Source organism: Rattus norvegicus, chromosome 11 (genome assembly GCF_036323735.1).
Source record: "Rattus norvegicus strain BN/NHsdMcwi chromosome 11, GRCr8, whole genome shotgun sequence".
NCBI classification, from domain to species: Eukaryota; Metazoa; Chordata; class Mammalia; order Rodentia; family Muridae; genus Rattus; species Rattus norvegicus.
The window spans coordinates 94,643,251-94,760,426 of record NC_086029.1 but is presented as its reverse complement, the minus strand read 5'-3'; the positions used below and the strand labels follow the sequence as shown (position 1 = coordinate 94,760,426).

At 39.8% G+C, this 117,176-nt stretch overlaps 3 protein-coding genes across 13 annotated transcripts; 1 reads left to right on the top strand and 2 right to left on the bottom strand.

Moving 5' to 3' along the window:
• Positions 1-9,061: 9,061 nt before the first annotated feature.
• On the bottom strand, positions 9,062-10,006 carry Or2aj4b (olfactory receptor family 2 subfamily AJ member 4B). Its single transcript, NM_001000908.1, has one exon. The coding sequence runs from the start codon at positions 10,004-10,006 to the stop codon at positions 9,062-9,064; it is 945 nt and encodes a 314-aa protein (NP_001000908.1).
• Positions 10,007-33,975: 23,969 nt separating this feature from the next.
• On the bottom strand, positions 33,976-102,610 carry Lamp3 (lysosomal-associated membrane protein 3). Of its 11 annotated transcripts, none has more exons than XM_063270465.1 (12): positions 102,505-102,610; positions 100,403-100,529; positions 99,727-99,800; positions 98,683-99,028; positions 94,683-94,805; positions 93,096-93,150; positions 62,264-62,355; positions 56,709-57,400; positions 55,761-55,889; positions 41,253-41,310; positions 37,978-38,145; positions 33,976-34,972 (listed from the first exon to the last, which is right to left on the bottom strand). In XM_063270465.1, the coding sequence occupies exons 7-12, from the start codon at positions 62,307-62,309 to the stop codon at positions 34,839-34,841; spliced, it is 1,227 nt and encodes a 408-aa protein (XP_063126535.1). In that variant the 5' UTR covers positions 62,310-62,355; positions 93,096-93,150; positions 94,683-94,805; positions 98,683-99,028; positions 99,727-99,800; positions 100,403-100,529; positions 102,505-102,610; the 3' UTR covers positions 33,976-34,838. The 11 variants fall into 11 exon arrangements, with proteins under 11 accessions (XP_063126535.1, XP_063126537.1, XP_063126532.1 ...); XM_063270467.1 differs by lacking the exon at positions 93,096-93,150 and adding an exon at positions 78,083-78,195; XM_063270462.1 differs by lacking the exon at positions 93,096-93,150 and adding an exon at positions 98,520-98,640 and having other exon boundaries at positions 98,972-99,028.
• Positions 102,611-102,842: 232 nt separating this feature from the next.
• B3gnt5 (UDP-GlcNAc:betaGal beta-1,3-N-acetylglucosaminyltransferase 5) lies at positions 102,843-114,947 on the top strand. The gene is made up of 4 exons (NM_053932.1): positions 102,843-102,922; positions 103,061-103,250; positions 107,461-107,567; positions 111,116-114,947. The coding sequence occupies exon 4, from the start codon at positions 111,407-111,409 to the stop codon at positions 112,538-112,540; it is 1,134 nt and encodes a 377-aa protein (NP_446384.1). The 5' UTR covers positions 102,843-102,922; positions 103,061-103,250; positions 107,461-107,567; positions 111,116-111,406; the 3' UTR covers positions 112,541-114,947.
• The last annotated feature ends 2,229 nt before the right edge of the window (positions 114,948-117,176 follow it).

The window sequence follows — 117,176 nt, the reverse complement described above, 5'->3', positions numbered from 1 at the left end:
TTGCTTATGTTCTTGCACTTGCCTTTCACCATTAGAATATCTCCGGCATTAAGTGTTCTGGGTGTCTTGGATTGGAGTGGGCCTCTCAGAGGCAGGTAGAACTATGTGACAAGGCCTCCTGAGAGGCAGGCATTGCTATCTCTGGTTAGGGAAGGTCTCCTGTGTCCCTGGTTAGAGAAAGCCTCATGTGTCCCTGGTTATGGCAAACCTCCTGGAATACAGGCAGGCTGTGAGGAAGTGGGGACAGGCCCATGGATTTACCATGGGTACAGTTGTAGGTGCAGACTGGAAGGGCCTAAAATATTCTTAAAATGAAACTGTTAGTGCTAAAATAAATATCTCTATACAGAAACAAGTAGGACTAATTAAAATGAATTATTTGGGTTTATAATTTTTAAATTATAAACTTTTGAACATTATATTAAGTCTATGTATCTCAAATGTTCATTTGAATAATTAAATGTGTCCAACAAAAGCTAGAAAATATTTTACAATATATTTCTTAGTCTTTCATGAAATAAACAAAAATATTCAGAATTGATAAGCTGCTACAATTTGAATCACTCATTGGTCTTAGTAGAATGCAGTGATGAAAAGAAGCCTCCAACATTCTGGAAATAATGAGATTTTTTTTCTAAACACTGTTATTGCCATTTCATGTAGTTACAAATTAGATTCTCTTTTATTCAGGAATGATGCCTTAGGCAAATTTTGTAGATGTCAAAACCCACAATACAGAAGACAACCACAATGACCCCAACCACAGGAAGCACAACTGTGTAGTCAGACAAACACTATGTCCACTAGTCATCCACTCTGAAATAAAACAAATACAATATAGCAGGTAAGATTGGGTGATGACGGACCAGAGTGGAAAGGACATGAACATATTTGATCATGACTTTTTCTTTGTTGATTGCCTGACAAATTGATTAACTGGTTGATTGTACTGCTGGGCATCTAACCAAAACTTTATGCCTTCTAGGCAAGCATTCTACAACTGAGTTACACCTACAGAGATGGGGGTAGATTATTCACCTTTGAAATTCTCTTGTTCATAAAATAAGCATATAGTATATATGATTCTTAAGTAATTATATAAGTCAGTCCTATTTGAGCCATTAATATCAAATTCTTGTAATACACACTTTCTGAATTGAGAAAAGATATTTCCAAGAGTGCTCCCTGAGAAGTGAGATGTTCCTATTTAAAAGAAATCAGTTATATCAGTAGATTATAAAACATTGTCTCATAATCTGTACTTTGTCTTTACTTTATAAACATCTTTGTCACTCTTAAGCTTTGATTGTATAATTCTTAACTCATATTTAAGAATATGTATAATTATCAGAGCTTAAAAGTGAGACATTATATACTTGACACAACTGTTTTTCTTCAGTCCTAGAGAACACCTTATTCAATTGATTAAATTTATTAACTAGGTCAGAGACTAACCTATCTCAACTGGAAAATAATGAAGTGGACTAAAAATAAATAGAAAAAATAATAGAATTCCCAGTGGAATATGGAATTTGAAAGAGAAGAGAATAAACAAAGAATTAGATCTATATCTCAGTCAAAGAGATAAGATGCTTGTGTGAAATCTTGGAATGAATCAATCCTGTACATCTAGAGTTTGGGAAAGAGATGAAAATGACAGAGTTTCCCCCCTCCCCAAAATATGTTTTTATATCAAACAAAAAATATTTGCAATAAAGTAATTTGATTTGGCACTGAACAATACTTAGAAGGAGACATATTTAGGGATTCTTTTGCTGTGAAGAGAAACCATGACTATAGTAACCCATAAAGGAAGCATTTAATAGAAATTGGCTTACATGTCAAAAGTTTCTTCCCTTATCGTCATGATGGGAATGCAGACAAACAGAGTGGTGGAATGGTAGTTCAGAGTTCTATATCTGGATCAGCAGGCACCAGGAAGAGAGTCCTGGCTTAAGGATTTGAAACTTCAACCATCACTTTCTCCATCAAGCCTATCTCTGCTTCAATGAGGTTAAACCTCCTTATAGTACCTCCTCTTATAGTACCAGGTTATGAGAGCTATTTTCATTCAAACTGTCACACAGGATTACAATATCATATGCCTTATTAATTTAACAAAAATACTGATATTGCTATATATGCTTATCTGCTACAGCAGACGGTATACAACTGACAATTTAAGAAATTCAATAAATAACTGTTTTGCATTCCGAATCAGGACAATAGAAACTAAAGGGAATTTTTTAATTAGTTAAAAGTACTTTGGTTCTCAGGAATGACATAGGCACATATAACCTTTCAAGGTTAATCTATTCAGAATATAGACATGTTTAGTTACTTATCAATATTTGAGAAAAATTATTACTACAGACCTCAGGGTATTCTCAAACTTGAGACATCCAAAACTTAGCTTCCTATAAGCAGAGATCAAAACTGAGCAGCACCATACGTGGCCTATTATTAGGTATTTCCTATATGAAAAAGTAGCCTTCTTCTACTCAGAACAAGAAAAGCCAAGGATCAGATGGGTTTAATGGAGAATTCTATCAGACCTTCATAAAAGACCTAATACCAATACTGTCCAAACTATTCTACAAAATAGAAACAGAAGGAACACTACCCAATTTCTTCTATGAAGCCAGAATTACACTTATACCTAAACCACACAAAAACCCAACAAAGAGAACATCAGATAAGTTTCTCTTACAAATATTAATGCAAAATATTCAATTAAAATTCTTGAAAAATGAATCAAAGAATACACCAAAGCAATCAGCCATCATGAGCAAGAAGGCTTCATCACAATAATCAAACTTGGGGCTGAAATCAACCAAGTAGAAAGAAAAAGAACTACACAAAGAGTCAAAAAATAGGAGCTGCTTCTTGGAGAAAATCAACAAGACAGTTAAACCCTTGGCCAGACTAACCAGAGGACACAGAGAGTATATCCAAATTAACAAAATTAGAAATGAAAAGGGAGACATATTAACAAAATCTGAGGAAATCCAAAAAAAATCAATAGATCCTTCTACAAAAGCCTATATTCAAAAAATAGAAAATCTGGATAAAATAGACAAATTTCTAGACATACATGAGGTACCAAATCAGGATCAGAAAACCATCTCAACAGTCAAACAACTGCTAAAGAACTAGAAGTAGTTTTTAAAAGTCTCCCAAACAATAAAAGGCCAGGACCAGATAGGTTTAGTGCAGAATTCTTCATAGAGGACCTAATACCAATAATCTCCAAACTATTCCACAAAATAGAAACAGAAGGAAGATGACCAAATCCTTTCTATGAAGCCACAATTACACTTATACCTAAACCACTCAGAGACCCAACAAAGAAAGAAAACTTCAGACATTACAGACCACTTTTCCTTATGAATGTTAATGCAAAAATACTCAATAAAATTCTCACGAACTGAATCTAAGAACACATCAAAACAGTCATCCATCATGATCAAGTAGGCTTTATCCCAGAGATGCAGGGATGGTTCAATATAAGGAAATTCATCAATGTAACTCACTACATAAACAAACTCAAAAAAAAAAAAAAACACATGATCATCTCATTAGATGCTGAGAAAGCATTTGATAAAATTCAACCTCCCTTCACATTAAAATTCTTGGAAAGATCAGGAATTCAAAGTGCATACCTAAACATAGTAAAAACAATATAGAAAAAGTGGTAGTCAGCATCATAAAAAAATTGAGAGAAAATTGAAACAAACCCACTAAAATCAGGGACTAGACAAGGCTACCCACTGTCTCCCTACTTATTTAATATAGTACTCAAAGTCATAGACAGAGCAATCATACAACAAAAGGAGGTCAAAGAATACAAATTGAAAAGGAAGAAGTCAAAATATCACTATTTGAAGATAATACGATAGTATACTTAAGTGACACCAAAAGTTCCACCAGAAAACTATTAAGCCTGATAAACAATTTAAGCAAAGTGGCTGGAAATAAAATTAACTCAAGCAAATCAGTAGCCTTCCCCAACACAAATGATAAACAAGCTGAGAAATTAGGGAAACAACACCCTTCATAACAGCCCCAAATAATATAAAATGCCTTGGTGTGACTTTAAGCAAGTGAAAGATCTGTATGATAGGAAATTCAAGTCTCTGAAGAAAGAAATTGAAGAAGATCTCAGAAGATGGAAAGGTCACCCATGTTCATGGATTGGCAGGATTAATATAGTAAAAATGGCCATTTTACCAAAAGCAATCTACAGATTCAGTGCAATCCCCATCAAAATTTCAATCCAATTCTTCATAGGGTTAGAAAGAACAATTTGCAAATTCATCTGGAATAACAAAAAACCCAGGATAGCTAAAACTATCCTCAACAATAAAAGGACTTCTGGGGGAATCACCAACCCTGACCTCAAACAGTATTGCAGAGCAATAGTGATTAAAAAAAATGCATGGTATTGGTATAGAGACTGGCTGACAGACCAGTGGAATAGAATTGAAGACCCAGAAATGAACCCATGCACATATGGTCACTTGATTTAGGACAAAGTAACCAAAACCATCAAATGGAAAAAAGATAGCATTTTCAACAAATGGTGCTAGTTCAACTGGAGATCAACATGTAGAAAAATGCAAATCGATCCATTCCTATTGCCCTGTACAAAGTTTAATTCCAAGTAAATCAAGGACTTCCACATCAAACCAGATACACTCAAACTAATAGAAGAAAAAGTGGGGAAGAGTCTCAAACACATGGGCACTGGGGAAAATTTTCTAAACAGAACACCAATGGCTTATGCTCTAAGATCAAGAATCGACAAATGGGATCTCATAAAGCTGCAAAGCTTCTGTAAGGCAAAGGACACTGTCATTAGGACAAAACGGCAACCAACAGATTGGGAAAAGATCTTTACCAATCCTATAACTGATAGAGGGCTAATATCCAAAATATACAAAGAACTCACAAAATTAGACTCCAGAGAACCAAATGACCCAATTAAAAAATGGGGTACAGAGCTAAATAATAATTCACAGATGAGGAATATCGAATGACTGAGAAGCACCTAAAGAAATGTTCGACATTCTTAGTCATCAGGGAAATGAAAATCAAAACAACCCTGAGATTCCACCTCATACCAATTAGAATGACTAAGATCAAAAACTCAGGGTACAGCAGATGCTGGCAAGGATGTGGAGAAAGAAGAACACTCCTCCACTGTTGATGGGATTGCAAACTGGTACAACCACTCTGGAAATCAGTTTGGAGGTTCCTCAGAAAATTGGACATTGCACTACCTGAGGACCCAGCTATACCACTCCTAGGCATATACTCAAAAGATGGTACAACATACAACAAAGACACATGCTCCACTGTGTTCATAGAAGCCTAATTATAATAGCCAGAAGCTGGAAAGATCCCAGATGCCCTTCAACAGAGAAATGGATTCAAAAAATGTGGTACATCTACACAATGGAGTACTACTCATCTATCAAAAACAATGGCTTCATGAAATTCATAGGCAAATGGATGGAACTAGAAAATATCGTCCTGAGTGAGATAACCCAATCACAGAAAAACACACATGGTATGCACTCATTGATAAGTGGCTATTAGCCCAAATGCTCAAATTACCCAAGATGCACAGACCACATGAAACTCAAGAAGCATGACCAAAAGGTGAATGCTTCACTCTTTCTTTAAAAGGGGAACAAAAATATCCATATAAGAGAATAGGGAGACAAAGTTTAGAGCAGAGACTGAAGGAAGGGCCATTCAGAGCCTGCCCCACATGTGGCCCATATATATACAGCCACCCAAACTAAATAAGATGGATGAAGCTAAGAAGTGCATGCTGACGGTAACCGAATATAGATCTCTCCTGAGAGACACAGCCAGAACATGTCAAATAAAGAGACGAATGCCAGCAGCAAACCAGTGTACTTAAAACGGGACCCCCTTTGGAGGAATTAGAGAAAGGACTGAAAGAGCTGAAGGGGCTTTTGATCTCATAAGAACAATAATGCCAACCAACCAGAGCTCCCAGGGACTAAACCACTACCCAAAGACTATACATGGACTGATCCTGGGCTCCAACTGCATAGATAATGGTGAATATCTTTTGGGGGCACCAATGGAAGGAGCAGCCCTTGGTCCTGCCAAGGTTGGACCTCCAGTGTAGAGGATTGTTCAGGAGGTGGTAATGAGGAGTAATGGGGAGAGGAATATCCATATAGAAGCGGAGGGGAAGAGGCTAGAGTGCTGAAGGACAAGAAACCAGGAAAGGGAATAACATTGGAAATGTAAGAATTGCCCAATTTAATAAAAATGGAAAAAATTAACATAAACAAATAAGTAGCATTCCTGTACTCAAAGGATAAACAGGCTGAGAAAGAAATTAGGGAAACTACACTTTTCACAATAATCACAAATAATGTAAAATACTTCAGTATGACGCTAATTAAGCAAGTGAAAAATCTATGTAACAAGAAATTCAAGTCTCGAAGAAAGAAATTGAAGAAGATCTCAGAAGGTGGAAAGACCTCCCATGATCATGGATTGGCAAGATTATTATAGTAAAAATGACCATCTTGCCAAAAGCAATCTAAGATTCAATGTAATCACAATCAAAATTCAAACTCAGTTCTTCATAGAGTTAGAAAGAGCAATCTGCAAATTCATTGGGAATAAAAAGAAACCCAAGATAGCTAAAACTATTCTCAACAATAAAAGAACTTCTGTGGAAATCACCATCCCTGACCTCAAGCAGTATTATAGAGCAATAGTGATAAAAATTGTATGGCATTGGTACAGAGAGAAGCATGTAGATCAATAGGATAGAATTAAAGACCCAGAAATGAACCCACACACCTGTGGTCACTTAATCTTTGACAAGGAGCTAAAACCATCCAGTGGAAAAATTAGAGCATTTTCAATAAATGGTGCTGGTTCAACTGGAGGTCAGCATGTAGAAGAATGCAAATTGATCCATTATTATCACCCTGTACAAAGCTTAAGTCCAAGCGGATCAAGGACCTCCACATCAAACCAGATACACTCAAACTAATAGAAGAAAAAGTGGGGAAGAACCTTGAACACATAGGCACTGGGAAAAATTTCCTAAACAGAACACCAACGGCTTATGCTCTAGGATCAGCAATCGACAAATGGGACTTCATAAAATTGCAAAGATTCTGTAAGGCAAATAACACTTTCACGAGTACAAGATGGCAACCAACAGATTGGGAAAAAAATCTTTACTAATCCTACATCTGATAGAGGCCTAATATCCAATATATACAAAGAACTCTAGAAGTTAGGCTTCAGAGAATCAAATAACCCTATTTAAAAAATAGGGAACAGAGCTAAAGTAAGAATTCTCAGCTGAGGAATATTGAATGGCTGAGAAGCACCTATAGAAATGTTGAACATCCTTAGTCATCAGGGAAACACAAATCAAAATAACCCTGAGATTCAAACTCACACCTGTCAGAATGGCTAAGATAAAAACTCAAGTAACAACAGATGCTTAAGAGGGTGTGCAGAAAGAGGAACACTCCTCCATTTTTGGTAGGATTGCAAGCTGGTATAACCACTCTGTAAATCAGTCTGGAGATTCCTCAGAAAATTTGACGTAGTACCCAGCTTTACCACTCCTGGGCATATACCCAAAATATAACAACATATAACATGCTCCAACATATAACAAGGACACATGTTTATATCACCCTTATTTATAATAGCCAGAAGCTGAAAATAACCCAGATATCCCTCAAAAGAGGAATGGATACGGAAAATGTGGTACATCTACACAATGGAGTACAACTCAGCTATTAAAAACAATGACTTGATAAAATTCATAGGCAAATGGATTGAACTAGAAAATATCATCCTGAATGAGGTAACCCAATCACAAAACACACACACACACACACACACACACACACACACACACACACACACACACACGGTATGCAATCACTGATAAGTAGATAAGTAGATATTAACTCAAAAGCTCAGATTATCCAAGATACAATGCACAGACCACATGAAGCTCAAGAAGAAGGACAACCAAAGGGCAGATGCTTCAATACTTCTTAGAAGGGCGAACAAAAATATTCATGAGAGAAAATACAGAGACAAAGTTTGGAGCAGAGACCGAAGGAAAGGTGATCCAGAGACTGCCCCACATGGGGATCCGCCAATGCACATACAGCCACCAAACCCAGACAATATTGCTTATGCCAAGAAATGCATGCTGACAGAAATCTGTTAGCTCTTGTCTCCCTCTGCCAGAGCATGACAAATACACAGGCAGATGCCCACAGCCAACCACTGAACTGAGAATGGGGTCCCCATTGGAAGAGTTAGAGAAAGGAATGAAGGACCTAAAGGGTCTTACAACCCCATAAGAACAACAATACCTACCAACCAGAGTTCCCAAAAACACCTCCATAGATTACACATGAACAGACCCATGGCTCCACCTGCATATGTAGCAGAGGATGGCCTTGTTGGGCACCAATGGGAGGAGAAGCCCTTGGTTCTGACAAGGTTCGACCTCCCCAGTGTAAGGAAATGTCAGGGTGGGGAGGCAGGAAGGGTTGGATGGATGGGTGAGGGGACACCCTCATAGAAGAAGGGGAAAGGGAAATAGTCTAGGAGGGTTATGGACAGGAAACTGGGAAAGGGGATAACATTTGATGTGTAAATAAAAATATCCAATAAAAATGGGAAAAATAAAATATAGCTTTCTTTTTGTTGCTATTAGCTATTACTAAAATGAATTAATAAATTTTAATAAAAAAGTTTTTCATTTGCATTAGTTTGGAAAATTTCTACAACAGTTGACACACATAGTTCTACTATATGTTCTATAAATACATTAACAAATATTTCTTCTTTTTAGATAACATGTTATGGTTGCCTTACTGCAGCTTAGCAAGACTTTACTATATGCATCTATATACAGATATAAATATAGACTTGATTAGAATGATGCATTACTCTGAAATAGATGTGTGAAACAAGCTAAGCAAGTGAGTTTACAAAACACAAAAATGAGACATTTTTCCATTCAATTTTTATTCAGGAAATTGCTTTGGATTATGTTTTTCACAGCCATGAGGACATCCTTATTCCGAAAGCTATAGATTATGGGGTTGAGTGTAGGTGTCAGGATGGTATAGAATATCGCCAGAAACTTATCCTGCCCTGGAGTGTGGTATGAGCGAGGTCTCATATATGTGAAGATGAATGGCCCATAGTACATTATGACAACAACCATGTGGAATAAACAGGTGGATAAGGACTTTTGCCGAGCCCCCGATGACTGCATTTGGAAGACAGTGAGGAGAATTTGCACATAAGTTATAGAGATCATGGAAAATGGGATTAGCAGAAAAACAATGCCACTCACATAAACTCCTCTCTCATAGTGTGTTGTGTCTATGCATGACAACTTCAACATGGCAGGGATTTCACAGAAAAAGTGATCAATGGCCCTTGAGTTACAAAAGGGTAAGTGTAGTACAAGAGCTGTGTGCACTATGGAGTTGAGGATCCCCACTAGCCAGGAGCCTGCAGCCAGGAGCCCACTGGAGTTATCTCTCATCAGCACAGGATAGCGAAGTGGGTGACAGATGGCCACATATCGATCATAGGACATGGCTGCCAGGAGAAGGCACTCACCACCTAGCAAGGTGAGGGACAGGAATATCTGGAAGCCACAGCCCGCAAAGGAAATGGTTCTGCTGCCTGAGAGGAAGTCAGCGATCATTTTAGGAACAATGTTGGAAATGTGCAAGATGTCCATGAAAGAGAGGTGACTGAGCAGGAAATACATTGGGGTATGGAGTCGAGAATCCCTGTGGATTAGGAGGATCATGAGGGTGTTTTCTGTTATTGTCATAATAAAAATGAAAAATGTAAATGAGAAAAAAACTAAGCTTGTCTTGGAAGAAGAGAACAGTCCCAAGAGGATAAAGTCGCTGCTGAAAGTGTAGTTCCCAGCTCCCGTCATATCTCCTCCTATGTTACCTACAAAGAGATGGTTATTTAACTATGAGAAAGTTGCTAAATCTTGGAGGCACTTACAAGTTCACACAATGAAATGAGTTGATATGCAATTTCTATTCACCGTCAAGTACCTCACAGAGGGCTTCAGAGTGGATGTGTTATACAAGTACACTTTTTGTTGTGGTGGTTCTAACAAATTTTAGTATCTAGTGCAGAATGTACCTTTTTATATTTTAGATGTGAAACTTCACTTACTTGCGTATGCTTTACTTCTGTCCAGCCATTTCTTGAGTTAAGCTTTCACAATTGCATACCCTGTGTAAGTCCCTTTGGATGGGACTCTCCCTAGAACCTAGCTAGGCACTGTAAATTCTTTCAATGTATTAATGATTAACTGTATTTTCCAATTGAAACCCAGACTTTCCTGCTCTTTTTCACTCATGTCCTCCTTGAAATCTTGAATAAAGAGAAATGATATCTGGCTATGAAAGGAAGTAATAAAGAATAATGACAGCATGAATTGTGTGGGTGATTTCGTGCTGAGCTTAACACAGTGAAGGAGACTGCCTGAGATTAGTTTTAGAAACATTCAATACTTCTTTTGAATGACTTTATGACACGTGTGTGTGTGTGTGTGTGTGTGTTTGTGTTTGACAGACAGACAGACAGACAGACAGACAGACAGACAGACAGACAGACAGATGAAGACACAGAGATAAAACAGAGATGGAGGCCGAGATTCTCTATATAACTAAAATGTTCCTTTTCATGAAAAGTTTGTTGACATTCTTAACTTACATAGTTCATTATTAACACAGCTAGTCTGCACAAAGGGCTTCACTGATTTTTACCTGGAAATCCACATATAGGGCTCACTTTATGAGTCAGGCTGTGCATAGCTCATTACTGAGCAATGTTCAATATTTTAAGTTCCTTTCTAGTTTTATGCCCAGCTATATATCAACCTCTTATAAACTATATAAACTTTACTGCTTTCTGTCATTTGGCTTTATTTTGTTTACTTACTAACATGTATGTGCATGCTTGCATATGTCCCCATGATGTGGAGATACAGAAGGGGGTCCAAAGACCACATAAGTCAATTATCTCTTTCATGTCTTAAAAAATATTTTGGCATTATAATATAATTACATAATTTCCCTCTTCCTTTCCCTATGTCCAAACCCTCCTTGATCTTTCTCAAATCCTACCCATGACCTTTTTTTTAATAATTATAGTTTTTGTGGAGGTGAGGGTCTGGTTAATAAACACAATGTGCTAGGTCTGCATGATACTTGTATGTTTGACTTCAGAGCTGATCATTTGGTATTGAATAAACAAGTGAGTTCTTCCCTGGAGAAGACTATTCTCCAGCTCTCAGTATTCTCTATTTGCCTATAGCCATTTATGTAGGGCTGAGCATTCCTGGACTTTGCCCTGTACACAGTAGCATGCTTGTTGGTATTGTCACTCCCTGCATAGTTAAACAGGTTTGGGGTTCCTCAGAGGAGAAAGAATTCAACATATTGTGTGAAAATTTCTGGGTTGGTTTCTCACTAAGGCATACACACATGAACATATATATGCTCAGAGAAACAAGATGGCATTCATGAGCCAGGAAGTAAGCTGATCACAAATTTACTGTCCAAAAACTGATTGTTTTTGTTTGTGTTGTGTTTGTGTGGTGTATGTGTCTGTGTGTGTGTCTGTGTGTGTGTCCTTTTAACACTGTAGTCACATTCAATCATTGCAGAGTGACCTACACTTTTTACTGACAACCAGATTTAATAAAACCATACATCTCACAGCGTCATCGAATTTATAATGCCAGATGCTGAGCTGTTACAATAAATTCCATCTAATAGCCTTCCCCCCAAAAAAACGCTATAGATGGGCATTTGTAGCTCTAGAACTCATAGATTCAGAGCATTGCCATTCTGTGCAACTGGCAAACCTCCGAATCTCCTTACCTCTCTCCTATACATAAACCAGACGTATATACCAATCACACTTCTACTAGCTCTACCTCTGTAAACAGTGTTCGTGTAGAATGTCCTTGAAGATCTTACGAACCATGTGTGAACATGGTGGTTCTCAGTGTGTATTCCTCACCCACTTCCTTCAGTTGAACAATTAGTTCAGCACTGTGTGTGCTCTCCTGAGCTTCTCATTCTCCCTGAAGCTGGGACTGCTCTCCAGTTACAGTCATGAGGGTGAAAACTAAGGCAGCATACCTTATCACTTCCTTCACGGAGATTTGAGCTTATCCCTATGAACAGTTCCAAACGGGAAGATTGCAGGACCAGAAAGCTGGCACTCTACTCCCGCTTCAGATGAGTACATTTTTGATCACAAGACTTTCTCCAAGTTGCTAATATTAGCAACTACTTCATTCGAAAAACTTATTTAAAAAATAACTTGTTTAATACTCATTACTTGCCTGTCTCAGCAAAGACAGAACTTATGTCTGCTATGTTATATACCTAGTACTGCCAAGTTACAGTGTCTGTAAAATATTTCTCCCTACAGTAAGGTTGGCTGATAGAAAAGACAGTGATTCTGAGAAACTAGAAAATGGTTTTGCAGTTTGTCTGGTTCCTTTTATCTACTCTACCACCAAAAAAAAAAAAAAAAGATTGCAGAAAGTAAAGGTATTTTACTATTTTCAAGACCGGAGAGGTACAAACTATAGATTAAATACTTGTCATCATTAACAAATTCCAAAAATTGTGATATAAAGTCACGCTAGAGTTAGCAGAGGTAAAAAATAGGTTTTGCTGATAAACATGCATATTGTCACACAGGGTTATACATTACATTCCTTGTGACTGAGAGACTGTTAAGAATGAACATCTTAATGAGATCTGCTCTTACATAATAGAACATGTGAGTATCAGATATGGAGTGTCTGCATTATGAGAAAAGGCCCAGGTCATACCTTCTCTTCGAGGCACTGTGCCTCGAGCATTTTCTTGCAAAGACAACTTTGCTGAAAGGTATTGAGCTAAGTGTCTTACTCCTCAAACTATTATTGTAATACACCTTCAATGCAACCCATAGTTGGCTAATTATTTTAGCAATCAAGAGATTAAAATCTCCCTTTTGACATCACATTAGACTGATGTCGCCTTAAGATGGAATGCCCATTGGTTTTGAGGCACAAGGACATAGGTCTGACTGCTGCTGCCATATTAAAGTTAAAATCGTAAACCTTCTCCTAAAGTAACATTAGTAAATGTGGCCATAGAGATTTCGAACAATCTCGTGTCTTCTATAGGTCAGATAGGAAGTAAGGAGTGTGGACAAAGAAAGGGAGCTCACAATAAAGGGCAACACCAATGATGCATCATTACCATTGGGCATTAAAGTATCTTCAAAGGACCAGATGAGCCACACAGCTTCACCATGGCAACCAAGGTCTTCACTGTGGCTGCCTATCAAGAATGTATAAATTACCTCTTTGGAGTTGAGCAGTTTTGATTGGAGGAAAAATAGTGGCAATAGCCATGACCTTTCTAGTTCTGTTTACTTTAACTCTCAGTTCTTGTTAGCAAATTAACATAGTGAGTAACACTGTCTCTTGCCTTCCTAGAGCTAAAACAAAGCAAAATTTTTAAACTTCACATGTTCATATTTTTCTAAGTTATTTCAAATAATTTTATTGGGTGCTAAATTTATCTAAGTGAGAATTTTCATTTAATCAATTTTAGAATGTCCAATTTTAAATTAGATGATAGTATATTACTTATATAATTATTATACAATGATATATATTTGTGAACAGAATTAATGTAATAAAATACTAATAAGAAAAAGTTCACCAAATTGAGTTAAAATATCTAATAATAAAACAATAGCTATCAGCATCCATTCACAACTTACTCCCATAAACACTTCCATTAGTGTCTGTAATACAGTTTTGAATATGCAAATATTTTTCTCACATTTCCATAATTTCTTTTAAAAAATTCATGAAATTGTCTATCTGTATTTAGCATTTCCAGTGACTGTTTTGTGTTTACAAAATTTAACCTATGTCCTCTTTCCCATATTTTGGTTTCTTCTACAGAGACCGTCTGTCCTAATAATTCCAAAGGTCTCCAGGCTTTCCATTCACCAAATAAACATTTGAAATCTCTCTTACAGTGTAGTCTCATGCTTTCTGCAGAGAAAATGAGTCTGTGCTGTTCAGAACCAGCCAACTGCATCAGGGAATCACACTAAGTTCATTAAGTGAAGGGTTTACATTTGTTCACTTACTACTGCAGTCCAAGACTGGGGATTACCACAATGTATCCAGGGACATGGTGAGACAATTCATGCATCTCAGCAGGACCAGTCTTCCCTCCTGCCCCTTACTCACCACATCAGACCATACCTGATTTGCCATACAGCACACTTTATCCTCTGGTTCAGGAGTATAAGGGGCATCTTCACTCAGGATGCTGCTTACTTGCTTATGCTATTAATAATACCTTATATGTTTGATGGAAGTCACCTAGCTAGCATCTACTTCAGATCAGCTCAAACTGGGCAGTGGATCATTAGGTTGTAACATGGAAAAAAATGGAAGACATCTAGTCTTGGAGTTCCTAATGTGTGGTTTCCAGGAGAGAAATCAGCCTTCTTATAATAGAAAAGCATTGGGAATTTGATCCCCTGAGAATCAGCAGGGCATGCAGAAGTGGTTTTTAAGGACAAAAGTTGGTGCACTGTAGCATTCTCTGTGGTAAAACAGAGTGGTCTGAGCATCACATCATCACAAAACAATCTAAATTATATCAATGCATGCAAAATGCTGGTAATTAATTTTTCAATTGACAACAATAATGACTAAGCTTTTCTTTACATTTCAGAATTTCAAGCAAGACTTCAAACATACTTTGTTTATTAATGCCTTACAGGATTTGTTCTTGTTTTGAGACAGGTAGCTCAAGATGAGCTAAAACTCACTATGTAACCCAGGCCAGACTCAATTTATGACAATCCCTGCCTCAGCATTGCAAGGATTAGAATTCTGGCCACATGTTGGTCATGAGGCCAACAATGATTGAACATCATTCATTTCCAGGGCTGTTTTGATTAGCTCCAGTTTAAGCTGGCCCTCCTGTCAGAACTCATAGACTAAATGCAACATCATGTCCCCATAAACTTCACTTTTTCATTGAACAAAGTAATCCATTTTAAAAGACCTTCTTCTTCAGGGCAGAAGAGTATATCTGTTCTACTCAGGTATATGTTGCTTGGCTGCTAATGTATGCTGAATAGATGTGCAGATTAGAGGTTATTACAATTAACCCTTTCTAAAGGAAAGTCTTTTCATTTCAGAAAACTGGCTCATTGCAGTATGAAAAAATTCTATCAAGAAGCTACTCTCCATTTTTTCAATGATGACATTTGTTAGCCTGTGTGCCAGAGCATTCTTCTAGGTCTCCAGGTCTGGAACATGCCTGTGCCATGCTCAGACTTTAGGCTTTTCCAAGGTTACACATGCTGTGATCTGGACAAGTATGGTGAGTCCACAGGACTTTAGATAGGCTGTTGCACATTCAAACTCAAAGATTTGTCTGGGATATATATTTGTGTGTTGGCCCAGCCTGGCAAGTCCATGGAACCTTATTTGCTTTTATCCCTATCTTTCAGATATAGCAAAATCACAATCTACATTCTGGGCTGGTGATGCAAATCCCCAATGCCCAACCACAATCCAGTCATGCCATCCTTGTACTACCAGGCAAGGCTCAGATAGCACAGCTTGCAAAGCAGCCATAGCAGATCCTGCTATTTGTCCAATAACTCCAATCCAAACTCAATGGAAAGCACCTAGACAATGGACCAACCAACCCACATACATAGTCTGAAATTAACCTTGGACAATAATAACAATAAGCAAACTGGCACTCAACAGAATCAGCCTATAGTTTCACATCAGGCATACAAAGTGAAACAAATCTATATGATCAGGTCCCATCACAGTAACGAGAATTATAAAAAGCCAAGAGTATGTCTCCAACAAAAACCACAAGTTCAATAGAAGTGTTCTACTATGAGAATTTCAGAGCTGAACCACAAACACAGAATGTGGAACAGCCATAACGTTTATTAAAGAATTCAAGTGGTTTAAAGAAAACACAAACAGCTAAATTAATTTAAATATAATAGAAATAAATGTCTAAGGACTCCCCCCAAAAATTACTAGCATAAGGCTTAATTAAATGATAAAAATAATCCAGTATTTGAGAGCTAAATTTAATAAGAAAATAGAAATATTGAAAATAGACTCACAGCAGACCAGCATCTCACTCCTACTGCCACCCCATAGGCCTGCCTGTTTCCAAGTAGGACTGCTCTAAACAGGGACACAGGTGAGACATACTACCTAGGATCTCGGAGAGCCTAGCAGGTGTGGTGTCAGTCCCGCCCTATCATAGTCCCATCTCCCTCCTGGTCAGCACCTCCACTTACACTCATGATGAATAAGTATGCCTACCATCTCCCTTCCCACACATCCCACCCCCACTGAAAGACCCCACCCACCCTGCCCACCCAGACTACAGCTCTGCCTGCCTCCCAGGACGCTTGCTCTACACAGCTCCATGTGACTCCTGAGAAGCCTACTCCAACCGAGGATACCAAGACCAGCCAGATAGTGAAGACATGTGCAATAAAAGAACCAACAGAAGACAATACAATAATGCACCATCAGAATCCAGCTCTCCTACTACAGCAAGTCCTGAATACCCTAACACACTCAAAGATCAAGATTCTGACCTTAAGTCTCATCACATGAAGATAATAGAGGACATTAAAGATGATACAAATAAGTTCTTTAAATAAATAAAGGAAAACACAGTCAAACAGGTAGAAGTCCTTAAAGAAAAAAAACAAATATATACCTTAAAGAAATACAGGAAAATACAATCAAACAAGTAAAGGAAATAAACAAATTGGCCCAAGACCTGAAAATGAAAACAGAAGCAATAAAGAAAACACAAATGGAGGTAACCATGGAGATGGCAACCTTAGGAAACAGAACAGGTGTTTTCAAAACAGAATTTTGCCAAACTTTGAAAGATCTACTACAAATACTTCTTAAATTATTACAGAATACATAGGAGAACACAGAAATTTTTTTAAAAAATGGGAACTTATACTCATTTATAATACACTCATTTAAAATAGGCTATAGATTTAAATAGAGTTCATTTGAAAAAAGAAATTAAAATGGCTGAGATCATCATCCTTAACAATTAGGGAAATGCAAATTAAACTACTGTGATGTTTCTTCTCACTGTTGTCAGAGGGAATAAAAAATTTTTTTTAAAATAAATTAAGCCCAGGAGCAGCAGCCCCCCGGCCTGAGACACCGCAGGAACCTGAAGGAAACAGACCGGATAAACAGTTCTCTGCACCCAAATCCCGTGGGAGGGAGAGCTAAACCTTCAGAGAGGCAGACAAGCCTGGGAAACCAGAAGAGACTGCTCTCTGTACATACATCTCGGACGCCAGAGGAAAACACCAAAGGCCATCTGGAGCCCTGGTGCACTGAAGCTCCCAAAAGGGGCGGCACAGGTCTTCCTGGTTCCTGCCGCTGCAAAGAGCCCGTGGGCAGCACCCCGCGAGCGAACTTGAGCCTCGGGACCACAGGTAAGACCAACTTGTATGCTGCAAGTGACCTGCCTGGTGAACTCAAGACACAGGCCCACAGGAACAGCTGAAGACCTGTACAGAGGAAAAACTACACGCACGAAAGCAGAACACTCTGTCCCCATAACTGGCTGAAAGAAAACAGTAAAACAGGTCTACAGCACTCCTGACACACAGGCTTATAGGGACAGTCTAGCCACTGTCAGAAATAGCAGAACAAAGTAACACTAGAGATAATCTGATGGCGAGAGGCAAGCGCAGGAACCCAAGCAACAGAAACCAAGACTACATGGCACCATCGGAGCCCAATTATCCCATCAAAACAAACATGGAATATCCAAACACACCAGAAACGCAAGATCTAGTTTCAAAATCATATTTGATCATGATGCTGGAGGACTTCAAGAAAGACGTGAAGAACTCCCTTAGAGAACAAGTAGAAGCCTACAGAGAGGAATCGCAAAAATGCCTGAAAGAATTCCAGGAAAACATAAATAAACAAGTAGAAGCCCATAGAGAGGAGACACAAAAATCCCTGAAAGAATTCCAGGAAAATGCAATCAAACAGTTGAAGGAATTAAAAATGGAAATAGAAGCAATCAAGAAAGAACACATGGAAACAACCCTGGATACAGAAAACCAAAAGAAGAGACAAGGAGCTGTAGATACAAGCTTCACCAACAGAATACAAGAGATGGAAGAGAGAATCTCAGGAGCAGAAGATTCCATAGAAATCATCGACTCAACTGTCAAAGATAATGTAAAGCGGAAAAAGCTACTGGTCCAAAACATACAGGAAATCCAGGACTCAATGAGAAGATCAAACCTAAGGATAATTGGTATAGAAGAGAGTGAAGACTCCCAGCTCAAAGGACCAGTAAATATCTTCAACAAAATCATAGAAGAAAACTTCCCTAACCTAAAAAAAGAGATACCCATAGGCATACAAGAAGCCTACAGAACTCCAAATAGATTGGACCAGAAAAGAAACACCTCCCGTCACATAATAGTCAAAACACCAAACGCACAAAATAAAGAAAGAATATTAAAAGAAGTAAGGGGAAAAGGTCAAGTAACATATAAAGGCAGACCTATCAGAATCACACCAGACTTCTCGCCAGAAACTATGAAGGCCAGAAGATCCTGGACTGATGTCATACAGACCCTAAGAGAACACAAATGCCAGCCCAGATTACTGTATCCTGCAAAACTCTCAATTAACATAGATGGAGAAACCAAGATATTCCATGACAAAACCAAATTTACACAATATCTTTCTACAAATCCAGCACTACAAAGGATAATAAATGGTAAAGCCCAACATAAGGAGGCAAGCTATACCCTAGAAGAAGCAAGAAACTAATCGTCTTGGCAACAAAACAAAGAGAATGAAAGCACATAAACATAACCTCACATCCAAATATGAATATAACGGGAAGCAATAATCACTATTCCTTAATATCTCTCAACATCAATGGTCTCAACTCCCCAATAAAAAGACATAGATTAACAAACTGGATATGCAACGAGGACCCTGCATTCTGCTGCCTACAGGAAACACACCTCAGAGACAAAGACAGACATTACCTCAGAGTGAAAGGCTGGAAAACAATTTTCCAAGCAAATGGTCAGAAGAAGCAAGCTGGAGTAGCCATTCTAATATCAAATAAAATCAATTTTCAACTAAAAGTCATCAAAAACGATAAGGAAGGACACTTCATATTCATCAAAGGAAAAATCCACCAAGATGAACTTTCAATCTTAAATATCTATGCCCCAAATACAAGGGCACCTACATATGTAAAAGAAACCTTACTAAAGCTCAAAATACACATTGCACCTCACACAATAATAGTGGGAGATTTCAACACCCCACGCTCATCAATGGACAGATCATGGAAACAGAAATTAAACAGAGATGTAGACAGACGAAGAGAAGTCATGAGCCAAATGGACTTAATGGATATTTATAGAACATTCTATCCTAACGCAAAAGGAGATACCTTCTTCTCAGCTCCTCATGGTACTTTCTCCAAAATTGACCATATAATTGGTCAAAAAACGGGCCTCAACAGGTACAGAAAGATAGAAATAATCCCATGCATGCTATCGGACCACCACGGCCTAAAACTGGTCTTCAATAACAATCAAGGAAGAATGCCCACGTATACTTGGAAATTGAACAATGCTCTACTCAATGATAACCTGGTCAAGGAAGAAATAAAGAAAGAAATTAAAAACTTTTTAGAATTTAATGAAAACGAAGGTTCAACATACCCAAACTTATGGGACACAATGAAAGCTGTGCTAAGAGGAAAACTCATAGCGCTGAGTGCCTGCAGAAAGAAACAGGAAAGAGCATATGTCAGCAGCTTGACAGCACACCTAAAAGCTCTAGAACAAAAAGAAGCAAATACACCCAGGAGGAGTAGAAGGCAGGAAATAATCAAACTCAGAGCTGAAATCAACCAAGTAGAAACAAAAAGGACCATAGAAAGAATCAACAGAACCAAAAGTTGGTTCTTTGAGAAAATCAACAAGATAGATAAACCCTTAGCCAGACTAACGAGAGGACACAGAGAGTGCGTCCAAATTAACAAAATCAGAAATGAAAAGGGAGACATAACAACAGATTCAGAGGAAATTCAAAAAATCATCAGATCTTACTATAAAAACCTATATTCAACAAAACTTGAAAATCTTCAGGAAATGGACAATTTCCTAGACAGATACCAGGTACCGAAGTTAAATCAGGAACAGATAAACCAGTTAAACAACCCCATAACTCCTAAGGAAATAGAAGCAGTCATTAAAGGTCTCCCAACCAAAAAGAGCCCAGGTCCAGACGGGTTTAGTGCAGAATTCTATCAAACCTTCATAGAAGACCTCATACCAATATTATTCAAACTATTCCACAAAATTGAAACAGATGGATCACTACCGAATACCTTCTACGAAGCCACAATTACTCTTATACCTAAACCACACAAAGACACAACAAAGAAAGAGAACTTCAGACCAACTTCCCTTATGAATAGCGACGCAAAAATACTCAACAAAATTCTGGCAAACCGAATCCAAGAGCACATCAGAACAATCATCCACCATGACCAAGTAGGCTTCATCCCAGGCATGCAGGGATGGTTTAATATATGGAAAACCATCAACGTGATCCATTATATAAACAAACTGAAAGAACAAAACCACATGATCATTTCATTAGACGCTGAGAAAGCATTTGACAAAATTCAACACCCCTTCATGATAAAAGTCCTGGAAAGAATAGGAATTCAAGGCCCATACCTGAACATAGTAAAAGCCATATACAGCAAACCAGTTGCTAACATTAAACTAAATGGAGAGAAACTTGAAGCAATCCCACTAAAATCAGGGACTAGACAAGGCTGCCCACTCTCTCCCTACTTATTCAATATAGTTCTTGAAGTTCTAGCCAGAGCAATCAGACAATAAAAGGAGGTCAAGGGGATACAGATCGGAAAAGAAGAAGTCAAAATATCACTATTTGCAGATGATATGATAGTATATTTAAGTGATCCCAAAAGTTCCACCAGAACTACTAAAGCTGATGAACAACTTCAGCAAAGTGGCTGGGTACAAAATTAACTCAAATAAATCAGTTGCCTTCCTCTATACAAGGGAGAAACAAGCCGAGAAAGAAATTAGGGAAACGACACCCTTCATAATAGACCCAAATAATATAAAGTACCTCGGTGTGACTTTAACAAAGCAAGTAAAATATCTGTACAATAAGAACTTCAAGACACTGAAGAAGGAAATTGAAGAAGACCTCAGAAGATGGAAAGATCTCCAATGCTCATGGATTGGCAGGATTAATATAGTAAAAATGGCCATTTTACCAAAAGCAATCTACAGATTCAATGCAATCCCCATCAAAATACCAATCCAATTCTTCAAAGAGTTAGACAGAACAATTTGCAAATTCATCTGGAATAACAAAAAACCCAGGATAGCTAAAGCTATCCTCAACAATAAAAGGACTTCTGGGGGAATCACTATCCCTGAACTCAAGCAGTATCACAGAGCAATAGTGATAAAAACTGCATGGTATTGGTACAGAGACAGGCAGATAGACCAATGGAATACAATTGAAGACCCAGAAATGAACCCACACACCTATGGTCACTTGATTTTTGACAAAGGAGCCAAAACCATCCAATGGAAAAAAGATAGCATTTTCAGCAAATGGTGCTGGTTCAACTGGAGGTCAACATGTAGAAGAATGCAGATCGATCCATGCTTATCACCCTGTACAAAGCTTAAGTCCAAGTGGATCAAGGACTGTACAAAGCTTAAGTCCAAGTGGATCAAGGACCTCCACATCAAACCAGACACACTCAAACTAATAGAAGAAAAACTAGGGAAGCATCTGGAACACATGGGCACTGGAAAAAATTTCCTAAACAAAACACCAATGGCTTACGCACTAAGATCAAGAATCGACAAATGGGATCTCATAAAACTGCAAAGCTTCTGTAAGGCAAAGGACACTGTGGTTAGGACAAAACGGCAACCAACAGATTGGGAAAAGATCTTTACCAATCCTACAACAGATAGAGGCCTTATATCCAAAATATACAAAGAACTCAAGAAGTTAGACCGCAGGGAAACAAATAACCCTATTAAAAAATGGGGTTCAGAGCTAAACAAAGAATTCACAGCTGAGGAATGCCGAATGGCGGAGAAACACCTAAAGAAATGTTCAACATCTTTAGTCATAAGGGAAATGCAAATCAAAACAACCCTGAGATTTGACCTCATACCAGTGAGAATGGCTAAGATCAAAAACTCAGGGGACAACAGATGCTGGCGAGGATTCGGAGAAAGAGGAACACTCCTCCATTGTTGGTGGGATTGCAGACTGGTACAACCATTCTGGAAATCAGTCTGGAGGTTCCTCAGAAAATTGGACATTGAACTGCCTGAGGATCCAGCTATACCTCTCTTGGGCATATACCCAAAAGATGCCCCAACATATAAAAAAGACACGTGCTCCACTATGTTCATTGCAGCCTTATTTATAATAGCCAGAAGCTGGAAAGAACCCAGATGCCCTTCAACAGAGGAATGGATACAGAAAATGTGGTACATCTACACAATGGAATATTACTCAGCTATCAAAAACAACGAGTTTATGAAATTCGTAGGCAAATGGTTGGAACTGGAAAATATCATCCTGAGTGAGCTAACCCAATCACAGAAAGACATACATGGTATGCACGCATTGATAAGTGGCTATTAGCCCAAATGCTTGAATTACCCTAGATGCCTAGAACAAATGAAACTCAAGACGGATGAGCAAAATGTGAATGCTTCACTCCTTCTTTAAAAGGGGAACAAGAATACCCTTGGCAGGGAAGAGAGAGGCAAAGATTAAAACAGAGACTGAAGGAACACCCATTCAGAGCCTGCCCCACATGTGGCCCATACATATACAGCCACCCAATTAGACAAGATGGATGAAGCAAAGAAGTGCAGACCGACAGGAGCCGGATGTAGATCGCTCCTGAGAGACACAGCCAGAATACAGCAAATACAGAGGCGAATGCCAGCAGCAAACCACTGAACTGAGAATAGGACCCCTGTTGAAGGAATCAGAGAAAGAACTGGAAGAGCTTGAAGGGGCTCGAGACCCCAAAAGTACAACAATGTCAAGCAACCAGAGCTTCCAGGGACTAAGCCACTACCTAAAGACTATACATGGACTGACCCTGGACTCTGACCTCATAGGTAGCAATGAATATCCTAGTAAGAGCACCAGTGGAAGGGGAAGCCCTGGGTCCTGCTAAGACTGAACCCCCAGTGAACTAGACTGTTGGGGGGAGGGCGGCAATGGGGGGAGGGTTGGGAGGGGAACACCCATAAGGAAGGGGAGGGGGGAGGGGGATGTTTGCCTGGATACCGGGAAAGGGAATAACACTCGAAATGTATATAAGAAATACTCAAGTTAAAAAAAAATAAAATGTAAAAAAAAAAAGTTAAAAATAAATTAAAAACTTAGACCAAATGCTGATGAGGATTGCACACTGGTTTATCCACTCTGGAATTCTTACATCTGTTAATGCAGAGAAGCCTCAAGAAGCTAAAAATAACTCTACCATATAACCCAGTTATACCACTCCTGTAGGGCATGTGGACCATGCTATCAGACCTGCATAAGAACTGGTGGGTTGTGCTCAAACTCCAGGACTCTCAGAGGTCTGACCCTGCAGAAGCAAGTGGAGCTGCCCACTCCCTGTCCTCTGTGCCTGCTCTGGAACATATAAACATGAGCCTTAACTGAGGGCAGTCAGTCACATAATGCAGGACCTAGAATGCTTCTCCATGCTAATGAAGGACTTCAGTAGCCTTAGCTTTCAGCCAATCACCTTCTTCCTGGATATTCTCTTGCCCTTCTAGGAAATTACATAATGGCTGATTCATTCAGAATAAAGCATATGCATTCATGTCCTCCTTCAATTAAGAAATATAAACAAGCTAAGAATGCCTCAAGACTTGCATCATTATAGATCACCAAGGGGAAGACCTTTACCTAAAAGGGCCAGGACACTAAACTCTTGAAGAAGACCTTCTCTCTCTCCTGCCCCTCTGCACTTGGCACCCGCTCGTAATTGGGCCAGATCCTGAAAATTTGGACCCGATTCTCTCCTTCAAGTATGGCATATAGACAGTGTTCCTATGCTTGAGAGGGAGACACTGTGGACCAGGTACACAATTCCTGACTTCCTCTCTGGGCGGACACAGACATGTTGTAGCACTCTCCTGCCTGAAAGGAAACACAGGCTGCAGACTCTCCCTCATGGACTTTGCCCTGGTGGTGTTTTGGTTCCATCCAGACATCTACAGTGAAGAAAGGCAGAACCCAGAACCAACAACAAGTCTGGGTCCCACACACTCTTTGGCACATTCTAAAAGGACTCAATTATTTTAGTCTACAAATACATCTTCGGGCCTGTTCATTGCTGCTTTAGTCACAGTGGCTTAGAAAAAGAACTTAAATGGTCATCAACAGAGGAATGAATAATAAAAATATAGAACATAGGCCCAAGAAGAAACTGTATAGTGCCTCTGGACATGGGAAATTAGGAGCAGTCAAGCTGCAGGAGCCCTGTGGTCCAGATTGTGCCTGGATCTGAACAGACCTGGTCAAACAGCTCCCTATACCCAAATCCTGTTGGAGGGAGAGCTAGACCTTTAGAGGGGCAGACAGGCCTGGGAAACCAGTGGAGACTACTCTCTGCCCACATTTCTGACTCTGGAGGAAAACACCTAGTGCCATCTGGGCCACCTGTGCACAGGGACCCAGGAGCAGTAGGGGCAGGCCCTTCTAGTTGCTGCCCTCATGAAAAGCTGAAAGCTAGCCCCAAGGAGCAACTTCAGGCCTGAGACCAGAGGTAAGACCAACTTTTCTGCTCCAAGTGACCTGCCTGGTGGATTCAGGACACACAAAGGCAAAATTCCTCTGGGACCAGACACTTCTGGTTTCTAGCTGGCGACTGAACCTCTCTGATTCTGGCACACAGATCCCTGCTCCCAAACCCGGTGGGAGAGAGAGCTGATTGCCCAGAAGTGTGGGCAATCCTGAGACTAGAGGGCAGGAGAGACCGCCACATCTGCCCACTTTTGCCCACATCCTTGGCACAAGAGGAAACTGTATAGTGCCTATGGGCACGGGAAGATTGGAGCAGTCAAGCTGCAGGAGCCCTGTGGTCCAGACTGTGCCAGGATCTGAAAGGACACGGTCAAACAGCTCCCTGCACCCAAATCCTGTTGGAGGGAGTGCTAGACCTTCAGAGGGGCAGATGCGCCTGGGAAACCAGAAGAGACTAATCTCTACCCACATTTCTGACTCTAGAAGAAAACACCTAGTGCCATCTGGGCCACCTGCGCACAGAGACCTAGGAGAAGTAGGAGCAGGCCCTTCTGGTTCCTGCCCACAGGGACAGCTGAAAGCCAGTGGACAGGAATGACTACATGCCTGAGAGCAGAACACTCTGTTCCCATAACTGACTGAAAGAAAACAGGAAAACGGGTCTACAGCACTCATGACACAGAGACCTATAGGAAGGTCAAGCCACTGTCAGAAATAGCAAAAGAAGGTAACACCAGAGACAACCTGATGGCAAGAGGCAAGCGCAGGAACCAAAGCAAGAGAAACCAAGACTACATGGCATCCTCAGAGCCCAATTCTCCCACCAAAGCAAACACTGAATATCCAAACACACCAGAAAAGCAAGATCTAGATTTTAAATCACATTTGATCATGATGATGGAGGACTTTAAGAAAGACATAAAGAACTCCCTTAGAGAAATGCAGGAAAAGACAAGTAAACAAGTAGAAGCCCTTAGAGAGGAAAAACAAAAATCCCTGAAAGAATTATAGGAAAACACAATCAAACAGGTGAAGGAATTGAAAATGGACATAGAAACAATAAAGAAAGCACAAAGGGAGACAACCCTGGATATAGAAAACCAATGAAAGAGACAAGGAGCAATAAATACAAGCATCACTAACAGAATACAAGACATAGAAGAGAGAATCTCAAGAGCAGAAGATTCCATATAAATCATCGACACAACTGTCAAAGATAATGGAAAATGGAAAAAGCTACTGGCCCAAAACATACAGGAAATCCAGGACACAATGACAAGATCAAACCTAAGGAAGATAAGTATAGAAGAGAGTGAAGAATCCCAATTCAAAGGACCAGTAAATATCTTCAACAAAATCATAGAAGAAAACTTCCCTAACTTAAAGAAAGAGATGCCCATAAATATACAAGAAGTCAACAGAACTCCAAATAGATTGGAAGAGAAAAGAAAGTCCTCCCACAACATAATAGTCAAAACACCAAATGCACAAAACAAAGAAAGAATATTCAAAGCAGGAAGGGAAAAAGGTCAAGTAACATATAAAGGCAGACCTATCAGAATTACACCAGGCTTCTCACCAGAGACTATGAAAGCCAGAAGATCATGGACAGATGTCATACAGACCCTAAGAGAACACAAATGCCAGCCCCCTAGAAAAAGCAAGAATCTAATCATTTTGCAACAAAAGAAAGAGAAGAAAAGCACACAAGCATAAACTCACCTCCAAATACAAATATAACAGGAAGCAACAATCACTATTGCCTAATAACTATCAACATCAATGGACTCAATTCTCCAATAAAAAGACACAGATTAACAAACTGGATAATATGTAATGAACATCCAGCATTTTGCTGCCTACAGGAAACACACCTCAGAGACAAAGACAGATACTACCTCAGAGTAAAAGGCTGGAAAACAACTTTGCAAGCAAATGGTCTGAAGAAGCAAGCTGGAGTAGCAATTCTAATATTGAATAAAATCAATTTTCAACTAAAAGTCATCAAAAAAGATAAGGAAGGACATTTCATATTCATCAAAGGAAAAATCCACCAAGATGAACTCTCAATCCTAAATATCAATGCTCCAAATACAAGGGCACCTACATACATAAAAGAAACCTTACTAAAGCTCAAAGCACACATTGCACCTCTCACAATAATAGTAGGAGATTTGAACACCCCACTCTCATCAATGGACAGATCATAGAAACAGAAATGAAACAGAGACATAGACAAACTAACAGAAGTTATGAACCAAATGGACTTTACAGATATTTATCGAACATTTTATCCTAAAACAAAAGGATATACACTCTTCTCACTACCTCATGGTACTTTCTCCAAAATTGACCATATAATCAGTCAAAACAGGCCCCAAGAGATACAGAAAGAGAGAAATAATCCCATGCTTCCAATCAGACCACCACAGGCTAAAGTTGGTCTTCAATAACAATAAGGGAAGAACCCCCACATATACATGGAAGTTGAACAATGCTCTACTCAATGATAACCTGGCCAAGGAAGAAATAAAGAAAGAAATTAAAGACTTCTTAGAATTTAATGAAAATGAAGGTACAATGTACCCAAACTTATGGGACACAATGAAAGCTGTGCTAAGAGGAAAACTCATAGCTGAGTGTCTGCAGAAAGAAACAGGAGACAGCATATATCAGCAGCTTGACAGCACACCTAAAATTTCTAAAACAAGAAGAAGCAAATACACCCAGGAAGAGTAGAAGGCAGGAAATAATCAAACTCAGAACTGAAATCAACCAAGTAGAAACAAAAAGGACCATAGAAAGAATCAACAGAACCAAAAGCTGGTACTTGAGAAAATCAACAAGATAGATAAACACTTAGACAGACTAACCAGTGGACACAGAGAGTGTATCCAAATTAACAAAATCAGAAATGAAATGGGAGACATAACAACAGACTCAGAGAAAATACAAAAAAAAAAAAAATCATCCGATCCTACTACAAAAGCCTATATTCAACAAAACTTGAAAATCTCGAGGAAATGGACAATTTCCTAGACAAGTACCAGGTACCGAAGTTAAATTAGGAACAGATAAACCATTTAATAACTCCTAAAGAAATAGAAGCAGTCATTAAAAGTCTCCCAACCAAAAAGAACCAAGGTCCAGACAGGTTCAATGCAGATTCCATCAGACCTTCATAAAAGACTTCATACCAATACTATCCAAACTATTCCACAAAATTGAAACAGACAGAGCATTACCAAATTCCTTCTATGAAGTCACAATTACTCTTATACCTAAACCACACAAAGATCCAACAAAGAAAGAGAACTTCAGACCAATTTCCCTTATGAATATTGACGCAAAAATAGTAAATAAAATTCTTGCAATCAGAATCCAAGAACACATCAAAACAATCATCCATGATGATCAAGTAGGCTTCATTCCAGGTATGCAGGGATGGTTTAATATACGGAAAACCATCAACATAATCCAACAAACTGAAAGATAAAAACCACATGATCATTTCATTAGATGCTGAGAAAGCATTTGACAAAATTCAACACCCCTTCATGATAAAAGTCCTGGAAATAACAGGAATTCAAGGCCCATAACTAAACATAGCAAAAGACACATACAGCAAACCAGTTGCTAACATTAAACTAAATGGAGAGAAACTTGAAACAATCCCACTAAAACCAGGGACTAGACAAGGCTTCCCACTCTCTCCCTACTTATTCAATATAGTTCTCAAAGTCCTAGACACAGCAATCAGATTACAAGAGATCAAAGGGATACAGATTGGAAAGGAAGAAGTCAAAATATCACTATTTGCAGACAATATGATTGTATACTTAAGTAATCCCAAAAGTTCCACCAGAGAACAACTAAACCTGATAAACACCTTCAAGCAAATTGGCTGTGTATAAAATTAACTCAAATAAATCAGTAGCCTTCCTCTACACAAAAGAGAAAAAGTCGAGAAAGAAATTAGGGAAACGACACCCTTCATAATAGTCCCAAATAATATAAAATACCTCGGTGTCACTTTAACCAAGCAAGTGTACAATAAGAACTTCAAGCCTCTGAAGGAAGAAATTGAAGAAGATCTCAGAAGATGGAAAGATCTCCCATGCTCATGGATTGGCAGGAACAATATAGTAAGAATGGCCACTTTACAAAAAGCGATCTACAAATTCAATGCAATCCCCATCAAAATTCCAACCCAATTCTTCATAGAGTTAGACAGAACAATTTGCAAATTCATCTGGAATAACAAAAAAACCCAGGATAGCTAAAACTATCCTCAACAATAAAAGGGCTTCCAGGGGAATCACTATCCCTGAACTCAAGCAGTATTACAGAGCAATAGTGATAAAAACTGAATGGTATTGGTACAGAGACAGACAGATAGACCAGTGGGATAGAATTGAAGACCCAGAGATGAGCCCACACACTGCATGTAGAAGAATGCAGATCGATCCATTCTTATCACCCTGTACAAAGCTTAAGTCCAAGTGGATCAAGGACCTCCACATCAAACCAGATACACTCAAACTAATAGAAGAAAAAGTGGGGAAGAATCTCGAACACATGGGCACTGGAGAAAATTTCCTGAACAAAACACCAATGGCTTATGCTCTAAGATCAAGAATCTACAAATGGGATCTCATAAAACTGCAAAGTTTCTGTAAGGCAAAGGACACTGTTGTTAGGACAAAATGGCAACCAACAGATTGGGAAAAGATCTTTACCAATCCTACAACTGATAGAGGGCTTATATCCAAAATATACAAAGAACTCACGAAGTTGGACTGCAGGGAGACAAATAACCCTATTAAAAATGGGGTTCAGGGGCTGGGGATTTAGCTCAGTGGTAGAGCGCTTACCTAGGAAGCGCAAGGCCCTGGGTTCGGTCCCCAGCTCCGAAAAAAAGAACCAAAAAAAAAAAAATGGGGTTCAGAACTAAACAAAGAATCCACAGCTGAGGAATGCCGAATGGCTGAGAAACACCTAAAGAAATGTTCAACATCGTTAGTCATAAGGGAAATGCAAGTCAAAACAACCCTGAGATTCCACCAGTGAGAATGGTTAAGATCAAAAATTCTGGTGACAGCAGATGCTGGCAAGGATGTGGAGAAAGAGGAACACTCCTCCATTGTTGGTGGGATTGCAGACTGGTACAACCACTCTGGAAATCAGTCTGGAGGTTCCTCATAAAATTGGACATTGCACTACCTGAGGACCCAGCTATACCTCTCCTGGGCACATACCCAAAACATGCCCCAACATATAACAAAGACACATACTCCACTATGTTCATAGCAGCCTTATTTATAATAGCCAGAAGCTGGAAAGAACCCAGATGCCCTTCAACAGAGGAATGGATACAGAAAATGTGGTACATCTACACAATGGAATATTACTCAGCTATCAAAAACAACGAGTTTATGAAATTCGTAGGCAAATGGTTGGAACTGGAAAATATCATCCTGAGTGAGCTAACCCAATCACAGAAAGACATACATGGTATGCACTCACTGATATGTAGATATTAGCCCAAATGCTTGAATTACCCTAGATGCACAGAACACATGAAACTCAAAAAGTATGACCAAAATGTGAATGCTTCACTCCTTCTTTAAAAGGGGAGCAAGAATACCCTTGGCAGGGAATAGGGTATTCTTTAGAATAGAGCCTGAAGGAACACCCATTCAGAGCCTGCCCCACATGTGGCCCATACATATACAGCCACCAAACTAGATGAGATGGATGAAGCAAAGAAGTGCAGGCTGACAGGAACCGGATGTAGACCTCTCCTGAAAGACACAGCCAGAATACAGCAAATACATAGGCGAATGTCAGCAGCAAACCACGGAACTGAGAATGGGACCTGGAATCAGAGGAAGGACTGAAAGAGCTTCCAGGGCTTGAGACCCCATATGAACAACAATGCCAACCAACCAGAGCTTCCAGGTACTAAGCCACTACCTAAAGACTATACATGGACTGACCCTGGGCTCCAACTGCATAGGTAGCAATGAATAGCCTAGTAAGAGCACCAGTGGACAGGAAGCCCTTGGTCCTGTCAAGACTGAACCCCCAGTGAACGTGATTGTTAGGGGGAGGGTGGTAATCGGGAGAGGGTGTTAATGGAGGGAGGATGGGGAGGGGAACACCCATAGAGAATGGGAGTAGGAGGGGTTAGGGGGATATTGGCCTGGAAACCGGGAAAGGGAATAACAATTGAAATGTAAATAAAAATACCCAAGTTAATAAATATGGAGGAAAAATATATACATGAATAAATAAATAAATAAATAAATAAATAAATAAATAAATAAATAACAATGGACTCTGGGGCGGATATGGGGAAAAAACAAATACTATTTATTGTTAGTGGGAGTGAAAGCTGGTGCAGCCACTATGGAAATCAGTGTAGAGGTTTCCAAATAGATTTACCATGTGTTCCAACTTTACCATTCCTGGGAATATCCCCAGTGGACTCTGTATCTTACTAGAAGGACACCTGCTCACTTATGTTCATTGCTGCTCTATCTATGATAACAAGGATATAGAAACAGCCTACATGTCTATCGACTGAGGAATCAATATATCAGTACAATACATTTATGCAATGAATATATTCAACTATTAAGAAAAATTATGAAACACACAGGTAAATAGATTGAGCTTGAAATAATCATCTGAGTGATGTAATCCAGGTCCAGAAAGATAAATGCCATATGCTTTTGCTCATCTATTCATGTCAGTTTTGAAGTTTCAGATATGTGTGTTACATTTGGAATACATTTAGAGGTCAGAAAATCACTAAGAAGCTATGAAGAAAACGAGATTGAACACAGTACTTTGGGTTTAAGGGGAAAACCAGAACAAGAATGGTTAAATGAAGGTGCAGAGGGGAAGGATAGGATAACAAGAGAAGTGTGAGAAAAGACAAATGATTCTAAATTCTTTCAAAAAAAAAAAAACAAGTCATATGGAACAGGCAGGCAGAAGACACCCAGGCTAGCCTACTGCATGGCCTGCCTGAAGCAGGAGCCATTACAATGTGCAAACGTGGGGTAGAGAGATGGGAAAGAAAGAGAAACCGAATGGTTTGAGCATTGTGAAGAGAGGAGGAACTGGAGATAAAAGAGTGGAGAGTAATATTCTGATATGAGTAGCCTGTACCGTCACCTGGGGCCATGGTGAAGTCCCAACCCAGGTTGCTGGTAAGGGTCATGAAGCAGCAAATGTCTGTGCCATTGTTCGTGGCTTTTATTCCACCAAAGGCATGTAGACATACCTGGTCTGGGCTGCCACCTGGGAACATGAAAATGTCAAAGGGATGTGCAGAGCCAGCCCCACCCTTCAATGGCTACAGCACTCAGGAGAGCTGGCCTTGTACCATGCTCGGTGCCAAACTTTGTGAGCTAACCAGAGCAGTATAGGAGAGTTCAACATGTAGATGTGATACAGTAGAGCTGGTGGACTGACCAACTCAGCCACTACCCAGATCCAGGGCTTTAAGGTGTCCCACCCCAACATCTACCTCATCAATAAACTACCAGAGCACTTGGAAAGGAGCTTGTCCTGCAGATCCAAAACTGCAGAATCTCTATGACACAGGGCATCAAGAGGATATCTGAGAGGAGTCCCAGTGAGGAGATAGTATTGATGGTGGTGCAAAAGCCAGAGGCCTTGTCCCAGACCAACAAGTCATTGCAATGAACATTTATAAGTAACGATATATGGACAAGAACACATAGTGTGGAACACTGTACATACTATAGTTCCCATGACAAAATGGAGGGTTTTTCTTAATTCTACTTTACTTTATTTGGGGCAAGGGATGTGTAAGGCTAGAGGGTGGATATGAAGGAACAGGAAGACAGATGGCTCAACGATCGCTATTAAAGAGGGAGTGGTAAGAGACACAGGCAGTACAATATTATAATGAAAGAGTGGGCTTATATGGGGTCTTTGTTTCTATCCTATTGATCAATGTGCCTATTTTATTGGTAAAATCATACCTTTTTTTCACTAAATCTGTAAGATACAAAGTGTTAAGAGCAGCATAAAAACATTTGAAGAGCTTTGTTGTTGCTCTTCCCCTTGTGCCAGGCCTTGGGGATGAAGATGCTGCTGCTCAACTGGATGAATTACATGTCCTTGATTTCACCGAACCTTAAAATACCACAGGCCAAGTGGCAGCACTCATTTGCCAAAGGCAAGGTGAGTATAGTTATTATAGTGGCCAGTTCGGGCAAATTCATGTCTATGACGGCACAACTCATAATAGACAGCACACTGAAAATAGTCTCTATAACGACCCAACATGAACTTATGATACTGGCTATTCAGTCATAGCGTTTTCAGGAATGAAAGAGATAAGAAGTCTACTAAGCTTATGATCTTTCAGAAAACTCTGACTAAAACAATGTGGTAAAAAAATAATACTTTAACAAGCATATTTCTCTGGGCAGTGGTGGCGTACACCTTTAATCCCAGCACTTGGGAGGTAGTGGCAGGCAAATATCCATGAGTTTGAGGCTACCCTGGACTACATAGTGAGTTCCAGGTTGGCCAGGGCTACACAGAGAAACCCTGTCTTGAAAAGCAAATACAAACAAGCAAAAATGTGTATTTACTTCTCTCATCTTTACAGCTACAGGTAAGCACATTCATACAAGTGAGAAACTAACTCATGTCTTATAGGGACCCACAGCCTTGTAGAGAGACAGAGGCTTCCCAAAGGCAGACTGTTTCTTTATCTGCAGCCTTCTTTTATCCACTAATGATTATTTTACATAGATCCATTCTCCTGTAGAAATGAAGCCAACATGGATACAAAGCTTTTAGGCAGAACTTGTGCCCTTGTTCTTGTTGGTAACCAGATGTACAGAAAAGATCACAGCAGACCTACATGAATTCCAGTTCTGGTTTTACTCTCTGTTGAATTGATAAGGGCGAGAGAGAGAGAGAGAGAGAGAGAGAGAGAGAGAGAGAGAGAGAGAGAGAGAGAGAGAGAGAAACAGAATGAGAGGGAAAATAGAATTTAGTGTAGGTGATGAATAGATTTTATTTTCTTAACACAGAGTCATCTGTAAATAAGGAAGATTAAAGAAAATCAAAATAAATTTCTCAGGCTAACATGCATAGCATATAAATATGGCCATGGTTACATGATTTTTGATGATGTTTTATTACTTAGTTTTGTTGTCTGTAGGAAGCGATTTCTTAGTCTTTATTAGTTCTGAAATGTGTCATGAGTAAAGAGTATCTTATTTTCATGTAAAGTCTAAACAATACGAGTTATGTTATTTTGATAACTAGAAATATTTAAATAGAAGGTGAGTACCATGTCAAATATTCATACCTCAATAAGCACAAATGGTAAGAAAATCCAGCAAAATATCTTAAAATAAAAATGTTGATGTTAAAATAAATTTCTCTAGGCAAATAAAGGTAGGACTAATTAAAATCAATTATTTTGGTTTATAATTTGTAAATATCTATGACCTTTGAACATTATATTAATTCTGTGTATCTCAAATATTCATTTGAATAGTTAAATTTTTCCAACAAAAGCTAGAAAATACTGCTCAGTATCTTCCTTAGTCTTTCATGAAATGAGCAAAAATATTCAGAACCGATATGCTGCTTCAATTTAAATCACTAATCACTCATTGGTTTTGGAAGAAGGTAGTGAGGAAGAGATTCCTCCAACGTTCTGGAAATGATGAAATTCTTTTTAAACTCCTTTATTGCCATTTCCTTTGGTTTCAAATTAGATTCTCTGGTATGCAGATGACTGACGCCTTTGGCGGATTTTGTAGATGCCCAGACCCACAACACAGAGGACAACCACGATGATCCCAACCACAGGAAGCACAACTGTGTAGTCTGACAAACACTCGTCCACTACGAGAGAAAACAAATACAATATAGCAAGTAAGTATGTGTGATGACAGACCAGAAAATAGACCAGAGTCAAAAGGACATGAGCTTTGGGGTCAAACATATCTGCTCTTAACTTTTACTTTGTTGATTGATTGATTGGTTGGTTGGTTGATTGATTGATTGATTGATTGATTGATTGATTGTACTGATGGGCATCTAGCCAAGACTTTATGCCTATTAGACAAGCACTCTACTACTGAGCTATATCCACAGCACTAGTTATATAACTTTGGGAAGATTAATTTACCTTTGAAATTCTCTCATTCATAAAATAAACATATAGTACATATAATTCTTAAGTAATTACATAAATAACTGCTATTTGTTTACCCATTAATACCAAATCATTGTTATCTGCATTTCTGAAATAGATAAAAGAGATTTCTAAGAGTGCTGCCTGAGAAGTGGGATATTCTTATCTTAAAAAAAAAAGAACTTAATCACTAGATGTCCCCAAACATTCTTAGACCATTGCATTTACTTTATAAAGTATCATAAAGATATGAATCTTTTATTGTATAACTCTTAACGGATATTTAAGAATATCTATCATTATCAGGGTTTACATGTGAGATTTTGTAAACTTGACACAATTGTGTGTCTTTTTTATCAGATTTTCTTTTTTGTTGAATATTTTCTTTATTTATATTTCAAGTGGTATCCCATTTCCCCTCTGAAATCCCTATCCCATCTCCCCTCTCTGTGCTTCTATTCACCCACCCACACACTCCCTACTACCTCTCCACCCTGACATTCCCCTACACTAGGGCATTGAGCCTTCACAGAACCAAGGACCTCTCTTCCCATTGATGCCAGACAAGGCCATCCTCTGCTACATATGCAGCTGGAGGCATGAGACACTCCATGTGTACTCTTTGATTGGTAGTTTAATCCCTGGGAGCTCTGGGGCAGGGGGGTCTGGTTGGTTAATATTGTTGTTCTTCCCATGGGGTTGCAAACCCCTTCAGCTACTTCAGTCCATTCTCTAACTCCTCCATTGGGGGCCCTATTCTCAGTTCAATGGTTGGCTGTGAGCATCTGCCTCTGTATTTGTCAGGCTCTGGCAGAGCCTCTCAGGAGACAGCTATATCAGGCTCCTGTCAGCCTGCACTTCTTGGCATGAGCAATATTGTCTGGGTTTTGTAACTGTATGTGGGATGAATCCCCGGGTGGGGCCATCTCTGGATGACCTTTCCCTCATTCTCTGCTCCACACTTTGTCTCTGTATTTCCTCCTGTGAATATTTTTGTTCCCCTTCCTAAAAAGGGCTGAAGCATCCACACTTTGGTCTTCTTTCTTTCTGAGCTTCATGTGGTCTGTAAATTGTATCTTGGGTATTCTGAGCTTTTGGGCTAATATCTACTTATCAGTGAGTACATACCATGTGAGGGTTACCTCACTCAGGATGATATCTCCTAATTCCATCCATTTGCCTAAGAATTTCATGAAGTCATTTTTTTCTTTTCTTTTTTTTTTTTTCGGAGCTGGGGACTGAACCCAGGGCCTTGCTCTTGCTAGGCAAGTGCTCTACCACTGAGCTAAATCCCCAACCCCGAAGTCATTGTTTTTAATAGCTGAGTTACCATTCCATTGTGTAAAATGTACCATATGTACTGTATCCATTCCTCTATTGAGGAACATCTGGGTTCTTTCTTCCGGCTATTGTAAATAAGGCTGCTATGAATATAGTGGAGCACGTGTCTTTGTTATATGTTGGAGCATCTTTTGGGTATGTGCCCAAGAGAGGAATAGCTGGGTCTTCAGGTAGTGCACTGTCCAATTTTCTGAGGAACCACCAGACTGATTTCCACACTGGTTATACCATTTTGATATTTGGGGTTTTGTTTGTTTTTCCTTTACCTTACAGGCCTTTGCTATATATATTATATCTCACATGGGCTCATATATTTTAATGCTTACACATCAGGGAGTGGCAATATTTGAGAAGGATTAAAAGGATGAGGAGGTATGGCCTTGTTGTAGTACACGTGGTTTTGTTTTACAAAGTATGTCACTAGGGGAAGGCTTTGGGTTTCAAAAGTCTGTGCTAGACCAGGTTCTCTCTCTTTTCTCTCTGATATCAATGGGTCTGAATGTAAAGCTCTCAGCCCTAGAGCCACTACTCCCTATGTGCCACATGTTCCTTACTACAGTGATAATAAACAAACCTCTGAAACTGTTGAATGCCCCTTTTCTGAGTTGCTATGGTTTTGGTGTTTCTTCATAGCAAAAGGACAGTGACTAAGACAAGGGCTTTTCTAAAAAGTGACCTACCTAGCCCTGGCCTTCATCCAAGGGATAGTTTCTACCTTGGGAAATTCCAGATGAGCTCTGTGTGGTGGTTCAAAGGCAAAGAAAGTCAGGTGTATATAAACTAAACTGGCTGGGAGGAAATGCCCAATGATGCCTTATATTCGAGAAAAGTGACTCTGACAGAACTTAACTTTGGTCTTGAATATGGACAAAGCACATCTTGCTTTTCCATCTCTAAAAATGGAAAGACTCTGTTACAAAATGTTTTTAAAATCTCTTACTGAAGATGTTTAAAATGTCCTCTGAACATGCTAGAATTGTTTTAGCATTTAGGAGAGGTGTCAACAATGTTTCCTCTCTTTTTTTGGTATGTGTGTATGTGAGTGTGCATGTGTACATGTGCGGGTGCATGTGTGTGTGTGTGAGTGTGTGTGTGTGTGTGTGTGTGTGTGTGTGTGTGTGTGTGTGTGTTTAAATGAGTGAGTCAGACAAAGAGTCATCCTACTGGGGTAAATTGGTAGACACAGATGTAATTATACATAGGCTTTTCACATGTAAGTATAGGGTGAGTATAACCCTTAAAGCTTCGCAGAGTTATACTATTATAGTTAAACCATGTGCTCTAGCCCCTTGACAGGTTCAGAATAAAGACACCTTGTAACTGACCCCTAGGTTTTTGAAGGCCGCTTGTGACTTGAGGACACTTAACTTACCAATTCCAAAGGAGTCTCCTTCAAAATCAAAGGCCTGAAGATGGATATTCATTGTTTTCATTTGAAGCTGAGCTGATAGCTGGATGCTCTGCTCACTGACACACTTGAAAGAATGCCCAACTACTGTCTCAAACATCATCATAGTACTCTTTCCTTGGTAGGTCTTCTCTGAAGACAAAGTAAAATGCGATGTGTGAGAATCTTGACAATATCAATTGAGTTCCAGGTGCCACTACCCTGCTCATGTATAGCCAATTGCCTTCCTTCAGATGGGGTAACCTTGGAGTCCTGCTGTATTTTATTCATGAAAAAATACTCTGTGCGCAGACTGTTTTTGTGGCTCTATTAGAAATATATGTGAGATATCCCACATAAATTTCCATGTGATAACAGTGAACTAGTTTTGTTTCACAGGATTGGAGATAGAATTGTCAATTCTGGGAGCTATAAAGAGTTTCCTAAAGATGTTAGAAAGAGGTGAGATTGTTCTGACACTTAGAGTGCATGATAATGAATGAGAACAAAGATAGAAAAGTCCATAAATAATGCATCTGCGTGCCCTAAGACTGGGTTGGTAGAGAAGGAGGAAGAACTCATCAGGAAGGAGGTTGTATCCATTCTTGGAAATGTATTCCATCCCTCCTGTTTGCTGTCCAGAAAAGGTGTCTACTCATTATGTCAGGTATACATTTTTCAAGACAGTGATCGTTAAGGCAGGTGAGGCTAAATATATGATAAACTTCATTTACTCTAACTTGACCCTCACAGACCACTCTTCTAATAATACTTTGGCTTCATAAATGACCAAAAAATATCTAATGAGTGAGAAGGCCAAAGTGTCCTGTCCCATTTTCAGTTACAGTAGGAAAGAGTCTTATGAAAATTAAAATGTTGACCTGAGATGATAAACTAAATTGTCTATTTATACTACTGTGCTGCGTGATATATATCTATAGTTTTATTTATCTATTATCTCCCTACCCACATTCCATTGGTCTACCCACATATATATTGCTACCATCCCCATTAACAGTAAGTCTGATATCAGTATTGTAATGATAATGAATTACTGTTACTAATGCTAGCACCAGTACCACAACGACATGAAAACCACCATCACTGTGTCTACTATTCTTCCTGTTAATACTACTGAGCCCTTAATCATATGAACCTAGACCTGGTTTCCCTATTAGCCTCTAATTTAATCTCTGATATTCCTTTCCCAGCTTTCTTTAGAGTTGACTACCCTACACCCAGCTAAAATTTTCTCTGTCCCTTGAGATAATATTAAAAAATTTCTATTAGCACAAAATTCTTATTCTCTAGTATACATGAAGCAAGTGTAAGTTAACATATGAAAATTAGTTTTTAGTTATTTTCTTTTATTTACATTTAATGACCATCACTAACAAAATCCCCTTGAATAATATCAGTAAAATATAGCATACACATACACACACACGTACACACATATATATATAATTAAATATATAATTGGTCGTTTTACATTTCAAATGCTATCCCCTTTCCTGGGGTTTCCCCTCCACAAACCCCCTATTCCATCCCCTCCCCTACTTCTATGAGGGAGCTCTCCTACCCACCAACCCACTCCCATCTCACCACCCTAGCATTTCCCTGTGCGGGGGCATTGGTGATATAGCACACATTTTAAACAGACTTTGTCCCCACAGCTGTATTTTGTAGCAAATTATCATTACTGGGAAATCATTAATAAATAATGTTTAAACCAATTAAATAATAATACTTTATAAAGAAAACAGAGCATTACAAAGGTAGTAACTGACATAGTGCATGAGCTCAATACAAATGTGATATCTAAATCTAGATTTTCTAGGGCAATATCTGAGGGCTTCCATGAGCTCATTAGATTTTGTTGGGAACATTATCTTTCTAAACATGAACATTAATAAGTTTTTTTAAATGTCTTTCTATAGGTAACCTTCCACAAGATAAACAAAGTGAATGCTCATAAATGTAAATCTAATAATGGTAATTCTCTTAACCCAAATCTTCCCATGGTATACATACACGCTTTAGAATAAAATCTCAACTCTTTAGCTGACCTGCCCATAGGTTTTAAATGCTCTAGAAGGGTCATCACTGGGACCACATAGACTGTATGTTCACTTTCTAGGGCACTAGAAACAGCACTAATGTTCCCTAGCTGCTATGGTAGCTTAAATGAGAATGTCTCTCATAGACTCTGACATTTTAATATTGGTCTTCAGATGATGGCACTGCTCGGGGATTTACATCGGTCTGGTCAGGCTTTGACGTTTTGAAGTTTCATGCCCTTCCCAATTCTCTCTCTGTCTCTCTGTCTCTCTCTGTCTCTGTCTCTGTCTCTGTCTCTGTTTCTGTCTCTGCCTCTCTCTCTCTCTCTCTCTCTCTCTCTCTCTCTCTCTCTCTCTCTCTCTCTCTCTCTCTCCTTCAGCTTACAGATCAAGATGTAACTCCTCTGTTTCCCGCCCCATGCCCCAGTCACTATGCCTTCCTGTAGCCACACTTCTCTGCCATGATGCTGATGAACTCTTATGCCTTTGGAACCATAAACCAAATATGCCCTTCCTTCTATAAGTTACCTTAGCCATAAAGCTTTACTGCACCAATATAAAGGTAGTAAATACAGCTACTTTAACAACCTCACTCATTAAAACCCATGCATCTTTTATTACTGCCATCTGGGAAAGTTGCCTCAAATCAGATGTCCCTGAATAGAGATTCTGTGCTCAACCATCTGCAAAATGGTCTTTCTCCTCTGGAGACTTCCCAAAGAACACACTAAATAGCTCTCCATTCTTTGACATTCTGATTTGTGCTTACTTGTAGAACTGATTATCACTTAAGAATATACTTTAATGTGGCTATATATGGTGCCCTTTCCTTCAGGAATGAATGCAAGCCCTACTATACAGAATCTTACCAGCTTGGATAATTATAGCTAACACACACAGAGCTTGGTACCTAGCTATGTCACAACTGTGTAGAATAATATGCAATTAAGAGTATTGAATAAGTTTTACTCCAATAACGAATTAGTTAAAAAGAAACTGAACTTACAATTTGATATTGTTAACATAATCTAAATCATTAGCATCCATGATCAGATAAACTGAAGTACACACAGGTTTTGAATTTCCCCCAAAGTTTTAGTTCCATGTTGTTTTTTTTAAAAAAAAAGCATAAAAAAGTATCAGAGTCAATGATAATAACCTAACTAGACAACAGTGATAGAGAGCTGTTCTCTTACTAACCTGTATTTGAGATGGTCAAATAAGCTCCAACTTCACTAACGTAATATAAGTTTTCTTCCTGTAAAACAGCAATGTGTTAACTTTTGTGTAATCTCAAGGTTTATGCTTATAAATCTTGGTTTATGGCACTAAATACTTGATATGAGGGCTAGGATACGTTTGTGCTACTCATAATTATACTTGAAAAATTCAATAAAAGTAAATATATGACACAATAAATAAAAATAAGTAACAAATGACTCCTAGACCCAGATTTCTCTAGTTCTTACTTGTTGCTAGAGTCTGAAACTAAAACTCCCCCAGGAGAATTTCAGTTCTACCAAGTTTCCGAAAATGCAATTACATCTAGAAGATGGGGCAGTATGATAAGTAAGAGTGAATGGTATTAACTTAAAGTACCCATTCTCGTGAATGTTTTGGGTGGAGAATGAGGGTTCATCTACCCTCAGATAAAAATAACATTGCAAAATTGTACATGCCCTTTTCTGGGTAGAAGGTCAATTGGTAGAGAGATGAATACATCTGTGTTTTCAGATTGGTTATGTGGGTCACATGGAGGGATTCTAGGAATTCAACATTCTTCCTAGAGTCCACATTTTATCCCCACTTTTTACCTATGAGTTTTCATTTGGAAATCAAAATAATCTACACAATAGCACCTAAGGGAATTTAAGTTGTGTGGGAAGGGGTCGATTTAAAAGGGCATTTATGTATTTTCTTGGTGATAAAAGTTGGATCCAGGGTCTCATGTGTAAAAAGCATATACTCCACCACTGAGCTACATCTTTGGCTCCATTCTATTTTTCAGTTAGTGGTTACATTATTATCATCATGATAATTATTCCCTGGCTTACCCTCAAAAACTTCACAGTAAGACTCTCCCTATTTCCAAAGATACCACACACTTAACTCATAGAACATGGAAAAATCAAGCTGATACTCACCTGTAAGTTTCATCCCTGTTAACTATCTTTCACAGTACTGGAAGTTTTGTACATGCAACCGAAGGAGAAAATTAATCATCAACCTCACACAACTTTGAACCCAGGGAACTAAAATTGCAGCCAGCCTGGCAAGATAAACCACTGATGTATTAGTGGCAGAAAAGTTGCAGAAGTGACCAACCACTTCCAACTTCTGGTTGGATTCAAGGCCCCGTCCACAAGATAAAACCTGTACCCAGCATGGTTATCATGGGTAAGATATATCATGTGGCTAGATATATCATAGACCAGAGTAGATAACCCACTCCTATCATTCCTCTAAATAGACATTAAACTGACCTCTAATAACTTATTGTAGACCTATAGTTTAATGCATTTTCTCATCAGAGAAGATTCTCTTACAGTAGAATGTTATTACCACAGAGGCCCACAAATGGTCAATATGCAGAGAATAAGACACTACATAAGACATCTGTGTCTCATTCTTCCTCACGAAGCCCATAGATCATTGTGGAAGAGGGAGCAGAAAGACTGTAAGTGCAGAGTTAGTGAATGTCTACAAATGAAACAAGTGGTTTTTGAACACATATCATATACAGAGGAGGCAGGCATAAGGTACTACCTCTGGGACAGGAACTGTTGACAATAATTAGCTGCTAAGAGAGGACAAGTCAGTTTTCCTTAATAATTGACCAGACTATAAGTACTGTCTCTGCACCCAAAGGCATTTGAGAAATACAAATTGGACTTTATGTGTTTATAATAACAGAAAATAAAACACAAGTTTGGGTCAGTAGGGAGGTAGGGGATCTTGGGAGGGTTGGTTATAGAAAGGGAATGATTATAGAGAACACACATTGTATGACATTCTCGAGAAATCAGTTAAGATATTTTTAATTATGTATAAAAGATTATGTATAGAAAAGATGTTCACACATTTTAACTTCTATTTAACAGAATGAGAATACTGAAAAACTTGTCAAATGATTGCTATGACGAAACACCATGACCACAAAAACTCTTATAAGATAAACCACTTTACATGAGGCTGGCTTATTGTTTTAAAGGTTTAGTCGATTATCATCATGGGAAGGAGAATAGTGGCACACAAGTGAGCATGGTGCTGGAAAAGTAACTGAAAGTTCTACATCCTGATAACAGGCAGCAAAGAGAGAGTATGTGGCATGGGCTTTTAAAATGTCAAAGCCCCTCCCCCAGTGACTGACTTCCTCCAACATGGCCATACCTACTTTAACAAAGCTGCACCTACTCCAACAAGGCTACACCAACTCCAATAAGGCCACACCTATGTGAGCTTATTGAGGCCATTCTTATTCAAACCACCACAGAAAAGGACAGAATTTATAAGAATTAAAAATGTGGCCATGATTGTACTTCTGCCATTCTGTGTTGTATACCATATAAAGTAGCATTCTTGGCACTGATGATTTTTAAATCAAAGTATTGACCAACTAAAAAACATTGAAAATGATCTGTTTCCATCAGTATCTTATATTAAAACAAATGTTTGGTTCTTTATACAAATGTTAAACAGAATATGTATCTCATGAGTGTGAAAATTTGTTTCCATCTTGAATAGCAGTAAAATTCCATAACTCCTGGCTCAAGTTTGGAGTCCCAAGACCTCAGAACAAGTCCCACACATGCTGAGAGTTTTATATCTCACTGCAGAAAAACCTGTGGACCTAGGAAGAGACTTCAATCTGACTCAGAAGAAAGCCACAAGGGGAGTTTCACAACATGATGTTCTGGAAACTGTAGACCTAAGAAGCAACCCCAGGATATGCTTGAATGAGACATGGAGAGTCTCCCGATTCCCAGCACAAGTTGCAGACATGACCAAGGACAATACCTGATTCTCAAAAGACTACAGATAAAGCCTTTGGCTGTAAATACCAATTCAACAGAGGATAACTCAACCTTATGACTTCATCCTCTCCTGAAGATTGTAAACATCTACACTGAAAGAAGAAAAGCGATTTTTTGTAAGTTAAATGAAAAATAAAAGAAAAACTCAACTAACAAACTACTTCCAGATGTGCAAGCCTCAACACAGAAACAAAATGCTAACATAGCATGTCTTCCTCCATAAGTAATCTCATAATGATGGCTCCTGATGAGAATAACTTATAAAGCCATCTAGAAAAGAACAATTATAACTATATTCAAACAACTCAAAGAAGACACAAATGAACAAGAGACAAAAATAGAGTTGTGAGGGTGGAATACCTAGGCCTGGTGGGAAACATGGGTGCTTATTCTGAAGACGTGAAAACTCTCCTTAGTCACAGGTGCCACCTGAAAACTTCACTAAGTTGCAGGTACCACAAAAGGCACCCAGGGAGAGTCACAGCAGCAGGAACCACAGCCCTGGAACCGCCCAGGTCAGAGTAGATGCAGGACAGGGAAACCTACTGCAGTGGACCAGAGATGTGTTCTCTGAGGCTGCTCAGAAGGACACAGTTTTCAATTTTCCAGTGTTGATTGCTTTCCATTGTAGAATTGCCTGCACCTACTCCTGCACCCATGGCAGGTTGGTATACCTGTTCCCTCACCCCACTGCCCTGCCCGTCTCTCAGGAGGTCTGCTCTAAAACGGGTATGAGTGAAACACCCACCACAATACCCACATCAGCTGGGATATCCCCAGGGACCTGCAAAAATAGCATCTCCCCAACCCAGCCGGACTCCCACCACCCTCCAGGTCTATACCTACACCTGCACTCCTGGTAGATTGGCCCACCTACCACTACCAACTCCAAAGTTTTACCTGTCTCCCAGGAGGCCTGCTCTAACCAGAGACACAGCACTGCAGGCCTCCCAGAAGGCCAGCTCCGCCTTAAGGGAAGCCTGCTCCAATCCGGGAGACTAAGGCTAGTTAACACTAGGAGCAACCAGATGGTTAAAGGCAAGCACAAGAACATAATGAAGGAAGGCCAGTGCAATTTGGCTCCCTCAGAACCAAGCTCTCCTACTACAGCATGTCCTGGATATCCTAACACAACCTGAAAAGCAATTTTCTGACCATGAATCCCATTTCATTAAGATGATTGAGGCTCTTAAAGAGGATAAAAATAATGTACAGGAAAACACAGGCAAACAGGTAGAAGCCATGAAAAAAAGGAAACAAATAAAACCCTTAAATAACTACAGGAAAATACAATCAAACGGGTGAAGGAATTGAACAAAATGGTTCAAAACCTAAAAATGGAAATAGAAACAATAAAGAAATCACAAATGGAGCCATCTCTGAAAATGGGAAACATAGGAAACAGAACAGAAACCACAGATGCAAGAATCATCAACAGAATACAAGAGATGGAAGAGAAAAAATTTCAGGTGTAGAAAATGATGATACATCATCAGTCAAAGAAAATGCAAAGTGTAAAAGATTCCTAATCCAAAACATCCAGGAAATTTGGGACACAATGAAAAGACCAAACCTAAAAATAGCAGGAAAGAAAGAGAAGGAAAATTACCAGTTCAAATGATCAGAAAACATATTCAACAAAATCATAGAAGAAAATTCCCCTAACCTAAAGAAAGAGATGGCCATTAATGTACAAGAACCCTACAAAACACCAATAGATTGGACCAAAAGAAAAAGTCCTTCCAATACATAATAATCAAAACTACAGAACAAAGAAAGAGTATTAAAAGCTGCAAGGGGGAAAGACCATGGACCATATAAAGGTAGACCTATCAGAATTACACCTGACTTCTCAACAGAGACTCTAAAAGCCAGAAAATCCTGGACAGGTGTTTGTGGGTTGCACTGGTGCTGTTTGTATTCTGATGCTAATACTTCTTCCTCAAGAGCGGCTGCCCCACCAGGAGTGGATCATGTACTCAGGTGATTTCATGTGAACCTTCTCCCCATATTAACTAGTCAAATAAAGGCTAGAACCTGTGATTGGGAAATGGAAGGGAAAGGTAGAACTGAAGGTTTTGAAGAGTGGAGGAAGAAGAATGGAGGAAGAAAAGGTGGAAGGAAGATGGAGCAGAACCACATGGCCTGGAGAAGTCACAAGTAACAACTGTAGCGTAGTAGTATATCTGCCCAATGTAGGTATATTGCTTATAAATATTGTAACTGAGTTGTGTGATTTTTGCAAAGGCTTATTGGGGTTGGAGATTTACTGCAACAGACAGGAGTCTTGCATACCCTAAGAGACAACAGATGCCAGCCAAGACTAATATGCCCAGCAAAACTCACACCATAGATGGAGAATGGAGGGTATTCCATGAAAAAAACCAATTTAAACAATAGTTTTTACTAATCCAGCTCTTAATAAGATACTAGAAGGAAAATTCCAACACAAGGAAGTAACTACACACAAGAAAACACAAGAAATTAATCATGTCACAGCAAACCCAGAAGAAGAAATCATACCCCATAGGACCACCTCCAACAACAACAACAAAAGTAAAACAGAAGCTAAAAAATCATAGGTCATTAGTATTTATCAACATCAATAAACTCAATTTCCAATAAAAACACACAGGCTAACAGACAAGATACGTCAACAGGATCCATCATCCTGCTGCATATAATAAGTACATCTCAGTAACAAAGATAGATACAAACTCAGAGTTAAGAGCTAGGAAAAAAGTTTTGCAAGCAAATGGTCTCTCGCATTCTCTAAGATCATCAGGAACTAAAGCTGAACTTCAACAAAAACAACAGAAAGCCCACATTCTCATGGAAACTGAACAACTCTCTGCTGAAGGATAATTTGGTCAGGGAAGAAATACAGAAAGAAGTTAAAGTCTTTCCAGGAGGCACAGCATGCCATAACTTGCACAACACAATGAAAGCAGTGCTAAGAAGAAAATTCATAGCACTAAGTACTTTCATAAAGAAATTGGAGAGATCCTACACTAACAACTTAACAGTACACCTGAAAGCTCTAGAACAAAAGAAGCAAACACACCAAGGAGGTGACAAACAGTAAAACCCTGGGCTGAAATCAACCAATTAGAAACAAAGAAAACAATACAAAGAATCAACAAAACCAGGAGATGGTTTAGAGAGTGTCAACAAGGTAAAATACCCTTAGCCAAACTAACTAAAAGGCTCAGATACAGTATCCAAATTAACAAATAAGAAATGAAAAGGGAGACAGACATAACAACAAAAACTCAGGAAATCCAAAAAATCATCAATTCATACTACAAAAGCCTATACTTGACAAAACTAGAAAATCTAGATGAACTGGATAATTTTCTATACAGATACCATATACCAAAGTCAAATCGAGATGAAACAAATTATCTAAAGAGTCCCATAAACCCTAAGGAGATAGAAGCAGTCATTAAAAACCTCCTAACCACTCTGCTGCTGCTAGCGCCTGCCTGGAGCCCTCAGGACACACAAAACCAAGAGCAGTTTGGGACAGGACCCTTCCAGTTTTCGCCTGTGACCAGAGCTGATCCAGTCCCACACATCTCTGTACCCGAATCCCAAGGGGGAGAGAGCTGGACTCTCAAAAGTGTGGACAATCCTTAGAGCTCAGGGGAGACCACTACTTCTGCTCACATTCCTGGCCCAAGAGGAACGCACCTACTCCCCTCTGGGCACAGGAACCTAGGAGCAGTCAGGAGCAGGACACTTCTGTTTTTTACCAGTGCCCAGAGGTGAAAGCCAGTTGCCAGGAGCACTGACACACCACAGACAGAGAAGAAGTTAAGACCAACTCTTCTGCTCCAAGCGACCTGCCTGGAGCCCTCAGGACACACAAACCCAGGAGCACTCTGAGACAAGAACCTTCTGTTTTCTGCCTGCGCCCAGAATTGACCAGGGCCCTCGGCAATTTGTATTCAGGTCTGGCTGAAAGAAAACAGGTCTACAGGAGTGCTGACACACGGTAGCGTATAGGGGTATCAAGTCACTGTCAGAGACAGCAAGACAAGCTAACAGCAGAGACAACCTGATGGCAAGAGACAAGAACAGGAATCTAGCAACAGAAACCAAGAGTACTTGGCATCATCAGAGACCAGTTCTCTCACCAAAGCTAATACTGGATATGCAAACACACCAAAAAGCATGATTTGGATTTAAAATCATATCTCATGATGATGATAGAGGACTTTGAGAAGGACATAAATAATTCCTTTAAAGAAAACACAGGTAAGCAAGTAGAAGCCCTTAAAGAGGAAACACAAAAAAATCCCTTTAAGAGTTACAATAAAACACAAATAAAAAGGTGAAGGAATTAAACAAAACTATGCAGGATTTAAAAATGGAAATAGAAACAATAAAGAAATTACAAAGGGGGATAGAAAACCTAGGAAAGCTATGAGGAGTTATAGACACAAGCATCACCAACAGAATACAAAAAATGGAAGAGAGAATCTCAGGGGCAGAAGATACCATAGAAAATATTGATACAACTGTCAAAGATAATGTACAACGCAAGAAGTTCCTAACCCAAAACATCCAGGAAATACAGGACACAATGAGAAGAGCAAACCTAAGGACACAAAGATAGTGAAGACTCCCAACTTAAAGGGCCAGTAAATATCTTCAACAAAATTATAGAAGAAAACTTCTCTAACCTAAAGAAACAGATACCCATGAACATAGAAGAAGCCTACAGAACTCCAAATAGATTGGACCAGAAAAGAAATTCCTCCCGTAACATGATAGTCAAAACACCAAACACACACATATAAAAAAAAGGATATAAAAAGCAGTAAGGGGAAACATATAAAGGCAGACCTATCAGAATTCTTCTCACCAGAGACTATAAAAGCCAGAAGATGCTGGGCAGATGTCATACAGACCCTAAGAGAACACAAATGTCAGCCCACGTTACTGTATACAGCAAAACTCTCATTTAACATAGATGGAGAAACCAAGATATTCCATGTCAAAACCAAATTTATACAATATCTTTCCACAAATCCATCCCTACAAAGGATAATAGATGGAAAACTCCAACAAAAGGGGAAAAACTACACCCTAGAAAAAGCAAGAAACTAATCTTCTTGCAATAAATCCAAAAGAAGAGAGCCACATAAACATAATTCCACCTCTAACAACAAAAATAACAGGAAACAAGAATCACTATTCCTTGATATCTCTTAACATCAAGGACTCAATTACCTAATAAAAAGACATAAACCAACAGACTGAAAATCTAAAGAGGACCTCGCATTCTGCTGCATTCAAAAAGCACACCTCAGAGACAAAGACAGACACTACCTCAAAATAAAGGGCTGGAAAACAATTTTCAAAGCAAATGGTCCTGAGAAACAAGCTGGAGTAGACATTCTAATGTGGAATAAAATTGACTTTCAACCAAAAGTCATTAAAAAAGATAAGGAAGGACACTTCATATTCATCAAAGGAAAAATCCACCAAGATGAACTTTCAATCCTAAATATCAATGCTCCAAATGCAAAGGCACCTCCATTCATAAAAGAAACCTTATTAAAACATTGCCCCTCACACAATAATAGTGGGAGATTTCAACACCCCACTCTTATCAATGGACAGATCATAGAAACCGAAAAAGAAATACACAGCAAACCAGTAGCCAACATCAAACTAAATGTCAAGAAATTTAAAGTAATCCCACTAAAATCAGGGACTAGACAAAGCTGCCCACTCTCTCCCTACTTATTCAATATAGTAATCAAAGTCCTAGCCCAAGCAATCAGACAGCAAAAGGAGGTCAAAGAAATACAAATTGGAAAGAAAGAAGTCAAAATATCACTATTTGCAGATGATATGATAGCATATTTAAGTGACCCCAAAACTTCCACAAGAGAGCTATTAAGCCAGATAAACAATTTCAGCAAAGTGGCTGGGTATAAAATGAACACAAACAAACCAATAGCCTTCCTCTACTCAAAAGATAAACAGGCTGAGAAAGAAATTAGGGAAATGACACCCTTCACAATAGTCCCAAATAATATAAAATACCTGAGTGTGACTCCAACCAAGCAAGTGAAATATCTGTATGACGAGAACTTCAAGTCTCTGAAGAAAGAAATTGAAGATCTCAGAAGATGGAAAGATTTCCCATGCTCATGGATTGGCAGGATTAATATAGTAAAAATGGCCATTTTTCCAAAAAGCAATCTACAGATTCAATACAATCCCCATCAAAATTCCAACCCAATTCTTCATAGAGTTAGAACGAGCAATTTACAAATTCATCTGGAATAACAAGAAACTCAGGATAGCTAAAACTATCCTCAACAATAAAAGAACTTCTGGGGAAATCACCATCCCTGACCTCAAGCTGTATTATAGAGAAATGGTGATTTTAAAAAACTTTACAGTCTTGATACAGAAACAGACAGGAAGATCAATGGAATAGAATTGAAGACCCAGAAATGAACCCACACAGCTATGGTCACTTGCTCTTTGACAAAGGACCTAAAAACCATCCAGTAGAAAAACATAGCATTTCAATAAATGGTACTGGTTCACCTGGAAATCAACATGTAGAAGAATACAAATTGATTCATTATTATCGCCCTGTACAAAGTTCAAGTCCAAGTGGATTGAGGACTTCCATATCAAACCAGATACACTGAAACCAATATACGAGAAAGTGGGGAAGAGCCTCAATCACATGGACACAGGGGAAATTTTCCTGAACAAAATACCAATGGCTTATGCTCTAAGATCAAGAATGGACCAATAGGACCTCTTAAAATTGCAAAGCTTTTATTAGGCAAAGGACACTGTCATTAGTACAAAATGGCAACCAAAAAGATTGGTAAGAGATCTTTACCAGTCCTACACCAATAGAGGGCTAATATCCAATATATACAAAGAACTCAAGAAGTTAGACTCCAGAGAATCAAATAACCCTATTTTAAAAAGTAACAAACAAAGAACACTCAACTAAGGAATATCGAATGGCTGATAAGTACCTAAAGAAATGCTCAACATTCTTAGTCATCAGGGAAATGTATATCAAAACAACCCTGGGATTCCACTTCACACCAGTCAGAATGGCTAAGATCAAAAACTCAGGTGACAGCAGATGCTGGTGAGGATGTGGGGGAAAGGGAAACACTCCTCCATTTCTGGTAGAATTTCATGCTGGAACAACCATTCTGGAAATCAGTCTGAAGTTTCCTCAGAAAATTGGATATAGTAATACCTGAGGACCCAGCCATACCACTCTTGGGCATATACCCAAAAGATGCCCCAACATATAACAAAGACACATGTTCTACTATGTTCATAGCAGCCTTATTTATAATAGCCAGAAACTGGAAAGAATTCAGATGCCCTTCTACAGAGGAATGGATACAGAAAATGTGGTACATCTACACAATGGAGTACTACACAGCTATAAAAAAACAATGACTTCATGAAATTCATAGGCAAATAGATTGAACTAGAAAATATCCTGAGTGAGGTAACTCAATCACAGTAAAACACACATGGTATGCACTCACTAAGTGAATATTAGCCCAAAAGCTTGAATTACCCAAGATACAATCCACAGACCACATGAAGCTCAAGAAGGACGACCAAAGTACAGATGCTTCACTCCATAAAAGGGTAAACAAAAATATTCATAGGAGGAGATATGGAGACAAAGTTTGGAGCAGAGATTCAAGGAATGGCCATTCAGAGCCTGCACCACCTGGGGATCCAGCCCATATATATACAGCCACCAAACCTAGACAGTATTGATGAATCCAAGAAGTGCATGCTGACAGGAGCCTGATACAGCTGTCTCCTGAGAGACTCAACCAGAGCATGACAAATACAGAGGCGGATGCTAGCAGCAAACAATTGAACTGAGAATGGGATTCCCATTGGAGGAGTTAGAGAAAGAATTGAAGGAGCTGAAAGGACTTGCAACCCCATAAGAATAACAGTAACAACCTATCAGAGCTCCCAGGGACTAAACCACTACCCAAAGAGTACATATGGACAGACCCATGGCTCCAACTGCATATGTAGCAGAGGATGACCTTGTTGGGCACCAATGGAAAGAGAAGCCCTTGGTCCTGCCAAGGCTGGGCCCCCCCAGTGTAGGAGAATGTCAGGATGGAGAGGTGAGAAGGGATGGGTGGTTGGGGATGGGGAACACCCTCATAGAGAAAGGGGGAGGGGGGTGGGATAGGAGGCTTATGGACAGGAAACAGGGAAAGGGAATAACATTTGAAGTGTAAATGAAAAAATATCCAATTAAAAAAAAAAAAGAAAAACCTCCTAATGAAAAAAATCTCAGGTCCAGATAGTTTTCATGCAGAATTCCAACAGGCATTCAAAGAAGAGCTACTAGCAATATTCCTCAAACTATCCCACAAAATAGAAACAGAAGGAACCATAACTAATTTGTTCTATGAAGCCACAGTTACCCTGATACCTAAACCACCAAAAAATAAAACAAAATAAAAAACCAACAATAAAAGAGAATTTCAAAGCAATTTCACTTGTGAACATTGATGCAAAAATACTCAATAAAACTCTCGCAAACAGAATCTAAGAACACATCGGAAACAACATTCTCCATGATCAAGTAGCGTTCATCCCAGGAATGCAGGTATGGTGCAATAGATGAAAATCCAACATATTAAAGAAAAACTCAAAGAAAAAAAACAGAATTGTTCCATTAGATATTGAAAAAGCCTTCAATAAAATCTAACACCCTTTCATATTATTGGTTTTAGAGAGATCAGGAATTCAAGGCACATTCCTAAACATAATTAAAGCAATATACGGTAAACTGGAGAGAAACTTGAAACAGTCCTACCAAAACCAGGGATAAGACTGCCTACTTTCTCCCTAATCTATTCAATATAGTATTTGAAGTTCTAGCTAGAGCAATACAAATTGGAAAGGAAGATGTCAAGGTATCACTATTTGCAGATGATATGATAATATACAAAAGAGACCCAAAAAATTCTACAAGAGAACTCACAGCCGACAACTTCAGCAGAGTGACTGGATATAAAATTTACTCAAATAAATCAGTAGTCTTCCTTTACACAAATGATAAACTGGCAGACAAGAAATTAGGGAAACAACACCCTTCACAGTAGCAACAAATAATATAAACTATCTTGGTGTAACTGTAACCAAGCAAGAGAAAAAGTGCATACACTTCAAGTGTTTGAAGAAGGAAAGTGAAGAAGACCTCAGAATATGGAAAGACATATCATGCTCTTGGATTCATGTGATTAGTTTAGTGAAAATCGCCATCTTACCAAAAGCAATCTACAGATTCAATGCAAACCCCATCAAAATTCTAACATTATTTTTTGCAGTCATTGAAAGAGCAATTCTCACTTCATATGGAGAAAAAAACAAGGATAGTCAACAATTCTGAACAATAAAAAAATTTCTGGAGGAATAACCATCCCTGACCTCAAGCTGTACTACAGAGCAATAGTGATAAAAACTGCACGATATTGATACAGAAACAGACAGTTTGATCAATGGAATAGAGTCAAAGACCCAGAAATAAACCCACACACTTTTGGACTTTTTATTTTTGACAAAGAAGCCATAAAAAGACCAGTGGAAAAAAGAAAGCATCTTTAACAAATGGTGCAGGTATAACTGGCAATCTGCATGTAGAAGAATCCAAATTGATCCATATTTATCATCCTGCACAAAGCTCAAGTCCATGTGGATCAAGGGCCGTAACATAAAACCAGATACACTGAACTTACTAGAAGAGCAAGCGAGAAACAGCCTTGACTGCACTGGCACACCAGACAATTTCCACAACAGAATACAAATGGCTCAGGCTCTAAGACCAAAACTTGATAAATGGACCTTGTAAAACTGAAAGGCTTCTGTAAGGCTAAAGACACTGTCAATGGGACAAAACAGCAGCCTACAGATTGGGAAAAGATCTTCACTAACCCTACAGCCGATAGAAGGCTAATATCCAAAATATATAAAGAACTCAAAACATTAGATTCCATAAAACCGAATGTCCCAATTAAAAATGGGGTACAGTGAGAAACATAGAATTCTCATCAGAGAAATATCAAGTGGGTGAGAAGCATTTAAGGAAATATTCAACATCCTTAGACAGCAGGAAAATGCAAATCAAAACCACTCAGATTTTACCTCACACCAATCAGAATGGCTAAGATCAAAAACTTAAGTGACAGCAGATGCTGGCAACGATGTGGAGAAAGAGGAACACTCCTCCATTGCTAGTGGGGTTGCAAACTGGTACAACCACTCTGGAAAGCACTCTGGCAGTTCCTCAGAGAATTGGAAATAGTTCTACCCAAAGGTCCAGTTAGTTATATTGCTTCTAGGCAAAAATCCTCCACCATATCACAGTAATACATGCTCCACTGTGCTTATAGCAGACTTATTCATAATAGACAGAAACTGGAAGCTACCCAGATGTCCCTCAATCAAAGAATGGATACAGAAAATGTGGTTCATTCACGCTATGGAATAGCATTCAGCTATTAAAAACAAGGACATCATGAATTTTGCAGGCAAAAAGATGAAATTAGAAAATATTCTGAGGGAGGTAACTCGGACCCTAAAGGGCATGCATCAGTACATACTCACTGATATGTAGATATTAGCCAAAAAGTACAGAATACCCATGATATACCCCACACACCATAAGAAGTTAAATAAGAAGGAGGGTCCAAGTGACGATGTTTAAATCTCACTTAGACAAAATAATCATGGGAAGCAGAATGAGGGAGGATCTGGGTAGGAGAGGGGAGGGCAAATGGATAAGCAGGCAGGATCTGATGTGGGAGAGAGAGGAAAGAGACCCAGAGGGCCAGGAAAATAAAATAAAATATTCAGTTTCTGGGGTGGAGGTTGGGGAAATTCTAGACAGTGGGATAACTGGATTCATCTGTTTCCCGTGCCCCGAGTTATCTGTCCACTGTAGTCACTTCGATTATAGTAGGTAGCTATTGGATACTCACCATTTCCTCTGTAATAGGTATGCTTGTATAGAAATGATCCTGTTTCTCATTTTTAAGTAATAAAATAGAATTTACAGGTATTAATGAGCATTGCCTGCTTACCACCACAAAACAAGTTAGTGATAGAATCTAATTTATATCTGACTCAGACCCTAACATCCAAGCCTTTCGACTGTACTTTGCTGTCTCTGTCTCCTGTCAGAAAAACTTCCAAGTCCATGACTTTTGCCTTCAGAGATTGGAAAGAATCCATTCTGTTATTTTAGGTTGGTTTTAGAATAACCCCACTTATCTGATGCCCACTGGGAGTTTCCATAAGTCTTTTCGTCTATGCCACTTCCTCCTTGTGTAATCTGCAAAGAACGCTGGTGAGTAAACCTCCCTTGCAAAGCTAACGTTCTCCTAAGAGGCACTGAAGCCCTTCTTGGACTGATCAGAGCAGACTGAAGGAGAAGGCAAACATGATGTCAACACTTCCTTTCGTTCCTCCCAAGCTCCTTATTCTTATCTAAAAAGATCCCAAGAGGCTCTTGGCTACTCCTGCCAGGATCTAGATTGAAATTTAATGCTGAAGTGCTGGCACTAGATTGAGGAGAGTCCAAGCCTTGCTACAGGTAACCACTGTGAAGAAATCCATGCCTCACCTTGGTAAATGTGACATTCACGGATCCACCCTGGAAATTCAAGAAGAGGTTGGAGTTTTGGGAGCCACATTTCCCAGATGCATGGGTTAGACTGGGGTCAATGTTGAAGTGCCTCTGGGTTGCAGAATCCTAAACCAAATAAGATAGATCCAATCAGTAAGAGACGGGGGGGAAAAATCAAGACAGAAATATAGGCTATTAAATGAGTAAATGGATGTTCATTTAAAAAAATACGTGCACACACACACACACACACACACACACACACACACACACTCTAGTTATATGGCATCATCTTACTTCCAAGCATGTGCTTAAAGGCTTTCTTAAAATAAATTCCCCCAAAATACGTAGTTTTAATGGGTAACTAATAGGAAGCAAACTTCATGAAATTTAAATTCTGTTCAGTTCAATGTACTGAAAGGTAATTGAGAGAGGAGTTTGTACTCTAATGTACTTCTGTACCAAATATGGATATCAGTTTTGTTTGGTTGAAAACTATGTAAAAATAATAGTTTATTATGACTTCTTTATAAATACAGTACTTTAGATAACCCTTTTCTGCAATCTTGTTAGTTTGGATTTTGTATTAATATTACAATACGCTAGAACTATGGAGAATGTCAGATTCCAATGTATCATGTCAGAAAGGAACTGAGGTAAAGAGATCACTACACAGGAACAAGGGCAGGTTTTGACTGTCATTCAGCACTGCTAATATTGTCAATGCTGGCTCCAAGTGAGAAGTATACATGTTGAAGTTCTCCTTGCTTTCTCTATTTCAACTTGTCTTCTGGAACACATTCCTTATGATAGAGAACCCTAGAAAGATGAACCCACAGCTACCTGTCTTACCTAAGGACACAGTGTAGAGAACTACTCATTCTTAGCCATACAACTTCAGTCAGACTTTGAAGACAGCATTGTTGACATACCACCCCAACTTACCAAACCCTTTTCTTGAACAATCAGCGCTATTCCCATCTCTGCTTTTATACAGAGCCTGCTTCCATTTAGTACTTCATAAGTTCCAATCTTGGCAGGTGATGACCAAGTTACAAAAGTAGGCCTGGGAACTAAGGGAACAGATGAAGTTGTTGATCTGTCCTTGCCTGTAGGTGTTAGTTCTGAGACAATAGTGGATAGAGTTGGCCTCTGAGTGGTTGTGCTTTCGTGTGATGGTGTGAAAAGTGCTTTGGGAAGGGTAGTCTGACCACCAAGTTGGGTACTTCTCCCAGTTATATGATTGACAGCAGCTAGACTAGCTCTGGTTGTAGGAAATGGTAAATGTGTAATTGAGCCAGAGCCAATAGTATCTTCAGTAGATGAAGCAGTCATGTGTGAGTTATTAGTTCTAACAAAGGTATAGCTAGTTGAGCTGATGGGTAGAAGGCTCTTCGTAGTTACTGGGATTGCTGTTTTCATTGTTATGTGGGCTGTGTCTTCAAAAGTGGAAGTTTCGGCAGCCGTTTGAATGTAATCATCCTTGGACCTTGATGCTAAAGTTGCATGAGATGTTTGGTTAGTCAGTGGTAGTGGAGGTTTTGCTGTGATCTGTTCTGTTGTTGTTGCAGTATATTGAAGATAGCCTCTGGCTTCTGGAAATTCTTTTTCTCTTATTTGATAGCCATGTAAAATTACTGCAAATTAAGAAAACAGAAGTGTTACAAGCAGTGACCAAAGGCTTAAAATATCCCACCATCATCCCCACTTTAAAGTGCTCAGTAGTAAACTGACATACAGCTTCATGTCTAGGGCAAACTTTCAAGAGTTTCAACAATAAAGTGAAGATCACCAAAGACTGTAGTACCAAGCCATCACTGTGATGTTTTGGGTTATACCTGTGTTCTTTATATGTTTATGACCATATAGCAAATATTTGCATATAAACTTTCATCTTCATAGGTTATGGTACCAATGCACACCAAAGCACTCATATTCAACTGTGAACCAAAAAGAAGTCATGAAGTGTTCCAGGGTGAACAGCAGCTATGACAACTTGATAGACTGAGGCAGCATTAGAGTTACAAAGTTTCGTATTTTTCATGGAATCATGTAATTCTAAATTTGGATTAAGTTTCACACACCATTCAGTTTAAACCATAATCTGATGGATAAATTGTGGTTAATTGATATGTATTCATTCCATCTATACTTAACTACTCCCAATGATAAGAGACTATTTTCTTGCAAGATATTCCCTTCCACATTCTTTTTCTAAATATAAATCAGCTTTTATTATTTTCTTAATCTTTTGAGCTATCTAGTCTTTATTAACTAAGAAAACTCAAGGTATAATTGCTCTAATCCTTCATGATTTGGTTTAAATGCCAGCTCTTCGGAGTATCTTCCCTTGTCTTCCTTATAGTCATAGCCTTTACCTCCTTGGTTCTCCATCTCAGTGATAAATTCATTGTTTGGCTTCACCTATCACATTTTGTATTTGCATATAGAGATAGTATCAGAACATTTTATGATTACATTGCCAGTAGGAATGAGTAGAATTTTATTCTTAAAAAAAACTTTACTCACTGGTTTATTTCTTGGTTATAGAACTCATTCACTAGATTAAAAGCCTAAAATTAAAAATCATGTGTATAGTTTTCACCACATGTGCCTGTGCATAGAAAGTGAGTTGGGTATGTGAACAAAAAAGAACAACACCCTTAAAGATATTCTAGAATTATTATAAAGTTTTATAAGTTGGTTTCAGTGAAAACCTTCAGGACCATTGACTATATAATGTCCACTGTTGTAAAAAATTGTCTCCAGGGCGACCCTTTAAGGAGTTAAAGACCTCTGGCTCTATTTTTTCCAGATTCTGTCCTTGCCTCATTTTAGGTAGATGTAAATCCAGAAAAGTAGACAAAATTCTTAAATTGGCCCTTGGAAACTCTTTGATGAGGTGTATTAGAAATCAGCTCTGTACATTCAAACTGCATTTGTTACACTGTATTTATTCAGACAGCGATAGGAACTGTAGATGCTAGGTTCGGGGATGAAACTTGAGAAAAGAGGACAGGGTTCTACTGGTATTTATGAAATCCTCAGGTTCATAACTGTCAGTATAGTCTATAAGTACTTTTAGGTCTCCTTCTTCCATTCAATACATTTTAAGTGGCTAGTTATTTTCTATTAATAGGTATCAGCAAGGCTTTTTGGCACTTTTGTTACTGAGGATCAAACTCAAGACTTTGCATATGTTGGCCAAGCACTATACTACTGAGTTACATTTCTTACCCTTAAAACTTCTCAGTTAGTGGAAATTTATTACATGGAGGCTTTAAGCCAAAGGTACTTTTTCTTCATCCCACCACAGAGATACTTGCAAAACAATGTTTATTGCTGCTCTATTCATAATAGCTAGAAATTGGAAACAACCTAGATGTTTCCCAACCAAAAAAAAATGGATAAGGAAAATATGGTACATTTACCAAAAAAAAGAGTATTATCCTGCCATTTTTTAAAACATGAAGTCATGAAATTCACAGGTAAATGGGTAGAACTTGAAAAATATTATCCTGGGGGAGGTATCCCATGCCCAGAAAGAAAAATGTGGTATTATTTGCTTATATGTAGATATTAGTTGTTAAGTCAGGGATAACCAAGCTACAAACCACAGAACCATAAAGGATAGGTACAGAGCAAGGAGCAAGGAACTAGATATAACAGATAAATCTTATTTGGGAAGAAAAGTAGAATAGATAGTTGGATGGGTGAGATGGATGGGTTTGAGAGAGGGCTGGAAGAGGAAGATCATGTGAGGAGAGGGAATTTGGGGAGAGACAGTTAAAATTCCCAAGGGGTAAGATGAAAATAAAAACTTCCAAAATCAAACACATATATGAAGGCAAATGGGAAATTCCAAACAATCCCCATTCCTGGAGATAAAATCAACATAACATACTGAACACACAGAAGTCCAACTAGTGCATACGTAGATCTTTCACCCCTATGGACCAGCATCATTTGTATATCACACTACTCTGCACAGTAAACTAAAATAGAAACATAACCACCAACCCAGTCACAATCCTTAGATCAACAATGCTGTCCTCCCACGCTATAATACATGCTAGGAAAATGGTGGCCCAAAACTTGAATATGGAATAAATAAACCAACATCTTATTTGACTTACCGCTCACTCCATGAGATGGAACATTGCTTGAGTGACCAAGAACAAAGTATTAGTCAGCACAAAAACCTAGTAGAAGCAATTACTATTGTTCTAAAATAGAAAATGTAGTAATAAAATGATTCCGGTGACACTGTGATATACTCATAGATCATTGGCCTGCTCAGTCATCATCAGAAAAACTTCCAGAAGCAGATGAAAACAAATGCAGAAACCCACATCCATATGATGTGCAAAGGGTGAGGAAGCTTGGAAGATTCAGTCCTAAATTGGATGTCTCTATCGAATCCCTCCCCTCAGGGCTCAAGGAACCCTGTGGAAGAGGAAGTGAAAAGAGTTTAAGTCAGAGAGAATGGAGGACACCAAGCAAACAAGGCCCTCTAAATCAGCATGAGCAAAGCTCATGTGAACTCACAGACCGAAGCAGGATACATAGGACCTGCGTGAGTCTGTATCATGTCCTTTGCATGTACATCGTGGATCCAGTTTAGTGATCTTATTAAATTTCTGAGTATGAGAACAAGTGGGTCTTTAATTCTTGTGCCTTCTCTTGCTCTTTTTCTTCATTGATTAGTCTTGTCCAACTTCACTGTGACAGTTTTTACTTTAATTATATTTTGTTTTTATTTGTTTGTTTGTTTGTTTGTTTGTTTGTGAAAAGCTAGCCTCTATGGTAAAGGTTAACAACTGTATTGTTACTTATACCTTCTGAAAAAGGGAAAGTCAGTTTTCTCCAAATGAGTGACACTGAGTATTTCAACCATGTTAGGACAGTCCTCATGTTCAGCAGTAATTGACCAACATATGCATTCCACAGTTTTTTAGTGTATTTATACTTGGCTACAGTTTGGTGGGGGTTTTGTTGTTGGTTCTTTATTGTTTAGGGGCTTTGGGTGAGGTTTTACTTTGTTTCCTTAATTGGAGGTTGTTGTATTGGGTTTTTGTTAGATTTATTTTTAAGGACTTAAAATTGTGTGGATAGGGAGAGGGAAAGGATCTGGAATGTCTTGAAAGACAGAAGGAATATAATCAAAACATGTTTAAGTTTAAAATTGTTTTAAATAATGAAAATATAATAAAAAATGAAAAAGTGATGTCACCTAATCTCAGAAGAAAATTTTCATCCCTCATGTGTAAGTACTAGCCAATACGCATAAATAAACAAATGTGTGTGTTTAGTGCAACACTTAGAAAAGAACATGAAATTGTAATACCAGAGACAAAATACTTACTAATGTATTAAACACACATAAATATTCAAAGTGATGCCTCATCTTCCTTAGCAATGAAAGTTTGATTATAAGCTAAACCTGTGTTTACTGTAGTAAAGAACCTTCGCTCCTACTTTTGCTTCTAGAGGCACGAGAGTATGCATAGGCAGCAATTTTTACTTTCTCTTATAGCTTAAAACATTAAGTTGTGGGAAGATCTTCCCATAGTGCTACTGAGTGGATCCAATGCTAAGCTAACACTACCATTGTACTACACTTCCAAATTAAGTCATTTCTTTTCTGTACTTCTGAGAGCATGAAATTATGATTCTGAAAGCATGGCACAAACAAAAACTACTTGGATTAAGGCAGCTGTCATGACCACACAGCTTCCACAGCATTCATGCAGCAACCGAGGCCACCATGTCCTCCACTTTATGTAAGCAGTGCAGTGTAGAGCCCAGCGTCTCACAAGCTCAATTCAGTAGTTCTAGAAGGAACTGGAAATTTGCTGGTGTACTTGCTAGCAGAATAGAACAAGAACCCGGTAGAACTCATTATCTTATGTATAGAATACTCTAGTGAGAGTAGGTACTTACACAGTCATTTTAAGCTTGGCTTCCCAGGCTATCTCTCTGAGTTGATGTTCAACAGCACTATTTTAATAGCATTTTTGATGCTTCACTTTACATCTTTGTGAAATGGTGTAACTGGTCAGATGACTTTTGATATATCTTTACGTGTCACTCTTTATACAAAATAAACAACATTTTAGAAAAACAGAGAATGAAGTATGCAACCAGCGATAGCTCCAATTCCTAAGCCCTGGCCTAGTTCTATTAAACCAAAGGAATTTTTATAAACTCAAAATGATACGGCATCCCCACTTATATGGGTGCCATAGGCAATGTCTTCTGGGATTGATACTTACTCTAACTCACAGAAATCCTACTCAAACCATAAAGGCCTTGGAAACAGTAGAAGATGTGCTCTACCTACATAAGATAACACAGTTTAAATGTTCTCACACTACATACCTGTAGTAGAAGAAACCACATTGACAGCCCTATACCCAGCCCTGCCTCACCTTTGGTCCAGGACACACGCGTGCATTTAGATTTAAGAGAACTAGATAAAGAATGGCCACCTCACTTACCAGCCAGACACAGGAGTACAGCTACTGCAGAGGTCTGCCCAGGCATGACAGGTGAGGTTAGTTACTGCTGTTGTGTGCTTGGGTCTTCTGAACTGTAAGAATGGAATCAATTTCAGAGCAGATCCACAGAACACCAAGGAACATCAAGCTCATCCACTTGTGTCAGAGAAACTGACCTCATATCGTGGGAGGTAGCTAATAAAGCTAAGCATTGCGCTGCACCATGAGGAAACCACAGACATTCATAGTGGGAAAGGAAACACTTACCTCTTCCTGGAGTGTTTGGAAGAGGTAAAGGTGTGGGCGGGGCTGTTTAAGGTGAAGAGCAACAGAAATTATTTGATCTGGGGGAGCTCCTTCTCTTATGAGATGGATCCCCTCTTTGTGTAATAGCTTTAGGCCATTTCTGTAAACTCTTGCCAGCCAGTTTCTCATGCACAAAGTTGTGAAGTAGTTCTAGAACACTCTCTGTGCAAGGCTTGCCAGTGTGATGTTCATAGTTTCCTCACTTTGGAGTGTGTGTGTGTGTGTGTGTGTGTGTGTGTGTGTGTGTGTGTGTGCATACTACAGAATATTTATGAAAAACCAAGAGGCTACAGCAGAGTTAAAGAAGTTTTGGGAGTAAATGTATTTTTCTATTTTAATCAGTCCTATATATGTATTATTTAATTTGTATATATATATAGAGAGAGAGAAATTTTGCTGATATCTTAAATTGACTTCTAATTTAGCTTTATGATTAAAAACAATTCTAGAACTTAAATCTTACAATTTTTGAGACTTCTTTTCTGACCAAGACTGTGACTGTATTAGTTTTCTAGATTTTACAATGAAGTACCATGGATGAGACAACTTACTTTCCTAAAATTCAGATAGTCTAAAGTCTGAGATCAGTCTCACTAGGCTTATTTCTTCTAAGTCTAGTAGACTGGAGTCTATGGTCATCCACTGTGCATGCCTGTGTCCTGCTCTTGACTTCTTATGCCTATGCTTACAGACTCATTTTACTTTTCAAAGACTCTGTCTCCAAATACAGTCACATTTCAAGGCAAGGGAGTCTTTTGCTTGTTAATCTGTTAGTGGAGAGGAATGACCCACACATAACACAATGGGTCAACTTACTAAAGATTAGCTATGCATTTGAGAAGAATACACATTCTGGTGTGTCTGAAGACAGCTACAGTGTACACAGTATATATAAATATAAGAAATAAATCTTTTAAAAAAGGGGGGGGGGGGGTTGGGGATTTAGCTCAGTGGTAGAGTGCTTGCCTAGGAAGCGCAAGGCCCTAGGTTCGGTCCCCAGCTCCGAAAAAAAAAAAAGAGAGAAGAATACATTATCATAGTTTGGTTCAATTCCTGTAATAAACACCGTGGTCAAAGCAACTAGAAGAGGAAAGGATTAATTTCAGCTGGTAGCTCCCAGGTCACAATTCAACCCTGATGGAAACTGGCACAAACTCAAGGCAGGAACATGAAAGCAGAAACATGGGAGAATGCTACTTACTGGCTTGTTCCCATGGCTTTCTCAGCTTCCTCTTTCATATAACCTGACCAGAGGTGTCATTGATTTAGTATCCCCACCTCAATGATTAACCACAAAAATGCTCTACAAATCTGTTCTCAGGCTAATTTCATGAAGGCTGAAGACAGGCAGTTATCTAGTTCTCCCGAACTCTAGTACTCTAGTCTAGGACTGTGAAGTCCTCCAGACTCATGATCTGAGCAACTATTGGAACTGAACAACTATTGGATTATTGATCTTTCTGTCTATAGACAGCCATTGTTGGGCTACAAAGCCTGAAAGCTACTTTAAAATTCTGTATTTTTTCACTCTCTCATTTCTGTCCCTTTCATGAACCCTAGCTGATATAGTTTGTATTAAGATGAGTGGTTTTATGGAAACAAAATTCTGAGGAAGAAAAGTATCTAAGTATCTGAAAGTCTGCAATTTGGCAATGCCTATAGATTGAAGAGTGCCATAGTAGCATGGATAGCACTGGAAGCCTATGGTTAACAATGTTTAAAGGGATAACTCTGAGGGACAAGAAATTCAGTGACTTTAGACAATTTGTTGTAAAATAAGGGAAATAGTGACTGTTGTTTCTATAAGCTCTGGATAAACTATGCAACAAAGAAACAGAAGCTCACAGAGAACCATCAACTGGCTCTGGATTAGCATAAAAGTGTAAAGGTTTCTAAGTATGCCATGAAAGAACATCTTCTCTCCAGAGGCCATAGAATTCAAGTTGCAGAAAATGAAACCCAAACTCCCATCATGAGGTTGGCTGTGAAAATTCCACTCCCAGCTTCAAAGAGTGGAATAAGAGTAGAATAAGAACACTTATTGGTAATGACTGGGATCCTGCAAGTGTGGGTGGAAATGTGTGGGAGAGGAGCCTAATGAAGCTGAGGACTTTGAACCCTCAGATTCTTAAGAGTTTTTCTTCATCTGAGGAAGAAGTCTTTCTACCCTTAACAGTTCGTGCGTCCTCATTGCCACTTCCCCTAACATGTAATATTGCCTATCCCACCATTGACCCAGGGACTTATTCCTTCATTTCTTCTAATCTAGGAGAGACATTTTCTGAAGGAGGCGCCATGTGTAGCAATACTGATGTCCCTCAATGCCCACCAACAGTTACTTCTAGACCAATAAGGCTAAGCAAGTTCCTCTTACTAAATAAGACAGAAACTGTAGTCCATGATGAAGTTTGTTGCTATACCACTAAAGAGCTTAGTAAATTTACTAATTCTTTTAAGCAGAAGTCTGAGGAATATGTGTGAGATAATGGAAGGAACATAAAACTGGATCAAGCCTACTGAATGAATATCTAAAAAAATAAGGGTATCAAAAGTTTGATTGGCTTGTTCAAGCATTTCTCATAAGATGGATGAACGGTAGAAGCTAGAGATTTTATGGATCAGGAAAATTACAATGCTAGGGAGAATATTCTATGTAGAACTTAATCCTCTTGTGCTGTTTTAAATAATAATGGCCCCCATACATTGATATGTAGTCACTAGAGAGTAGCACTACTTGAGAATACTTAGAAGGTATGGCTTTTTGGAATAGATGTGGCTTTGTTGGAGGAAGTAGTTCTCTGTATCTATGCTTTGAGATTTCAAAAGTCTATGCCAGACCCAGTCTCTCACTCTCTAAGATAGCACAGAATATCAAATAAAAACCCCAGCACCAGGTACAGATTACCTCTTTTCAAACTGTTGGTCAGTGAGGTTCCATATACAGCCCCCACCAAAATTATAAGCTATTGCCTAGAACTTGATATAATCATCGCTAAAGGCACCACATCATCAAATGCAGAAATCAAGGACATGGAGAAATTAGGCTGGTAGCCAAAATCTAGAATCTTTATTCCTAACAGCTAGATTTCCGTGTTGGAAGGTGCACACTACTTGGGAAGAAAAGTTACCAAAACCCTGTGAACTGTGAACTGCCAGCAACAATAACAAGTTATGTACTCTGGTGCAATAGCGAGATAGATGTTATACAAGTAACCAAATACTTTTTGGTTGTAGTTCAAGCCATGCCTGTTATGGCTAAAAAATCTATGGCCAAGTAAGTTGTAGGCCCTCGCGAATAGCCTGGTATTATCATTCTGCCACATAGACACAGTAATAAACAGCCTCTGAGCTTTTATCTTTATACTGAAAGACTAGTTCTTCACTCAATCATCATAAGAGAAACTTCTTTTTGTGGTAGATGGTAATTACTACATAGACTAGTCAAACTACAGAAAATGAAAGCCCACAGAGTGCTCAGCTCTTAATGGGACATCTATGTCAGACATGCACACATACTTAAGGCTCAGGGATCATCGCGGAAGAGGGGAAAGAGGTTGGAAGAATCCAAGAGAGCACCATCTGCAGAGAATCAGTATTTGCCAGACTTGGCAGCACCGTTGTACACATGTACTCACAGCAGCTATAATTGAGTGTACATGACCTGCATAAGGTCAACCCGGGCAAGTTCTCGGCATAAACAGGAGAGTTAACTGATTTTCATTCCATCCCAGAGAAATCTGGCAATGTACATAGGCAATTTGATTGTCGTACTTTATAAGCAGGTGGAAGATGGGGAGACATGTTATGGAGCATTAGTGGAGAGGCTAAAAGTTCTACTAAACACCCTTCACTGCACAGTCCAGATACAGCAACGATTTATCTGGCCCCACATGACAAAACTCACAGCCAAGAGGCCCCTGCCTGAGCTTCTCAGAATGTACAACCTCGGCTGCTCTTCCCAGAGCAGAATGGAGAATCTATTCTCCACCTTAACTGCCTGTAGCCAAGACCACACTGCTGCCTCCCTCTCCTAAGAACAACCTACACCCAGACAGGGATGGTGGCCATCTGCCATCAGAGTCAAGGGCAGGGTTTCTTATGTCCTGCCCTCACTGACACCACCTACACCAGGACGCCAGTCTTTACCTCTGCCACACACAGGAGTGGGAGAGCCAGACACCGTGAAGCACTCCTCTGTGATGCAGGTGGCCCTGAAACATCAAGAAGAAAGTCAGAGATCCACTAACCTGACTATCCAGCATCTAGGTTTTCTCTCTTCTACACTCATTTTTCCTATATCCTTTCCTTCATCACCTTTGGTACTTTGTCTCCTCTCCAGGGGAACAGATTTGAAGCTGTTGGTTTCTCACCTATTATTCAAAAGATCCACTAAATGAGATATGCAGAGAAGAGTGAACTCTGATAGTAGCAATGGAGGAATGCCTTGTCCCAGACAAGGCCTACTGGGTCCCATGTTTGTCACTGGAGTTTCTTCCCATCAGGATTCCTTATTCTGACCAGAACCCAACACTGTCAACAAGGTGGAGCTAGGCTACACGTAAAAGTCAGCCTCCTAATTGGGCCAGGTGTTAATGGGGGGAGAATCCTGAAAAGAGAAGAACAGATTCTGAGGAGAGAGAGGCCTGTGATGAATGTGGGGAAACAAGAAAGGACATGAGAAAGGCAAGAAGAAAGTGTCATTCAGAGTATTCTCCTTTTCCATAGTTTCTGCTTCTTCACCAACTCTCCAGGCTTTCATGGTGAGAAGATACCTGCATAAGCAGCTTCCTTGGGGAGCCAAGTAAGGAATTGGGCCCGTGGGAGGAGGTTGGTTGGTCCCTCTTCCAACAGCAGAGTGTAGCAAGCAATGTTGTCTCAGGTAAACAGCCCCACTACCTCTAACTTCCACACAACCTTTCAGTGTGATGGCATTTCTCTCTGTTTGATCTGGGACAAGAAGGGCTCCCAGGACGGTTGACTGTCCTAAAGAAGACTCTATAGTGTTCAGACACAAGGCCCAGAGATCCCTGAACTGGAACTAACTAGAAAACCTCCTCCCTGAGAACTAATGTTACCAAAAGTAACCAATAGTCCTCTGATGCCTATGAACCACACCAACCAGCATGACATAATACCTTAAGGGTGCAATAGTGGTACACAGTCCTTGGCAATAACCAACACCTTTCTAACTGGACATAAGACCCACTCATCAAGAGGGAAATTGTGTCTGGTGTCAGAAAGCTAGGCAACTACTCAGAGTTATTAAAATCACAGATCTTAGGGGGAAAACTACCACTGCTGCTTTATTAAAGCAACATACTACTTAAGTATATTCTAAATATTTGTCCTTATACCCACAGTTGAATATAGTTTTCATCCTCTTCTCTTTGCAATAGATGGAGACATAGAGAAAACCAGAATGTAGAGTTGTGGAGCCCAGCCCCAACTGATACATCTAAAAAACTGCACCTAAAGCTCAAGGAACTTTGTAGAAGACAACAGAAAGATTGATCAGAGAATGTGCTGTGAGACTGTCTCCTGGTAATGTCAGAAGCTACACCCATAACGTCTCACCAACATGACTGCTAAGACAAGTTGAACACAGATTGTAACAATACACGTGTTGAGGTGGATAGAGGAAAACTGAGGAGGTGCCAACCCTACATAAAGAGCTACAGACAACAAAGAAATGCGGTGAGTCCAGGCAGGCCTCAAACACGGCTCCAGCCACATATGTAGCAGAGGATGGCATTGTCTAGCATCAATAGGAGAAGAAGCCCTTGGTCCTGGGAAGGCTGCTTTCCCCAGTGTAGGGAATATCATGGTATTGAAGTGGGAGTAGGTGGGTGGGAGTGGGTTAGTAGGAGCAGGAACATCTTCATAGAAGCAGGGGGAGGGGGGTGGGAGAGGAAGACACTGGATAACATTAGAAATGTAAATACATAGAATATCCAATAAAACAAAATTTTAGAGTCAGCAGCAAGAACCTGCTGGTTTCTGCCTGCAGCCAGAACTGAACTGAATTGGTCCCACAGTTCCCTACACCTAAATCCCAGAGGGAGAGAGCTGGACTCTCAGAAGTGCAGACAATTCTTAGAGCTCAGAAAGACAACTACTAACTGCCCAGATCCCTGACCCAAGAGGAAACCACCTAGTGCCATCTGAGCCCTCTGGGCACAGGGACTTAGGAGCAGTCAGGGGCAGGACCCTTCAGGTTTCTGCCCGCACCGAGAAGTGCATGCTGACAGGAGCCGGATATAGCTGTCTCCTGAGCATGTCAAATACAGAGGCGAATGCTAGCAGCCAACCATTGAACTGAGAATGGAATCCCCATTGGAGGAATTAGAGAAAGGATTGAAAGAGCTGAAGAGGCTTGCAGCCCCATAAGAACAACAATGCCAACCAACCAGAGCTCCCAGGGACTAAACTACCATCCAAAGACTATACATGGTCTGACCCATGGCTCCAGCTGCATATGTGGCAGAGGATGGCCTCCTTGGATACCAACGGAAGGAGAAGCCCTTGGTCCTGCCACAGCTGGACCCCCAGTGTAGGAGAACGTGGGGGGGGAGATGGATGGGGAGGGGAACACCCTTATAGAAGAAGGGGAAGGGGATTAGATAGGGGGCTTATCTCTTGGAAACCAGGAAAGGGAATAACATTTGAAATGTAAATAAAAATATCCAATAAAAGGGGGGAAAAGCAAATTATATTAAAAACAACAACAAAAATTTTTAAAAAGAAATGCTGGGAGCAGGAGAAAACAGTCTTTTCCAGGGAAGAACAAACCAGTTGGTTATCTAATACCAAATGGTCAGCTCTGGAATGTTTATATACAAGTATACAGACAGACTGCGTTTTTTATATATATATATATGTATGTATGTATGTATGTATATATGTATGTATGTATGTATGTATGTATATGTATATATATAATGCAATAGCAGTTAATTAAAAACAGGGTCAAGAATTTGAAACAGAGTATGGAACGTTATATGGGAGGATTTAGGATTTAGAAGGGGGAACAAGAAGAAGGAATGATGCAATTAAATTATAATCTCAAAAATGAAAGAAATAATCTTAAAAGAAAATCTAAAGTGCTTTCTGCACTCTGGGTTAGGTGGGAGCTGAGGTAACCCAGGAACCGAAAGACAAATCCCAGCCACTCTGCAGGATGTGACGAAGTGGAGCTCCAGAGATCTGCAATGCTTGCCTGCAGCCTTCCTGGACCCTAGTAAGACACCCAGAACTACCTAGCTGTCCACAGAAAACTGTGATCATCTGTTGTAGCTTTAAGTTACTTGGGTTTTGGGATCTTGTTATAGCTATAAATAGCCAATCTATACTTGGGAAATTGGTGAGGGATGATAGCAGAGGAACCTAGATCAGGGTGCTTGCCTTTGTAGGAAATGCCACATGAATGAAGTGATTGTCCTACACTGGTATCTACTGGTGCCAGGAACATCAGTGAAGATGGAGGAAAACAGTCTTCCTGAAAAGTCTTCAGGTGTCCATACCATCCAGAAAGGTTCACAATGTTGAGCTGCCAGGAACCAGAGTCACCTGCTGACAGAGTGCAAGTCCACCTTGGTGACTCTCATCCCAAGGAAGGAAGAGTTGGCAGGCAATTATAGGAATGCTAAGGAATTCCAACTGTTTAGAAGACAGAGCCCTGGGGGCAGGGATGCCCAAACTGGAGGCCTGGTTCTCTGTTACTGACTCCCTTCTGTAGAGACATCAGAGGGAAGCCTGGGGCAAAGAACAGAGAGGCTGTCAGACACTTAGCTCAACTATTCCAAGGCTTACCTTGTCCATGTCCACTCTAAAAAATAAAATATGTTGAACCTATAAAGAAGACAGATCCAAGCTCTGCTGAGGCTCAGGGTCCACTTCCCTCTGCCTACAGCACTTGTGACAGAGACAGTAAAAGGAACTGACTGGTTCAGTAAGGAAGGCCAGGGGCCTCCACTGCTCTTCCAGCTCCTCTGTGAGTGTGAGGAGAAATGGGACATCTGTAGGACCCCAAGCTGATCTAGAACTAGGTTTCCACTGAGAAGTGCACATTTTCTATCCCAACTTAGTGCATAGACATAAAAAAGGTCAACAAAATTAAAGTGAAAACATATGGGGCAGGATTTCCTCTATCTTATTCTGTTCTTTCCCATCGCAGTGTCTGTTCTACTCTATAGAATAGAGCTGAAAACATGATGCAGGGGGTGGGGCTAGGGAGGTCACGACATGTCAACATCCAAATGTTCTGGACCTCAATCTCCCCAGTGATTTTGGTACAGAGTCAGTACTCTAGTTACCTGGTCTCACCATGGCTCCTGGAAAACACAGAATTCTCAGAGCCTGTGAATCTTGGAGAGCACCCTGCAGTTCAAGTAGGGAGAAAGGTGTAGCACATAGACATCTAGCCCATAACAGTTATTGATCATCAGGTTAAAGATCCTAAGTGGGTCCTGGCCCCTGCACAGCGGTCCCTCCCTTGTCCTGCCCCTACTCCTTCCTACTCTGCCTTTGCTGTATCTTAAGTCACCTGCATGTTTAGTCCTCTCCTGGCTTCACTGACACAGGTTCTACTGCCCTCTCTTGGATATGAAAGCTTTAGCAACACCGAAGGCACAGTCTCAGACGGATTCTTCCCAGTCACCAGGATACATGACCGTGAGCAGAGGGGAGGCCACTATTCAGTGCTAGAAGTCAGCAGACCTGGGTTTGAGTCTCACTGCCACTCACTCTCTGTGTGATCATAGAGACGTCATTTACTCTCTTTGAGTATGCATTTTCTTTGTAAAAAAAAAAGACTCTAAAATCAGGATAATTCCTACTTTACAATGCTGGTAAGATTAGCTGTAATTCAGAAAAATGAGATCCCTGTTCATTATAGAAATTCAATAAATAAGACTTGTGACAATTGTGGCTAGTAATCACCACAAGAAAACTGAAGCAAGGCTCTTTGGGGGCAGCTCTGGTCCTTCCAGTGTGTCAGCATATTATTTTGGGGTAAGATTTATTTGCCATGCTTCATCCTCATATGTACTCAGGATAAGAAATCAGTTATAAAAGTAGCAAATGGTTTTAAACTAAAACATACACACACACACACACACACACACACACACACACACACCACATGTGGCAGAGGAGAGGCTTGACAGGTTGTTGTTGATGGTTGGTGGTTTATGGGGGTTTTTGTTTTGTTTTATTTTGTTTGTTTGTGTTAGTAACACAAACTTTTAAAGGACAGGGACATTCTCACGATGATATGTGGAGAATGACCGTCCTGAAGCCAGCAGCTGGCGAAAACAATAATGTCTGAGTCTTGAAAGCAATTCCACGCTCTGTGGCTGACCAAGTAGACTGTTAATTGGGGTTGAGTGAGAGGATGAGAAAAGTGAACCACAGACCTTTACACACAAATACTATTGCTCACACCACATAAACCCGGCATGGTTTAGGGAAGGTAGTTTTAACAATCATATAATTCTAACGTGTAATTCTGACTAAACATGTCGAGTAAAATTTACCAAAAAAATCTGTCGGTGAATTTAAAGTAGCCTTAACAAAATAAATGTTTTTGGTTAAAATTTGAAGACAAAACTGTGCCTTTTCTCTCACTGACCACTAGGTGGCAGAATATCACCACGGTAGATTGTGCTGATTCCAGGACCGCTCTTCCTAGTGACAGAGACGTTAAATGAGTGAACTATTTTCTTTTTTAAAACCAGGAATTTTTTTCCCTATCCCTTAAACTCAGCACAGTCCTAACGTTCAACTCCAGGATGTCAACTAAAGTTCACCATTTCAATTGGTGGCAGAGGAGCTTCTCTAAAGTCACGCTTAAGGCCTGGGCTCATCTTGACTTCCGGTGGATAACTATGGCTAAGGATCAGATGCTAACAGAGAGTTTGGCACCAGCCTAAGAGCATCTCCATGTTTAACCTTACAAGGCTACACACTATTCACTCCATCCTGTAAAATAAGTGATAAAAGAATTTAAGCATAAAGAGGTGAACCTGCTTGTCCAAATGGATGGAATTAGAATTCAGGTGAGCCCTTTCCTATGCTGTGAGAAAAAAAAATGGGGCACCGGGGGGCAGGGGGTGGGGTAAGCTATGGGACTGGAGAGATAGCTCAGAGGTGAAGAGCACTGGCTAATATTCCAGAGGACCCAGGTTTAGTCTCCAAAATCGGCACGGTGGTTCACAATTGCCTGCGGCTCTGAACCAATGCCCTATCCCAGCCTCCTTGAGCACTGCATGCATGTGGTGTACAGACGGCACTCACACATACACACGAAATAAACATAAATAAATCTAAAAACAAACAAACAAACAAACAAAAAGGCCCAGCTTCTCAGTTGCTCTCTAGAACCATCACGGGATGAATGGAGCACTAAAATACCTCTAGGGGAACAAGCCTGAAATAGGATATTTCATTTGGTGCAGCTTGGGCTGCATTTGGGTGAGACCAGAATGGATTAGGGAAGAGAGAATCTAGCCTACCTGGGTCCTCACCGAGGATGGCTATGTGATCCATGGTAAAGAGCATGGCTGGTGTCACTAGTGAGCCCAAAAGGTTTGCAGGAAGGACTGAGGCAGGCAGCAATGCAGGACTATGGGGGTTAGAATCTTCAATAAATTCCCAACAATGTCTACTACTCACCTGAAGGCTTAAGACTTCAGAAATATTCCTAACATAAAATGTTAAATATGAACTCCTATAAGGCACTAATATATGCAAAAATCGTGGGCATATATGTCTGTTGACTATCTCTGTTAATTTCCGTTCATGGTGGATATTTAAGAGCTGCCATACCAACAATAAAGAATAGCACCTGTGATGTAATAGATTTGATTGCCCCATATATGGCAGAGGCAGTTATTAAGTCCCAAAGCAATAATAACTAGAACCTTACATTTTTATATAGATTTCAGCTCTTATCCTTAAGAGACAAAGGTCATTGTCTAACTACCTGTCCTATTGTATTTCAAAAACCAGTTTCTCAAGATTCTTACCTTGTCTAATCTAAGCTAGAGAGAAAGAATTAATGCTGTTGGCTTCTGCACGGCATAAACTCTTATCAGTAACCAGGTTAGGCTTCATGTCTTTAAAACCCAGTCTTCTACTCGACATTAAAAATCATATTTTTAAAACTGCAGAATTAGACTTAGGGTTACTATCTTAAAACGGATAAGTGATACAAAATCTTTGGTATTTTTAAAAACATCTATTGTTGTGTATTGTGCTGGCTAATCTCCATGATTAAAACACCTAGAAAGAGAGACCTTCAACTGAGGGACTATCTTTATGACCTATGGGTGGCAAAGTCTGTATTTTCATGATTCTCAAGCAGTGTGGGAGGGCCCATCCCACAGTGAGCAGTGACACACCACCGTAGACGGGCCAGAACTATATAAAGAAGCTAGGTGAAAGAAAGCCAGCTTTCTCTAGTAAGCAGTGATCACCACAGTCTCTGACTCAACTTCTGTTCCAGGCTTCTGCTTTGAGTTCCTGGCTTGGTTTCCCATGATGATGCACTATAGCCTGTAAAACCAAATAAATTCTTTCCTTCCTGAGTTGCTCTTGGTCAGTGTCTTATCAAAGTAACAAAGAACCAAACCACGACATGCATGGTTGTGTGTTTACATGTGCTTATCTCTCTGTATTGTTTACATTGTAGAGATTGTCTAGTTTATAATATAACTAGAAAAAATTAGGTGTAAATTCTAGGTGTAAAATTTAGGGGTAAATAGTTAAAGACTCTTAGTCAAGAAGTTATTTAATTAATCATTGTTTCCACTCTGATTCTGTATGTGGTCTTTTAAAAAAATCCCTATTGCTTGGGGGGAAAATGGACTTTTGGGCTGTACAAGGCCCTGGCCAATGGTGCAGCCTCACCTTCATAGATTGCTGCCCTCATCTGTAGGTGATCCTCTAGGTTCTGCTATTTCAAGAGTCTGCACATTGGGAAGGTAACCCAGCCCTGTAGTTCCAGGTTTCCTTATGTAATTAATTTGCTTACAGTACAAAGGTTTTATTTTTTTAACAAAATAGTTGTTTTACTCTCTACTAAATGTGTTTCAAATTAAGAGACAAAGTCTTAAATTATGCTTTATCTTTTTTAAGAAAACATCTCTGTCAAACTTTACCTAAGTAGAATGCAATGCCTACATTTTAAAAGCAAGAATTGTTCTTTCATGGTGATATAATTGACCTTGGGTGCTTAATAACCTTGCATAGAGACCTATACTAATACGTGCATAGATATCAAGAGTTGGCCCATATTTATAAGTCAACTAGGTTCCACAGGCCTAGGAGATATCTCTTGCAGGACCCTACAGTTCTGGTGAGTCATCTGTACCCTTGATTAGAGAAGCCATGAATTTCTCAGAGGACAGATTGTGACAAGTATAAAAAGAGAATCAATACAGCCATGCTCCCTAGACCTCTTAAGGAAATAAACTGGTCAAGAGAACCATTTTAATGCTTACATACAGAAAGGGAGGAGGGGACACAAAACAGCCAGGAAATCTGGCACAACAGGAAAAGACAGAATCTACAAATGGTAGGAAAAAAAGAAGGTGGAGGAGGAGGAAGAGGAGGAGGGGGAGGAGGAGGAGGAGGAAAAGGAGGAGGAGGAGCAGCAGCAGCAGCAGCAACAGCAGACCACTTGAAGCTCAAGAAGAAGGACAACCAAAGTGCAGATGCTTCAGTCCTTCTTATTTCAATCTTTTTTTGTTGTTGTTGTTCTTTTTTTTTTGGAGCTGGGGACCGAACCCAGGGCCTTGCGCTTCCTAGGTAAGCACTCTACCACTGAGCTAAATCCCCAGCCCCAGTCCTTCTTAAAAGGGGAAACAAAAATATTCAGAGTAGGGAATATGGAGGCAAACTTTGGAGCAGAGACTGAAGGAACAGCCATTCAGAGCCTGCCTCACATGTGACCCATAAATATACAGCCACGAAAGCTAGATAAGATTGATGAAGCTAAGAAGTGCATGCTGACAGGAACCAGATATAGCTCTCTCCTGAGGGACATAGCCAGAGCATGTCAAATACAGAGGCAGAGGCGAATTCTAACTACAAGCCATTGAACAGAGTACGGGACCCCTGTTGGAGGAATTAGAGAAAGGATTGAAAGAGCTAAAGGAACTAGTAACCCCATAAGAACAACAATGCCAACAACCAGAGCTCCCAGGGTCTAACCCACTACTTAAAGTCTATACATGGACTGACCATGGCTCCAGCTGCGTATGTAGCAGAGGATGGCCTTGTTGAGCACCAAAGGAAGAAGAAGCCAAGGTCGGACCCCAAGTGTAAGGGAATGTTGGGGGGCATGAAATGGGCATGGATGTGGAGGGAAACACCCTTATAGAAGAAGGGGAAGTGGAAGGGATAGGGAGCTATGAACAGGAAACCAGGAAAGGGAATAACATTTGAAATGTAAATGAAAAAATATCCTATAAAAATTACAATAAAATAAAAGCAGTAAGAGAAAGGGGTCAAGTAACATACAAAGGCAGACCTAACAGAATTACACCAGATTTCTCAAAAGAGACTATGAAAGCCAAAAGATCCTGGACAGATGCCAAGAGAACACAAATGCCAGCTCAGGCTACTGTATCCAGCAAAACTCTCAATTTACATAGATGGAGAAACCAAGGTATTCCAGGACAAACCCAAATATGGACAATATCTTCACACAAATCTAGCCCTACAAAGTATAATAGAGAGCAAACTTCAACACAAGGAGGAAAACTACACTCTAGAAAAAGCAAGAAAGTCGTCATCTTTCAACAAGCCCAACAGAAAGAAGCCACACAAACATAATTCCACCTCTAACAACCAAAACAATAGGAATCACTTTTCCTTAATATCTCGTAACATCAATGGATTCAATTCCCCAATAAAAAGACACAGACTAACTAACTGAATTCATAGAGGACCCAGCATTTTGCTATATACAGTAAACGCACCTCAGTGACAAAAACAGAGTAAAGGGCTTTTTTTCAAAGCAAGTGGTCCTAAGAAACAGGCTGGAGAAGGCATTCTAATATCAAATGAAGCCGACTTTCAACCAAAGGTTATCAAATAGGATAAGGAGTGACACTCCATGCTCATCAAAAGAAAAATCTGCCAAGATGAACTCTTAATTCTGAACATCTATGGTCCAAAGGCAAGAGCACCCACATTTTTAAAAGAAACTTACTAAAGCTCAAGGCATGCATTGCACCACATGCAATGATAGTAGGAAACGTCAACACACAACTCTCATGGAAACAGAAACTAAAAGGAGACACAGTGAAACTTACAGAAGTTGTGAACCAAATGGATTTAACAGATATCCACAGAGCACTTCATCCTAAAACAAAGGAGTATACCTTCTCTGCACCTTCTCCAAAATGAACCATATAATCAGTCACAAAAGAGGCCTCAATAGATACAAAGAGTTCAGATCACCATGGATTACGGCTGGTCTTCAACAACAACAAAAACGACAGAAAGCCCACATACATGGATGTTGAACAAGATTCTACTCAATGATAACTTGGCCAAGAAAGAAATAAAGAAAGAAATTAAAAACTTTTTTAGAATTATGGCATACAATGAAAGCTGTGCTAAGAGGAAAACTCATAGCTCTGAGTGCCTGCAGAAAGAAACTGGAGAGAGCATACACTAGTAGCTTGACAGCACACCTGAAAGCTCTAAAAAAAAAAAAGAAGAAGAAGAAGAAGCAAATTCACCCAAGAGGAGTAGAAGGCAGGAAATAATCAAACTCAGAGCTGAAATCAACCAAATAGAAACAAAGAGGACTATACAAAGAATCAACAAAACCAGGAGCTGGTTGTTTAAGAACAAAATACTCACAGAAGTAAATACAGGGATAAAGAGTGGAGCAGGAACTGAAAGAAAGGTCGTCCAGAGACTGACCCACTGGGGATCCATCCCCATGCAGCCAGCAAACTCAGTCACTATTGCTGGTGCCAAGAAGTGCTTGCTGACAGTAGCCAGATATGGACATCTCCTGAGAGGCTCTGCCAGAGCCTTACTGATACAGATGAGGATGCTTGCAGGTAACCCTCGGACTGAGGACAGGGACTGCAATGGAGGAATTTGAGAAAGGACTGAAGGAGCTGAAGGGATTTGCAACCCCATAGGAAGAACAACAATATCAACAAATCCCTCCCCAGAGTTCCCATAGACTAAACCACCAACCAGTGAGTACACATGGAGGGACCCATGGCTTTAGTGGCATATCTTTAGCAGAGAATGGCATTGTCTGGTATCAATATGAGGAAAAGCCTTTGGTCCTGTGAAGGCTGGTTTCCCCCCGTGTAGGGGAATGCCAGGGCATTATGGTAGGAGTGGGAGCACTTTCACAGAAGCAGGAGGAGGGCATGGGAGAGAGGGGAAAGGGTAACATTTAAAATGTAAGTTCATGAAATATCCAGTAAAAATAATAACAATAATAAAGCAGGTGCAATATGCCGTATCCAGGAAACATACCTTATCTTCAAGGACAGATATCACCTCAGGGTAAAAGTACGAAAAAGGATACTCCAAGTAAATGGACCCAAGAGAAAAGTTGGCGTAGTCATTTTAGTATCCAACAAACTAGACTTTAAACCAAACAAAAACAAAAAGAGTTAGGGCTGAAAACAATAAAATAGAAAGATATCATACCAAAAATTACAAAGAATCAATGGAACAAAAAGTTGGTTCTTTGAGAAAAGCAATAAAATAAACTTTTATTCAAACTAATTAAAAGGTGAGTGGAGAAGATCCAAATTAACGAATAAGATATGAAGGAATAACAAAAATAGCAGACACTGAGGAAATACTGTTTTAATTTGATTTTCCCTAATTGCATGTTTTGCAATTCTTTTGGATGATGTAAGATTTGGGGGTTTGGTTTGGTTTGGTTTGGTTTGGTTTGGTTCAGTTTGGAGGTTTGGGGGAATTGGTGGGGTCATTTTGGTTTGGTTTCATTTGGTTTGGATTGGGTTTAGAAGGATGGATCTGCTTTTGTCCTTGTCTTTGTTTTGGCAGCTGCTATGCAACATTTGCAGGAGAATAGCATGTACTACTTCACTGATGGAGTTCTACTTTGGCAAGGTCTCTGGAAAATCCTTTTCACTTGCAAGGACCTGAGGTAGATTTGGTGGCCTCCATGGTTATTACCTAAACCACCATGTGTGCTACAGCTCTCCTTGCTTTCACTATGCAAATTTTGTTTCACTATTTCAGTCATGGCAAGACAAGGATCTCATAAGCTGAAAGCTCTGTGGATGATTCTGTTTTTCTCAATACTCTTTTGAGGAGTAAAACTCTCCTCTCCTCTTTCTGCCCATATTGATCCTCCTGGTATGACCATTAATCCTGGGTATTTTGGGGACATGTAATCATGTCCCTAAAGAAACAGCTGCAGTCACACTGAGTAAGCCTGTGGCAGTTCTGGAGAGTGGTGGGTCTAGTTTGCACAACTGTTCTGAGAAAGCTATGTTTGGTCCACAGAGACCTAAAATGAGAAAGCTAAGTCTGATCAAAAAAAAAAAAAAAAAAAAACCTTAGAAAATGGAGAAGTTATGTCTGATCAATAGAGAACTGAAAATGGTTCTTAGATAGATGATATCAGAAATTGATTGGTACATGCCAGGAAGGGTTGCTTGGTACAATGAAAAGTATTATTTACCGTCATAGAAGAAGGGAGAGGGGGGATAGGAAAGGAGGGTTTACAGATGGGAAACTGGGAAAGGGAATAACATTTGAAATGTAAAGAAAAAATATCCATTAAAAAGGTATTGTTTAATTCTGTCTCTCACCTTGCATAACTATGTAACCACATTTGCTACCAGCTGGGTATGTGTTCAACTCTATAGGACATGCCTGGCTAGACATTTGTTTTAAATTGTGCTTGGAAGTGCAAAATAAGGTTAAGAGATCGTCAGTGGGAGATAGCTTCTAGCAGCATGGAGGCAAGGCAGATGCCCAGCTACTGGGCATTGCATATGGCATATTAAAATATAAAGGCTGCGTGAGAAAAAATAACATTGATGTGGGAAGCAACTCCTGGAATTTATTAGAAATGCTGATACTACACAATTCATCATTGCTCTTTTAAGTTCTGTACTCTGGTGTCCATCTACATAATTCTCATTGGTAAAAAATTCTCTGGGACAGGTATTTTTTGGAGAAGAGATACTTGACTTGGTATTTCATAGTGTTGGTATTTCTGTGATGCGATCTGGGCATGTGGACTTTCTTTGTTACTTTGTTAGCTCTGAGTTTGTTACAGAAGACATAGGGTCAGAGAGAAGAGAAGGGCAGGGGTGGGCTCCATCTAGAGTCTGGAAATTACTTGGATGGAATGAAATTAGTTGGGAGCGAGAGGTTGGCCTGGTACAAAGGATATGCTTCTTTTCCCAAGCTGGAAATGGGGGGGGGGGGGTGTTGGTCCAAGTAGAAAGATTGAATATGATGTGGGATAGATAGATACCAAGAAACCAAACAACCCCATTAAAATATGGGTTACAGATCTAAACAGAATCCTCAACAGAGGAATCTCTGATAACAGAAAAACACTAAAAAAAAAAAAAAAAGTTCAACATCATTGGCCATCAGAGAAATGCAAATAAAAACTACTTTGGGATTCAATATGACACCTGTCCGAATGGCTAAGATCAAAACACAAGAGATAAATCATGCTGGCAAAGATGTGGAGCAAGGGGATCACTCCTCCATTGCTGGTAGGAGTGCAAACCTGAACAACCACTTTAGAAACCAATGCAATGGCTTCTTAGAAAGTTGGGAATTGATCTACCTCAGGTTCCAGCTATACCATTCTTGGGTATATACCCAAAGGACACTACATCCTACCACAAGGACACTTGCTCAACCATGTTCATTGTAGTTTTTTTCATAATATCCAGAAACTGAAAACCTAGATTTCTCTTCAACTGAAGACTGGATAAAGAAAACATAGTACATTTACACAATGAAATATTATTCAGCTATTGAAAAAAATAACATCGATGCCCAGGATCACAGGTGAGGAGGCCACAAAATCTGCCCTGGAGAAACTGGGACCCCCCAGGATCCAGGGACACAGGAACCCCCATCCAGTCAGTGTCATGGGTTCCTTCTGGTCTGAACCAGTGTCCTAAGCAGACCTTGGGCACTGGCTCCATGCCCAGTACCACAAGACCCAGAGGAAGCTCAACTCCCAGGTGCTCTAACATGGCCAGGATCACAGGTGAGGAGGCCCCAACATCTGTCCCAACATCCGGAGTAACTGGGTCCCAAGGAAGCAATAATAGCTTTTCCTTAATATCTCTTAACATCAATGGACTCAATTACCCAGTAAAAAGACATAGGCTAACTGACTGGATACATAAACAGAGCCCAGCATTTTGCTATATACAGAAAATGCACCTCAGTGACAAAGACAGACATTACCTCAAAGTAAAAGGCTGGAAAAAAGTTTCCACGCAAATGGTCCCAAGAAAGAAGCTGGAGTAGCCATTCTAATATCGAATAAAATCAGCTTTCAACCAAAAGTTATCAAAAAAAAAAAAAAAAGGAAACGCACTTCATATTTGTCAAAGGAAAAAAAATCTACCAAGTTGAACTTTCAATTCTAAATATCTATGCTCCAAATGCAAGGACAACCACATTCATAAAAGAAACCTTACTAAAGCTCAAACAAAGCACACATTGTACCTCACACAATAATAGTGGGAAACTTCTTTCTGGTTCTTCTTTCCTTCTCTCTTCTCTTCTCTTCTCTTCTCTTCTCTTCTCTTCTCTTCTCTTCTCTTCTCTTCTCTTCCCTTCCCTTCCCTTCCCTTTCCTTCCTCTCTCTCTCTCTCTCTCTCTCTCTCTCTCTCTCTCTCTCTCTCTCTCTCCTCTCCTCTCCTCTCCTCTCCTCTCCTCTCCTCTCCTCTCCTCTCCAAAACTCTGTGCTCACCTTACTTTTCCACTGCTCAAGCACAGGCCTTGCCTTATCTTGTGCCTGCCCTCACCTGCATATAGACATCAATCCACATTTCACCCTTTCTAATTAAAAAGGGACTTTTCTCTCAAATGTAAGCTGAGCACAACTATTACCATTCTGTAATTTATAAAATATAAGATATACCTAACACCTAGTCCATCTTTTTTTTCAATTAAATAGAACACAGTCTTATCTATCCTAACTTAAGAAAGGCTTAAGGAGCCTTAAGGCTTAAGAAGAAATTGAGCATCTCTACCTCCAACTGAGGTAAGACATTGTGGCAGAGTAACCATTGCCTATTTCATCCACAGACAAAATACTGTTCAGAAAAGGAAAGCTTCTGGTTTCTGTCTGTTTCTGGATCCTGCAGGGAGAGAGGTGGTCTCCCAGGAATGCTGACATACCTGAGAGCACAAGTAAGACCAACATTTCTGCTCAGGGAGACCAGCCAGGAGCTCTCAGGACACAGGAACCAGGGAGCAGTCTGGGACAGGATCCTTCGAGTTTCTGCCTATGGCCGAAGCTGACCCTGTACCACAGCTCTCTGTACCCAAACCACCGGGAGAGAAGTGGTCTCCCAGGAGTGCTAACACACAGGCTTACAGGAGGGTCAAGCCATTGTCTGAGACAGTAAGACCAGCCAACACTAGTGATAGCCAGATGGTGAGAGTCGAGTGCAAGAACCTAAGCAACAAGAAACCAAGGCTACCTGGCATCATCAGAACCCAGTTCTACCAACACAGAAAATCCTGCATACCCCCAACACACCAAAAAAGCAAGAGTCTCGTTTAAAATCGTATCTCACGATGATATTAGAAAACATCGAGAAAGACATAGATAACGCCCTTAAAGAAATACAGGGCAACACAGGTAAACAGGTAGGAGCCCTTAAAGAGGAAACACAAAAGTCCCTTAAAGAATTACAGGAAAACACAACCAAACAGGTGAGGGAATTGAGTAATTCTCAAAACAAAATTTTAGTATCATCAAGATGTCTGTGTGGATTGTGTCACTCTGTGAAGGGTGTACAGGCTGGTTAGGATGAAATCTTGTACTTTTTTGTTTTATTTCCTTGAATATAGTTCTTCAGGTGGTCCTCCTTCTATCAAATCTGATCCACAGAGCTTTGGAAGGTGTCCCAAGCCTAATCACCTTTTCTAAAAAAGGCAAAGACAAGACTTTTTTCCCAAATAAGTGCATTCTTCAGTCAGCAGCTAGAATAGTTGGAGATTCTCTCCAAGAGACATAATATTATCACAAAACTCAAAATCACACCCATTTTGAAAATTAAAACAATATAAAACAAATTAAATAAACTAGAACACTGTATGAGCCTATTCTAAGGTCTCTCTAATCTGTCATGTCAGGAAATCAACCCAAAATTCCCACTGAGCCCACATGAGAGAATATGAGCCTCCTGCAGACTATAATATATTATCTTCAAAGTAAACTTCCACTAATACCTGCCTATAGGAAGTAGGCAGCTTTTAACTACTATGCTACCTGCTTGGAGGGACTGCATTTTCCCCTGTACTACTGGTTAATTGTGGGCAGAATTTCTCTCCTGACAAAGGCAAAATCTACACACAATAGACAGAAATCAAAGAAGATCTCAGAAGACAGAAAGATCTCCCATGCTCGTAGATTGGCAGGATTAACATAGTAAAAATGGCCATCTTGCCAAAAGCAATCTACAGAGTCAATGTAATCCCTATCAAAATTCCAACCCAATTCTTCATAGAATTAGAAAAAGCAATTTGCAGACTCATTTGGAATAACAAAAAACCCAGGATAGAGAAAACTATTCTCAACAATAAAAGAACTGCTGGGGGAATCACCATCCCTGACCTCAAGCTGTATTACAGAGCAACAGTGATAAAAACTGTATGGTATTGGTATAGAGACAGGCAGGTAGATCAATGGAATAGGATTGAAGATCCAGAAATGAACGACACACCTATGCTCACTTGATCTTTGACAAAAGAGCTGAAGGCATCCAGTGGAAAAAAGAAAGCATTTTCAACAAATGGTGCTCTTTCAACTGGAGGTCAGCATATAGAAGAATGCAAATTGACCCATTCTTATCTCCTTGTACAAAGCTCAAGTCCAAGTGGATCAAAGACCTCCACATAAAACCACATACACTCAAACTAATAGAAGAAAAAGTGGGAAAGAGCCTCGAACACATGGGCACAGGGACAAATTTCCTGAACAGAACACTAATGGCTTATGCTCTAAGATCAAGAATTGATAAATGGGACCTCATAAAATTGCAAAGCTTCTGTAAGGCAAAGGACACTGCCATTAGGACAAAATGGCAACCAACAGATTGGAAAAGATCTTTACCAACTCTACATAAAGGGCTAATATCCAATATATACAAAGAAGTTAGACTCCAGAGAATCAAATAACCTTATTAAAAATGGGGTACAGAACTAAACAGAGAATTCTCAACTGAGGAATATCATCAAATGGCCAAGAAGCACCTAAAGAAATGTTCAACATCTACAGTCATTGGGGAGATGCAAATCAAAACAACCCTGAGATTCCACCTCACACCAATCAAAATAGCTAAGATCAAAAACTCAGGTGACAGCAGATGCTGGTGAGAATGTGAAGAGAGAGGAACACTCCTCTGTTGTTGGTGGGATTGCAAACTGATACAACCATCCTGGTAATCAGTCTGGAGGTTCCTCAGAAAATTGGACAAAGTAGTGCCTAAGGACACAACTATACTACTCCTGGGCATGTACCAAAGAAGATGCTCCCACCTATAACAAGGACACGTGCTCCACTATGTTCTTAGCAGCCTTATTTATAATAGCCAGAAGCTGAAAAGAACTCAGTTGCCCTTCAACAGAGGAATGGATACAGAAAATGTGGTACATTTACACAGTGGAGTACTACTAAGCTATTAAAAAACAATGACTTCATGGAATTCTTAGGCAAATAGATGGATCTAGAAAATATTATCCTGAGTGAGGTAACCCGATCACGAAGGAACACACATAGCATACACTCACTGATAAGTGGATATTAGCCCACAATCCCAGAATACCCAAGAAACAATCCACAGACAACATGAAGCTCAAGAAGAGGGACAACCAAAGTGCAGATGTTTCAATACTTCTTGGAGGGGGGAATAAAATACTCACAGAAGGAAATAAGGAGACAAAGTGTAGAGCAGAGACTGAAGGAAAGGCCCCACCTGGCAATCCATCCCCTGTACAGACACCAAACCCAGACAATATTGCAGATGCCAAGAAGTGCATGCTGACAGGAGCCTGATGTAGCTGCCTCCTGAAAGGCTCTGCAGAGCATGAAAATACAGAGGCAGATGCTTGCAGCCAACTTTGGACTGAGAATGGGGTCCCCAATGGAGGAATTAGAGAACGGACTGAAGAAGCTGATGGGGTTTGCAAATCCATAGGAAGAACAACAATATCAACCAACCAGACCCCCTACCCTGAAGTCCCAGGGACTAAACCTCCAACCAATGAGTAGACATGGAGTGATCCTTGGCTCCAGTGGTATATATAGCAGAGGATGGCCTTGTCGGGCATCAATGGGAGGAGGAGCCCTTGGTCCTGTGATGTCTTGATGGCGAGGTGTAGGGGAATACCAGGATAGGGAGGCGAGAGGGAGTGGGTGGGTGTGTGGGGTTGTTCCCTCACAGAAGCAGGGGGAGGGGGCGTGGGATAGGGGATTTCTGAAGTGGGAACCTGGAAAGGGGATAGCATTTGAAATGTAAATAAAGAAAATATCCAATAAAAAAAAAGAAAAATTTAACACAAAAGAGTATTGTATAGAAATTGATGCTAATGTCACATATACACAATTAAATATAAAGCACTCTTCATAATAATAAAAAAGATAACAACATGAAATTTACATGCAAATGGATGGAACTAGGGAAAACATCATCCTACATGAGGTAACTCAGATCCAGAAGAACAATTATGGTATGTTGTAGAGAAATGGCATGAGGAGACTACTCCCAGCTTCCTAGAATTTAGGCAACCTAAGGTCTTTATCACTCTCAACAGACTGAGACCAAGGAGATATACTTTCTCAAGCAGAGAATCCTGGAATTCTGCAAGGTAAGCTGCAAACTGAGGAAGGGGCCTCTGTGTTCCCTCTCTCATGAGAAAGTAACTTAGTTTTTTGTTATAAGAAGCAACACATCTGAGAGTTGGACTGCTGACAGATTTCTCAGTCAGCAATAAAGTTCCAGTTACTTTGAACCAAGATAAGCTATTGCTAGGTAAATAGCACCTGGTGTAAACTGGAAACAGTTGGAAACCTTTATTCTGCCTTCTGTATAAACGATGCTAAGACGTCGAATGAAGTGTACATTGGCTGACTATGGCTGTGTACCCCACTGTGTCCTGTTGATGCAGCTATACCCTTGGGACCACAATGCACTAGACATTGACAAGGACTGCCCAATTGCAGGGGACTCAAGTAAGGAAGTTTTGCAGGAGGACCAGAAACTTTGGTGAGTAAACCTTGTTATAAACGAGTGACTCTTTTTTGCTTAAAAACTTGTTGTAACCCCATAAGAACAACAATGCCAGCCAGCCAGAGCTTCCAGGGACTAAACCACTACCGAAAGACTATACATGGTCTGACCCAGGGCTACAACTGCGTATGTAGCAGAGAATAGCCTTGTTGGGGCACCAGTGGAAGGGGAAACCCTTGGTCCTGCCAAGGGTGGACCCCCAGTGCAGGGGAATGTGGGGGAGAGGGGTGGTAAGGGAGGTGGATGGGGGGAATACCCGTATGGGGAGGGGGTGGGGATACAGGCTTATGGACAGGAAACCGGGAAAGGGAATACCATTTGAAATGTAAGTAAAGAAATACATCTAATAAAAAAAAATTTTTTTTTAAAACTCATTGTGCAAGGCGCTTACCAAAAATCCTTCTTTATTACGGGGCAAAATGGCAAAGTATCCCTAATATTTCTTTTCTGCAGCATGCATGATTTCTCTTCTGAAGCACATGTATAGGTACATGAGTATGTATGTAAATATGCATGAATATCTGTGGAGCTGATCAATCGTGGCCAGCCAATGAGAGAATGCAAGTGTATGAATGTTTGAATGTGTAAACGACTGTATATTTATCTATACAAAGCATCTTAATTTTTTTCCTTTCCTTTAAAGCAGCACCAGCAATCAATCCTTTTATTTAATTTCTAACTACTCAACAGTAAGTGTTAATTAGCAGTATTAGAACTTATTTATTAAAGTACAAGTGGTAAAGAGTTAAGAAAGAGTTAAGTTCTCAGCACAGGATGGTAAGAAAGAGTTATGTTCACGGAGTTATAACATTTAATAAAACACAGAGTTGAAGAGGAAAGAAGCTAGCATTTTTAATCATAGAATAAGCAAGGAAGTTTTTAGAATCTTTAAAAAATTATCAGTAAGCGTTCAGTATAGATATTGAAAATTGACAAATTATAAAAAGGAATGTAGAAAAAAAAACCTTTTCTATGGTAAGGGGAGAAAATTCCAATAAAGTTTGTGTTAATTTGGTCCTTCGTTTTGGTAGTATTTTAGGCTATGAGATGTATACTTGCCTTGGGCTGGTGTTCACAAAGCAACGTTCCTATACCTGGGGTGTTTTTTTTTTTTCACATATTTTTACTAACCTTCCAATAAACAGCCTTACTGGTACTGGCAGGACCAAGTACAGACAATACAAATAAAGGAGCTCATATAAAGGAATATCAGGAAGGCACAATAAATTTAACAACCTTGAGAAAGGTTAAAGTAAGACTTCAAGTTAGCAAGGAGAGAGAAATGGAGTTTCAGAAAGGAGACACCTATCAGAGAAACTTTGGTGAAAGGGATAGAAACTGAAAGTAAGCTGTTCTGGAGTTGCACACAGAGGCATACAACTGCAATGGAGGTCACAGGCTACTCCTGTGGTCTCCAACAGGCTCTGCTGTTCCAAGCTCACTGCCTGAGCACTCTCTGAGCCCTGGAGGGGCAGAGGCTAGGAAAGCTGTGGGAAGCAGGGAGAGAAAAGGCCATGCTCCTGTAAGGGAGCAACACGGTAAGCTCAAAAGGACAGCACAGCATTGCAGATTCACAGCTCTGGTTTTCATGCAGATGGCCTCCAATTTAATTATATAAACAAATATAATATATACAAATTAAATATAAATTGTATTCATTGAATATAATTTATATACCTTTATATATTATACACAGTAAATATAAGTCATATGCATTAAGTATTAATTAAATACTTTAAGTGCACACTATATGCATTTAATATAGATGATAACACTGAATGTGATCTATATACATTAGTGTATACATTATATACAGTGAATAAAAATTATACACATTAAATATTAATGATACGCTTTGAACAAAATTCATATATGTTAAAATACAAATTAAACAGGAGTTATAATCATAATTTTTCTTGTCCACAGGATAGGGAGTTATGGAATGAGCCTATGGAGCTCTGAAAATTGTTTCCTATACATGCTATCGTTATTTCAAAGTTCAAGGATTTTAACATTGATTAATGGAGTTCTGGTAAGTTAATAGAACATTGGTAATTTACAATTCAGCCACAAAGTCAAGATTTTAATTTCTCTTTGGTTGTTTTCTGAATATAAACTTAAAGATTCTTCTCATCATGCAAAAAAAATTCTCTGTTCAAACTGTATGTTTATAGGTATATAAGAGATATCTGTTAACTAAATTTCTAAAATAGGGATTTCAATACAATAATAAATGCTAATGTATATTCTTTGTAAACTAAAATTTTGGAGCTAGACATTAGTTTCAAGAAATTAAGAGCCCTGAAACTTGGATTCACCTGTCATAGATCAAATGGATTCCAGATAGGCATATCTGCCTGTTCTTGAATATGACACTTTTTCCTTGGTCTTAGGATTTCTTGCCTTCCACAATTGCTAGACAATTTTAATTTCTGTTCCTAGGCCGTATTTGTCTCAGCAGATTTCACCTGGCTGACAATCTCCATCCAGGGATCACCTGTGGCGCTGCTCAACTCTGGAGTTGCTGAAGGCTGACGTTAACTAGTTCAGCTGATATGATTTCTCCTTGTCTTTCATCTGGATCAGCTAATCAGATTATATATATATATATATATATATATATATATATATATATGTGTGTGTGTGTGTGTGTGTGTGTGTGTGTGTGTGTGTGTGTGTGTGTGTTCCACTGTCCAGCCTTTGAGTAGCATTTAAACCTCCCTGAGACATTTTGCAATGTTCTTTTGTTAGCAGGAAGCAGATATAGAAAAGAGATTTGAAGTCCATTATCCCACTTTACAGGCTATAATGCGAGGTTAAAAAGGAACACACTGAGCATATGTTCTAAAGAACAACTCTATGTCTCTTGTTAAATTTTGTAATGGCTTATGTACCCTTGCCTCCTATGTTGATGATTGGGCAAATGAATGTTTCTGGGTCTTGCAACAATACGGTGTTCATTTAACTTTTTTGATACTCTATAGACAGAGCCTATAAAAATTCTGTGGGAAGTACTCCCACAGGAAATGATGAATCCCCCTACTATATGTCAGATTTATGTAGATGAGGCTTGACATCCTATTAGACAGTGTTATCCTCATTTCTATATTTCTCATTATATGGATGATATTCTTTTTGCAGGACCTATTTGTAGGGGCGGTGCTGATGCTAAGGTCCTGTTCCCAATTGGCTCTTGATCTGTCAGTGAAGAAAGCCATAGGACAATTGCTGGGCCAAAGGTACAGGCAGGACTTCCGGCTCCCTGGAAGAGAGGGGAGGTGCGAGGGAGGAGAAGAGAGTTCATCAGGCTTTTGATGGAGTAAAGTTGACCAAACATGTGAGCTCTCAGGCAGAGTGTTGGCCTGTGGCTGCTACTACAGGTGACTGGTTGGGAATGTAATTAAACTGAAGTTCAGGATAGGTGGGAGAAGCAGAGATAAAAACATTATTAAGAGCATGCTTTTAGCATAGTAGCACCCAGCAATTGTGCCTAGAAGCCAAGTTGAAAATGAACAACTCTGTGTGTCTTTTATCCATGGATTCAGGGAAACTGGGTGGGGACCAGTAGCGCAGCCCATTCCCAAAGCTTAGGCAGGGTAGCAAAAAGCTATATGGAATACCTAGTATGGTAGAGTTAGAAAATATTTTGCAAGTTTTATCACAAGTGTTTAAGCCATTTGGATTGATAATAGGTTCTGAGAAGATTCAAAACGAACAGCTTGTTAATTATTTGGGAAATGCTGTAGCTAGACAATAGGTACTTCCACAAAAATAGGCAGCTAAGACCAGATTGCTGGAAAACATTTAATGTTTTCAAAAATTATTTGGAAATATTAATTGGTTGTGTCCATCTTTAGGGATACCTACTTATCAGCTACATAATTTATTTATGACATTGCAGGGAGATCCTGCCCCTGAAAGTAAAAGGGAACTAATCTTAGAAGCAAAACAAGAATTACAAATAGTTGAAAATCGTTTTAAGGAAAGCCTTTTGAGCTCTTTCCTTACTGATGTCCCTGTTGATGTGCTTATATTAAATACTTTTCAGTATCCAACTGGAATATTGGCTCAAAAAGATCATCCTTTAGAATGGCTTTATACTAGGAATACTTTTTCTAAAGCTTTAACTATTTTTGAAGATATGCTATCTTTATTGATACAAATGGGTTGTCAAAGATGCATACAAATAAGTGGGTATGATTGTGCTTCTATTATATTTCCTTTAACTAAAAATAAAGTACAGTATTTGTATGCTATAAGTAAATCATCACCGATAACTTTAATAAATTTCATGGGTCAATTTAAATATCATTTGTCAAAAAGTAAATTATTGGACTTCTTAAAGAAAAGTGAATTTGTGATAAATGATATTATAATTCAAGAATCATTATCAGATGCTCTTACAATTTCTGCAGATGGGTCAGAAACTAAAAGTGCTTTCTGGACTCCTTCTGATTATCAAATTTTCAGACTAAACATATTTCTGTTCAGCAAAATGAGCTATATGCTGTAACAAGAGTGTCCATAAGATATTAATTTAGAGGTAGACTCGATACATTGTAGAGATTGAAAAATAGATTTATACTTCAGTTATTTTATTTCTAATTATAAAGAGCCTTTGAGAACACTTTTCTGCAGCTGCAAACTGAATTAAGAACTCGTAATGGTAGGATATATGTTATTAGATCTCATATAAATTGCCTGCGTTCATATCTAAAGGAAATGAATGTGTGGATTATTTGGTTCATTTTGTTTCTGGATAAGATGAGCATAATGCTTTATATACGATGTTAACAGATTACATAAACAATATAAAATTTCTTATCAACAAGCTAAGGCTATTATTTCACATTGTACAATTTGTAAACCGACACATGTTCTCATGGTTCTACAAGGAGTTGATCCTCAGAGGGGACAAGCAAATGAGAGTTGGCAGATTGACATTACGCATGTACCTGAATTTGGAAGATATTGTTATGTGCACGTATCTATTAACACATTTTCTACATTTATAAAGGGTACACCACTTACTGGAGAAACTGCTAATCATGTAATTCCACACTTAACTGAAGCTTTTGCTAGTAAGGGAGTCCCTATGGTTATTAAAGCAGATAATGGTCCAGCTTATAAACCTTATAAATTTAAGTAATTTTGTATGTATTTTGAAATTAAACATGTAACAGAAATAGAGTATAATCCTCAAGGACAGTAATAGTAGAAAGAGCTCACTTTAAAACAAATTAAAAACTGGCAAAGGAGAAAAATAGATGAACCTTTTATGTTTCTCTGTAAGCAAATGCAAGCTTCACCTGGAACACCTATTCATCAAGCTTTAATACCTTATTTCCTTAATTTACCTTAAGGTGATATACTTTCTAAGGCAGAAAAAACATTTTGATTCAGAATCAAATACGTAAAATTTTCATCTGCAAAAGGTCTGGTTTAAGACAGCTGCTGCTGCAGAATGGCAAAAGGAAATGTTATTAGTTCAAGGGGAAGGGTCTTGTGTCATTTCAGGATGGACAACACTGAATGTGAGAGCAGTGGATTCAGAGACGCCGTGAGGCTGACGATGAAAGCGGCAGTGAGGTGTAGATAATGACGGTTCTCTTGACAAAGGGCTGCCCATTCAAGCTATGACTCATTTACTGGGACTGCTCAATCTGCTTTTAATTACAGTTTTACAACATATGAGAAATATAATATTTCTGCTTGCGTACCTTTGCCTTAATTAAAGTCTACTGGAGATTTTAATTTTTCATATCAAGAAGTTACATGTATTAACTGTATGTTGTATTCTTGCATTAAATATAGTACATTGTTTAATTTTACTTCATATTCAGGAATGCTTGTAAAACAACGTACTCATGTATGGCATGTCTTGAATTCTTTGATAAAAATCTTCAAAAGAACAAAGTGTACATTAGGGGCTGCTGCTGTAACTTTAAGTCTCCCTGCTGTGGCTACCACAACCTCAGTAGCTGGTATTGCTTTGCATCCTTCCTTGCAAACTAAACATTTTGTAGAACAAATGGCCTAAGGGTTCTTATGAATTGTGGAGTGATGAGGTGGACATCGATGTGAGGCCACAGACAGAAGTATTACAGCATATACAGACCCATTAAAACAGTGTGTGTCCTGATTAGGTTAAAAATATTTGAGTGTGCAACAACAGCTGCAGTATTCTTGCATTAAATACAGCACATTGTTTAATTTTAAATTGTGGTTAGAATTCTACTACGGTTTGTGTTAGTTACTAAGTTTCAATATGATGCCAGTCTTCAAGATGGGGAAAAGATTCAACTGTATTGGAAAGGAAATTCTACTGTTAGAAAGAATATCGAACAATTACAATACCAAGTGCTGGACACATTCAAACAGCAGTTTCCATCAGACGATGTATCTGATATTGCGAAAATATTGGCTGATAAATTGTCTGGCGTGGATCCTAGAACTTTACTACAGGTGTGACTCATGCACCCGGAGGGGCTTAGTGCTGTGTTACTTAACAGCACTATTTTAATTGGCATTTTAGGATTGGCTGTTTACAAGTTGCTTTCGAAATCACACTTTGCAAGTACATAGCTTATGGTAAAGTCCTTTAGAAGCTAAATTAAATAATAAAAGAGGATGAAATTGTAGCGAAATGAGGATACTACTCCCAGCTTGCTAGCTTCCAGGTAACTGTAACTGAGGGTCTTTGTAATTCTCAGTAGACTGAGACCTAGGAAACATATTTCCTCAAGCAGAGAATCCTGGTGTTCTTCAAAGTAAGCTGCAAACCTGACCTTCTTGATCCTTCAGTCCTGAAAAAGTAACTTTGTTTTTAATTATAAGAAGAACCGCATCTAAGAGTTGAACTGCTGATGGATTTCTCAGTCTTCAATGAGGTTTCCCTTACTTTGAACCAAGATAAGTTATTGCTAGGTAAACAGCACCAGGTATAGACTGGAAACTGGGAAAATCTTTATTTGGCCTTTTGTATAAATGATGCTAAAACTAACCTTTACATCCCTAAGGTGCTTCTGGTCATTGTGTTTTATCACAGCAACAATTACACTAAGACAAAATACAAAAAGATTAATAATTACTTTTAAAAGTAGTCAATGTATCTAGTCATTAGGGAAATGCAAATAAAAACTTCTTTGTGACTCCATATTATCCCAGAAGAACTATATTGAAGAAAACAAATAACAAGAAGTGAGGATGTAGGGACAGAAATATAAAGCAGTACTGTACGTACTACGAAAACCCAGGATGGAGGTTCTCAAAGCTGAAAGTAGAAGTACTATACAGCTACCCACATTCATTCATTCTCTCTCTCTCTCTCTCTCTCTCTCTCTCTCTCTCTCTCTCTCTCTCTCTCCCTCTCTCTCTCCCCACCTCTCTGTCGCGCACATGGGTGTGTGTGTGTGTGTGTGTGTGTGTGTGTGTGTGTGTGTGTGTGTGTTGGTGTGATATATTTATGTATATGTTTGTGTGGTTGTACCTACATGTGTGTGTGTGCAAGCATATGTGGAGGTAAGATAGACATTACTTTCTTCTTCAATAGTGAATCCATTCTTATTACCACCACTACCACCGCCGCCACCACCAACACCACCAACACCACCACCATCATCATCTTGAGACAGAATTTCTCACTGAATCTGGAGCTTATTTATTCACATGGAGTGAAAGGGGTTGGGTGGGGAGAAAAGGAACAAAGGGGAAGAGGGCAAGAGCAAGAGAAGAGAGAAGCAAAAGAGAGAGGAGGGGGCAAGCGGGCCCCTTATATAGTCTCAGGCAAATGGGGCTGTTGCCAGGTAACCATGGGGGTGGAGCTTAGACAGAATACCAACACCCCACCCACCCAAAAACAAAAAAAAAAAAGAAAGAAAGAAAAGAAAGGAAGGGGGAAATGGAAGTAAAGAGAGGATAAAAGAAAACAAAAGGAAGCCTGAAAGTCTACTGCAAAAAAGGAAATCCCCAAAGTAAACCCAAGCTTGAAGATATCAAAGGATCAACAAGAGGACACACTGTGCTCTCTGTCCTATGCTACTATGTGAATACATATCCTATTACTCTGTTGATTCCTTCATTTCCCTAAGATAATTTGCTCACTTATATGATGCGAACTTTTATATGATGCAAACATTTCTCACGGATATCTTTCTCTCTGTGTGTATGACTTCTTAGCCCCTACCCTGCAGGACCAAGTAAGTTTTCCTATTAGGCTCCCTTTAGACTATATCCTCTTTAAATGTGAGTTGCCATGCCACAAGGAATCACATGACTGAATATAAAGGTCAAAAAAAATGGCAAAAAAAATTAAGAGACTTCTGAATAAATAACATTTTGGCTAAGATTCTAGACCATTGTATATTATGAATTGTTATATTTTGCTGTAATACAGTTTTCTGTTCTTACAGGAACATAATGGCTCAATTGTTGAAAACAAAGACTGCATACTTTCTTGCCATCATTATTCAGCACGGTAGTAACAGTGTATCTCTAGTTAGTACAGCTCTTAGATTGCATCGTGTTCAGATATTGTATTTTAAAATAGGTGTTTGAAGCTAGAGACATTACTCACTTGACAGAGTACTTACCCAGCATTGCCCAGTTTGGCTCAAGTCCCAACTGCACAAACAAGATGTGGTGGCACAGGCCAAAGAGCCCCATACTCGGGAGCTAGAGAGGATGGCGGATCTGAGTTTCAAGACCATTTTCCCCTACAAAGTAAGCTTGAGGTCAGTCTGAACAAAATGAGACCTTGTATCAAAATTAAATAAATAAAATTAATGAACTAATTGATTGCCTGGTTAGTTAATTAATTTTAAAATAAACGGCTTGACTGAATAAAATTGCTGTTTGGTAGCTGAACTTCGTTTCATTAAAAATCATTCAACGAACTTTGGCTTGAAATGAGGGCAGGATTCCCAACAATTTCTGAAACATCCATAAAAACGTACTTTTGCCGTTTTGTGTTGTGCGTTTATACAAAGCAGCTTTCTCAGCACAAATGATTGTACAAATCAAGCTATCCATCAAATATTTAGTCAATATTCATTTCTTAAAAATAACTAAGCATAGCCATATACTTAATATGTGAATTTGTTTTTCATCTATAATAAATAGTAAATGTGTACAGGCCAAAATTTGCCTTAAAATAAGTTTCTTCGGTATTTATTATTGGCAAGTATTTGTTTTGTGTATCTCTTTACATAAAACATAATATACTTAGGTAATATAAACATTTTTCTGGTGAAAAGGAGTCTCAAGTGAAAAATGCTTAGACATTTTTCTTTGGATCATCAAATCAACTAAGACTTTAGCAGGCAATATATACTGTTTCCAATTAAATGAAGGGCTTGCCAGATATTCTTAGACAGGAAGCTAGATACAGACACTAGGGTTTGACAATAGTGTATTTGCTACTTTTAGGAAGTGAGTGTTTCTGATGGGACTTAAACCATAAAGTGGGTTTATGACAGGGTAGTAATATTAAAAATAGAGAGGCTGGGGATTTTCTCAGAACTAAGTACACGTCCAAGATTCTGGGCTTCATCCCCACCACCTCAAAAATAAAGAAAGATAGACAATTAAATTGTAGTTATCTGTAGAAGTTTGGTCTGGTTCTTCCTCCCAGCCCCATGCTCCCAGAAACAAGACTCAGACTAAAATATATTTGCAAATCCTGTACCCATATAGCTATGCTCTTCTCTGACTAGCTCATAACTAAAATAAACCCATTTATTCTACATATGGCTGGTTATCGTGTTCAGGTACCATGCATCTGTCTTGTCACATCTTGTTTTCCCCATCGCTTCTTCCTGGGCAAATCTCCCACACCTCATTCTATCCCAGAATTCTTTCTGCCTCCTGGATGTCCCACCTTCTATTCTATACTTTTCTATAGGCCATTGGTTCTTTGACAGGTGATGCATCCATGCAATACGCAGGTATTTTCTCTACAATTCTCTTTTTAGTCCAATAAAAGGCTCTTTTTCCTTCAAATATAAATTAAATACAATAATAGCAATCATAAGGCAATTGATGCATTTGCAATGCCCAGTCCATAGTATTTGGTAGTTAATGAAAATGTTCTCTTACCTGTCTTATCTTGGTGTATTTAAAGTCTTGTACCTAACTCAAATTATATCCTAATTTGCATTGACAACCTAAAAACATCCTTTATAGACTTAAAACATCTTCTAAAGTCCTGAACAACTTAACTTGATTGTGAGACCATACCTATTGTCTTCAATTCCACCAGAGAGCTGAGAAGTAATAAATATTACCTTAGAAGCAGACAGACAGCTTCTAAGATTATATAATAGACATAGTTGACTGCCTAAACAGTTTCCCAGAATTATCTCTATAATGTTGGAGCATCCATCTTCAGCCTTCTGACCCAGTATATCTGACAGAATTTGTGAAGAATTATAACGGACTTGCTTACCCGTAGGAGGAACTTAGCCAAGCAGCCCAGCCACAATGCTGGCATATATACTACTGATACTTCATCCCTGAGCCAACCTCAAATCTGCCAGCACAGCTAGAGACTGCCAATGCTGTACCAGGTAATGGAGAGAGACACTGAGAAAAAAACAGTGAGACTTGAGAGTCGATGAGATGCTGGGAGGATGGTATAAAATTTGCCCAGTTCCTGTAATGAGTTTGCTTTTGCCATTTGCCCAACTCCTGGGGTCTGTATCATTGACTCAGTGCCTTCTTACCCTGCCCCCAGGAGTCTTGGTAAGAGTTGCAAGCAGCACTTACCCTGTCTTGGCAGAGGTTGCCAACTGACTTCCCTGCATCCATTTGTCCTTTCTGGACAATATTTTGTCTGTAGTTGAAGTGTGGGCATTTTCTTTTCCCACTAGCTAGTTCGACCTAATTGAAGTGGAAGCAATTCTATATGGGGGTTACTGATGTTCATTACCTTCTTTAAATGGGGTGCTGTCAACAGCAGGCCTCTCTCACAGTCAAAAGATCTTTTAATAATTAAGTAATTTGAAATGCCATATTCTGTGGATCTCTGAGGATTTTGAAGGCCATCTACCTATTTTATATCTGAATGGTAACATTGTTTATCCTTAGCCATTTACTATAGGAATAACCTTGAAAACATCTTATTATAGTTAACTAATCTACTCTAGTATGATCATGAGTTTGATTGCCTATTAACTTGTATTTTTTTATTTATCTCTAACACTTCATAATAGCAGCTTTTAAAAGGACTAGAACTTTATATTGTATCTTTAACAATTACATAAGCACAATATCTCAATTTCAATATTTCAATTTCAATAAATATTGAAAACATAAGTATGTATCAAAATTAACCTTAAATTTGTATCACTATACAAAAACTTATAGCAATGTATCAAAGTTAACCTTGTTTCTGTATCAGTATACAAGATTCTATACCAATGTAACAAAATATAACCTCAATTTGGCATCAAAATACAAAGATCTCTACCATAGCAAGATTATGGCTACAACATATTTCTTGGTTCAAGTGTAAATTCAATAATCCACCCCCTTTTAATTATTCCTATAATGTTTCTGCATTCTCTCCTCTTTCTTCTCAATTCCCTTCACCTTAGGTAAAAAAGGGAAGAATAGGGAAAAAGAAAAGAAGAAAGAAATTCCTGAATCTTAGTTCCTAAACTGCTTTATCCCTGTCCAAGACCATAACTATTTGTAACCAGCCTCATTAAGGGATGACAAACACCCACATCCAATGAATGACAAAAAAATCAACCACCCTACCTCTTGGAAATGGGGTATATTCTTCTAATTGATTTCTGCTGATTTGGGATAAGGGCAAGAAAATTACAAAGATAGTCTTTTTAAAAGAGTTAACTGTGTCATTTGTTGTCCAGTCTCCGTATGCTGAGAAAGTTCAGGGCTCAACTGAAATCCTGACTGGAACAGTCTGTGGTGCTGGACCAAGTGAGTTAGCTGTTCCAACGTTGTTCTAGAGGCAGATTTTTGAGAACACAGCTACTGAGGCAGTCTGTGGTGTCTGTGGCAGGATCGGGCGGGAATCTGGACCAGTAAGACTCAGCATCTCAGCATCTCTGACAGTGAATGTTATCAGGGCTGCACTCTTGTTTTGTTTTGGTTTTATCGAACATAAAGCTTTAGAGGTAATATTTACTTTTGTATTACTGGAATGTATGGATGTGCAGTGTGCACAGACCAGTTAAAGATGTTTGAGCAGGTGGAAAACAACTGCTTTTTCTTTATGAGCTAGTTTGATCACATAAACAAATTACAATGTAAATCTCCATTTATGTCATAGGTCATGTAGTAGTAAGTCGTGAGAATACTATAGCCAACAAGAGTATTCACCATCCAGGGCTGAAGTTATGGCTAGAGACATTTTGATGTCTCAATCAGTTTCAGACGGTTTTAACAGAGGCATCATATATTACCCAATTGTTTGGTCCTTTTAATTTTCTCCTTCCTTCGTGTAGCCAAGATCTTTAGGAGATCTTCCTCAATCAAGTATGATCCTTATTATTTTGGTTGGAATCCAAAGACTTTTCTTCTTTCCTGATGATACAAACACAAAACTTCTATCCCAACATAACATACCTTTTTGTCCAGAAGTTTGAAGTATAAACTGAAGTCCATAAGTATAGACCGATCCAATCTAGCAGCTCCTTCTATCCAAGTCTGCTCCATTTTGTCCTCCCAAATTTACATGTGAGGCTCCCAACACAGATGTTGATTGGTTGCCAGCATAAATCGCTAGACTAACACCACAGGACAGTCAATAACTCTTTTCTTCCTTTCTTTTATCTCATTACAGACCCAAGTCATTTTGTTCAGGTGACATAGCTGTAGGAAGGCTGAGTGCCAAATGCTTTTAAAATATACGCACCAATCAGCATTCACCAGTCCTTACTGTTGTTTTTTCATTCAGGTAGAGTGTACTCTCCTAAGCGGGACAGGGGTGAGTTAGAGGAGTTAGAGAGGCTTCCTCGAAGACCATTCAGTACCTCTATGCCCCTAGAAGTACTAAATGTCTGATCTACCACTGGAGAAGGAAGAAGAAACCTGAGAAACACAGCATAAAAACAGGTACTATGTCATTGTCACAGAGGCTGTCTGAGTGTTTCTATTCTTGAAGGAAAACTGTGTCAACTTTTCTCCACTCCTGGATAAAGCCCATTCAATCAACAGAACACCTCTGCTGGAACGAGAAGAGCCCCAGAAAGAAGGGTCTTTCTGTCCCCAAGGGGCCCTACTGAGACTTTCCATACAAGAAAAAGTGGGTTGTACTGATGGAGAGAACCAATCCCAAGATGCCCCTCCCAGACCAAGAAGGGTGTAGAAGAGTGGGCTCTTGGAATGGTCTGAAGTAAAGGCCTCTGTGGCGTCAGTTGCCTTCATGTTTCTGTTCTGTGTAAACTTAACATGGTTTCACTGTCTTTTATTGTCTTAGCATTGAGGAGGGATATCAGTGCTGCCAAAACCACAGGGGTGATGAGGAGATATTCAGGGAAGAGTTAAGTTTTGGGGCTCTTACACTATCCCAGGGGCCCTTTGTATTGAAAATGTAACATTTCGCTTAAGTGGAGGCACTTGGCAAAACTTCAGGTAACCCAGCAGTTAGTACGGCATACAGTTACTCACTCTGTGCAAGGCGTCATGGGGGTGCTCTCGGAATCGATCTCCACCTCCATGGTCAGGATGGGAAGAGTCTCAACCTAATCAAGAAATCATTGTAATAGTAGCGAAATGTCACAGGTTTTTATAAACAGACAGTAAGAGTGATAGGGAAAGCAGATTCTCATCCTTGCGGCATCAAAGTTCCAGCCACTTTCTTATTCCCAAAATCCTTTCTGACATTCTCATCTACACACGCTATCCTGAAGACTGGAATCAAGGAGGAAACATAGCTGGGGGATGAACGGCAATGGAAGATGTCACCAAGAAGCAAGTATGGGAGAAACAACCACACCAGAAAGGTACGAGATGGAGAGGGACTGGTGGAGGAGGAAGCAGCCAGGGGGCAGGCATTGTTTTAAGGAAGTGACGCTGTTTTACATACTGGGATTCCCAGAGGTGTGAAACACAGCTGATCCTCTGATAACAATGAGGCAGAAGAGCTGAAAGCCAATTTCTGCCTTTCCGTAAACAGGGAAGAACTTTGCACAGCCTGTGATGAGGGTAGGGATGGCGACCGCTCCCCACGCCCACCGTGATGTCCCTGGTCACTGTGTACTGCTCATCACTGAAACTGAGTTGAGTTCTTACTCGCCCAGCAGATGGATAAGATGCAGGACCCAAGAGAAGTTGAATAGCTTACCTGGAATTTCATGAGGAAGCTAGTTCAGGATTTTGCCAAGTCAAGTCTTGCATGAATGCTGGTCAGTTTCAGAACACCAAGCCTGGGATATGTCTGGATTCATAATAGTGTCTGTATAGGGCCATATCTGACAACCCAGAAAGCAAATTTAGTTAAACAAGTCAAGTCCGACACCATGGTGGCACAATTCAACTGTATCTGGCAGAATTTCAGCATCACTGACCTCTGCTCAGCAGTGTGGAAAGTTCTCTCGCACTCAGGGTTTAGTGTTCTTTCCACTCTCTGGTTCATTCCTTGTCTCCTCCCCCTGCACCATTCCCCTCCCCATCCCCATCTTATCTGTACTTTCCAATTCTAACATGAACATGTCAGCCCCTCTTACTTTTAAATTTAATGAGTTGATGTTGCTTTTACTTTTCAGATATAGTCTACAGTTCTCTGGTGCTCTGCAAAGCACATTCCTAACAGTATGACTCAAAGTCATTGGCATGGAATTCTAGGGCACTATTCTCACAAGCAACTGCTGTGGACAGAATACACAGACCTCTTTCCTCCTGTCGCTACCATCTAATTTTATTCCCAGCCCATCTCAAAAGCTTCATGAAATCTCCGGCCATGAAATCGTCTGTTTCTCTAAGGTGCTACAGATGATGGGCCAGATGATCTAGGAAATCTTTCTAGAAGAATGAAAGGACCTCCTCTCCTGTCCCCTGGAGTGTGTGTGTGTGTGTATGTGTGTGTGTGTGTGTGTGTGTGTGTGTATAACATCATACATCATGCCTGTGTCTAGACCACTTTGCCCTTCCTCATCTCTTAGTCTCAGGTTCTTTAACCATTACCCCTCCCACCCCAACTCCACATCTCACCCATTTTTCTACTCTGGATTATTATTATTATTATTATTATTATTATTATTATTATTATATGTATCCCTAGGCTAACCTGATACTATGTTATCAAGGCTGTCTTTGAACTCATGGAAGTCATCCTGAGTGCTGAGATCACAGGCATATGACACCATACTCACCTGGATTTACTTTTAAAATCATTAGTCAGCATGTCCCTATCTGTATAGAGATTGGAGTGAAAAGGCCTTTTTTTTTATATGTATCTATTTTTCATCAGTTCATATTTCATGTGTGCCTACTTATATAAACTGACACATGTAACTAGTTACAAATGACTGAAAAGGAAACGAAGTCCCAATTAGAATGTATGTATATGAATACAACAGACACATGTGTTTTTGTGAGGACCATATGAGGGATTAGTCAAGATTTGAGTAGAGATCAGTGGGTAATTAACCCTGTATTAACAATGAATGTTCCCCTTTATAGATCACTGTCAGACTCCATTAGGAGACCTATTACATGAGTACTTCTGCTTGTGGTCTTCTGGGCAGATGAGTTAACCGTGAACCATGCCTTGTGTGAGTAATACATGAAAAGAAATTCATGACTTTCCGGAAGTAGGCTGAAAGGGCTCTTAAAATGCAGTTACAAAACCTCCTAAAACTACAGTTCGAAATAACAAGTATGTTTTAAACGGAGTCAGCAACTACTCTGAACTGGCTGACTTTCACAATTACAAACCCACATTGGATTTGAAATCTTTGGATTAATTTTTTTTCTGTCCTGTTTTCAGTATGTATAAACTACAAAACTGCTCAAAATAGGAGCTTCACTGAATGCTTCTACAAGGAAAAGTCTAGAACAGCATTTTTTTTACCATAACAAGTACCTCTGATTTTTTTTATCTTTATTAACTTGAGTATTTCTTATTTACATTTCGATTATTATTCCCCTTCCCGGTTTCCGGGCCAACATCCCCCTAATCCCTCCCTTTCCCCTTCTATATAGGCTTCCCCTCCCCATTCACCCCCCATTACCACCCTCCCCCCAACAATCACGTTCACTGGGGGTTCAGTCTTGGCAGGACCAAGGGCTTCCCCTTCCACTGGTGCTCTTACTAGGCTATTCATTGCTATCTATGTGGTTGACATGAACAGCATTTTTTAAGCAAGCAACTAGCCACAAGATTTATTTACTATCTCCTTCCTCCAGCCGATGTCTACACTATCCTGATAATGTCTGGTTACAGACCTTGCAGGTACATTCCTTTGGGCTCAGGTGCACATTTGGTCCTCAATGGCCCCAGTTGCTAGCTGACAAGTGAGGAAATCATTGCTTGGAGTACCTCACAGACAGCACTTTAGGGCGGGGCACATCACCTTCACAACCAGGGTAGGGAAGAGCAGGGGCGGACTGGCAGGCGGGGCTGAACGTTGGCGTCGAAGCCTGGGTGGAGTGACCAAACAGCTGGAGGTTCCTGCGGCTGCGCCCCAGCCTGAGCCAAGACCCTTGATCAGGCCCTCCCCTCTCAGCTGGCTCTAGCCGGCTCCAGCGGGGTCTCCTTTGGATCCCTGCCTTAGCTTCCTCGCCTACCACCGAAGTTTAGTTTGCAAGTTTTGTTCTTGAGACTTTCCCCACCACGGCTTCTAAGAGGAGTTTGTTGTACTCGGTGAGTTTTACAGTGCTTGAAATTACCTGAGTTGGAAGGTAAATCGTCAGGGAATCTGAACAGGGTCTGCTTCTAAAACGCACTTGCTGTGCAGCGAGCGCTTCATGTAAATTTGCGTTTCCTTCCTTTGTTATTTAGGCTCCCAGAAGCTCAAAGGTCCAAAGGGTCCTGACAAAAGACCGGCGGGCCCTTAAGATTGGCTGTGAAACTACGACCATGGGAAAACCACTGTCCATTCAAAACCTTCAGCTTGGAAACCACTAACTGAAGCGTGGTTTACAGAAATGGGTCTCCTCCTGTCTTAACCAACGCTGCTCCTGGATGAAAGGTCAGTCATTGCCCACCCAGAGTGCCCGCTGCATCCTACGGTGAGCCGAGGCCCCTCTTTGGCGGAATGTAGCTTTGCTGTTCATTGGGACACTCTCGCATCCCCTACAGTGTCTAAGTCGCTGGCTGGGCTAGCTTTGTGCCGGCTCTGAGGTCCTTCCCGAGGGCTGCTCGCTGAGTCCCGGGACCCGCCCCGCCTCTAGCTTCCCTCCTGCAGCCCGGGACCGGACCGATCTCCCGGAGGCGGGAGGGGGAGGAGAGGCTAGTCCACATGGGCGGCCCGGGGGCATCAGGGTAGAATGGGTGGGGAAGATAGATGGCTCTTTGGTGAGAGCCGGGGCTGCCCGGTCCCGAGGTGCAGCAAAAAAGGGAGAGTTTCCTCCGGCGAGCGCCTTTGTTCACTGCGGCCTGGTGGGCGCGAGCGCCGGGTGGCGACCACCCCAGGCCCAGCTGCCGCTTTTGTGCCGCTGGTACGATCCGACCCGCGGGGTCCAGAGCACCGGGTTTCCCAAGTCAGCGGTTGGGGAGAGGTGGCTGTGGTTCACAAAACCCCGCCCGGCCCCTGCCGGGTCCTGAGTTTTATCAATGCTGGACTGAATTCGGGCTGACCGCCCTGGATGGCTTGCACGTGAGGGAGCTGACCGGCTCTTTGGAATCGCTGCTGGGTGGGAAAAAAAAAGGAATCAGGGAAGCAAGCGGGTAGGAGAAACTGGGAAAAGTTCTTTGTAATGAGAAAATCCTGGTTACTGCTATATTTTTTAACATGCTGGTGAACTGGTTGTTCAGATACCCCTAGGTATAAGTAACAGCTTTTGACTCATTCTTTACTGTAGTAATGCTTTTCTTAGGTTGCGGGTCATGTTACAGGGACATAGATGCCACCGCTAGGTAGTTGGTGGTGGTAGAGTTAATATTTAGGCTAACTTTCTGGTGAAAGTACATCCATTAAAATTGCATTTGCTCCTCTGTGCCTTTATTTTGGGAAACAGTCATCTCCAGGGGCAGGGATGCCAGGGAGAGGTATATGAGAAAACTGAAACTGACCCAGAAAAGTATGATTGAAGGTGCAGAAAATGACCCCCACCCTGAACACTGAACGGTGATTTGTAAGTAGCTGAAGTGTGAACTTCATCAAAAGAGAGCCAGGGATACAGGCTTGCACGCCTAAGACTTTGGATTCAATCTCTAGCACAAAGGGGAATTTCGTCAAAAGAAATGTAGGGGATAGATTTTGTTTTGTTGTTGTTGTTGTTTTGTTTTGCTTGTTGTTGTTTTAATGCAAGATAAATTCAGTAACCAAAGAGCTCCCATCATATTCTTAAGCCACTTTCTTTCCACTGCACTCTCTCTCCCTCTCCCCATTCTTGCCCTTTCCTCCCTCCCTACGCCCACTTATCCATACTCAGTAAAGATGGGGCTGACTGTGCACACCTACAGGCCTTCTGAGAAAAGGTTCCCTAGACATTTAAGATCTCCATGAGTGTCATGACGAATAAGTTCTGAAACTCACCGCAGCCCTTCCTGGGAGACAAGTAACCCTACAGACTCTTGTGATTGCTTTTCTTACCAAGAAAATTCAGAAGATGGGAAAGGATTTTCCAAATGAAATCTAGGCCCTATTGAGTAAATGTGCACTTAAGTATTTCATTAAAATCTGAACTAAATCTGTCTTTATAAAAACAAAATATATCCAAACAAACTTACGGCGCAAGTCTGTAGGTTTCTAATTCTCGGATTTATAACAGCTTAAATAATAACTCATGGGTTTCTAAATGGGTCATCTTTGAAAATGGGTCATTTTGGATGGAATCGTTACACTTGCTAACTTACAAACTGTAAATGCTGAGGTCTGTCTGTGGCCCAAGTGCATTAAAATTTGAGTTTCAGAATATATATCGAAAGATACCGGGAGAAAGTCAGAAAATAGTCTTTTCCCAAAGTCACAAAGTAGATGCAGTTGTGCTAGGAGTTTTGTATATGTTCGGTTGAGCAGATCCAAGCAAATTACTCAGAGAGTTCCACTACTGAGCATTAAACCTCGGCCAGCAAAGATGTAGGATAATGCGAATCTAGAATTGCTTCCAGTGTACACTGCACATTATGCTGTATAATATACAACACATTTTGCATTTCCATATAAATATAGATATATTTGTATATATTGTATCTAGTACTCGTATATATCCCTTGTATGGAATCTTTATATTTAAAGAGAAGAAGCTTGGTCAAATAAGATATAAATTTTAAATCAGTTTACTCCGTTTATTCTTTTATTTACTATGAAAATTAGGCATTCATTTAAGCACTCAGTAGCTGATGAGGAAAAGAAAACATTCCATATATATAAGGAATGACTAATACCTTGGAAATTTAAATAGCATCGACTTAGCGCTTCCTGCCCTGGTTGTGATTCTTTCTGTACTAGAAGTTAGGCTTGTTTTGATTTTTTTTCTCTCCCGTGAAGGGGCCAATAGTATTGAGTCATTCCCACTATGAGGGAAAAACAAAAAAAAGACAAGAAACTGATTCTGGGAGAGTCCAGCTAGCTCATGGCTAGTGGAGCCCCATCCACCATTCCCTGGAACTCAGGTGTTGCTCTGTGTTGTCCAGCCCCAGGCATAGTCTGCAGCCTGAGAGCTCTGACTTCAGTCCCATAGCCTGGGATCGAAAGTCCTAAACTTGAGTGGCTGACTTGGAGGTCAAAAGGCTCCGAAGTCCATCCCACTTACCCTGGCAAAGACAGACACACCCCACACCCCCTCTGTGTCCCTCCCTCCCTCCTTCCCTCCCTCCCTCCCTCCCTCCCTCTCTCCCTCCCTCTCCCTCTCTCCATTTTTTTAAAAAGTAATCGTCAGGGACTTATCGTCTTCTTTTCACAGGCTTTCTTTACTTCCGTTCCTCTGCATGTAAAGTTGCAGAGCTGTACTGTGTTTTGCTCCTTTGCATCTTAACAAATATTGTAATAATTATACAAATTTCTTGGTCTCAGAGGCCTGAGCAAAACCCATATTCTGTTCTGGTCTCTCACTTTAAGATCACAACCCCCTTATCAGTGAAAGGACCGAGTTTCTCTAAACCCTTAATTTCTATTTACACTGTTCTTACCCCCTCCAAGAGTCATGTGTCCATGTTTGTTTGTTTGTTTGTTTTGACATTTTTTTTCTCTTCTGCTCCAGTTGAGAGGGACCTTGCAGGTCTCCAGGCTAGGAAGGGACCTAGTGAAGAGATAAGAATGAAAACGTGAAGCAGGTGGACACGGGTCATATATCAGAGAGGCTAATCCCTTATTACACTGAATGCTATGAATGTAAAGGCTGCCTTTGATTGGTCTGTACTAAGATGTATCTTCTACTGTGAGTAACTGAACACTAGAAAGCCTGTTTACTGTACAAAAACAGCACACCCCAGGAAGAGGCTATAAAATTCCAAAAGGTGAACTTGAGATATGACATGAAATCCACATCCAATTTCGGATTTTGTCCCTTCTCCTGCTTTTCCACCATTCTATAACTGCCTGATAGTGCACTTAACAAAATAAGTCAACAGGTTGGCCCTACTCAGGTTTCAGTCTCTGTAACTGACAAGCCTCATCTTACCTCTGTGTCATTGTCACTGAAAGACCTCTTCAGTTTTGGGACAATTTTGTTTTTGTTGTTGCTTCTTTGTTTTTTCAAGACAGGGTTTCTCCGTGTAGCCCTGACTGCCCTGGAACTTGCTCTGGCCACCAGGCCAGCCCGGAACTCACAGAGATCTGCTTATTCCTGCTTCTCCAGTGCTGGAATTAATGTATGCCATCATGCCTGGCCATCCTTAGCCTTCCTTCCGGTTAAGGTTAATGGAACACCCCAGTTGGTCAATTAGGATCTGTTAGGTAGCTGTTAGCAATCAGTATTTTAGTAAATTCATATCTGGTTAATATTTTTTAGAAGCATATTGGCACACAGCAGTTTTGAAAGCTTGATACCCACCCAGAAGCATCAGCCACCTACCAGTCTGTAGTAAGGAACCACAAATGGTTTATAGAGGAGGAAAATTGCTGTGTTTAGTTGACGTGGCCCAGGCTTTATTCAGTATGTCAGATGATCCTCAGAATGCACCTGGTTCAAAAACAAGTCAGGTGCACATGATGAGTACAATAGAAAAGACTAAACACATGTAATTTTTATGTCATTCTAAACTTCTGGAATCTTCTGTTCCCTTATATATATCAGGTCCAGATTGCAGATTACAACGTTGTACCTACTGATTCGTTGGTGGAATATCAACCCCTGAAAAGTCTCCGAAGTCACACCCAGCATCCTGCCCATGGCCTTTTCAGGTATGGGGCTAGTTAATATCTGTTAAATTCATTAAACGTAGACATTACTTGCTTTTCAGAGCTTCCCAGAATAAGGCATGTGCCAACTGAAAATAAAGTGTTATAATACGTGATTGCTCAAAAAAGACAATTGTATACGCTGATGTTTATACTATCTTTTACCTTTTGTCCTCTGCGTGGCAAAAAGGTCAATCCAATGGTGCAGCTAGATGCCCACAAACAGATAGACCTCTGTTGGACACCTGGTGGCATAAGATGTTCAACATCATCATATTCATGATGTTACCCTGACAGAACTCATGCTCTTCTCTCCGATCTGCTTTCAACAACTTTTCCCTTGTGCTAGCTGCCAGTAGTTTGAGCCAAAGTAATGCTGAAAGCATGCTTTACCATTGTGTACACAGAGATTATACTTTACGTGAGTACAATGAGTCTTATCTTAAGCCAACTGTACATGCTTTGAGACTAAAGACCAGAAACCACCACACCATGTTCTTCCACCATGCTTGGCTTCCACATAACTGTGTCATGCCTCTCCACCATGCCTGGCTTCCACATAGCCGTGTCACGCCTCTCCACTGTTCTTGCACTGTGGCTTGCACAGTACACACATCCTTGCGTGTTTAATTGGAACACTAAAGCATGCAGTTGTTTAAATTGAACTTAAACTCTAAACATCTCCATCTTGATTAAATTTTCAAAATTTTTATAAAGTTTTGCATAATATTTCAGAGTCTCAAAGGCAAACTCAACAAGGAAGTGAATGAATAGGGTGAAGTATTTTAAAAAATCGGGTGTTATTATCAGGAAACGTGTAGCTTTTTGACACACTAACTCTAGTGGGTTTTTTTTTTTTAGAAGTTTAAAAAACTAATTTCTCTGAATAATCATTATTTTGGGTAATTGAGGGGTACAGCTCTCTGATTTTCAAAAGTATTTTAGTATTTTAGGAAACACCTTATTCTACTTTTTAAAAAAAGAGTTTAAAGATTATATTTTTGTATGTGTATATGTGCCCCTCATCTTGATCACTCAGGGTGTGTGTGTGTGTGTGTGTGTGTGTGTGTGTGTGTGTGTGTGTGATGCCTACATGCATGTCTATGCCACATGTGTGCAGTGCCTTTGGAGGCCAGAAGAGGGCGTCGCAACACATGGAACAAGTCTTAGAGGCAGTTGTAAACTGCAGTGTGGATGCTGGGAATCTGGAAAAGGTCTTAAACACTAAGCCACCTCTCCAGCCCAATGTCTGTACTGCCTTACATTCCAAAAGTTGGTGTGTTAAGTTACTTTTCTTGTTGCTATAACAAAATGCCTGACAAAATCAACTTAAGGAAGGAAAGGTTTATTTTGATTCACTGTCTGAGGGTACTCTCCATTGTGTCAGGGAAGTCATGGCAGCAGTGAGATGAGGCAGTGGTTCACAGTGCATCCACTCTGTCAGGCAACAGACAAAAGTGAATGCTGGTCTTCTGCTTGGTTCTTCCTTTATTCAGGGGAGGATTCCATCAGGACATACCTAAAGGTTTGTCTCCTAGATGATTCTAGATCCTGAAAAGCCGAAATCAGTATTAATGATCACATTTGCCAACCTTTGTTCTCTTCCTAGGTCTTTTGGAGCAGAAACTAGATTTGTTCCAACTGAGAGTGTCCCTAGACTTCTAAAATGTTGATGCTGCTTTAAAGAATTTATCTGTTAAGAATTATGTTAGCTCAGCTTAAGTCTGTAGGTTCTTTATGATGTATTGTGAGGAAGGCAAAACACCCAGGCTTTCGGCCTTCACAGGCTTCTCTTACCTAAATAATCACTGTAGAAACAAAATTGTTGCCCCTGAATGACTGTTACTTTATAAACCTTAGGCAGAACCCAGCATCAAACACCAGTGTTTCCTGTTGTTTTCCTCACTTTCCTTCACAGCATTAAATCCAGACGTGATAAGCGTCTGGAGGGCAGGGCAGCTTTGTCAGACAGATCTGCCCTTCTGAACAGAGGATTTGGCCTTTTTATAACCAAGCCCACTAATACACTAACATCACATCCTTGAATGCATATAGCATAAGACTCACGACTATTGCTTTGTGTATATTCTATTCTTTTTCTTTTGTTTTGTTTTGTTTTGCTGATTGTGGCTTCCTAACTAGTTTTTTTGCAGTTTTAAAATGTATATCCTAAGAGATAAAGTACAACACATGTTGAATAGCTATGGACAAAGTCTCCTTGAGACATGCTTTAGTCTCCTTTTTTTGAGCATTCCTCGTGACTAGCCCTGTAGTTCCTACCCTGACGAGGAGCAATTAGAAATAGAGCAGAATCTGAAAACCCAGAGATCTAGAAGGCAGTGCCGCCCCTGGAGTTAGAATCCTTCTGCAGGGTCCTCAGTGTGTGCTGTTCTTTTTATATCAATGTCATGGAGGGAGGTACATGACTACAGGTCTCTGGGCACAAAGCAGGATTTCTCCCCTGCAGCTGTGGTGTGGTTGTGCAATTATGCTGCTATGATTAAGTCCCCCCCAATCCTAACCAATATCCAGGAGACATATTACCAACCCTGGGCGGGAGCAATTATATTTCTAGGCACCAATGAGGAACATCTTTGATAGACTGGGGAAACTATAATTCAAGCTTCAAGTGCTAAAGGATGCCTGTAGCACGTTAGGAATGTGCCCACACCATGCTGTGAGAAAATTGGGACATGCTAGTCCAACAGTATTACTGATGCAAAGATCAGGCAGGATACATGAAACTGTCAGATTTGATATTGTCCAATAATGTAATAGCATAACTGGAGAGGTAGAGTCAAAGGGATCAAAACGTCACATTAACTCATAACCTAGACTCTGTCTTGTCAGTAGATGGTGGGGATGGGGAGGGATCTTTGATTATATCACAGTTTTGGAAAGTTCAGTCTGACCGAAGTGCCACCCAGTAAGTCTGTACCCTAGTCTAGGTGAGAAAGGATGATCACCAGAAGGGGAAAAGACTTTGAGGAGTATCTTGTGGGTTAAACAATTGCAGATGGGGCTAACGGCAATGGAAGTTTTGAAAATGAGTTTCTGGTATGGATGGATAGAGCACATTTGGGTACTAGTAAAGATAGAAGCAGTGGGTGTTAAGGAAAGACAGAATAATCTGTCCAAATGAGAGAACCCCCATGTGTTGGTTAATTATCTGACTTCCTCTCCTTACTAGCCCACGTATGCACACTCTCATTTGCCCTGACAAAGACTAAATTGACTTATGCTTGCCCTAGTTTCTCAGGGTTTGTGGAGGGATGCATGATACAGTACAACAAACTGTGAGTGACTAGAAGGCCATTAGTGTTCACTTCTCTCTTTTTTTTTTTTTTAAGAAAAAAAAAGAAAGAAAGTTTACCCTTATTCCTACCTAGTATGGGGAAGTTTCAATGGAACTTTAATTTATCATATTAAATTCTAATGCCACAAATAGTTTTGTGAGGATCACTCAGGTCATATTTGGTGGAAGGGACAAGGAATATTTTTTCTGTGTGGTAACTCAGAGTCCCATTCACGTGTTGTTCTTTTGGCTACAGTGCATGTTCATAGAAAGAACCACACGGATCAAGCATGTGAGGCAGCGAACAGAACTTAATGAGGAACACCAGAGTCAACGGATTTGGACGTGCCCATGCCTTCATTCTATAGTGTACCCTTCTTGTACAATCGCAGAGAAAATGTTGCTAAGAGAGAATATTGTGAGGAATGAGACCTTTCCCCATATTTTATGACCAATATGCATTAAGAAACACATCTATCTATTCTACCAATACAAAGTTCTAGAATCCCGAAGAAGCAAGCGTCCACACACACACAGACCGGAGAACATGAGAGTATTCGTCAGCAGCAGAAGAGTCAAAAGATGGCAGTTTTTTCACTTATTTGCCATTTGTTTTATATTAAGCTTTATGGTTTTTTGGGGCCCGATCAATAATTACATCATGAGCCACATGAAGTCCTACTCCTACAGATACCTTATAAATAGCTATGACTTTGTGAACGATTCCCTGTCTCTCAAGCACAGCTCTGTGCAGCCTCACCACCCATACTTGATCAACCACAGAGAGAAGTGTCAGGCCCAAGATGTCCTCCTCTTACTCTTTATAAAGACTGCCCCTGAAAACTACGAGCGACGTTCTGCCATCAGAAAGACGTGGGGCAACGAGAATTACGTCCAGTCTCAGCTCAACGCCAACATCAAAATTCTGTTCGCGTTAGGAACTCCTCATCCACTGAAGGGAAAAGAGCTGCAAAAAAGACTGATTTGGGAAGATCAAGTGTACCACGACATAATTCAGCAAGATTTCACTGATTCTTTCCACAATCTTACTTTTAAATTTCTTCTTCAGTTCGGCTGGGCAAACACCTTTTGCCCACATGCCAGATTCCTGATGACTGCTGATGATGACATATTTATCCACATGCCAAATCTCATTGAATACCTTCAAGGGCTGGAGCAGGTTGGAGTTCGAGACTTTTGGATTGGTCACGTTCACCGAGGGGGCCCTCCTGTTAGAGACAAAAGTAGCAAGTACTATGTTCCCTATGAAATGTACAAGTGGCCAGCCTACCCTGACTATACCGCCGGTGCTGCCTATGTCGTCTCCAACGATGTAGCTGCCAAAATCTATGAGGCATCACAGACGCTGAATTCCAGCATGTACATAGACGATGTGTTCATGGGCCTCTGCGCCAATAAAGTGGGGGTCGTGCCACAGGACCATGTATTTTTCTCTGGGGAAGGGAAGATTCCTTACCATCCCTGCATCTATGAAAAGATGATAACGTCTCATGGACACTCACAAGACCTACAGGACCTCTGGGTGGAGGCCACAGATCCTAAAGTGAAGGACATTTCGAAAGGGTTTTTTGGTCAGATCTACTGCAGGTTAATTAAGATAGTTCTTCTCTGCAGACTGACTTACAGGAACTCATACCCTTGTAGGGCTGCATTTGCTTAATACCACTGGGATGCTGTACTGCGTTAACTGTCACTGAGCCAGGCTTGAACGGAAAAGGAATCTGTAAATGCTTCTCTCTGCCCTAAGTCGAATGAATGGAAAGCAAAGGGATCATTTCAGAACCCAATCGAACTTAGAGTCGATGGAACTCTTAAATTAAATTAACGGCCTAATTTCATCTCAAGGAATTCATATTTTAAAAGACTTAGATCGTGAACAAGAGTAAAGTAAAAATTTCAAGGTCTCATTTGGTTCCACATGGGTATTTTGAGGTAGGGAGAACAACTGAGAAGCCTTGATATCAAAATAGTTTTGGGGGAACACCTAACAAATGTATAATTGTAGCATTTCTGAAAATTTTAATACATCTTAGAACAAGCAATCCAAATTATCTTCATTAGAGAGTGCTAGGTAGAGGTTGGGGGAGGCAAATGTTATGGAAGAAAATATACCAACATGATGAAAGGTTCATTGGAATGAGGACATACAAGGAAAATGTCTGCAATTTTATTATAGTTAAGTCGCTTAACATTGGCATTCCTATGGCTATTTCCCTAGACAGTTCTAGATTCACTTAAAACACATTTGTGTCATTTTCTCAAATTTAATTTTTAGTGTAAAACTTTACAAAGTGGTCAGCTCTGCTCTAAACAATGCCGTGTGTAGGCTTTCTCTAAAGTTATAAAACAGGAGTAGTGCCTGGCCCCTGGAGGTCCTTTTTTAAAGATAAATTACTGTCAACTCCAATAAGCTGGTTTTAACTTAATGAATTATTCAGTTGCTTTTAAAGCATTAAATCTTGGCCTTTGTTTAGGGAGAGATAGAGCAAGGGGTAAAGCTCAGCACCCAAAAGGGGAAAAACAAAGAAACATTACCCATCCCTTTTCCTTGTAACTTGTAATATGTTAGCTTGGAGTCCAGACCATGACACTCAATACTCACACTAACCCTCCACTTACCAAGAAGGTCTTGTAGGCCACAGATTTCGTTCCAAGTGCAGACTTTTTAACCTGGAAGTTTTCAATACGCTATCACGTCTAAAACAAACCACTATTTGACTCAATGACTATCAGAGGTTATCTTTTAATAGGTTATCTTTTAATATTTCAAACATGGGAGCAGAGTAAGAGAGCTAGAGAAACCGACCAAATGAGATTAGAAATTTTGGTAAATCTGCACACTCTTTGTAATCAGAGACGTGGCAGGTCTAATAAATTAATTACATTTATTTTACAAAACGGGATTGAAACCCGTGGCTGTTACAGAAACAATGCATCACACAGAAAGGGCTAAGGGGTATTCATCAATTAAGGACCTGTGATGCAGGCCAAAACGTGACTTCAGCCAGCAGAGGTGGATGCTTAGCAAACCTCAGACAGAGGCACACTGTAGGGAAAGTTTAGCTGCCATTATTAGGATGGTGTTAGAAACAAAGTTAAAAACAAAAACTCTTAAGAATTTCTCAAAATACACAACTAATGATATCTGTGTTTTCACAGGTAGATTTAAAAAAAAATAAATGTTTACAGAAATCTTTGTGAAGGTTTTTTATTATGAGATATGGAGCTTCTTTATACCGCTCAGGTAGTTTCTTACTAACTTCAAGACTAGTATTAAACATTCTGAAATAGTTATTTTGGGGGTAGATTCAGGGTTTGAGATTACTACAGTTCAGATTTTCTGATCCGTTTTTTTAAACACTAGAGAAGAAAAGTGTAACTTGAAAAGCAGCTTCATAGTTCATCCTCTCCGGTTGGCCCTTTGATAACTTCTGGCTTTGGGTATACATGGATAATTAGTGTCCGTGTTTCTACTTGAAACTGGTAAAAGTTGTCACTGGCTGGAAAATGTCATCTCATGTGCAAGATGGTCTGTTTACACTGGTACTTTATAAAGCAGTATTTTGTTTGTTTTGAGCTCTCTTGAACCTTGTCCATCTTTCTCATTTTGCTCACAATAGGATGGGACTGGTTTGAAGTTAAAGGAAAAAATGAAGGTATTTTGTCTTTCGGAGTTGTCACATGACTCCTTCATAAGATTCAAAAGCCCTGAAAGGCATTTATACATGGAGTTGTTCTAACCTTTTAAAAAGGAAAGAAACAACTTGGTGCTCTAAAGCGGAGCTGTTTTCAAAATGAAAAATAAAATGAAACAGGAAATAGACTGTTGGCCCAGATAGTCATTCAGGTTTTAAAAAATGGCCGCACACAGTAATACTGCTAAAAAAAAAAAAAAACAAAAACAAAAACAAAAACTTACCTCCTTATTGGGTTGCATCTTTTTTCAGCTATTAATTTTATACCAAAATGTTAAATATTTATATTGCTTGAGTTTCAATCTTGTATGGAAAAATAACTAGTAGGTCTAAAAATTCTACGCTTTCCAATAAATAAGGTAAAAATCATCAGTAATGTGTGTTTGAAATCCTGTGTGGGCATCATTCTGTGTATCGTCACCTGCTGTTTTATTCTAGAAGGGTCTGCACTACCCATCCATTGTCTGATGTGTGCTCACACTGCCGCTGTGCTCACCTCGGAGAGTTGTCATGGAGCTACTTAAGGCCTGCTGTGTTTGTGGGAAATGCTGTTTCCTAATCATTTGTTCAGAATGCCACGACAAAAGGCACTTGCAGTTGTAGTGCACATACATTTAAAGGGGTTTTATTAGATTGGGTTACAAAATATGGTCTTACAGCAGTCCAACAATGGCTGACTCATACCAGAAAGGCTGAGAACCCAGTACTAGCTGAGTTCACAAGGCCAGATGTCTCGGCAACTCCAATCTCACAGTCAAGTTGAGAGCTGCTGATCTTCATTCAGTCTATGTAGGGATACTGAAGATGTCGGTACTTATAGCAGCAAAGAAAAACCTCAGAAACGAGACACATGAACTTGGCAATGAGCAGGAGGGCAAAGAGGTAAAGAGCAAAGCTGTATCCTTCCAAGTCCTTTTTTTTTTTTAATATTTTATTTATATTTCAAATGTTATCCCCTTTCCCGGTTTACTGTCTGGAAACCCTCCATCCCATGCCCACCCCTGCTTCTATGAGGGTGCTCCCCCACTCCTACCTCCCTACCCTGCCATCCCCCTACACTAGGGAATTGAGCCTTCACAGGACCAAGGACCTCTCCTCTCAGTGATGCCTGGCAAGGCCATCCTCTGCTACATATGGGGCCGGAGCCACTGGTCATTTCATGTGCACTCTTTGGTTGGTGGTTTAGTCCCTCTGGAGGCTCTGGTTGGTTGATATTGTTGTTCTTCCTATGGGGTTGCAAACCCCTTCAGCTCTTCCAATCCTTTCTCTAACTTCTCTATTGGGATCCCCGGGCTCAGTCCAATGGTTGGCTGTGAACATCTGCCTCTGTATTTAAGGCTCTGGCAGAGCCTCTCTGGAGACAGCTATATTCAGGCTCCTGTCAGCATGCACTGCTGGCATCAGCAATAGTGTCTGGGTTTAGTGTCTGTATATGGGATGGAGCCTTAGGTGGGGCAGTCTCTGCATGGCCTTTCCTTCAGCCTCTGTTCCACACTTTGTCTCTGTATTTCCTTTAGACGGGAGCAATGTTGGGTTAAAAATTTGGAGATGAGTGGGCAGCTCCATCCCCCAGCTGGGGGCCTTGCCTAAGCTCTGGATACGGTCCCTATAGGTTCTCCTTCCCTTGTTGGGCATTTCAGCTAATATCATGGATGTTGGGTCCTGGGAGCCTCTTCCTTTCCTGACATCTGGGACTTGCTGGTTACTGCCACTGTGTCTTTGCCACTGTTCTATTGCTGTGAAGAGACAAAATGACCATAGCAACTCTTAGAAAGGAAAACTGTAGCTTTAGTTTTAGCTAACCGCTTTAGCTCCCTGAGGAATGCACACATGTATGTGCCCAGGAGCTCTCTGGATTTGTGAATGAAAGGCACACATCTCAGTTAATTTTTGACATGCTCTGACTAGCTCAAAGGTTGGCCACTCCTAAACCTTTCCCTGCTACTCCAGGCCCAATCGGGGAAGTGGCCAGTGGCCACTTGGGTCTTGTTTACAGTTTCAGAGGTTTAATCCTCATCCTCCTGGTGGAAAGCATGGTTGCACACGGGCAGACATTGTAGCTTAGAGTTCTACATCTGGTCTATCCACAGGCACCAAAAAGAGACTCAGAGCCTGGCATGGGCACTTGAAACCTCCAAGCCAGTGACATGTTTCCTCCGGCAAGGTCACACCTACTCCAACAAGGACATATCCCCTAATTCCTTCAAATAGTGCCAGTCCTGATGACCAAACACTCAAACCTATGAGCCTATGGACGTCATTTTCATTCAAACCACCACACACCAGAAGGTATGGCCTAGATTTAGGGTGGGTATTCCCGGTTCAAACAGATGAATCCAGATGTACTTATATTTGCCAAGATTATCCATCACAAGTACACTTCTTATCAACTTGACACAACCACATCTCCTTATGTCATGCTTTATTTCCAAAGAAAAACAATAACCAGGTCATAATTTTACCAAATATCCACATACAACTGTAGATGTTCTATATATTTTAAATAGGTGGCAAAGTCACTTACATAGTCTTTTAACGTCTCATAATTTGAATGTAAGAATATAAATTTACTTTTAATCCCTGGCATTATCTCCATTGGTG

Coding starts and splice junctions, on each gene's coding strand:
- B3gnt5 (NM_053932.1), top strand. CDS start 111,407: ATGAGAGTATTCGTCAGCAGCAGAAGAGTCAAAAGATGGCAGTTTTTT.
- Or2aj4b (NM_001000908.1), bottom strand. CDS start 10,006: ATGACGGGAGCTGGGAACTACACTTTCAGCAGCGACTTTATCCTCTTG.
- Lamp3 (XM_063270465.1), bottom strand. CDS start 62,309: ATGCCTGGGCAGACCTCTGCAGTAGCTGTACTCCTGTGTCTGGCTG. Junction 55,890..56,708: donor TTGTTCAAGAAAAGGGTTTG/GTAAGTTGGGGT, acceptor TATTTGGTTTAG/GATTCTGCAACCCAGAGGCA. Junction 34,973..37,977: donor AGGAGACTCCTTTGGAATTG/GTAAGTTAAGTG, acceptor TTTCTCTCGTAG/TGGACGAGTGTTTGTCAGAC.